The 141,812-nt window shown below is 43.4% G+C and overlaps 7 protein-coding genes and 1 pseudogene across 14 annotated transcripts in view; 4 read left to right on the forward strand and 4 right to left on the reverse strand.

The window, feature by feature from the left end:
* Window positions 1-27,471: 27,471 nt before the first annotated feature.
* SHCBP1 (SHC binding and spindle associated 1) lies at window positions 27,472-42,091 on the reverse strand. The gene is made up of 13 exons (XM_069868795.1): window positions 42,034-42,091; window positions 41,203-41,373; window positions 40,214-40,329; window positions 39,200-39,408; window positions 38,778-38,870; window positions 36,166-36,399; window positions 35,902-36,070; window positions 34,546-34,666; window positions 31,494-31,625; window positions 30,478-30,596; window positions 29,666-29,752; window positions 29,182-29,323; window positions 27,472-28,480 (listed from the first exon to the last, which is right to left on the reverse strand). Exons 1-13 carry the CDS (start codon window positions 42,089-42,091, stop codon window positions 28,158-28,160), a joined length of 1,974 nt encoding a protein of 657 aa, XP_069724896.1. The 3' UTR covers window positions 27,472-28,157.
* Window positions 42,090-45,335, forward strand: LOC138726786 (histamine H3 receptor-like; annotated as a pseudogene).
* Window positions 45,336-46,098: 763 nt separating this feature from the next.
* On the reverse strand, window positions 46,099-64,955 carry VPS35 (VPS35 retromer complex component). The gene is made up of 17 exons (XM_069868175.1): window positions 64,857-64,955; window positions 60,370-60,468; window positions 60,135-60,231; window positions 59,267-59,390; window positions 57,649-57,831; window positions 57,117-57,330; window positions 56,819-56,902; window positions 56,254-56,363; window positions 53,193-53,289; window positions 52,954-53,102; window positions 52,219-52,426; window positions 51,537-51,692; window positions 50,444-50,566; window positions 49,367-49,546; window positions 48,580-48,819; window positions 47,744-47,887; window positions 46,099-46,994 (listed from the first exon to the last, which is right to left on the reverse strand). The coding sequence occupies exons 1-17, from the start codon at window positions 64,857-64,859 to the stop codon at window positions 46,815-46,817; spliced, it is 2,391 nt and encodes a 796-aa protein (XP_069724276.1). The 5' UTR covers window positions 64,860-64,955; the 3' UTR covers window positions 46,099-46,814.
* Window positions 64,956-64,973: 18 nt separating this feature from the next.
* On the forward strand, window positions 64,974-69,896 carry ORC6 (origin recognition complex subunit 6). 3 transcript variants are annotated; one of them, XM_069868189.1, is made up of 7 exons: window positions 64,974-65,049; window positions 65,132-65,261; window positions 65,428-65,591; window positions 66,678-66,767; window positions 67,153-67,265; window positions 68,466-68,540; window positions 69,183-69,896. In XM_069868189.1, the coding sequence occupies exons 1-7, from the start codon at window positions 64,985-64,987 to the stop codon at window positions 69,356-69,358; spliced, it is 813 nt and encodes a 270-aa protein (XP_069724290.1). In that variant the 5' UTR covers window positions 64,974-64,984; the 3' UTR covers window positions 69,359-69,896. The 3 variants fall into 3 exon arrangements, with proteins under 3 accessions (XP_069724290.1, XP_069724291.1, XP_069724289.1); XM_069868190.1 differs by having other exon boundaries at window positions 68,469-68,540; XM_069868188.1 differs by lacking the exons at window positions 68,466-68,540; window positions 69,183-69,896 and adding an exon at window positions 67,679-68,231.
* A 657-nt stretch (window positions 69,897-70,553) lies between these two features.
* Window positions 70,554-93,809, reverse strand: MYLK3 (myosin light chain kinase 3). 4 transcript variants are annotated; one of them, XM_069868765.1, is made up of 14 exons: window positions 87,807-88,642; window positions 84,757-84,847; window positions 83,621-84,059; window positions 81,515-81,594; window positions 81,023-81,346; window positions 79,204-79,309; window positions 78,003-78,096; window positions 77,612-77,721; window positions 77,121-77,262; window positions 76,386-76,456; window positions 75,242-75,370; window positions 74,181-74,333; window positions 73,403-73,535; window positions 70,554-72,427 (listed from the first exon to the last, which is right to left on the reverse strand). In XM_069868765.1, exons 1-14 carry the CDS (start codon window positions 88,317-88,319, stop codon window positions 72,356-72,358), a joined length of 2,457 nt encoding a protein of 818 aa, XP_069724866.1. In that variant the 5' UTR covers window positions 88,320-88,642; the 3' UTR covers window positions 70,554-72,355. The 4 variants fall into 4 exon arrangements, with proteins under 4 accessions (XP_069724866.1, XP_069724867.1, XP_069724865.1 ...); XM_069868766.1 differs by lacking the exon at window positions 87,807-88,642 and adding an exon at window positions 93,700-93,809 and having other exon boundaries at window positions 81,023-81,594; XM_069868764.1 differs by having other exon boundaries at window positions 81,023-81,594; window positions 87,807-88,652.
* Window positions 93,810-95,057: 1,248 nt separating this feature from the next.
* Window positions 95,058-111,540, reverse strand: C14H16orf87 (chromosome 14 C16orf87 homolog). Of its 2 annotated transcripts, XR_011338479.1 has the most exons (6): window positions 111,398-111,540; window positions 108,110-108,206; window positions 107,163-107,345; window positions 101,473-101,594; window positions 100,705-100,775; window positions 95,058-95,181 (listed from the first exon to the last, which is right to left on the reverse strand). XR_011338479.1 is itself a non-coding variant. In XM_069868768.1 (4 exons), the coding sequence occupies exons 1-4, from the start codon at window positions 111,461-111,463 to the stop codon at window positions 101,476-101,478; spliced, it is 465 nt and encodes a 154-aa protein (XP_069724869.1). In that variant the 5' UTR covers window positions 111,464-111,537; the 3' UTR covers window positions 101,034-101,475. The 2 variants fall into 2 exon arrangements, 1 of the variants encoding a protein (XP_069724869.1); XM_069868768.1 differs by lacking the exons at window positions 95,058-95,181; window positions 100,705-100,775 and having other exon boundaries at window positions 101,034-101,594; window positions 111,398-111,537.
* A 3,163-nt stretch (window positions 111,541-114,703) lies between these two features.
* GPT2 (glutamic--pyruvic transaminase 2) lies at window positions 114,704-139,225 on the forward strand. Its single transcript, XM_069868831.1, has 11 exons — window positions 114,704-114,882; window positions 123,897-123,986; window positions 125,475-125,583; window positions 127,690-127,823; window positions 130,100-130,343; window positions 131,764-131,843; window positions 132,387-132,523; window positions 133,205-133,379; window positions 134,194-134,349; window positions 135,206-135,318; window positions 136,542-139,225. The coding sequence occupies exons 1-11, from the start codon at window positions 114,796-114,798 to the stop codon at window positions 136,630-136,632; spliced, it is 1,416 nt and encodes a 471-aa protein (XP_069724932.1). The 5' UTR covers window positions 114,704-114,795; the 3' UTR covers window positions 136,633-139,225.
* A 242-nt stretch (window positions 139,226-139,467) lies between these two features.
* Window positions 139,468-141,812, forward strand: part of LOC138726763 (borealin-2-like) — a 15,484-nt gene continuing 13,139 nt past the window's right edge. For both annotated transcript variants that reach the window (XM_069868755.1, XM_069868754.1), the window contains exons 1-4: window positions 139,468-139,604; window positions 139,974-140,102; window positions 140,835-140,878; window positions 141,221-141,281. In XM_069868755.1, the coding sequence (XP_069724856.1) occupies window positions 139,475-139,604; window positions 139,974-140,102; window positions 140,835-140,878; window positions 141,221-141,281 (364 nt within the window). In that variant the 5' untranslated portion in view covers window positions 139,468-139,474. The remainder of the gene's footprint in view (window positions 139,605-139,973; window positions 140,103-140,834; window positions 140,879-141,220; window positions 141,282-141,812) is intronic.

Genomic DNA, 141,812 nt, shown 5'->3' on the forward strand with positions numbered 1-141,812 from the left:
GTATAGAAACTTCCCATAAAGCTCCACTAAATAAATTTAAATAGGAAACAACGAACAGGATGAAGAGCTGACAGTTTTCATAAGCACAAACCAGATTTAGTATTCATCTCATCCTAACAGCACCATCTGATGGACGATGATCACAGCAGTGGAGACAAGATTCAGAGAGTGCTACAAAACCTCTAATCTGAAAATGTTTTAACACTTTTCCTTAACTTGTGTAATAAACTGTAAATAAGTATACACAATAGTCAGGATCTGCTACAAAAGCTTAATGTGGGTTTTGACATTTTAAGGCAATAACAGTTTAGATTTAGTATGAAGCAAGCCCAGCGTGACTCCAAGACAAAAGGAAAATGCCCGTTTCCTGCCAATGCTCTTTCCAGACACCTCTTCGGGTCAGCCTGGGTAAGAAACGGAAGCACATCTGGCATTCCTGTCAGGTTCTCATGACTTCTGGGCACTCAGGTTCCAGGTATGGACTAAAACAGAAGTAAAGAATGCAATGTTTGTGCTCCCTTAAAGGATAGCAAGTAGAGCAGTTTTGTAGCACAGGGGTCACGGAATATCAGGGTGCTTCAGACAGAACCAGACAGTGGAAAAAGTAGGGGAATCTAGAAGAAAAAAAAAACTTAATTATTTGCTCCAAAGACAGAAAAATCCACACAGATCCCTTACAAGGGTTCTGTTACTGTTTTGCATAAATTGGTTAGATTTTGTTTGCCCTTGTAACATGAAAAATAGGAACCAGCAAGCATTTTAATCTGTTGAGCTCTGAGATTAGGAACACCTTTAGTTCCTAGCAGAGCCTTTGAAGGCAAGAATCTCACATCCTCCAAGGGAATTCTGCTTATTGTTATTTATCTGCTCAAAAAAATTAATTCACAAGAAGTGTCTGCAGGGCTGTGGTGGAGCAGCTCACATGATGGGAGCACTGTCATGGATGGATACAGAACTCAGGAGAGGGCAGACAGTCCGGGAGGGCGAGTAGGAGAGTTCCTCTCTGTGGAAGAGCAGCAGGCAGGCAGGGAGCTCTGCATGGAAGGCGAGGAGTCAGGAAAGAGACTGTGGGGCAGAGGCAAACCATTATTCTCCTGTGTGGATGCTACAGAGCCTCTACAATATTGGACAGGATTGGCAGCTTTGAAACAAACAAACCAAAGAAACCAAAAAGAGACCAGTTGCTTAGTTCCAATCAATACTTATCAGGAAATATTAGCACTAAAATCTGGCTATGGTTTAACAGCAACTCTTCTGAGCTTTTCCTTTCATCTTTCCAAATGCAAAGTATAAACCTGGTGCTTCAGATGCTTTTAAGGAGCTTCTATAGTCTCATACACAAATACACTCCCTAAGGCACAGGTCTCTCTCGGTTGACCACTAAAGCCCAGCCAAAGATGCACTCACGTAAGCAACCTGCTGTTGACTGTTTCATTTTAAAATGTCTTTCATTGCTTGACTTTAAAAACTACATCTGTTTAAAATTTGCTTTTTATATGACCTTTCATAGCACCTTCCTATTTGTACCATATCACAGTTTCACCAGCACATACACGATAACACACACACCGCAGGCACACAGAATGACACAGCAGCACAAGAAGTAGTTCCTACAAGTGCACGAGTGAGCTGGGGATTTCAGTAGCTTTTCCATTTGCAGTTATTATTCCCTTAAGTCTAATACTAAACAGAAGGAATCAGGCAGACAAGTGCTCACCGAGTGAGGATCATGATTTGACATTTCTGTAAGTACTCCACTGAGTCTGCCAGCCTGGAGTGGCTTTGTTGCAGGATATGAAGCTATATATGTATTGAGCAGGGATGCTGAAATTCAAACTGCAGTTTATTTCAATCTATATTTCTTTTTTTAAACCAGGGACTCTCGTGTAGTGTTCATGTGACAGCCTTGGATGCGAGAAGCATTAACAAACATTGACATTTGTGTTGATGACTCTCTCTCTATAAGCACAGAGTACTCAGATGCTGACTAATCCTTTCATTCTTCCAATTCCAGTCGCTGTTGTTTCTCTCCTGCTTCCTACTGCTCCATTTTATCTGCACCTCTCAGTGCACCACATATACAGATGAGAGAGCCTGACACTAACAAGCTGTGTGATGTTACTAAGTACCAGCATAATCTGTACAGAACTAACGGCAGTGACACATTCATCTTTCCAATGTCTGTACAATAACTCTGCACCCCGGCCTCAAGTTGTGCCAGGGGAAGTTTAGATATTAGGAAAAATTCCTTCACAGTAAGGATTGCCAAACACTGGCAGAGGCTGCCCAGGGCAGTGATGCAGTTCCCATCCCTGGAGGGGTTTAAAAGCCATGTACTTGGGAACAGGGTTTAGTGGTGGAGTTGGCAGTGGGAGGTTATGAGATGGACATGATGATCTTAAAGGTCTTCCCCAACCTAAATGATTTCGTGATCCCATGAGATGCAGAAAGGGCGGTTATCGCTACCTCAAAGCTCACACAGAGGGAATATGGGGCGAGAGAAGCCTGCAAGACAAAAAGAAAAGTCCAAGTAGGAAATAAGAATGAAGGGATTATTAAACCTTGGACAGGTTTTACTCTGTTGATCTGGTCTGTAACACACATCACTTCACCTGCTCCCTTTTTCTGGTACCTCCTTTACCACAGCTTTCACCATTTAAAACTTCCATTCACGATGGCATTTCAGACTGAACACAACATCACACACCTACATGCATTTTTATCCTTCATTAACACTGAATTTCAAGGTAGAATTCTGGTAACAGGTATTTTTCTCTGTGACCACTAAATACTTAGGCTTCTCAGCAAGAATCTCTGAACTGCCATCAATGCAGCAGTTCAGTGCAGCGCAGCTTCCTTCCTTATTGCAGTCTTAACATTAAATATGACCGTGCTACCGTGACTCACTCCGATCCTTACAGACATTGTAACTATTGTAATAAAGATAACAGGGCACAGTTAGCTGGAAATAATTACTAAAATATAAGTTATTAATGGATAAAATTAGTTGACCAAGACAGGAGAAATGCAAGTTGCTGCTGTCTGTATGGTAAATCCTTCTGTTGGTTATTATGTATGGGACCAAATGAAGGTCCTTTGTAAGCGTAACAGAAGGAAATTACGAACTTGACTAAAATAAGTCACATTTTTAAGGCAGTGGTTCTTTCGGTGGAGGCTCTGGCCAATATGTCTGACAGCCCTGTACACCTTCCCCCGACGTACTGTTATTTGGAATGGTTTGTAACGTCCCCATTTTGTCTGTAAAAAGACATTTTAATTGAAAAATCATTTGCCCATAAAATTATCATCATCAATTTGCATTCTAAAAAGGGACTGCATTATGACTATAAAACAATTTGTAAGCGGATCCATTCTATCCACTAAATCACTTTACATTATTCTGTGAACAGAATGATTAAAGCAGGTTAGCATTTTGCTGGCAAAGTAATTATGTTGTTATGCATTTCTGCCACACAGATACCTATAATAGCCAGTCCATTTATCTTGGTGACAGAACATCTATACTAAGTGGGCAGAATACATTTTATTTACTTGATGCAATTCATTTAATTCACAAAATACTTTAAAACTTCGTTTTCACCATCAAGATAGCTATTTATTTAGCTTTCCTGTAGAACAAATATAACCCTGAATGTAATTAATGATCAGAATTTGTAGATGAGTTTTAAGAAAAAGTGAACATAAATTATTTGGTATAAGTATGTCAGCTACACAGAACTTGCATGTTTAAATCAGGGAAAATCTACACAGTATGACCTGCTGCAACAGCCTTCTCTTTGGAGAGAACTGCTCTTCCTAACGAGTTACCAGTGAGTCATTTCAAGTCCGCTTGGAGGAATCCTACTAGTCTACAAGTAACAGGAGCAGGAGACACTATGAAGCCTGAAACCACCCAACAGCTCCATCTCTTCCATGTTCTGTAGTTTCAAGGCAGGAACAGTGAAATGGCTGGTTCAGAGTTCTGAATATACTAATGCCAAACTCAAAGAAACAGTCAGAAACAACTTATTTACTGAAAAGTCAACTAATTCTAAGTTTCACAATTCTACTGAAGTTTCCAGCTCAAAAAGAACACTACCGAATAAGTATATAGTGCTGACAGTTGCCTTTTGCAAAGAAATGCATTTCTCTATTTGAAGTTCCAAAAACATCATGGACACCTCTCTGAATAAATAAAACTACTTAAAAGGCAGTGAAAAAACATTCAAGTCTCCTCAAAACCACACTAAAAGTTTGTATCACAGATGGAAATAATGGTCACACCATGTACTTGTTGACAAATACATTTTCAAGTGTAACTGCCAATAAGACTGAAATTACAACCAGGTGACAGCAAATTTTCAGATGATATTTCTGCTGGCTCCTTACCTGATCTCACTTTATTGTCTGATCAGCCACAAGGAACTTAGGTAATAAGTGCATACATAGCTCTCTAGTTAAACTTTGCATACGCCCTCCTTAATATTTACAAGCAGCATGAACAATCAAAGATTATGAAGGTACTTAAACTGCTGTAACATTCTGATTGTCTCAATAGTACCAGGAAACACTTCATTCTTTACAGATATTAACTGTGACTCAGCCATGAATAGCAACAGTAGTCTAAGATTTCATTGCAATTTGCCTAATCCCCTGTATTGTGAATACATTCGGTATAGCTGATCTAGTTCTCAGTTTTGCAACTCATTCATTTGATTTCTAAACTATCAGATTCTTCAACTGGACAATTCTGAGCGCAAAGTAAATGATAAGAACATCATTTCTTCAGGTATTGTTTCTTGTAAGAAGAAAAACAATTTTGAACATGATTTATTGCGGTTAGGTTTAATTCAGGCATTCTAAGCAGCTTTACTTCCACAAACTCCATCCCCATGGGTTTGTGACATCAGCCCAGCAGCTTCCACACAAGCTCTGATCCCATTTTTCAAGTTACCCTGGGGTTCTTCAAGGGTTTCATTGTTTGGCTGGGCTGGGTTTTTTGGAAGAAGCTCAAGGGCAGCTGAACAGCCATGCACCAATGGCTAGGTGGGTGTAACAGTATATTTGTATTTGACGTTCAACTCTTTTTTTATCTGGAGAAATTGTACTTGCAGCAATACCATTCCTGTTAAAAGAATGCACAAACTGGTTTCATGCCACAACCGCACAGCCTTTATAAACTGACAGCAGCCTTACAGCTCTCCAAACACACTCCATTCTCATTAAAGGACTAATCTAAAACCAATCAACCAAAACATATAGAATAACTGCACAGAATACAAATGTTTCACTCCCAAAGTGGAACTCAAAGCAAAGTAAATCACATCTATACCTCGGGTCTGAGTGGCCATGCTTCAAAAACAATTTATCCAAAAAACAATAGCTGGAAAAATCAAGTCTTTTTCTTAGTAGCGTCAGATTATTACAATCAATTATGCAGGTAAATGATTAATATACTTATGAATTTCAACAACAACGTTATGTAGGGAACAATCTATAGGCAGTTAATAAACTCCTAAAAATACTGGAATAAGGATCTCAGGTTGGGAAAATACAACCCAACAACATGGATATGAACTTCAAGGCCATGCCTTTGAACACCAAGCAAAGGAATATCAAGTAGTACAGCATGGGACACGTCCATGTTGGTCCTCAAAAACTATGTTAAAGCACAACCTTTACAAAAATTATTTTGAGCTTATTCATTTAATCATTCTTTAATTACAAATAAAACAGTGTCAGAGCTACAAAAAGCACAAATACACATGGAGGCGTTAGCGGGTAAATACAATTCTGTACTATAATAAAATCTAGTGCAGACCGTTTTACCCATGGTTCAGAGCACTCGGATACGCTTCTGGAGAAGCATAAACAATGCAAAACCGGTAACTGTAATGTCAGTCATGGTGTCCATACAGAATATCAAGTACAAAATCCTATCTTACTCAATTTACTTCCACGGCTGTTCGGCAAACAGCACATGATGCTGGCAGCCCAGCCCGCAGGAGCGGAGGATCCTCTGCCAGGGACAGCGGCTCAGGTTTCCTACCTGAACAGCAGGGGAAACACCCAGGATCTCACTGATGGAGCACTGAGCCAGCTCCATCGATCATGCGTGCAAAAATCCCATTTTTCACAGCACATAAAAATAGTAGGAGACAGGACCATCCTGGCGATCCTGCTTCAGTGACTGCCCACAATTCCTACTGGATTAGTATCTCAACAGCCATTACTCACACAATCCACCATCAGTGAGCTCTGAATACTTCTTCATTAACACTGTCATTATTGAAAATGACCAATTGAACCACAGTCGAAGGTAACTAAAAGGGCTCTGAATCTTTTTTACTTGCTTGCCTTTTCTTTTTTTTAATAAGATCAGCATTCAGTGACCAAACATGCCATCTCTAACTCAGAACGGAGCAGGGGCTGCAGCACAAGCCCACAGCTCACTCCAATTACTGGATGTGATTGGTTCCACTGTGTTTCTGAAGGATCTGCAGCTTTCTCTCACCTAGCAAAGTAAATAATATATCTCATTCTAACTGAGGCACAAAGAAGAAAGCCATGCCTACCCGGTAAGGATCCCCTCTCATAGCAACAGTCAGCAGGGGAAGCAGGTAAACTCATGACCGTAACCAAACAAAAGAGGGCCAGCTCTCAGAATAATAACCAATAGTTTCTGTATATAAATAAGATGAGAGACACTATATCAAGAGGTTAAAGAGTGTGTGGAGAACAACAGAGCAAAACAAAACATAACAACAGGTGGTAGATACAGCCCTTTACACCACAGGGTGAGCTGGCTAAACTGGACGGCCAGAGAAGGTCTGCACAATGACAGCTTTATTCCATGTACATGTGTCTGTTCAAAAGGGACATGAAGGATCTCACAGGGCACAGCGTCAGCCCTGACACTCGTGTGGTCGCTGACGTGCCCACAACAGCCCTGCCTTGGAACCACAACACAGCAGGGCACTGGTGATTCCAAAACGTAGTCTCACAGATAAACCCTTTGGAAGAGAAACACTCTCCTCCTTTGGGTACTGTTGACTGGATAAGTGACTCTCCTCTAGACACAGACAGCTCCATACAAATGCTGAAATCCATCACAGGCCACCTCATCCCCAACAGCCCTGCTGGGGCCTGAGCTGAGCCTGCGCCGGCAGCATGAGCTTCTCCACATCCACCCGTGTTCCACCAGACCCTGATCCATCCTGCTCCCAGTTTCCAAAGAGATGCTGTCCTGAAAAGCAACTAAGATATTTCTCCCTCAAAAATCCAGGTAAAAACTCTCAGTCAACTTTACGATTGTCTCCAGGGCACATTGAGTTTTTCCACCTTCTGAAACAGAACACATTCTTTAGTGGACAATCATCAGAATTCGTTTATTCACCCTTATCCATAAGCATGGCCACGATGCTCAAACACCTTCAGAGTGCTCCTTTAAAAAGAATAAACATCCCCATAGTAAATGACACCTCAGTAGCTGAACAGAGTTACAGTAATAGTTTTATATTGATATTGAAGCGTGAGTGTCGATGGAACAACTACAGCACAAGTAAGGGCCTGTGCACAGGTACACTGCACTGTCAGAACAGTTTATAATAATATCGGTATCTCTTGACTCTTTCATTGTTTGAATAAATGACTACAAGACAAGGGCTTTTGAGAGGTTGCTGATTAAAGTGCCCTTTATTGTTAGAAGCATAATTAAGTAGTACTTGAATTTATAACTCTCTTCAGGGAGTCCACACTCCTAAAGAAATTAGAAAATGGCACAGTCAGAAAGTCATCGAGTTAATAATACTTTTTAATAATCACAGTCAGCGTGACGTTGCGTTCCCGTTTGGAAGGTTTCATTTTATTTAAAGAAATTAAAGTGCAGATCAAGTCAGGAAACTCTCCTCTTACGCCTTGTCCAAACTCTATTAAACATAACATAATTTAAAACCAGATTGGAGTTATAAATAGCCTGCTGTTTGGAACAGCCTGCCGGGCTGCTCCCAATTATATATGTTTAGCTAACTGCTCTCTAATTAGCACTCGCTTCTGACTACACAGCTCCTCAAATATTTACACAGGAAGTCACAAATTACTATCTAATTATGTTGGCTACATTATTTTGCATAAAACATAAATAAAATGTCTGCCCATGCTATAAAAACAAAATGTGCTGTCACCACTGTGGGGCTGTAAGAGATACCACTGATATCCCAAGCCTTCGAAAAAGAGCTTTTAATGAATCACTTAAAAGCACAACAGCAGCTTTACTGCATCAAGTCAGATCACACTGATTAAGAGTGTGCATCACTTCTGAAGTGTGTTTCACTGGGAAAAGCCAAGCAGAATGAACAACTCCCTTAGACGTGCTGAATTTCTCTCAAACATTCATGTTCTTCTATTTCCATCTACAGCCCCCGGGTATATGGGGAACTACCTCTGCTCCACAGCGAGAGCAAAGGCGGAGATGCCAAACAAGGGGAAGTCCAGCCGAGGAACAGGACAAAGACTGAGAGGGACATGTCAGGGGATTTTCCTCCTCTGGAGGGGTCTAAACAGACACAAACTGGATTCAATGCTTGATTCTATACTAAAAATAACTTCTGCTGTAGCCATAACTTTGAGTGCCAGAACGTTAATCTAGTTCTTTAAAAGTTGGTCCAATTCCCATCACAGGCTTTTTTTTTCTTATTTCATCTATATTTTACATATTTGATATTATTTTGGCTTACTTTATAATTCCTATTTACTAGAACTGGACTTCACGACATTTTCACTTATACAACCCTTCCCGCCATAGCAGCAGACATCTCAACTAGGTGTCACACTGACACACAGCAGCAACAGACTGAAGTCCAATGAGCACCTCTTGGGAACCTCCCAACAGTTCAGCAACAACAAAACACTCAGTAACTTTATAAAGGGTTTCAGAATACATCCGAGAACAACCCACATCACCATAAAACACAAAGACTTCTATACACTCCTAATAAAAATCCTTGTAACTAGAAATTAGTATTAGCATTCTTTCCTAACTTCTGGCAGCACACATAAAGCTGTCCCTGGAAATAGGTTAATTAATATTACCTGATATTCAATCTTATTTTTATGTTATTTGTATGAAGAAAAATAAAAATAGAAAAAAAAGTGGGTTTTTAATAAGCAATAACCAAAGGCAGTTAACAGTAATCACATGTCAACATTTAAAGAGTATTCTTTCAGGATGCTGCTGCATTCTTTGGTCTTTAGTGATAAAGCACCTGTGTGTTCCATAAATTCCAACTCCACATCTTTTGGCCACATGATACGTAGTGAGAAACAAGGTATATTTCATGGGGTTTTTTGAGTCAACAGTGAGGTCCTCTCCACCAAACACTACAAAAAAATAAATAGGGAGTTGTTGAATAAAACTGCAATTATGAGTTGATTTCTGGTGCATAAACACACAGCACTCACACTTTCCCTTGCTTAAGTTTGTGAGAGATGAACCCTGAGACCTCCCTCCCTTTACTGGGAACTAAAACAAACGTGAAAAATGGAAAACAGCTTGGTTTTCCCACAGGAATAAAACCCGCAAGACTACACTGCCAACGTGTGGCACCACCTCCGAAGGTATTTAAGCCATGTATTCCGTGTGATGGAGGAAGCTGGATTATCATAGGTGAAAGGCCACATCCACAGCTAACGTTCTCATGCAAAGCAGAAATTTTTCTTAAGTAAGACATGCAGCATGAAAAGAAGTGACTATAAATAGCTGAACGATAAGTATTTCAAAACTAATATATCTGGACGAATTATCAGTCTTTGGAGCAGAACCGCTTATGTAAGTTTGATTTTGTTACTTACAATGCACAAACATTCTTCGCAGTCAGACCTCACACCACTGTTTGCTAACACTTCCTAAAATAAGAAGCTTTTCCAGACACTTTCAGTGAGAACCCCAGTAATTTCAGTACGAGATGCGTTAAAGAAACATGAAAATCCCATCCCATGTCCTTGGGGGTCAACACTAAAAAGCTAAAAGCCAAGCAGGTTTGTTTTGTGTTTTCTCTAATAATAGCTGACCTCTGCTTATGAATCATTCTCCCTTTAGAAAAACAAGACAAACCCAAAATAGCACTTCCCATTCCCTCCAGGGCCCTAAGCTATTTTTTGTACATCCTCACATCTCAATACCTTAACTTGTTCCCTCAGCTGACCTGTTGGATGAGCTCTCCTCACCAACAAACTCCTCAGTACAAACCCATTTACCAGGCTGCAATTCAACTTCAAGATAATCCTTCACGGTATTAACAATCTACTCCCAAAACACTTCCCCATTAGCTGTCACACATAATTACATCAGTTTAGGTTAATGTGCACGTTATTAACAATGAAAGCAAACATACGGAGCAGGTGCCCTTGCTTTACTCAGTGCATTCGGCATTTGGCAGAATGACTTTTCCATACAGTTAACTGGCTCACTCAACTGCAGTGAGAGATCCAACATTTCCACTGATAGTAACGTTATTATGGAGTAAGTTCCCACAGTTGTTTCCCTGTCCTCCAAAGGAAAGAAAAGTTAGGCAGGAACACAAGAAATGATATTTTCCCACCATCTCCATCTCCTGCACAAAAAGCTGCTACATTACTACATTTAGGAGCTGGAGATACCCATATGAATGTAAACTTTGATGTTAACTCCTAAAACATCCTAGGACTAACCTGTCAGACAAGTCTCTCCCACAACACGGGAGGTTCTCAGCTCTTCAGAGTTCAACTGGAGCGTGAAGTCCCATGACTCACCTCACACAAGATGCCCACAGCAGTACCCTTTCACTGTTCTCAATTCTGAACTATTCTGTTTGCTCTACTGATCACTTTCGCAGTTCTTTTCTTACTTCTTGGATAGAACAATGGAAGTCCTTGGTCAGAAATCCCTTCTGCTCCAAGATACTCCTACCAGAAAATCTGCCAATTCCAACTTCATAATAAAGGGATTATTTTAAACTATTCTCTCTTTGCCCCTCATCCGTCAAAGGAAGGGAGTAGAGGGGAAACAAAAAAACCACACACAGGAAAACCAAAAAATAACCCAAAACAAACCCCATCTGTAACAGATCCCCTGGTGCTCCGTCACGCAGGGCGATGAACTCCTCACTGAGTGCACGTCTGGAGGGAATCCTTCTCACAGGCTTTGCACAAAATCTCTGTAGTGTCATGTGCAGAGCTCTCTTAGCTGCAGATATACTTACGGAAAGGAACATTCCTGGCACTCCCCAGAGGATGGAATGACTGGTGTTGGTGCTGTTGAAAGCCCTTTTACCCACCACTATGGTTTCAATGATGAGAAGTTTTGTTTTAGTCACTGTCACAGCGTCCCTCTCAGAGCACTCCTGGTTTTAGCAGATGTTCAGTTCTGCTACATACGGGATCACCTCATCTGCCCCTACACTCCCACCCTTCTGCATTTCCTGGCTGTAAACATTCAAATGGTGTCTGAAATTACTCACTCAGCAGGATATGTGCTACACTTCTTTAAAAGGAGTGAAATTTGAAGTCATTTTTCGATTGCCTATTGAACAATATTCAGAGAGGTCTATTCTACCATCCCTCACACTGGGATAATTATACATTATACGTAATTCTCACACCCAAAAAGCCTACCGATAAATCCAGTGGGAGACAACAATGAAAACTATGTCTTGATTTTGCTATATATCTTTTGTCCTTCAAAGTAATCTACGTAATTTAGCAAATCAAATAAATCAATTTTGAGAACACATTACCTCACAGCACCTCTGTGGAGAGCTAAAGACGACAAGGTTTCATTTCAGAAATCTGACTGAAAATCCAGCTAGCTGCCATGAAGAGATACATCTGAAGAATTTACTCCAGACTAAGGTAGGGAATGCCTTGTTTTCACAGTTCTCACAGAGCTTGCCTCACAGAAGGAACCATAGCAGAAAGCCCCATCCATTCGCTCTGCAGACCAGCCATCGACAGCAGCGACCTCAGCAACCTGACATCCTGCAAGGCTTCATGTTCATTAATTTAAAGGAGGCCATAAGAGCTTAACGTTTTTGTCACTGATGATTAATGCCATAAATCAAGGATATGCGAGAGGGAGTATTACACACAATGGCATTAGCCTATAACAAACTTTGTTTGCCGATACAATCCTGGATCTATTGTGACTACAAACTCCTGAAGGTTAATGGAGTAATACCGAGTATGATTGTGTAGTCTTTTGCAGTTATACACCGGTAGGTCAAGCAAAACTGCTCATTAAAATTTAACCTTGGCTTTTTAATAAGAAAAGCTATGGGGAGGAAAGAAAAATTATGACTAATTCAGAAACAATAATTGCTTTTTGAATGAATCCCACAAACCTATACTTCAGCTAACCTTCATGTTTTGTAATGTAAATATATTTTGCCTGTAAACATATAATCTGAAAAATAACATTAATCTTACAAGGAATTTCTACCTGACAATTGTCAAACACAGCCATAAGGAAACCCTTAGAAATCAACCCATGTTAATTAAATGTTGGTATCAAACTTGTTGCTCAACAAATTAGGCTCACGACTGCCAAACAGTTATCCACAAATAACCTCATCAGTGTTTCATGAAAGCAAGGGAATTTCCCATCTTGTGCCAAAAGAAATAAAAAGGGTAGTAACACTTAGTGCACTTATCACTAACCCAAATAAACCTGAATAACCTAAATACACGTGCTCCCAAATTGAGCAGAAGGCAATGCTGTTTGCCATGCCTGTTGGAGACTGCACAAGGAAAAAGAACATACTCTTCACTTTACACAGCTTACTCCAAATCTGTAATCGAACAGTGAAACACAACATGGTATGATCTTAGTTATAAATTATTAAATTACAATTACGTGTAATTTGCTGTGAGTGTAACTGCATCATCAGTATATAGCTTTTGCTTCTGCATTTACTCAACTTCAGTTTTGGTGGAGGTCTCTGAATTTCCCATTACCTTAGAATAACTTTCAGGGAACACTTATCTGCATCCCGCAGACTGCTCTGCTCCGGCATCCCGTGCTTCGACAGAGAGGACTAGTCAAGGCGTTGTCATCACAAGCTAATTAGTTATGGCTGAAAATGTCAGAGACCCTCATAACTCGCTGAAGCATAAAATTTGCCCTGCCTTTAACTCGTTACAGTCTAATGAGATTTTAAGTTATAACAGCACAGGCTAATGCTTTTTCTGACACTGTACTAATCCGATTTCATTTTGTCTGATACCGGCTGCTGAGAAAATAGTCTATTGCACACATTGCTTCAAAAGGCATCTCTAACTGCCAATGAACCACCAAAATGGCCGATGATTATTTGTGTTCCTCCGCAAGCCAGAACTGCTCTGGATGCCATTCTCTAAGCTCCGCTCTGCGCTCAATAGACTTAGAAAGGACTTCCTCCAGCAAGTCCAATGTTCCCTTCTAATACAGTGCTTTAGGTCTGTGTCCAATAATAAAAGCTAATTTTATGGGATTTGTAACAATATGTCCAAGACAAATGTATATCATAGGACAATGTCATAAGAAAAAAATACAACCGAAGAGATTGTGGTACGTGAAAAAAATCACACGTGTATCAGAAAATTACTGTCCTACATAAAATTTTTCCAGGTTTGACCCACTAACTTATGGGAAAACCTTGGGGCATATCAACTTTGCTGCATTCCTCAAGGCTGCACACACGGGTTACAGATATAGCGACCCAGACGCCCTGCCGGCACGGTTCCTCCACACTCAGCTGTAATCACCTTCTTGGCTGCACACCACAAGTTCACATAGTCCAGAGAAACTACAGCAAAACAAGGGAAATGCGCACGCAGTAAAACGGTTCTTTCAATCACACGACTGATTAAAACAATGTTCCCCGATGAATCTTTTTCCATATACTTGTGATACCTGTGCACGACTGTGGAACACTGAAAAGACCAGTAAAATTGGTGATGTGACAGTGACTGTATCTTTGAAAAAACCCTGCTCAAAGGGAAAATCCCTCAAGTAGTGGCTTTGTTGATACTGCCTGTAGGCTGATGGTTTTTAAATGTAATACAAAAATGAAAAGATGGTATTTTTTGCTTCTAGCACTTTCACTGTTTAAAAGTTGTAAAGCCTTGCCTTCTTCCAGCAAAAAACTCCACATAAAATTGCATGGAATTCTCCACTAAACAAAAAATTCAGACTGCAGCTGTCATCTTTACAATACATTATACGTTTATATTAAAAAAACTCACATCCATTTTAAGCTTCTTCACACAGGACATTTTAGAACTGAAACCAACCACCAAATCCTACTCAGTCTCCTGCCCCCTTTGTTAATTTTATTTGAATTAATAATTAAAGAATGCATCTGGTTTGTTTAAGAATAATATTTGCCTTTAATATTAAAATAGCAGGTATGATAAAGTAGAGAAGAAAAAAATTCTTAAATATGTCATTCTATGAAACAACCCCAGGTATTTGCTGTGCTCCCCCTGCTCCACTTGTTTCCCTCTGAATGCTCCAGTGGTCTCAACTACCACAGCACAGAAGGTACTGCCATGCTCCTCAGAACCTGTCCCTAGCACCAGAGGCTGCCAACATGCAACTTCTCCATCTTTTCACTTCCAGTTCCCTTTTCCATCCAAGTGCTGCCACTCAGGACCCAGCCCCTGACACCCGGCAGCAGAGCTTCCCCTCAGTCTGCCAACAGATCAGTGTTCAGGAGGTACGACTGATGGAAGCTCAGGCCTGCAAACAAGCCTGATTTATCGAGCAGGAATTGATTTACCATACCTTATATGCAACATTTTAAAAAGCTGTTCTGGGCTAATTACATACTCAGCTGATCCCCAGGTGATTAATAAAGTTCCAGACTAATTTTCTGTCTCTTCTGAGCTGCCAGATGGAGTACAGAAAACTCATCTATACCCCATAACACAGATTTTCACATTAATGAATAAAGCTTACCGCTAGAAAAAAAAAAACACAACAACGACTAGGGAAGATTTTACATCTGCTCTACTTTTACATTCCTAAAAAAATAAAAACAGGACTCAGATCAGCCTTATCCCTTCCTCCTGTTGTCAGAGTAGGTGGGAATCTGTCTGTATCGGCCTTGGTTTACACAACAGTACTCTTACACCAACCTTTTAAGATGAATAAAGGTACGCCTTCCATTATACAACCCAAAGCTACCCCACTGCCTGCCCATCTACCTATGTGGCTTCAAGCTGCCTGAAGTCCTCCCTGGTTGTGCAGCCTCCTCTCTCCCAAGAGCTAGGAGACAGCTGCCATTCTCTCCCAGCTTGTCTCAAAACAAAACACACACTGGAGATGACCTTGCCAGTCTTTTTTTTTTATATAAATGTGGTAATGAATGCAAAAAGTAATCAGAAAAAGATGGCCAGTGATTCAATTCTTTAGAGAGTGGTTCAAATTCATTTGTACCTTATAGGAACCAAAGGAAAAAAAAAGCCATTATTAATTTAGGCAATTAAGAGTACTTTGAAAGCAATATCCAGCACATTAAAGAACCTGTCCCTGGAGTGCTGCTTACAGTCTATGAAAAGTTAATTTCAGAGCATTTCAAGTGAAGAAAGGTCATTTCCGAGATGTGCTCTACAGAATATTACTATTTTTAAATGGTAACCTAAATGAGAAGTGTTTTTCTGTAAATATGGAGTCAATGGTTAAGTGAATTAGAAACAAAATTAAAGACACAAATTACATTTACCATGTCATTTTCTACTGAACTGTGTATAGCTATTTATGGTCTCCATGTTTTTCTTCCTTAACATTCCAATTGCGGCTCAGAATGCTCTTTTTTTGCTGCCAGAGTGCATTGCTGGCTCACACTCCTCTTTTTGCCCATCAGGACTTCCTGGTGGTTTTGGGCAGAGCTGCTTTCCGACCAGCCAGTCCACAGGCTACATTAACCAAAGTGTTATTCCTCCCCATACACAGGACTGGGCCATTCCCTTTGTTGAACCTTCCGAGGTTCCCATTAGTCCTTTTCCACAGCCTTCCGAGGTCAGCTGTAACAGTGCAGGAACACTGTGCTCACACTTACCTCCAGTGACCACACCAAAGACCACGGTAAATACACTGCAAAGGGGACGAGATAAAGTTATTTCCCCAGCAAGACCTCAGCACAGGCTACAGCAAGAGAGCAAGTTTTTTGTTGGCAACTTCAGAACAGGAGGAAAATGCCTTTGCACTCCTGGAGTACCTAACCTGGGTCTTGGAACTAATCAGTCATGCATCTCTTCTGTCTCTTGCACTGAAGATTGTGCACTGAATGCCTCACAATGCGTCTTTGTTTCAGAAGTAAACCATTCTGCTAGCCTTTCTCCGGAGTGATCAGAAGTGTTCTTCATCTTGAACAGCAAAGGTAAAGTCAAATAATTCTTCTCTTTCATTTGGGCACTGCTGACTGCTTTAGTTCCTAGGCCGCTAACTGCAGAGTGCTGTGTCTATCATTTCAGACTGTGCTGCATTTAGTACTAAACAAACACCTTCTGCATTTATCCTGGCTCTATCTCAGCTTGTTGAGTACCACAACACGTCATCTACTTCCCCAAACCTACAGGACACAGCACTTAGGGATCACTAACTCAGGAAAATGAAAATCAAGCAGCAACTGGCACACATAAGCAGTCATGTTTGACTTGCTTTAAACATTTCAATACAAAGTTTTTCATCCAATAAACACATCTATCAATAACACTAAAAAATAACCTTCCTCCTGTAGGCACTATCTCCAGTATAAGAGGCATAAAAGCTCACAAATGAACAAAAGCTTCAAAACCGTCCTACAGAGCTGGCAGAAGCCGTCTGCACTCTGGAGCATCTGCTGGAATTGCTGCTTAATAAAGACAAATTAATTTTATCAAAGTGCTTACCAGATACAAAAATGAGCTTGTTAACTCAAAGGAAAGGTTATTATTCCAAGGGTTGTTCTACCTTTCCTTCCTTAACATGGAGCAGACAAGACCACCAACGTTAACCACCTAGATAATCGGTGTCGGGTATGTTTATTCATCAAGCAGAGGTTCAGACATTTTCACAGAACGGCCTTCTTTCTGCCTCAGCCTCAAAATACAGAAAGTAGAGAAGGGAGCCTCCTTAATGTAGGAGCAAAAACATTTCTATTTTTGCCATGGAGAAAATGGACTTCTACAAACGTGGGGGCTTAAATGCCCACCTGTGTGCCTGCACAAGGAAATACCAAATCCCCAAATGCTTAATATCTGCCAGTTGCCAATGGGGTTTAGGTGTACGGTCAGGATATACATACTCTTCATCCAATTTAATCTCACTGAAGCCAACAGTGTAACCAATGAAATACATCAAATCACAACCTCAACTGTATTCCAACAGGACATAGCTGTTTGCTTGGTTTTCCAGTATATGCACAGGCCTAGGGACAACCCAACAGCTCCCTCTGCAGCCACACAGATTAGTTGGGAGTTACAGGAAACCTCCATAAAGGAGACCACAGGCTGCTCATGAGAACTACACTCGCAAAGAAGTACAGGCAGGCACAAAGACCCAACAGACAATTACCCACCTGCTATTTGTGATGCGCTGCCTCAAGTATTTTAAACAGACACCTGATCTTTTGACTTTCAGTACACGCTTGCTTAAAACAAAATAAGAATCAAACAGTGTACACTTGAAAGCAGAACTCATCATCTTCATTAATGTCATGACGTGCAATCCCATTGCATTCCCTCCACTACCAGCTGCTGCACACACCAGCAAGCCCGAGCCCCAAGAAAAGCTCATTTACATACAGCTTCTGGCCTTGCTCACTGGAAAAGTTTGCAAAGACAAATTGCAGTGTCAAAAGAAAGCTCACTGAATTTTTATGTAGGATTGCTGTGTTGCCCTTAGCTCCCTGGGCATTTATCCCTCTTCCCATCGTTAGTTTTCAGTCCTTCAGGCTCAAATATTTCCAAGGGCAGAAGCGGGCCAATTACAAAAAACAAAGTTCTTTGCTTACTAGTATAAAACGAAGCATACAACCATCACTAATTCACATTTACCAAAAATATAGCTCAATTACCTTGTCACACTAGACTGCTGAATAGCATAGTAGTTCCACATGCATTTAATTTAGTACCAGTATTTGTGCTGAGGCAACAACAGCAATTAAAGGTACCAAAATGGGGATGAAGCACATTTTCCACCATTTGTCTGCTCGTTATAGCAACGTTCTCTTTCCCTAACAAAAAAGGAACACCTAGCCCATTCATCCAGTGGTGATGTTAATGCTCCAGAAGATTTAGAAATCCTTTGACATCTGGAAAGGTTAAAAGAGTTATAAGCTTCACCTTAAGGTAACAATCTGTAAGTTATTTTCACAGAACGGTCACTTAAAGGACTGAGGGCCATGGAAGTTATATTCCCATGCACTCATCAACTGAGTGCTAAAGGGTAGATAAACAACTAAGAATGCTTTGTCTGTTTAAAACAATGGTAAACTGAATAATCTTTGTTTGCCACCAACAATCCAGTCTGATGCAGGGTTTTCTTTGTTGTCCATTTCTTAATTTGGTTTGAAATATTTATTTCCATTTTTTCAGACATTTGTAAGTGCTTCTAAGTTGTGCACATAACCGATACTTCATTTAGCTCTTACTTGTTCACGAGGCCAAATACATTAAGAGCCCTGTTTCCTGCCTAGGCACCGATTTATAAACAGCAGAGTACTTTGGGGCTATTCTTCCACTTGACTCACAGTATTTAATTTAATACCAACCTTCCCACTTGGAACTACGTCAAGGGCGGAGTAACCCATTTTGCATCTTCCTGAGTATAAATGCCAGAAACAGTCTGAAACTGAGAACAGTTTGAAATTTGTGCAGACCAAAGGCAATGTAGATCAACAGAAATAACAAGTATTACTAGAACACCTGATGCTGTCTTCTAAACACTCAGACATGAGCTACAGAATTGCATTTTACTTTCTGCTGCCAGCTGAGCAAGGCAGCTCTTCTATCCAGAACCTGTCAGTCCCCTAAATTAATCAGAGTCAGCTCAATGATCCGTAACCAGGGTGCTTTCTACCATCATTGACAATTGATTTCCATCTAATTCACAAAGGGCCAAGCTCTGGCCTTTTGTACGACCCAATATTCTCTCATCACCCATGTGTTACTTGAAGGCTGAATTCGCATAAGCGTTTCTAATCAGAAGTCTCTGACATTGACATCTCAGCTTTCAAAGCAAATTACAGTATCCGTGAACAAGTAACGCCTAGAGGTGATTTTCTGATGCGTTGTTTTGGGGAGATTTTTTTTTTTTTCTGAAGGCTCCCTTCCAAATTTATAACATTAATGAGGCAAAATTATCTGACACCTGGTATGCAACTTAAATAATGAATATTTACTCCACATGCACAAGTGCCCTTGACTTCAGTGAATGCTTTACGTAGTGGATACCAAAGAAAACCAGAGTAGAAGAAATAAAACTTCAGTAGAATGATGGCATCTATTGCTCAAATCTCACACAACCAATAATTCTACATCATTACCCCAGTGAACTGAGCTTTTGTTCACTCCTGAGTTTCACAGATCTGCCGATGCCTTTTTCAACATGCTCTTTTCCAGCAATCCCGCTGATTCAGTGCATTGTGTGCTGTCATTCAGAAATGAACCGAAGTAGGGGGGGGAGAAAAAAAGACCAAAAAATAGGAAAGAAAAGCCAAAACCCCCATAGTAGCCATGCACAGCGTAACCCTGACAGAAGCAGTATGTTTGGAGGACCTGAAAAGACAAGTACTCACAGTTCGACAAACACAGGGCAGAAAAAGGTTCAATTGAATAGTACGGTGCTTTTCTTGTACTTACAGCAGTTAGCACAAGCATCTTCATGGCTACTTCTGTAGTCCTGAGTTCCATTTATGAAAGCATTGTCCACAGAATAAGGCTGAGAGGGGCAAGATTTTTACTGAGGACTGAAATGCTAAACCTGATCTAACCTGCCCAATATTTTCAGTTCTGAGGTACCCTGTTGAAATAAAACATGTTTCAAAGCATCAGCTATGTAGGTTATTGCACTCAAACCAAAGCCTGCTGTCATTCTTTCTGATAAAACCTATCACATTTATTTTAAATAGCTGACATGTTCCCAAAAATGTTTTAGCCCATACCAGTGGTTCTCCACAACCATTCAATCCTCAAAACGTTTAACCTGCTACAGGATCAACTGTATTTATACAACTTGAGAGAGTGAACCAAGTCCCCTTTATCACTTGTAGCTTTGAAAGTCAGGGTTTTATACATCAAGACACTATGAATATTCCTTGGAATGTTCACACATTAATGCCAACACTGCTCAAAAAGCAGCTATTCTCCTTAGATTATTGAGCCCTTTTAAGAACACTTTAATGCTATATTGTTATCAGGGCTGGCAGAAATACGATTAAGATTAAAATTAGATATTTTATTACTGACATCTCGTAAAAGACTCCATCTAAAAACCTTCACTGTTTGCAATACAGCAAACCTTTCACTCTGAAAAATCATATATTTGTGCATTACCTCCTAAACTGACTGGATGCTACGTGCTGGTGCCTGCGTGGGAGTGTGCCCGCTGCAGCATTTCAACCACTCTTGCCTGAGCTGCGTGTTAGGATTCACGGCACATCTCCGGTTTGTCATAGGCAGCACCCTTGATACAGTTTGATTTCAAAGCTGCTTGCTACAAATCCTCTGCAATCAGCTTGTGCTTGTTATTAATACCTTTAATCTGACCTCAGCCAGGAAATCTAGTGCAGTGTGACTTTGCCAAACAGACTGAACAGCAATCAGCAACCATATCTGATGGATTATGTTCTTTGTACACTATTTACAGTGAGCAAGAAGCACAAAACCATGCACACCCTCATGCCCGTGTGTTACTCTGCATGCAGGCACTCAAGTGGAGTCCATTTGTATTCTATTATGCTCTCTGCATCAACATCAGTTGAGAAGAAATAGCATTTTGAGGAAAAGGAACATACCATCCCTCTAATTAAATGAAATGTTCACAACTTTGATCAGTTAAATACCAAACCTGCTACAATTTACATATACTATACAGTAAACAAAATCTATATATAAAAACATATATTGTTTTCTTCTGCATGTTTAACTGAAAATCCAGGGCTTCCTAGACCTTAGGAAAAATGAATAACAATTTCTATTCTCCTCCTGGAAAATGCTATTCATCACTTCAATTTAAGCTGCCATTACAGACACAATTCTGAGACCTGCGTAACTAGAAGGCAGTACTGTACTACTAATTTAAGTGAATTTTCCTTACACAGAATCCATTTTGACAGCTGTTCCTCCCTTTTTTTAATGTACAGCCAAAGGCAATCTTCTCCGTACATACTCTCATCTAGTCTCTCAGGCCCAGAGTGTCTACAAGGTACCGTTCCTTTGTGCACAAAAAAAGTTCATCACTGAGGTTCCAATTCTTCAAAGAACTCACCAGCTCTGGTCAACAGCAGTGATTCAGCACACACACAGAAAAAAAGACTTTAACCCCACAAAGCGTCAGTAAAGTTAAATGGCATTTCTTAGCATGGACTTCTCAAGTAGCATCAACCGCCTGAAAACAATGAGTTGAAATGTTGACAAAGCTAACCAAAACCCACCTGGGATTCACTCCAAACACACACAACTTAGACTTCCTACACTTCTTCCTCTTGGTCCTGGAAATACTGGTTATGAGGGAATACTGGGCATTACCCTCACTGCATTGGGTGAACAAATAACTGGATATGATCATTCACAGATAAGAATGGAATGGGACAGCTACAGAGAAACAGGTAACAGAGCTGCTTTTGTGATCGTTCACAGAACAGACCAGTTACACTGGGAGGGTGCAGGAAAATATTACTGATTGTCAACACCTCCACAGCCTGTGATTAAAGCAAGTAAACACGTCTGACTCCTGCAAAACTTCTTTGAAAACCCTTTTTCTGAAAAATTTTCACCTGACTGATAATAACAGTCATCACGGACACTTTGAAACAAACAATAGTAATTTGTTTGGGACCAAATACAATGTTTTTTATCTGCTGCCTATTTATTTTGTTCTACTGCTGAAGCAGGGTACTGAGTGTTTAAGTCAGGGAATTTCTTCCAATACAATTGCCTTTTCCAATCATAGCCCTGTATACCTTTTCAGTAAATGCTGGCAAGTACCAAATGCCCTGTAAGTAATTTCACAGAGCGCGTTTCCAAGATCCTGAAACTCGTGTGATCCGATACTGAATTTCAGAGGCCTGGGGGATTTAACCCAAATACAACACTGCAACGCATAGAATCAGAACGTTCGTCAACCACACATGAAGAAAAAAGAAGAGGTTAGGTTATATTACATATTATATCAGTTATTTGGAATAGTGTTTTAACTTGGAACTTTCTGGTTTCCAAACTGCTGACTAACTTGCAAGCATCTCACGAACCCACAAAACAGAAGCAATTTCCAAGTGCGAGCACTCGGCAGAGCAGTTTGGTATCGCTATAGGAACGAGCTCACTTTTCTAGTCCGCTCCGTCGCTGTTAACTGTTCCTCTCAGAGGTGCGAAGAGCGCCCGAGAGCGGAGCCGGGCGGGCGAGGCTCCGCAGCTCCCGCGGCCCCTCAGCCGGAGGGCCGAGTCCGGCCCCGGGGCTCCCTCAGGGGCGGCCGTGGGGACCGTGCGAAGCTTTATACCGGAGCGCCTTCTAGTGGTTACGGAACGACGAGCGCGGCCCTTACCGCCGCCGAGCACGTGCCGGACGGGCCGCGCCGCACGGCCCGCGCCCCGCCTCGGGCGGCACCCGGGAACCCGCAACGCAATCTGCCGGGCTTCACCTCCGGGGCTCGTCAAAAACAGAGGACGGAAAGAGGAAAGAGGGAAACGGAGCCGGGCCGGGCGCCGCCGCCGCCCGCGGGAGCCGCGAAGCACGGGCCCGCCACCCACGGGTCACGTGGCCGCGCGGGCCGCGCGCGGCGAGCCCTGAGGGGGCGGGTGCCCGCGCGGAGCCCCCGCCCCGAGCCTCGCGCGGGTCCCGCGCTCCGCCCGCAGCCCCGCGGGAGGTGAGGCCCCCCCGGCCCCGCGCCCAGCAGCGCCGGCTCCCCCCCCACCTCCGCACCCACAAGAACCGCTCCGCTCTCGCCGAGCAGAACTGAACGCTACATGAAGTCCTTTCATAGATTCAGCCTTTTCTATTGGTGCATTTCATGCCAACAGAGACACCTTCTTAGTGATACCAAATCTTGAGAGTGGGAGTTGCTAATTTTAACAGATGTGCTGACAGCACAGGCTTGAGACTCGCTCGATGCCTCATCTTTACATGTCACACTTAGAGCAGGTAAGCGTTACGGTGAAATGAGCAAGAAGAAGGCAGTGCTGTGACAGGTTGCACTCCAGCAGCAATTAGAGACCTTGACGAGTGTCATAGTATTTTGGGAACGTTTCATTTCAAATCCAAACATGCTTTCTGAAGATGTTTGTTTTCTACTTTGTTTCAAATCCATACAGAACTTTTGCCACATCATCACTGTGCTCTGTTCTGCTGCTGGAGCACACAAACATCCAGTGTGCAGGGAACACCAAAAAATTCTGTCTTTCCAGAGCTTCAGTGAAGAGTAACAGCATTGCTACAGCTGAAGGAACTCTCCAAAGATTCTGGACTGGGTGGTGCGTACGTTTCTTACAGCAATAGAAAAGAAAATGGTTAAGATCAGTTAAAGGGGGGAGAATTTAATGTTGGCGTGCTTTAATGAAGTATCTGATGAAATCCCAGCTTTATGGGTTTTCTCTTTACCAACACCTTTTATTATATTGCTTCCTAAACAGTCTTGCTTGTCTCTGAAATGAGCAAAAACTCGTGCTACTGTAGGTAGCAAACTGATGAACACCCAACTTCTGATTGCTATCAGGTAGACGGCAGTTTAGTAGAACACTTAAGCTTTAAAGAGCAAGCTTAAATCTTACCAGAGACAATTACAGCCTTTGCCAAATTTAAACTGGAGAAAGTGGCTGTAGCACCTCTAGCAGGCTCACGGTTATGTTCAGCAGTAAGATAAATAGTATTAATAAAAGGTAATAATGGAGTAGCTGGGCACAGAAATACATAAGACAAATACAAATTACCTACTGAATAGGAATGTCACATTGGAACAAATATCTGTTCCTCTAGCTCAAACTTGAAACAGCGGGCAGGCTGTGTAGTTCAGGAAAGGGCAAAGTGTAAAGATTTTGGGGTAAAGACTTAAACATCTCCCTAAGTTTTCTGTCGAAGTATCTGGACAGTAGCCTACCTCCTACAAGAAAGTACTCAGCACATGGAAACACAGCTGCAGGATCCAGCAACTGGTCAGGATGCCGGTCTCCAGCAGTCCATACACCGTTCCATCTGTTTCTGTGCAGCACCCATGCCACACACCGAACGCCTGCTGTTGGCATTTAACTCCCACACACTGCATGAGTATCATTTTCAAATAGCGTTTGTGGGTGGCAGAGAGTTCTGTGAAGCAAGAACAGGTGAGCCAGCAACTGTCCTTCAGAACACACAGATGTTATAACAGCAAACCCCAACAGCAGTCCAGAAGCCAAAATACAAAGATTGTTCTACCATCTGGTACTGTTAGAACAATTTTAATTCAAATTTAAAATCATATACCCCCTTGCCTCCCCCCTGAAAAAAATGTTACATCATTTTCCTTTTTCCCTTAATGTAACCTTCTGGCTGAGCAGTAAAATGCTCTGCAATAATACTCTCTCATGCCAATAGTTTAGAGTTTATAACAGCATAACTAGGAAAGCATCCCTGCTGTGAGAAGGGACAGTGACAGATGGCATGAGATACTGCAGTGATTGGACTGACAAAGCAGTAAGTGTGTGGTAGGAGTTTAAAATCTATTCCGTATATTCCAGTTGAAGCAAGGTTAGCAGGCCCTAAAGTGGAAGCTTGATAACAATGTTACTTCTACACCATTAAAAATGCATGTATGACTTCGTTTCCATTTTCTAGATGAGTAAATAATATATATAGCAGGCTACTGATTTCATTTTGCCTAATTAATCATTTACTGAGTTTTAAACTAAAAGCTCCAATTAAACTGCCTCGAAGGCTGTTTCATATTCTCTAGGCTCGCAGCTACACTCGTAAAAATCTTTTGCCTGGAACGTATCATTTTTATTAACCTAGCTGAAGATATGTAAATATCAATGCTTAATTACCAGAATCTGTATTGTCCAGGAATCCTTTGGGAAGAGCGGATTCAGAGAACAGGACTATTGATCCAATTAGCCATTGGAAAGGTGAGGTGAACACAGTTGTCATGCGTTACTCTCCAGGGTTCAGGTAGGACAGGCAGGGACAGGACATGCTGCATGCAGCTGGTTCCTCCTAGAAATACTCAGGAAAGACATGAAGGGACAGGGAAAAGGTTAAAGACAAAGCCCGAGGTTGCCAAGATTTGAAAAAGGAAAAAATAGGGTAAAAGCCAGAGAGACAATACCTAGTTGGTTCTGGCCCAGTTGTAAGCCATGGGGTAAACTTAATTGCACATTTAATAAGCACAAAATGTAGTAAGTCAAAGAACAACAGGCTAGACCCACAGCATGGGCAAATCTCATCCTCAGAGAAAGTTATTTTGCAGCTCCTTAAACATTTCTTGAAACTAAATGGTTTTACCAGCTTTTCTTTTACAGCATTCTGGAATTAGTTTCTCATTTAGGAGGCAGGGAACATTCCCAGATAGGAGAGCAGATCGTTAGTCATCGCTGGAGCATCAAGCACTTTTAAGAAAAAAATTAAGAAATTTTAGAAAATTTTAAAACGTAAGAAAAATGAAGATTTAAGAAAAAAATTACAGAGAAGAAACAGATTTTGTAATTTCAAAGATATAATCTGCTAACAAAACACAGTGCTTCAAGTTGAGTGTACAAAACTTGTGTTAGTCAACAGCTCTTTCCTTTTATATTTAACCATCTCTCCTTCTGCAGTTCAAAGGGGGATTAAAGCTGCCAAACAAAGAAACTTAAGATTTATCAGTGACAGAACTGACTGGAAGGACAGCTCTAAGATGGGAAGGCTCCATTCAAAGCTCGGTCCCTTGAGGCTCAAGTGTCATCAAGCATTGAACCACAGTTTTATAACACAATTCCTGCACAAAGGAAGTGGCTGGAAGTTGTACCAGCAGCCTCATCTTTTCACATCTTGCTCGTGGACCCACTGACAACATGCACAATAGAATCATTGTTGGCATCTGCCACAGGAACAGGCAAAAGCGTGCTGGTTTTGAAAGCAGAAGAGTTCCATTTTTATAGGTATCTTCATAAACTGAATGCTAAGTTTTAAGAAAGGGAGACAAGAGGCTGTCAAGAGATAAGCCAGCCTTAAAATGAAGTGCAAGAGAAAGCAATGCTACGTACACATCACTCAGGAGAACCATGGTTCTGAAAGGTGAGCAGAAAGAACCACAAACTTAGTTTTTAGCCCCAGGCTTTTTTAATAAGGATTACACTCGGGAAGCAAAGGCACAATATCAAAGCATGAAACATGGCATGTGACCTGGTGAATGTCTTAAGATGCTAAACTCCTGACAGAAGCATCAGGCTTTTACTTCACTCTTTCTTTAGGCACCAAGTGGCAAACAGTTAAGTGTTTGTGTATGTCAAGATACTGTAGCAGCATCCGTGTTCATCAAAAGGCAAAGCCAAGTCCTGAAGTCATGTCCTGAGCAGAACAAAACCAGCAGCAGTGGGCAAAGAAAGCTACAATGAATTCCATGGCTCCAAATGGAAAAAATGCTAGTAGATGACACCTTTCTCTTTTCCGTTCTGTCAGCTGCTCACAGTCAAACAATTCATGCACTGAAGTGAATTTTGATTCTCTTCTCACTTTAAGAACAGCTAGAGTGAAAAAACTGGAGCAGGCTATACACATCCATTTCTAAGTGAAGCAGTCATTTCTGGTGAAGGCATACGCCTGTTAAGCTGCTTCCAGAAATTATTCCACAGTTAGGCTGCTGGCAACATGCTTTTCCCTTCTTAACACTACATTTGACTCTTTCACAGGACATCCCGAAGCACTTGCACATTCCTATTTTCCTACATACATTTCACACACCAGTTCAAAAACTGACCTACAGCTCTGGAGACAGCGCAAAAGGTTTAAGGCATGCAGATTTGTAATTGAAAACCAGAAGGGCACCGAGAAAGACAAGTTCTCAATGAGGCAGGCCTTCCAGTTTCTCCCTCAAATAAAAACTAATAGCGTGCAACAGTGAGCCACCACAGTGCCTCTGTTTCACTGTATGTTTCATAGCTGTGGGCTGGGAAGAGTGCAGTGTAAAGTCATTTCTTGAATTTCCCATTCATTTCTAAAAGCTCAGCTGCTACAAGGGGCATACAGGTTTAGAAATTTCAGAGTAATGCACTGAAAAGGTACAGTATGAGTACTGCTAATAGACAGGCATCTAGTTTGATTTCTCTTTATTCAGATTAATGGAGTTCAGTTAGATGTTCTCCTCAGTAAGGAAAAGTTGCACAGGCACTGGTAGCTGTTGACAGTAATCAGCTGGGCTCAGGAGGCACAGAAGATTGAATGATGCTCCCTCTCCAAATGCTGTGTTCTACAAAATCCTTGAGGTATGAAACAGGGCAGCCAAACACTATGTTCCTGAGGAAGAGCATTTCACTAGCTTCTGTCCAATGGACAAAATTTAACAGCACATCCAGTTCTTACAGGAGTCGGCCGCAGACAGTGACACTTCAAAACGTGGAGGAAGATGTACCACAACTTGCTGCACATTTGTTGTCCACTCTTCCATGATGAGCCCTATCCATATTTTCTTTCTTTGAAGATTTTTATTACAATGAGAAGTTAAATAAATACACTAAAAATTCAGAGCTGACAAAGTGACAACACAAAGCTTCGCAGAATAAACACACAGTCTCTATACTAGAGCTCTGTTTTTCCATGTTACCCATACTTGTGAGCAAGGAAGCAAAGTCTCCACATGTAATATTTATACTATTAATAAATATTTGTCATATTTAGTGACATTATGGAAGGCTGATGGAACAGGTTAACTCCTTGGAAAGCAACACTGAAAATACCTTGTGCAAGTCTTACTGCAATGCCATTAGGAGTCAGAATAGTCAGAAAAGAAAGGTACCAAAGCTTCCTTTCCCATTCCATTTGAACTGATTTCCCACAATATAAACAAACATTTCCTGTGACATTAAGTTGTCATCAGCCTCTGTGATTCCCAGTTCACTCAATCTTTTCTTCTGCATCTGGCTTTTCTTCACAGAAGTAGCCCCAAGTTCATTTGCAATTTCATCATTTCCTTCAACTTGTTCAGCAATCCCAGCTTGCTCATAAAGCTTCAACTCACCAGTTACACACTCGGGGAGTTCTTCTTGCCTGGAGCCCTCTACACAGGATGTCCCATCACCCAGCTGGACAGGTTGTGTATTCCCTAAGTCAGGGAACAATAAGAACATCATCAACAATCATGTAAAACAGCAAAAACATTTAAAGTTCCTGGAATTTAGTTTTCTTCAGGCTTAACGTTCTCACCACACCCCACTCCCTTTCTGGATAACTACTTAGTGACAGCCACATGTTCCAAATACACTGCAGGATGTTTAAGGAAAAAGTTCCTTTTTGAGATGACTTCAAGTTGCCAAGTGATAGTGAATAAGTTCTTGAATAAGATATATTATGAGAAATACAGTTGTGGCATTTTATTACTGCAGAGTTTTTCTGTGCTGGGAGCACATCTCTACTGTAACACACAAGAGAATGAGCAGAGAATTACCATGAACAAGAACAGTTGTAAGAGCAGCCACATCTGCTTTCCTGCTGGCGACACTCCTGTTTCTGTATGACCCAAGGAAGCCATCAGTCACAGGCTCTGCTCAGCAGGGAGCACAGATCTGGCAGGTAAAGACTTCACCATGGACATGCTTACAGACCATGAAGCAAACATTCCCAGCATTTCTCTGCAGCAAGTTCATCCTTTAGGAAATTCTGATAGTTAAAAGGATTTATTTCAGCTATACCAATCCAGATGTTATTAGAAAATTTCAGAGACTTGATAGTGAATTATGCAGTCCCCAAACCTGGGTATGCCAGATTTACTAATTTTAGCTGTTTCTTCTAGGAAAAATAAAATACCTTTTGTTCTGTCTGCTGAAGCATCCTTTGCATCAGAGGGCATCATTGGCCTAACCAGGACCACACCATATCCTTCATTATTATGGATCATATTATTGACCATGGTTATCTTGGGGATGTCATAATGTTCATCTAAGAAGTTCTACAGCAAAGAAATGGAAATCCAACATGTTACATCCAGCTAAAGTGATGCCAAATATGCTGGGTTTAGGTAGAATCAGTTCTGTGCATTGGCTAGAATTTCATTAATTGCCTATGCAAGTGACATTGCAAAAGGCATTTTCTTTCTGGCAAATAAATAAAATGAGAGTACTGCTTTTGTGGACCAATGCAAGGCAAACAAATACCATCATCACCATAAAGCACATACACATGTTCTACCATAAGGCAGCAAGGTTATAAGCCAACCTAAACACAAGTTAAGTGCATTAATTCTCGCAGCAATAAGCTTTTGAAAGACAAGTACATTTTGCCTTGAACTGACCTTTATGAGTATTCCCTCCTTGCAGTGGTGTATGCCGTTGTCCAGCAGGGTGCAAGTACTGCCTGGATATATTTCCACACCAGCGCCCTACAAGATAAAATTGATGGAGGTTCGCAAACAGTTCAGGCATGTTTCCAGTTTCACTTGACAGCCCCATGGTGGATCTTTGTGTTCATCTTCCAGCGTGCATAATGCAAAATTGTGTAACCACTCCAGCTTTATGGCTTCGTTAACCAACTTGAATAGCAATACTCAATGCTAAGACCCTATGGATAATATTATTGACACCAGTCCATAAAAGCTGTGGTGAAAATTAACTGCACAGCTTTGCATTATTTTCTTTAGTTATCCACCTCAACACTCACAGCCCCATCATTCTTCAAAATGTCCTAATTGGAGTTCAATTCCGTGTTTATCATCCTCCTGTAAGAATCGAAGGACACAGTGTCCAAAAAGGGCACTTCATTTGCAGAACAAACGCAAAGCTTAATGAGAAAATTATTTATGGGCAGAGAAAACAGAAAATCACTTTAACAGTATTGCAGGAGATTAATCAGTCCAGGGGCACAGGAGTGATTACTTCACAGATGTGCCCTGTTAGTACATCACTTCAATATTGCCACACAAATCAGCATGAGACACCTCACCAGACACTACCGGAGGTGACAAAAGCCCTGGGACCAATCTCAAGCCTAGTAACACTGGATTTGTAAAAGTTCTCTCAAGTCATCCCATTACTGCCTGTATTATTTCCAAGCAGAAACCTTTATTTTACTTTAGGAAAGAAGCCAGAGTTAAGAATTTGTTTGTACCTTGGCACCATACAGATCTGACTTTTTCATCAACAGCTCAGCTGATGTCCGTACTGTTATGCCTGTAGTTTCACATTGCAACACACAATTCTCCAGGGTGGTTTTGCCATGATGGACATCTACACACATAGAAAACAAGTACTGTTAAATGGATGCAAAGGCAAAGTCCTCCTGCAGATAGATGGATTTGTAGCATTTTTGCAGTGCGATAAAATTACTGTTTTAATTTTATCCACCTTGGGTTTATTTTGCCAATTTGCTCACATGTGGTTTAAACTCCTACTTGGATTTCTAGCATAAGCAGGAACACTGCTGCGAGGGAGCACAAGTCATCTGTCATTGAGGTTTCTTGGCTTTTTTTTGTTTAAAGTGACAGCAATTATTCTTTTGCTTACATCTCTAAGAGACCTCTGAATTAAAAAGATATTAAATCGCTGTATACAGGCATTAATAAATGTTTTACTGTGTTTAAATTCAAATGTCTGTTTGAGGCAAAGTATTAATTAGCAACTTCTGCAAAGACAGAAGGCCATAGCCAATGAAATCATTGGATATGACAATTATTTGTGCCTCTGTTTCAATGTGATGTGAGCAAAGTCCTACCCTGCTTCTAGAGCCTCTGCCACTCGTCAGCAGAGAGCTGGCTGGTTCACCTACAGCTGAATATTGCCAGGAGGATTCTTTTATGGAAAAAGGAATTATTTCCTTTTCCAGGTAGCCTGGCATAGGCTGGCAACAGCCAAAATCAGGCTACCATAACAGCAGAAGAATGATCAAGTCAAATGATCAAGAGTGCAAGAGCGACAATAGCTTGAAAGTACAAAGAGTAGAAGTTCCTTTGATGTCCACATTATAAACAAATTTAAAAAAGGGGGAATCCTTGATACTGGTACCTGTAAGGCTCCTCTTTACAATATTTTGTCAAAGCTGGTAAACTCTGATGCTGGGTCCTAGCTTTAATTCTAACAGTGAACTACAAAAGATACACGAAAAGGTCAGGATGATTTCATACTCACTTAAAATCCCCTCCACAGCATCATGTTGCACTAACTTCAAGCTGGAGATCCTTATATTGGCTCCTGTACAGTCAACAAAGTTGTCTCCTTTCCCTCGTTTTTCTATCACAATATCATCTGGCAGGCCATAGCCTTAGGGCAGAGGTGAAAGAAGTAGGTTTGGTTGATAACTGCTAACAGTCAGGTGCTCAGTACATAACCAACGTTTACATTAAGTGCAGAGGTTTAAAATTTGAGGTCTACCACCCCAAATAGGATTTTCCACCCCTGGCCAGGCTACACCTTGCATCCACTCTGTACCAAGGTACAGGCACTCAAAACCAGACTCAAGTTACCTTATTTTAATGGCACATGATAAAAGGCAAAGTTACTTTAGACGGCTGAACAAAAGGGGATCTGAGCTCACATTTGCCAAAGCCAAAGTTCTCACTCCCAAAAGTCAAAACAGAGCAGGAGGATGCAGTAATCAAGGTGACACAGGCACCTGCAGTCTAGTTTCAAAGTACAGAATTTCACTAGAGTAGGCAGGGGTTCCAAAGAGCATGAGGGAAAAGCCATTGCCACCAAGGCTGCAAGTGCAAAGGACTTGGTGTTTAAGTTAGTCAGCTCTACTCAACTTCCCTATTTAAATGAAACAGGTGAAAATTTAATGTTCCTGTGTTACATGGGCTTCCAGATAACTCCGATTAAGAAAACTTTCCCAAGCATATGCCAACATTGATTAACTAAGCCATCCACAGTTGTCAGCGTTCAACCACTTACAGGGAAATTTATGAACATGTAAAGCTTTTATTGCTTGTCACTGACAAGAATCATGATAAGGGAAGCAATAATGCAACATCTATTAAAGCAGCTTGAGTCCTACCGCTTTCTAAAGGCACAAACTCAGATAAGACAGGCCCAGGAAAGATGCTAGCTTTTAACCAAGCATGAATATCAGTGTGCGCAAGCAGAAAAGTTAAAAAAAAGAAAAAAAACTTGGAACAAGATTTGGCACAAAGTGTTAAAAGACAGCAGATTTAATACAAAGTGAAATGACTGACACTTCAACACACCACACTGTTATCCAGAAGTCTTTTCCAACTGTTCCTGACTTACGGGCACCCCTGGGGTGGGAGTGGCATGGGGCACTTCAGTATGTAAGAGCACGCCACAGGACCGCAAGAGGCAGATCTAGTTTAACTTCATGCCAATATGAAAAGGGGTTATTATCCGGGAATTTTAGGAACAGTTGTTGTGCAGACTACCTGTGGTGTTTCTAACCATGCTTTTAGCTTGCTTTATACTTTCCTTCTGTAGCAGCAGCTCTAGTAGCCAGCAAGAAGCCAGTGACAAGACCGGGAATAAAGACTGAAAGATTCCCCTGCCGCCCAGGAGTGGCCAGTGCACAGCATAGCCATGATTCTACACCTGCCTGGAAGCTGAGTGACTCCACAGGAGCTAAAGGCCATTGCCATCCAGAAACACTGAGCAGAAACATCAGATGGGCTGGTGCTACAGGTTCCCATCCAGCTGGAACAACTACAGTAAAGTAGGAAGGGAGTTTCAGGTGGCCTTTGCTACACATTTTTGTCAAGTTTTCCTTACCATGATTTCCTGCAGCTTTAACCTTACTTAGTTCCTGCACGGTTTTATTTATCCCTGACTTACTAATCCTCATACTTTCAATCTTAGCACTGACTTGCACAGCAGCTGGAAAATGGTAAAAGCTCTACTAAGCAAAGTGACATTAAATCTTGGATGAGTCACCCCTTCATCTCTAAAAATGCCATCAGAACAGCCCACTGCTCAGATTAGTGCCAGTGAAGTTTTTCTTGATGCTCCAACTTCAAATGTTTTTGGCTGCTACTACTGCTATAAAACCAGTCTAACAGGAGTCCATATACTAAATACCCTGTTTTGTACTACAGATGTATTTATGCGCCTCATTCCTTAAAAAAGATCAGCTCAGCCTTTAATCAGTGTGCTATTGCACCATTTGTGTTATTTTCCTCAAAGCTAGAAAAGCAATAAATACCACCCCACACAATTTTAGAACAATGCCACTCTTGCTCATAAATAAAGCACTTATTGAGGTCCTTTCTCCTGCAGGTGTGTTGTCTGTCAGCATGTGTCTCTATAGAAATCACAGAGACAAAAGAAGGGTGAAAAAGAAAATGATGCTCATAAAACAAGAAGAGCAAGAAAAATAAAGTCCAAAACTGCAGGAAATTAAACACCCAGCCTTCTGCCCATTAAGAAGTTCTGACAAGAAAAAAAAAAAAAAGCAGCTGAATAAGTATCTGAGCAGCTGCACAAGCCCCAGTGATATACAGCCAATTACGTCGCAGCAGAGCGTGCATGCCTAAAGCAGAGGAATTGCGCACAGAACTTTGAGGCAGAGGTAGCTGCATATCCCAGGCAAGGCATAAGAACTTCAAACACAAACACTTTGCAAGAAAAATGCAATTGCATACACTGCGTCTGTTTCTACAGAGTAAATACATGCTAAATCAAGAGCTGCCTCCCATACCCTTACCCTTCATACAATGTAGGTTCACACTGGCAGCCTCTCCATCATCAACATGCAGTTACTGCCAGGAACCAAGTTCTGACAGCACTGGGCTCTTCCCCTCCGCACTCACCAGGGCTACACTGTCTGTACCTCTCAGTGTACCTCTGAAGCAGATCAAGGCATGCAGAGAAGAAAAAGGACATCTTGTACGTACTCTTAAGTTACTGACTCTAAAAATTGAAGCCTCTCAGAATGACTTTCATCCCTTCCAGATTAAGAAAAATAAAGTTCCTCATGTTTCTGTTGAATCCTCTGTTATGGAAATAATCAGGATCTATCCAGACAAACAGGAGGAAATGAAGAATTTGCTATTCCTTAGCAAAATCTGCAGTTTCTTTGCAGAACGAACCCTGGCTGTGAAAGAGGTTACTCCATCCCACATAGATATGGCTCCACAAGCAGAAAAATAAACACTTTAAAGAAAGAGACAATGCTTCTGCCATAAGGATTTAAGACATCTAGTTTGTTTTAAGGAGTATTATATAGCAAGCCTTATACCTTCTAGTTCAACTGAATCAGCAATGCAGAACACTCCATATACAACATAATGACCAGGACAGATGATGACTCTGTCTCCTTCATAACAGGCATTTACAGCTGTCAGTAGATCACTGTGAAACTGTAAAAGACAAATAGTATAGTCAGCTCCTCAAAACACTATGGATATATTATGCCCTTAAAGCTTGCTTTTCAATTAAACGTTGCTGCTTTTGCTTAAAAGAAACCCCTTTTAATGGCATTAATAATAAGCAATTTCTACTTTCAATTCAAGAATCACACTCACTGGACAAAAATAGCCTTAAACCGTTCCTTTGATGTTTGAGTCATGTCCATTCCCCCAGGAGGAAACTGGGACAGAGACAGATTGAAGAGCATATGCGCCAGAACTCAAACCTCAATATGGCCTTGGTTCCCAGCCAAGGGCTGAATTGTGCCTCAAGTGGCTTGCCATGAATTACTGAAGGAACAGATGACAGAAGGTGAAGAAAATAAACACAAACAACTCTGCAACTAGACTTGAGCTGGGCCGGACACTGACAGAACCCCTTGCTCCCAGAGCAGGTCACCCCAAAACAGAGCTGAGATCTTACAGTGACAAATATGGGGTCCACATGGTCTTTTACCTTTGTCCAAAAAGGGCAGGCTGATAACCTTCACAAATATTACTGGGGTGTTCTGTATTGAAGGATAAAATCATACAAAATATTGCATGTTTACTGCTTCCCAGCAGATTCCAGGGTAAGCACAGTGAGAACATTTTCCAATTGCCAAGTCAGAAAATCTGATTTATAGCCCAGGTGTTAATCCAGGGCCTTCCCTGGGGCTCCTTTTCGCCCATGTGTAATTCATGAACTTGATACGAATACAGCAAGCGATTTCATTTGGGCCCAAGGAATCCAGACTGTTCTTAAGTGCTGAAGTGATAAGTCCTGTCTGAATTCACCAAACATAACTGCCCTAAAATAAATGTAACTCCGACATAGAACTAAAGCAACTGAATGACATTCCTTTCTTTAAACTCTAGATCTTTGTCAGTAGCATCAAAAGATGCAGGTATTTCCAAATTAAATGCAAGTATTACACCTTAGCATGTTTTGTTGTAGAGTTATCACAGAAAGTTTCTCATCATTTCCTACGTACAGGAAGGAAATTGTTTGTACACGCTGCTGAGAAGACTCAAATTAAAGTTATTTGTGTCATCCCATCTTACCACTTATTGTCCATTCAGAAAAAACATTGATTTAAACAAACACTACACTTGCATAATGTTGTTATCTTGCACATGATAAATTTATTCTTCCACATGCTAAAAACAACAACATATTGGAAGAGAGACAATTCCTGTTACTGTACCTGTATTTCTAGTTCTTTGCCACAAGATTCAGGGCAAAGTTTATCCCTTGTCAGTGCCTGCAGCAGACTTGTGGTCATGGTTGAAGACACAACATGAGTGATCCTGGTACCTGCTGGTCTTAGTCCTTTAGCTTGGAGACCACTGTATTTTTGGTAACCAAACACATACCTAAAATGAGCAAAGCCATGGGTTCTTTAGTAACATTATAAAGTTTATTGCGGTTCCCCACAGAGCTGCCCCCCCTTGCACAAAACCCTGAATACCTCAGCAGGGGATTCTCAATCAGTTTTAGTTTTTGCTTTAAGTGCTCTATTTCCTCATACAATTTTAGTCCTTCCACCATGGAGACATTTTCTACTTCCGAGTCCAAATCACTGCTTGGTATGCTGTTCCTCACATTCAAAAACCTCCGGTAAACCTCTTCACACTGAGACAACAGGTTCTGGTAGTCAGCTACGAGCCCAGAAGGCACACGGTGTTCAAGGATGTCATAATGCCTGCAATTCGGAGCAAGGCGTCAGTGCATCTCCAAGTTACAATTCTGAAGGATCAAATGCAAACCCGGAAAGAAACCAATATCTCTACCAGTACTTAAGTCAAAATTCTCTGTAGTTTATACCAACGCCCCTCAGTTTTTCTGGAAGTGGCAGAACCAACAGCCTGAACAGACACAAAGATATTACTTTCTAAATAGTTCCCCATCCACTGTGAAAGATCATACACAATTATCAGAAACTGCCTCTAAAACAGAGGCATAAACATATAAAATTTGTAAGCATTTAGAAGGTGATTAGATATAAAAAATGAACCTATTTTTAAGCATTTATTTTAAAAAATGAGAAAATAACTGAAATAAAAGAAAAATCCTTTTATCTGCAGTCTGTTAAAAATGATCTACAGAGCTACCTGAACAAAACTGCATAATGAATAAGAAAGGCATTATAGGCACCAGGTGAAGACATGAAGCTGCTGCACAGTAAATCCTGTACCATCCCAAGAGTAACTTCTACAAATGAACTTGCAGGCCAGAAAACGCCAGCTCAGAGCTGTATTGCCAAAGTCTGAGTGACGAGGCCATCTGCCAGTTAGACAGTGCCAAGAACTCCAGTGCCAATCATGTAGGATCAATCATGGGCAGTACAAAAAAGTTGGACAGCGATTAATGATACAAATAAAACAAGGTTTAATTATCTTGCCTCATTTTTCTAGGGAACCAACTGAACACAGTAGAAATGCCTCTGTCCAAGAGGCTACATGACATTAGGGCAAAGACGGTCCTTCAGTTTTCAGAGGTTCTTTCAAGAGTGCACTTAAGGCATGCTGCAAAGAGCAAGAATCCATGAAGCAGTCAATATCTATACAGTTCTGGTGAACAGGGTGTACAGAAACACAAAGCTTCACAAAACTCTGGCAATGGGGTTACCAGAGGCAATATAGCAATACAGAAATATAAAATACTTGAAGGAAACAATGTTGTACATAATTTGGCCCTGAAAGCCACACTCTACATGCTGCTCGCTATTACAGCGCATAAAGCCAACTTGTTTTTTCAAGCTGTAGTTAAACAGTTCATACAGCTTTACCTGCCTGAGAAGAATAGTACAATCTCATTGCACTGCAAAGACACTGCCTGTTCTCATTGAGAACAGCGCACAACAGAGACAGGGAAATGTTAAAGCATTATATGTTTCCATGCATTGAAGATGAACATCATTGCTGAGCTGACAGCAGTGCTTAGATCAGAGAATAGCACCAAGACCAGCGTGGCTTGGAGGACAGGCTTTGCATCAAGCATGGTATTGGAGAATCAGAAGGGTTAATGGTTACTTTTCTGCTTGAAGATATCGTTTAAGCGTTCTCGATTCTCCCCAAAATGGCCACAAGGCCATGCACAGCATTAAATAACAACAACATTATCCTGTGGCACATCATTGAATTCTGCTTGCACTCCATGCAAATCTCAAAAATTCAACAACAGAACGGCTGTTTGCTGGAGCATGCAAGTACAAATGCTTCAGAAACAGGTACAATTGCCACAGGTAACACTTCCCCTTAACGTGTATGATCTCAGGAAAATACAGGCATATCAGAGACATCCAATGTCACACACTGTCCTGTTTGAAAGGGAGGCCTGCAGCCACCTTTACAGTGGGGGTAACTATACTTATTTTCTTCGTAAGGCACGTGCTACGTTCCAGCACCTGTGATGCCCTGTTCTAAATGGCATTCCAGGGTGGGTTATAAGTCACTGATGTAGCTCCCCAGCACCACAGCAGTGGGTCAAATCTCAGGTGGAAGCCTACAGTAAAAGTCCCTTTTCAGTTATTTGTTCCAGGTATGTTTTATGGTTATTTAGCATCCTAAAAGATATAATCAAGTTGTGTTCTTGTGCACTGCTTCCATTCCGTATGGCTGGGCAGCATTAAAAACCCTCCTTCAGAAAACCCAACGCCAACTAATCCCACTAGGGAAAAGAATGCACTCATTCCTCCTTAAACATGACCAATTTACACTTTTTTTTTTAAATATCTGGTTCCATTCTGGTTCTTATTCTACCTCCAGAGGTATCAAAGCATCCCGCTAGCTATAACTAGAACTACAATTCCTACACCTGCAATTGGCAGGAGGCTATAGCTGGGTGTGGAGTGCCACCTGATGGGAAGTCAAGGATTACAGGGAAAACGCAGGGTTCAGAAGTCCAGTGGCACCCTCAGTTGCACTCTTCCCATACAAAATTTTGTCTATCAGACAGTGAACATTGTTAGAACTAGCTTGCTTTGATTTACTAGGGGTTTGTTCTCAATCTAGTCGCACGTCACTGTTCCCGCATTGCTCCTCCCTGCCGTCCTATACGAATGTTAAATGTTACACTTACAGTCTCAGCCGAGGCTCAACACATCGCACAAAGTAATCAAAATCATCCTCCTCCTCCTCGTCCCAGGTCCTCCAGATGCACTGGTAGAAGAACCTTTTAAAGCAAAGTAAGCTTTTAATCCCACAAAGGAGGCCACATTTACCTAAGCAGAGACAGCAGCACTAGGAACACTAATCCCTTTCTGACAGAGAAAGACTGACCATAACCTGCAGCCAAATGCGCCTCGTGATTGTGTGATTACCTGCCACTGTAAGGGACATCACAGATTTTCTACAGCCTCCTCGTAGTACCAGTCATCAGATTTACTTTGGAACCCTTGGCTTGTGAAGCTGCCAGCATGACAAGGGCTTGGGGCAGCACCCATGGGTATTACCAGAGTGCAACTGTTCAAGACAAAAGTTAAAGCTAGAGCATTTTCCTACCTGACATGCTCTATGGCAAGTGCTGTCTGGTCAAACTCTCCTGACTCATCATACACTACCCACAGCTCCTGCAGGGGTATCCGACGCTCTTTCAGCTCCAGCAGTTCCTGCATGCATTCCAAGGTAAAGGTGCTATCCCGCAACTCGCATAAGAAAGGCTCACTGAATTGCACAACTGCTTTCAAAGATGAGTACTCCACATCAACAACCTGTTGGAAGAAATAGTTGTTATGAGTTCTCAGACCTTAGCTGCAGCTGAGGGAGGCTAATGCAACACATGGGTCACCAGGCCTCACCACAAGTGCCAGCTAACCCATACAGACCGACGCTCACTGCACAGCGAAGGCAAGCTTCAGCTGGAATGATAACGGCAGGACAGTTCTTAGGGACTCATCTGGGGCTCAGTTTTCTGTGCTTACAATATGCAAACAATCTAAAGAGAGACTCTGAATCAGTGAAAACCATTTCATCACTAATTGAGCTGAGAAACTGTGGGGATACATTTCACCCCCTTCAAACACATAATGGAACTGCAAGCTTAAACATCAAAGGTTTGCAAAGATGTACAACTTGGACACTGAGAAGTCTAGAAAAGGAGTATCCCAAACCAGCAGTCCTCAGTGGGTCTCTGAGAGGAGTCAGCAATATAGAAAAGCTGCTGTCAGCATCACGCTGGGTGAAAAGGAATAATTTTACAGATAAGAAACTGACAAATGATCAGAGTCTGATATTTGAAAAGACTACATTACAATGGACAGCTCTGGGCTAAGTACTTTTCTCCTCTGTGCCCAGAGTTCTACCTCACGATTTATTTGCACTGAGTCAATGTTACCCCTTCCAGCTTCAAGCAAGGAGCCCTTTGAAAAAATTCCTATTGCTCTTGCCATCACTGGCAATCAGACACAAAAAAGTTACTATTTTCTACCACTCAAACTTTACAGATAAACAACGTCTGTTACAGAGGTAAATAATGTTAATTGGAGACAAACACCCAAGCAACTGCATTCAATTTACCTCAACAACGACCTCAAACACATTAGTGTGCCAGATTGCCTGCCATCCAGATGGCTCCAGGACCTTCTCCAGGTACTCAGCTGTGAATTCTTTCACCTCAGAAGCTTTGCAGTCAGCTAAAAAGAAGATGAAGACAATACATTTATGCAAGAAAAGAAAGGAAACTCCTCCAGATCAATGGAGAGGAGGGAGCTGGCTTCTCCCAAGTGACAGGGGACAGGACAAGGGGGAATGGCCTCAAGCTGTGCCAGGGGAGGTTCAGGCTGGACATCAGGAAAAAAATTTTCACGGAAAGGGTCACTGGGCACTGGAACAGGCTGCCCAAGGAGGTGGTTGAAGCACCTTCCCTGGAGGGGTTTAAAAGACGAGTGGATGGGGTGCTGAGGGGCATGGTTTAGTGCCTGATAGGAATGGTTGGACTTGATGATCCAGTGGGTCTATTCCAACCTAGTTTTCCAATCACGGAATCACAAAAGCTACAGTTGAAATGTTCCTCTAGCACATCTGAAGTTGGACTTCATTTTGTTCTTCTTACAAAAACAGTCAGGTCTTCTGCTGTCTCTGTACTGAAAGAGCTGGAGACTCACCTGTTTTGTGCTTCTCCGGGAGAAGAGATCCAGTACTCAGCCTTCCAGGCACCAAGGGTTTCAGTGCCAGTGATATTAGACAGCCAATCTGTGCTTGTTCTTAAACAGCCTTATTACACAGAAAGTTCTGGTAAGATCAGTTAAGGTGAGACACAGAATCCAGTGTCAGCACCTTTTCCTTTTAGTCCTTCAAAAACGATTTACTTGCATTGAAACCATTGCCTCCTGCTCCACCAGCTATAGCTGCCAAGGTTACAGCGTAAGCAGTGGTAGAACACTACATCTCTTCTTGTCCCCGTTATACAGAGCATCCCACAGTTTAACATGGGATCGACTCCATTTAAAAACAGTCACTAAAAGAAGAGTAACTGCTTGTTATTTTTCTGCTGAGAGATTACTTACCCAAAATGTAATCCTGATAAGCTTTAAATCTCTCGTAAAACAAAAGACGGTCGGTGTGAAAAATATCTGGAAAAAGCACATTCCCATCTGGCACGGTCCTTCCTAAAGCTGACCCTGGCTTGTCACGGCTGCCATAACCACTACAGGAGTCATTGTCTTCCTGGAGCAGACCTGGAGAGGAGTGGGAACACAGCGAACCCCACGAACCGTCAGCCAAATGCAATCGTCACTCACTCTTTTATTCACAAAGCATTCCTGTTCAGCACAAGATCTACCTGGCACCTGCTTTCTACAAGACAGCTTAAATTCTCCTTGGAGAGGGGACTAATTTCCTGGGTTACTCGCTTTCTTCTCCGGAAGGGTGGTCCTGCCCCAAACTGGGTGTCTGTTTGCTGCCATTACACGCCGATTTCCCTGATACACAAGATCTAAAACGCTCCAGGTAACACGTTGCCAGTCCCGCACGCATCGTGCCTCGTCAGCGCGCCGCCTGCTTCACCCAGACGCGACATCAGGCGCTAATCCGAGGTATTCTGGAGCACATCCCAGACCGCTCGTTCTGGAGTGACGCGCGGGATGTCTGTGAGGAGAGGGCAGCGCCGCCCGCGCGGTCTCGGCTGAGGCGCTCGCCCCGCCGCCTCACGGGCGCAAGCGCCCTCTCCGCCTCCAGACGAGCCGCAGCCACCCAGCCGGGCGCAAGGGACGCGGCCCTGGACGTTCCCTCCCCTAGCGCGGCGCGGCCGCCGCCGGCCTCAGGGCTTCCCCGGGGCTCTCTCGGGGCCGCGGGGCTTCCCCCCGGTCCCCGCAGCGCTGCCGCCGCGCCCCCCGTACCTGCCTTCCCCGCCCGAGCGGACGGCGGGGCGGCCGCCTCCCCGCGCGGCTCCGCCATGGCGGCGCTTTCGAACCGGCCGCGCAACGGCCGCCCCGGCACGTGACGGCGGCGCGCGCTGCGATTGGGCGGCGGCGGCGGCGCGCGCGGCGGAGGGGGCGGGGCGGGGGCGGCCTCAGTCCCAGAGACAAACTCCCGAGCGCGAGGAGCGCCGCTTTACCCGCTGTTTGTAGGGAAAAGCGAAACTCTCCCAATTCCAACTCGCTGCTGGAACATAAAACCTTTATATTAGTTCCCTCGTGGACACACACGTATCTCAGTTGAGAGCACAGGCTATTTCTGCTTTAACGTGTCTTAAAATAGCTTCTTCGTCACCTCTCGTTACAAGGCAACCTTGAAATACAAATAGAATCAAAAAATTGAATTATTTTATTACATATAACGAAGACAATAGCTAGTTAATATAAGGCTTGCAAACCGGAAAATGTCAGTGGGTGGAATGAGTAGCTGGAACAAGGGGGCAGAGATGTGGTATCGCCGGGAAGGAGACAGTAAACGTGCACCAAAGAACAAAAGTCTAACCAGAGACTGCTGCACTGCACAGCAAAAAAATCTGTGTGCTTTTCCCTGTCTTGACACCAATTCTCTTTGTCGCCACGGCGATCAGTTGTCCTGGGCAGCCATTTCCCCGTTATAAAACACGGACAGCTTTACTGCACGTTTCATTAACTCATTTGCAAAGCGTTTTTTATGTCTGGGCATGAGCAGTGTCACATACCTGTAGACTGCTGTTACTTAGCTGGGTTTTTAGCCATAACTGATGTTCTTTAGCAGGTATGTCGTCAGCCTCTAGACCTCCTTTTACAGCTGTATAAGCTCGAACCGCCAGAGCATGCAAATACGACTTCCATGTCACAGCCACAGAAACAGCTGGAGCCTCTCCTCAGTCACACAGCACATCAGCTATAGAACAAGGAGCAGACTAGACTTTCCAACATCAAAAATTAACTTCATTCTCACCTACACCACACTGTCTCATAGCATTTTGGATGGTGCCAAAGTAACGCATTTTACCTGCTAATAGATTTCACTCCTCTACAGGTACTTCCTGGTTATTCTCTACCACCTTGTTCCACCCACATTCCCTTTAAACATTAATTTAGCTTCATTGCTCGTTCTAACCACACTGCGAGGCAATGACACATTTTTTTGGCAAGCAGCACAAAGACAGGCTCTCTGAAACAGCTATATGCAACTTGCTGTTTTACCAACATCTTTTTCAAGAGGGAGAAATGAGCAGATTAGTTCTTAAACAGTCAACACAATTCCTTTATTTTCTAGGTTCTGAATTAGGTAAGAATTTTGCTTTCACAAACTAAACTCTCAGGACTATACACGCACAGTATAAATATATAGCCTGAATGGTTTCAGAAACAGAAAGGGAACTGGTCACAATCAGTGAAAAAAATCAGCCACTTTAAAATATTTGGAATTAACCCACCATACAAAACCCCTCCCCAAGCCAGAGCACAGAGGCCACCTGTTGGGTTAAGGTGATGTAAGAGCAGGTGAACAGGAACAGGTGAAGTTCTAAATCTCTATCTCAATGACAACAGCTGCCCTTGTACGAGGCTGCTCCTGAAAACAATAGTAGCTTTGTCAAGGATTGCAAAACTACAACAGATTCTGATAAGCTGAGGATTCCTCAGCCGTGTGGGTGATCTACCAGAACAGAGATCCAGGACTGGAATCCACTGCGGATACAGTTTACTGACTCAGCGCTACTCACAGACTTTAACTATTTCCTTTGCACCTTCACAAGCACTTTGCAGAGCACAACTCTCCACCTACACGTCTTAATTGCAGATAAAGAGTTCTGCAAGTACTTCATGAAAGAATGAAATTAAGTGTATCAAACAGAAGTCACACTGGTATCCATTAGGGGTTTTTTTTGGTGCAATTTTCACATTAAGGAAAAAAATGCACTTTCTCTACCTGGCAACTTGCATGGGTGTCCTATGAATTCAGATCCTTTTACAGATTTTTAAACTACATTATTAAAAAACTCGTAAGTAAGTGAATTTTGAAAGGCTGTGTTTTCAGACATTCTGTAAACTGGTGCCACAGGTAATGCAACTGAACACGTAAGCAACCAGTGACAACCAGTTCTAGGAACAGCACTGGGCATTTGCTTCGTGAAAGCCTTCCTTCTCTAGCTTTTAAGATCTGATGTACGTTCTCAGAACATATCCAGTCACCTTGATAACATCTGCTGGAACACGTACATCAGAAGTAGCTGTTCAGTTGTGCTGGGAAGCTTGGTGTAACCCCTGCCCCTAAACCAGTACGTTATCGGCCCTGACAAGGGACAGGGAGGGTCACAGTGCAGGGCAGCCATGCAGTTGTGTGAAACACCAGTGATGTGCATGACACGACCTTTGTTTCTCTTGAGTCAGTTACAGGGTGCAGAAAGGGGTAACCAGAAATGCAATAATGAAGATGATCACTGTATGGATTGCAGCGTTTCCTCTCTGCGGTCCAGCGGTGCTCAGGTGGCAACTCATTGCCCAGAGGGTAATCTTCCCTGAGGAAGAGTGTCACACACGGTTCTTCTATGACAGGTATTTCCTGATGATTGCCTCCACTACTGAATTCTTCACACCTTTCATAACTCTTACGTACTATAAGTATTTACCTCAATATCAGAAAACGCACATCCCTCAGAAGCAAAAGCCAATGCCCCTGGTCAAGAGGGCTGTGAAAGGAGTTTCAAGGGGGGAAAAGGGTACACATTATTTTTTGTGAATCCCGCTAACAGACACAAACACAAAAAGAACAAAGCAGCCTTTGTCCCATCCCCCCCCAAAAAAAAGACTTCAAGGCTGTGCCTACCTAAGATTGACAATCAGTCATTAAATTTGAATGTCAATCAAGACCTTTGACCACTTGAGGTGGAAGTGGAGACCAAGCCTCCCAGGAAGGGTTTCCACAGAACCACAGAAAGCAAACAGAATGGCCCCAGCACAGCGGACATCGCCAACACCATGGGAAACAAATGCAGGCTTTCCCAGGATAAGAGAGCAGCAAAATCATTGGCAGTTACTGTCTGTGTGTTTGGTGTGTGCTGGGCTCCACCTCTACACACACTTCTGCTGATCATCTGAGCAGCTTTCCCCAGGCACTGAGTGCAGTGCTCGCACACACTGAGGCTTCCTTCTGGCTTCTGTGGGTGAACTCGGACATTAACCCTGTTCTGTACCCACTGTGCCACAGGAGCTATAAGAACACAAAACAATCAGCTTAACGGTTCTCTTCAGAGGAGCAGCATCAGATACAGAGCCACATAAGAGTTTTTGAACAGTGTTAATTACACCATTGGACAAGCACAGCCATTGGACTATCTCCCCATTCCTCCTCTCCTCCAAGTCAGACTTGTGCCTAAGTAGATCAATGAGCTATTGATCTGGTTGTCTGCTCCATAATTCTTGTTTCCTAGGATCATATCTGCCTTCTTCACAAAACAGGGAGCACTAAGTTATTGGATGCTCCCACCGAGGTCTCGTTTACCATCCAACCAAACCTGGACAGCTTTCACAACAGTGGCCAGGCTCCAGGACTAAGGAAGTTTCATCAGTTCGCTTTAGAACATGACACTCAGTTAAGGTAACAGACATTTCCAATTCTTCAGCAACTAATATTGACCCATAGACTAGACCAGTCTTCAAAGGAGCTGCCACTGACAACTGCCCCATTTCCTACTGCTTTGTCACTTAATTGACACTCAACTCTAGCACAGACCTGGAATCCAGGAGGATTCTCCACTGCCCTCAAGATATGTCATAAAAATCATTCTGAAATGCAAACATACCATCTCAGCATCATTTGAGGAAATACTGTTTCTGAATGATAAAATTCTACACTAGAAATGCAAGCAGCCTCACAGATTGTCCAGGTCAACTACATCTCAGATTCTTCTGTCACTACAGAACAGCAGCTCCTTTGCTTTTATCAGAAAGTTCCACATTAGCACTGGGTTCAGTGGGCTCTGAAGAGACAGGTACAGCAGGTGTTAATAGCAACTTTATTGTTTCACTGGTGCAAAATCATGATACCGAATAAACTTGTGTAATGCATTTTCCCCTAAATTTACAGTAATGAAGGTTATACATATCTATATAGATTGCAATTTCTCTATTTTTATACTATTTGGAACAAAATTATCTTGATAAATATGCCCTGTGCACAGTACTGGCCCTCGCTGAATGTCACAGAGCCTTAATATGCAAAATATAACTTCTGTTTTTGAACGTGGTACTTTAAAACTCTCCAAACATGCATTAATATATTCTAGTTTTTAGGGAAAAATATTACACTTAGTCTTAACTTGCATTAAAAGAAAAGCACGAGCAGAGTCTGACATACGATAATCCCAAAAATCCAATGCTCTGCAAGGATCAGACAGTTTCAGATGACAGTCACTGCCAGTTTAGAGCTCTAGTGCTAAAGAAGCAACAGTGAACAGACAGAAGAGAAATCAGGACCGAAGAGCCCTACCATGTCATGTGGATTTCAAAGAAAGTTTCAGCCATGCCAACTGATTAAACCTGCAGCTGCTGGTCCAACCTTTCCAATCTGTTAAAGTACTCAACACAAGTGTTTGAAGTGCCAGACTGAACACATGAATGTTAACTTAACTCAACGTTTCTGAAAGGCACAACCTATGAATCTATCTTAAAAAAGTACGGTATGGAAATGAAAAGAAATAAGTACAGCGTGTATCTTCCTAAAGGACAAGACCTTCATAAATTGGCCCCTCAGATTCCGGTGATTCCCTCCTCAGACGCAAGTGCTCCAGTGTGTTGTGAAAGTGTTTGTTGATCTGTTCTGTTTCTTCAGTAGATTCAAGGTTTGGGAGATCTTCTCTTATCTTCTGTATAAGCTGATTCAAAACCTGAATTGTCACCTGCAGGAGGAGGCAAACAGAGCAGAAGTCATCAATGAGAGCCAAGTAAAAGTGTGCAGGCACTGGTTTTACCAGACTTGTCTCTAGACTACTGGTACTCAGGCAGCTCTTACAAATACTGATAAGGCCCAGAACCTGTGTAGACCTTCTCTCAGAACAGGCTATTAACGCCTGCTTTTGATCAAATAATGTCAGATGGGATGTTAAACCCTACTTGAGCAGGCATTTCTTCCAAACTGGCAAAGTTTAATAATGATGTGCTAACAGAAAATGTTTGAGGTAACTCTCAGACTTCAGATGCTGAATTTAAGCCTGTACATGAGATGTTGTATCTATCTCTTTAAATTAAAGCCTACACCAACCATTTGTACCACACTCAGCAATGACTTCGAACAGCAGTAAGAATTTTCGTTCCCTTACATGCATCTTAAGTCAAGTACCTCGAAAGTTTGATGAGAAACTAATAAGATTCTGAGTCCTAGTAAGTTCTGATCGGTAAGTACTTAAGGCATCCAAGTCCCACAATACTTATGCTCGTAACTAAACTGCAAACATTTGGTGTTTTTCCCGCAACATAAGAAGAATGAAGTTTTACCTAGAACTGACATTTCTGTTGTTATTACCAGAACTTGTGCCTCTTGTGACAGACCACCGAGCGAGTTGAAGAGACGTGATTTGGGGTGTGTGAATGAAGAGCTTACAGAAACATTCTTTAAAAGAGATGCAATAGAGAATGCATTTCCACTCACCGCCTCATTTTCCTTTTCATAAAAATAGATATATCTGTTCAGAATTTCTGTGAAAAGCTGGACTTGCAGAGAAGGGTCCATGCACTGATTTGCTATCTTCAGAGCCTTCTTCAGGCATTCCATCACCCTCTTTCCTCCGTGAAGCTAGAAGAAAAAATCTTGGAAGTTACAAGAAATAAAAGAACCTTAGGGATCTCCAGCAACTCTTCCCTTGGCACATCTATGGCATTTCCTGGCGCTCTACCACAGAAACATGAAACAGGAGTGACACAAACTGTGCTGAACAAGCTGTCATGCAAAACTTGCCTTGCCTGACTGCCACCAGTTTTAAGTTTTGTTAAATCAGGCAATGCGTGAACAGTTGTTGAAAGCCTTCAATTACAAAATCAATTAACTCAATTTTGTTAATACATACTCTAATGCATGCTTTGAGAAACAGATAGCAAACACTGCACTCTAATTACAACAGCTTACTGACAAGCCCTGAAGAACACTATTTTTACCTTTAACTTCATCAGCTTGTATCTTTAATTTGGAGTTCAGTGGTTCAAACACAGCTACTGTAATAAACACAGGCAAAATGCAGACTGTGCTTTGGCAACCAGTCCTAACTTAGCTGACACTGATAAACGTGTATGGCACTTCCATCCTTAAATTTTGAGTTTTCTCCATTTTTGTATTTACACAGCTCACACTGCAGTGAGATTTAGAAGCTTCACATATTAGAATTCATTCCAACCACATCACTGAGTGATACATCTGCTATGGAAGAAAGCGCCTTCAGAAGACATATTACCAAGGTAGCCTGTATTACACCACTGTCACTTCATTCGTACCTCCTCTCCATTCTTGTCAGTATTTCGGCCAGACCAGAACAGATGGGCACAAGTGCTCACAGCCCGGCACTGGTCTGGCTTTTTAAGGAGCTTGGAGGCTGCCAGCGCACACTGAGTCCTCAAAGGCTCGTGGTTCTCCTCACTGAAGCACTTCATCCTCTCAAACGTCCCAATTATCAAGGTGATGGCAGCCAGCTGTGCTTTTGAATCACTGATTTCATCTTCATATAGAGAGAAGGCCTGGTCAAGGGAGAAAGCAAGGTTCAGTCACTGCTATAGAACACATCAGGAAAAACCCAAATCACACCTGCTTGTGACATGGCAGGAAAATGTCCGGTTTTACATTGGTTAAAAGCTCCAGGCAGTGGAAAAAAACCAAAAAATTTTAGTTGAGAGGGTCAAAATCAAGTCAAATCCACAGACAGGAAATAAGTCTTGCAAGAAATACTTCTTGCTCCTGGTCAGGGTAATTCCAGCTGGATAACAGGAGCTGGGAGACAGTCTCTGAAACAGTGAAGGAGCATTTTATGTTGAGAAAGCCACGCTCCTTCAGTGAAGCACTTATGCAAGTAGGATGCAGCACAGCAACACGTTGTCAGACTGAGTATTCAAATCAGTAGCAATGGAGCTGAGCTCCACAGCAGCCTGGGAAGCAAAGAGGAAGATGAGGAGTTTCTACACAGTCACATTAGCTGTCTGTCAATTCAGCTGTGGAGGGTTCAATGTTCAGGAAACCTACCCAAGCCAAATTTAAGGTATCACAGGACTGTAACACCTGGACACTCACCTGGGACATGAACTCATAGGCCACAGTTTCATGGTTCTCAAAGCCGATCTCTCCTGCAGCCAGTGCTCCTTGCAGGAAGAGACGAAGAGGCAGTTCGGCCAGTTCAGCTTTGATGAGAGCACTGATGGTCTGATGAGCAAACGAGAAGATCTTCTGGCACTTCTTCTCCCATTTATCATCCTGGAGAAGTGAGATAAGTCAAAGCTTGCACAAGACTATTGCTATAAGGAAAACAAAATCTAAATGGTAGTAAGACCTGTTTAGTGCTCCCACTGCTTATTTACTGAGGTAGCAGTGAGGGCCCTAGCAGTGCTGTGCTGACCTCAGGGGGCCATCAAAGTACCAACAGGTCACACCCATTTTCCTACCAGCTCACAGAAACTTTCCTCAGCAGCCTACAGGCAACTGCAGCTACCACAGCTATGCTTAGAACCCAACCGAGCAAAAGCTGAACTAGCAAAGTAGAGAAAAATTCTATTCCATCTGGAGCATCAATCAAAAGCTGAAGAGAATTTTAAAACATTTCTTTTGAGGAGCGTTTTAACAAACAGTATTTTAACTTATTTCTCCACAATATATCCCCCCAGTAAGTCAAAATACACATTGAAGTGTAACTATCCCAGTCAGAAAGCGTTAAAGAGCCAAAATGGATCAGTGATTGTTTAGTGTGCGCTTTTGCAATAAGTTAACCTACAAAGGAGCACTTGCTTTTAGAAACAGTATAGCTACAGATTCAGTAGTTGATCAATTTCAATACCCAGATTTAAATCAGCTACATGCCATCACTTGCAGTGTCTTACGTCTCCAGTCTCCTTGTAAAAACACATAACCAGTCACCTTCATGAATGAACACAACTAGCCGACTTCTGCTTCACCATTCCTCATGCGCTGAGGTAATTTAAGACTAACTGATAAAAATCTTCCTCAAATTAGAAAGCATTCACACCTCACGTAAAAATCTACCTCCGGCAAAAACCACTGGCATTCTGTATCAAGTCTTCACATATGGTAGACAAACCACATTTTTTAGAAAGCAAAAAACCAGCAAGTATAAGAGTTACCAAGAAGTCAACTTACCACTTTGGAGTTCTCTTTGTACCGAAAAGCAAGCTGGTATGCAGCAAAAATCAGTGGTGGTAGTGTAAAACGAATACGCTGGTTGCCACCTGCACCAAAGTGTTTCCGGGCAGTGTTTAGGATCTAAAACAGAAGCACCACAAGCTTAGAGAATTCTGGAAAGAGAGGTGTTCTTTGCATCTGTAACTTAATCTGCACGCTGGAACAAGAGCATCAAGCAGAAATGGTGTGAGCATCAGGTAAATGACAGTGTTCTGGGAGGACTACATAGAAAGCACTTTGCTGAAATTAAACCTGTGCAGCCCCTGAAGCTTTTTATGCAGTGTCTGCCCAAACTTTTCCTACAGCTGCCTAAGCTCCCCTTATTTTGGGATTATTTCTATCTATTGTATAGACAGAACATTCCCGTCCCTCTACCCCAGTGCACACTTCTCAATATACAGAGAACATTTACACTTGAACTAAACTAGAGCCAGAAACAGCAGATGAACGTCAGAGAACTACATAAAGCTCTGATGGATCAACTCACTGTTACAAGTAACAATGCATGAGTTTCAAGGACAGAACAAATCTGCTCTTAAGGAAGGACCAAGCAGGGAGGAAAACATTTGTAACCACTATGCAGCAGTAGGCTACATGCTATATGAAGGGCTTGTACTTTGGAGTAATTAAAATCCACAAGGCCAAACAAATCAGCTGTATTTTCTGAGCTTTGTTGTTTATTCTGATACCAAGAGAATGCAAATGGCACAGTGCTCCATACGTCACTTGCTGCTTTTCGGACAGATAGTTATACAAAGTTGTCAGATAATTAATTAAGAGTTACCACAAGCTAACACAGTTCCATCCAAACTGCCACCTCACAGGGCAAAATCTTTAAATCCACAAATGCTTTTATTCAGAGAAAGCAGGCGAGGGTTTAAATGACATTTCATACTTCCATTAGAGGTGTCACACAATGTTTTCCACCAAGCCTGTAATGCCAGAGCAGCAACACCCCAGCACCCAGTTACACCAGGTTTTTGCACAGTAACGATATGCAAGAACAGACAGTTCAGAGAGTACAAGCATTCAGAAGCACCGATCACCATACCAGGTACTGTTGGTCTGGGTCATCTGAACGCAAAAGATGAATAAATCTTCCCACAAGACTCTGCTCATCAGCAAAGTCCTCAGGGTCAGGATCTTCTGCAGGCTGATCCGGTTGATCCTGGATCAGCGTGGATACCAAATTCATGATAGCATCAACCTGTTAAAGGCAACATAAGCTCCATTTAATCCAAAGCAGTCCTTTAGCATAAGCTGACAGCACTGGGAACATCCTTACAGCCATTCACTCTGCTGACAAAGCATTAGGGAAGTCAATTATGCAGTGATGCCTTAGAATACATTTGCTTTACTCCCTGAAAAAGGGTTCCTGTTAGCACACAGGGGACAGCACAACACTAGAGAGGAAATTTCAATTCCAAAAGTACCACCCAGCTGTCTTTAGGTAAAAGGCCTAGTTTTAAGGGGATTCTGGGTCTTTGTTCAAACATAACAGCAGTCTCTAGAATGAGGCTAGGCAAGATGTGCAGAGATAAGATACTTCGGAACACAGGTGGAAGAATTATCAAGGGGGATAAAGCCTGCGCTACTAAGATGGTGAGGTGGGGGTGTGCAGGGGAATGAAGGCTAGGAAACAAAGCATGCCCTGCATGAAGTCACTCAGTATGGGTTTGCAAGTCTTCAAACAGTAGTTAGACATCTAGAATTTCAGGTTACTCAGACCATACCTGTTCTTGTGACACGATTTCTGTGCTATAATCCAATACATTGCTAAGCACATAACAACTCATGCTCTTCCTGGACTCGTAATCAAAGTATTCAAAGAGTGGGTGAAAATGTTTTAGTTTCAGAACTGTCAGGATATTGTTGTAAGTATCAACAGGGATTTTCAAAAGCCTAGTCAGCTCCTTCGAAACAGCACTGCTGGTTGCAATACTAAAAGAAAACACATGTGAAAACCACAATTAATCAATAATTCACACATGTAGACAGATTCAAAGCCTGCATCAATACCAACTCTGATGACTACCACAACACCTAAGCAACTTACTGCTAGGGAGATAGGAAATAAAGTACCAAAACAAGTTATAGCTTGCTTTTTAGGATGTACAGTGGAAACTACACGTTTTAAGTTGCTGATAGCAGAAGCAGAGGCTGTGGCTGCAAATCCAGCAAAGGGAGTAACTCTGAAGGGCTGTAAGGGATAAACAGATAATGACTACACACTGCTTGGCATCACATTGTGCAGCTGTATGGCTGCACAGTAGGATTTATGCACAGGTGCGCAAGCTCTGGTTAGTCAGTAGTTTATCATGACCCTCTACAGTTTGGCCTAAAAGCAGCGATCTTGCACCCCTAAAGCACATCTCTGCTATCTCGCCAAATGTGGTGAAATGCAGAAATCAGGACTTTAAGAGTATTAACTGCCACTCCAGAGAGAACAGAAGAGACATTTTACTTACTGTTCCAGATTAAGTTTATTGAATATTTCCACGGTTGTCTCCAACACCTTATCAACATAGTCAACACGGTCCGGGTAGCATTTCATAGCCAAGTTAATGAGAGAAACTTGCAAAGATACCACATCCTCAGAGGGCATGTCCTGGCGAGACTGAAATTTAAGGCAGGACCACGTTGATAAAAGAAGGGCCTGTCTTGGCAAATAAAGCCCCCAAACTGCATGCAAGAACACCCAGCATACCTGTATAACAGTAGCAACCTGCTGCGAAAAGATATCAAACAGTTTGATATCTGCTGGGATACCAGGTCCATCTTCACGATGTGCAAATAAAGCTAACCTGGTACAGACAAAAGAAGGCAGCCTGGTCAGCATAGTTCTTCCATTCCTCAGTCACAGGCCAGAAAGAGATACTGGCAGAAACAGCAAGTTCTCTAGGTGTATTTGCAAGCTCTATCACTAGCAAAAAGGAAATTAACAGAAGTCAGAAGCCTTAAGAGCTACAGAGCCTGGTAAATACCAGTCCTGGAACAGAGTGCTGACAGAGACAGGAAGATGAAGAAAGAGCAAGAAGGACGTTTCATGATCCACATTCCTCAGCAAGCAGCCCATGTTCTGTTCTTCCCAGCAGAGAAAGAGGTACACAGCAGGCTGATGGAAGAGCAAATATCCCATGCCCATTCAGTGATATTGCTCAAGTTTGACACCTAGTAGCATTCCCTGCAAAGCAGTCTCCAGAGGAAAAAAACTGAAGAAATACAGAGACAAAGCATAGTTAAGTCAGCAAAGACAGACCAACACGTTTGGGACTTCCACTGTTTGCAAAGAGCAAATACAAAATAAACGTGAAGTGGAGAAGAATGCTTTTTTTTGGAAAAAAAAAAAACAAAGCAGGAGATTGCTATCCAGCAAGCACGTGAAAGATGCTGTAGAGCTCTCTCTGTAACAGGAGGAAGTCTTGCCAACCACCCGTTCTGCAGAAATCAGATGCAAGGTAAGAAGAACTGCTACAGTAAGGCCACCAGCCTACCAAAGCTGCAGCTTAAAAAGCTCAGCATCGTTATGTCTGCTTCCTCATCATTAAGGGATTTTATTCTATTCTGAATTAGACAAAGACCTCCAAAGTATCTAGGAAAAGGCACATGATTGAGTTTTCTTACAGGGTTTCTAAACTTTGGGTCTGAAACAAAGGCAGGTAAGAAAAGGTTGAGGTGCTTTAAAAAAAACCAAAACCAAAAAACCTCCACTGCCAAGAAAAAACCAGACATTGAGCTACTCTTATGCTTCATTAGGATGGTAAGAAGCAGACTTGCTAAAGCCAGGAACAATCACTGCCTTTTCTCAGTGGGTCAAGGCAGCTTTTCTTGGAAACAGCTCGGAGGGCGAGGCCAGCACACTATGAAGTACAGTCAAGTTGCAGGCAGACAGCAGAATAATGAAAAGGTACAAACGGTTTAGGAAGGTAAGAAGGATCCCAAAGCAGCAAGACTATTGAAGAAAGATCCCTTTAACAGGAAAGCCCCATGGGAATAGGGACTGAAGCTTCACAAGCTCCCTCAGCAGTCACTGATATTCAGTGTTAATCATCCCACACCAGCTGAAATAAAGATGAGAAATGCACAGATGCTATCTGTACAGAGCAGATCACATCTTAACTACACAGTACTGAAAGGCCCAACAACTGCTCTCAACGACTCCAATCTAAACACAAGAGCAACATCTTCCCCACAGGCATGCATTCAAAGAACAGATCCACTCCTATCTTCCAACACCTGGAATAACATTACAGTCGTAAGCACAAGTTGCTGCACTTTTGGATGACCATTGAGACGATGATCATCACACCACCACCTTTCTACCTTCACCTTGTGGCCCACACAAGAAGATGCTGCAGGACACTATCAGTGGTGATTAAGTCTAGAAGGGCAGCAGGCTCACTGCTAGTCAGTCACTTACTGTTGTTTGTAGCAGTAACACAAGAATACTTGCTGTGGAGGTAATTCCGAAGCTGTTTCAGTCCTCTAACTAGACATGACACCAAAACCTACGCAAGGAAAGCCTTCTTGCAAGAACTACATGGCTACACTTACGTAAGAACCTAGCAAAAGATCCTGTGGCCTCTGCTGAAAGTAGTCAAGACAGCCTCAGAAAATAGACCGTTATAAAGTAATGCTTCTTGAGATTAATTTTTTTTGGTGGGCTTTTTTTTTTTTTCTTTTAAACTAACAAAATTACGAGAAACCTCAGCTACGGCAGCAAAGCATAGGAAACCTGTGAATTCCTGAGAACATCTCGGGAAGAAGGCAGAGCTGCTTCTCTGCCAAATGCACAAGATACTGAACCAAATTCTGAACAAACAGATCTAACGCAGCCTGGAGAAAACAACCGACACATTTATTAAAGAAAAACTCCAGACCCTAAGTTATACCAGCCACGCACAAGACACACACTCCATCTCCAGGCAGTGGAGGAGATCAGGAAACAAAGCCGCAACCACCCGACTCACTGCTGAATGCCAGAGGGATTCAGGACCCCTCTAGTAACTGAAGTCTGTGCATTGATACACGGACCAGAGACACAAACGTACATACATTTGTGTGCAAATGCAATGGCAAGGCTTTTTTCAGGCTTCAAAAAGCCACAGAAATGTAATTCCTTTCTGTAGCAATAAAGCACAGGTACTCACTGGTAATCTGTGTTTTTTCCTTTCAGAATACAAATCAAAACTTCAGTTTCAGCTTCTCCCCCTTAACTGAATTCAGCACAAGCCATTTCAAGCAGGACCTTCGCAGGAAAGACACACTTTTGGGAGAACAGGCAGGAAGCTAGCAGTAAGCTGAGAATGACAAAGGGAGTTCCATTTCCTGCTAGCTCTTTTCTGAAGAAGCATGTGTTATATTCTGTGACCAAAATTGAAAGGTGAAGTAACCTTGCTGTACGATTTAGCCATCATGATCTCCAAGAAGCATCTATGACAGATGTGGCTGTTGGAGCAGAACACTGCCGCCACTTGAGTTTACGACAGCAGTCAATACTAAATGGGTTGTTTCCTGGCTTAATCTGTTCACAACTTTTAATCAGTCCTTAAAGCAGTTTTCATCGGAAGTTGTAAAAGCAGGGTCCAGAGAGCAGAAGCTAAAGAAATAATATTCTTCACAGTCTTACTTACTGCTGATAGACATGGAAATAGTGAAGTTAAGCAATATAAAAAATAGAAAGCTTTCAAATGCTAGCAGAATTATCATCTTCTTGCGCAAAATAAAACCTTAATTTTGAGCCGATTTCCACCCCCTTGGTCACTCACCTGTCAATTAAAGCAATAATTATATTTTTCACATTCACATTTTGGTGCAGCTCAGCACAGGCTCTGAGAAATGGGTTCAGGGTTTGGAGGTGAAATTCATCTGGGAAAACCTGAAGTTTTAGATAATAGTCATCGAGTTATAAACTTGATTTGCCCATCGTTACATAGCAGTAAAATGCAACAGAGTCATTCTAAAGCAGATAGCCACACAGCAAATAGAGTTTGGCCTACAAATGCTTTACTGTTGCCCAAGCAGACCGTGACCAGGTAAGTGCATGAAGCAAGAGGTGTCAGATAAGTGGGTAACTTGAGGGCCCAGCTACCTACTACCACTCATACCGCAGGCACTGCTGCTCAGGTGCTCACAAGCTTCTGCAACAGAAGGAGCACAAAATGGATTAATCTCCACTCTGCCTATCTGGTAAAAAATACAGACACTATGCAAGAGTCCCAGTGACAGTTTTCCAGTTCATGAGGAAGAGCTGACAGCAGTATGAATCTGACTAGAAATGCAGGAGTGAGTGTCCCTGTGTCCCATCACTGCAACCAAATTTAAGCAGCTCACCTGTATGATGCACTCCATGAGGTACTCCTGAGCTAAAGCATCTCTACAGTTTACAACTTGCTCCAATATTCCAGGCAGAACAATCTGGAATAAGGAAAAAAAAAAAAAAAAAAGTCTTGCAGTGACTTTATAATTACTTCCTAAGTTTAAATTCACATGCATGCATTTCATCCAAGCAGGAGAGTGCCTGCATTGTGTTCTCAACTTATTCTTTACACAAAGGTTTTCTGACAAAGTCACAGTTCTCAATCATATGGAAAAGGTAACATAAATCAGAAAGGATGAACAGACATCCCACCTGCTTATAGCGCTCCACGTTAACACCTTCCAGCTGACTTAGGCGAACCAGGTTTGTTCCTACTAGGATTCTCAGTTCCTGCCTTTCTCGCTCCCTTTTCTCTCTGTCCCGACTATGGCCCTGGTGTTGCATCCGCACCCAAAGTTTGTTCATCTCAGCAAAGTTCAGCAGCACAAAATCCATTGAATCACTGATGTCTCCAGTGGTTTCTTCACTACAATTGAGAACAGGTTAAGAACAGGAGGAGCTTGTCAGAGAGAGGCATTCATCCTTCCATCCACTGGTGAACATCCAATTTTTAAGAAGGTAGAAAAGTGTGTGATGGGATATCTGGGTTAGTAAAAAAGGTTCACATCCTCACTTGTGAGGAACCTTGGTTCTGGAAGAGAACCCTTAATGGACAAGACACTTGTCGAGCCTATAGTGTTACAACATATCTACTTCTCTCAAATCTGAAGGAAATCAAATAGGAAAATTAGATGTGTTTATTAAAAACATTAATTTTTTTAAAGTTATAGCCCATCTGTCTTACTCTGCTTGCTCGCCTTCATCTGGTAAGATATTCCTGGTACACTGCAGGAGATAGTTTCTAAGAAAGAGGCCTCTAAGAGGATGCTGCACTCCACGGCACATCTCCACCAGGTCTTTCAAAATATCTTTCCTGGACTGTGGAAATGACTTGACATAGACAACACCTACTGTTATCAGGAGATACCTGCAAAAGGCACAGAATCAAACAATAAATTGCAGAGTAACAATACCACACTTAAAGGCAACAGCTCCTTTCTTCCAGCCTGGCAGTACTGCCAAAGCACAGAAAGCAATAAAATATTATCTAGGTCCATAATTTTGGACAGCTTTTGACAACTACTCTCCTTTGCTACAGAGAACAGCAAGTCTGAACAGCCCCTCAGCCTCATTACAATGCTTTATACATTGAATGTGTAAATGCCGAGCATGCATACAGTTCTGAATGCTCAGATCAGCTTCTCTGTACTTCTAGTCCCCCACTCAGCCGGCAAACAGCTCCGGTGCACGTAGATGAATGATCTATTATGGTGAAGCATTTAGAATTCTCACACACTCTAGTCTAGTAGGGTAGATGTTATACTCTTCAAATCCCCAGGCCTGTACTCATTCCTTCAGCATCTCTATATTAACCAATAGGCAGAAGATACATGCAAGATGCAAAGGCCTAGTGCTCCAATGTACTTGGACTCCCCTTCAGCTTAAGAGAAAACACATCTAATGCTCAGAACCTTCACACATTTGGTTTAGCAGCCTCAACCCACTTGGCATGCTTCCCTGAAAGCACCAGAAGTGTTACAAAGGGAGAACTAGAGTCTACATCAAGCAGGCAGGAAAACAACTCAAGCAATTATGCAGAGGTGTAAAGACATTGAGTAGTCATTAGCCAAACTTTAGAAACTGCTTTAGAAACTGCATAAGGATGCAACCTGGTGCCTCCAAAATGTCTTCTTGGCACGTACATAAGATCAGAAATTAAAAACTGCAGTACCAAGACAAATCCGAGTCCTCAGTCTGAAAGTCTGGAAGACCTAGTCCAGCCCAATGGCCACATATTTGAAGATAAGGCTTCCAGTATCACCTCCAGCACGCTAACACACAGACAGAAAACCACAGTCAGAAACACAAAGCTTTTAAGAATTAAGTTACAGGATTTTTCAGCCTCCTTCTCCCGCTTCTTACTCTCCAAAGAGATAAATGCTTATGAAGCAGGGTCTAAGATCTAGATCCTCAGGTACAAGTTAATTAACAGAGAACAGAAAAAGTTAATGAATGTGTACTCAATCTTCCTGATCAGAATGAGGCACTCGGTTAATCTTTCACTGACCGGCTCTTTACCGAAACGCCAACTTTATTCCAAAATCAAAGCGCTTTCATCTTGTTCACACACAAAACCAATGCACTGGCAGGAGACATTGACCTTCTGCAGCTGCACTCGGTCTATGTCACAGAAGTCTTGTAGCAATCCACTCAAGATATGCAGAAATACCATTCACCACTGCAAACTGAATTCTTGCCATCAAGCAAGAATGCAGCACCAGTCATTATCCAGACCCATAGCCTGACCACTATGTACCAGTTCAAGAGAAAAACCAAACACATGCTAACACAGACGCACTTACAGTCTTGGAATAATGTTTCCAGCATACTGTACTAGCTCATAAAGGTCTGCCACTTTCCGTCCTTTGGCAAATTCATCTGTCAGGTAGACTTCCAAGTAGTGCAGCTCATCGGAAATTGCCATGTCTTTTTCTCAGGGTTAAGGATTTTAAGTTAGAATGTATATAACAAATTTCCACTGTCATTTGCTCATTCGCATCAAGGAGAAAGATGCTGTGCCAAATGAAATCATGCACAAGTAGGCAGTGCTTCCAAAACAATAAACGTGCATAATTAACCCCAAGCCTCCAATTGTCATCTTTAGTATATCAGAAAAGGGGGGAAAAAAAAATCACAAGTAAATCAAAACAGGGAGCAAATGAATGTGATTGAACAGAGGCATACTGTGTGTCACAACAGCATCCACACACAGAAAAAGCAGTATTTGAATACATTCACATTCTATTCCCAAGTCTCATGAAAAGGCTCCCCTCTTCAGAAACCCTGGTATGTACAAGTAAACACATTGAGGCATTGACTTATGCTTAGAAACTAAGTTAATAATGAAGGGAAAAAGTTGGTTTTACAGATTTTGGAGCAGCGCACTGCAAGCAAAGTTGTTATACAGAGCAGGTTTTTTTGTAGGACTAGACTCATGACACCTCCCAAAGGAAGATATGAGAGACATTAAAAACCTGTTTACACCAAAGGGAAAAGATGAACTTGCGCAGTGAGCAAATCAGTGGATATTCTTCTACAATATGTCTCAATATCTAATAGTGAGGAGAAAAGTGCTAATAAGCATCTGAGACCGACAAGATGCTATTGTACCGAATCAGATGAACATTTCATCCAAAATTCAGCATTTCAACTTTTCATTTCAAAGGATACAGAGCTCATAATAGCTCTTTGGAGATAACATAGAAGTCCGCAGCTCACCAAGCATGTTGGATGCGTGTTTCAGAGCATCCATGAGCTTGTTTTTATCCTTTGGACAAAGAAAGAGAAAAGTCAGACAGATGCATAGAGGGTTAATTTTCTTCACAGCACTAGAGATCAGTATTGATATACTGTTTCACTCCTAGCAGACAAGAACCTTCATTGCATTTCTAAGTCACATTCTTACCAAGCATCTCTTCATCTGAAAAGACTGCACCTTCACAGCCTGAATGGCTTCATCCAGGAGTTTCTCCTGTTCATCCTGAGGAGATTGCTGTGTTGTTGGCTGGACAAAAAAACAACCCAAAAACAAACAGAACTTAGTTATTTTTATGAAGCTGTTCATGGCTTGATTCAAACTGGGTTCCTGGAGTTTAGAGCACAGTGCAGGGGACACTGCAGTGTGACCGCTCCAGAGCTGTCAGAAACAGCTGTGTGATGACGAAGGGAGAAAGCTCCCTGTGCTCTGCAAAAACCCGAGTGCAGGGAGGAGCGAGGTTACGGGCAGCCTGTGAACACCATTGCTTCTTGGAGTGCAAAGCCAGGGGCACAGAACAGGGTCAACTTTTCCCTTCTAATGTTTGGAGGTCAGGAATCCACTGCAAGTATCTGGCAAGAAAAAAGCTTCCAGAGAATGCAGAAATATCACTCCACTGAGACAAACCCTTGTTACTTCTTTCCCAAGCTTCAAAGCAAGGCCCAGACTGCACACACTGCAGCTGTACAGACGCTTGCCTGTACTCCCAAGTCACGAGTCACCAATTAACTGCTATCTCAGCCTCACAAGTCTATTAAGGACAAGTTTCAGATAAGTAAAGGATAAAGTACAGTAGGTGCCTTCTGGAAGATAGAAGCAGCTTGCAGAAGGCAACAGAAAACTGAGAAGAAGCAACAACTCTTCATGTCCCCTACTTGTTCTAGTGACATCCCTCCTCAAAGAGGCACATTCCAGGCCTTCAACTCAAATTTTCAACATCTTCCACTTTCCCAAGGATCCTACTGCATTTTCTTACAATATTTATTAAATTCATTGCTTACAGCCTCAGATTTTCCCCCAGTCCAGCTATAACAGGCCTTCTCCTACTGCAGCTGCATGTACGCAGTGAATTGCATGCCAGGTTCTCTAAGTCTGCAGCTTCAGTAATTTCTCCACTATTTAGACTTGTTCCCCCTCATCCACTGTGTTCAGAACACTCCCGATCTCCTCTTTTCAATAACATCTCGGTAAGAAGCTAGCAGACCAGGAATTACATCACCTTGATGTTCTTAAAAAAACAGTATCTTCACTCCTCCCACACCTTGTGCTTGGAGTCCCCATAAGCATCTTTTGAGGACAGATTAAAATTGATGTCTTCATTAAAACAGAAAGGTTTTAGTTTAACAGCAACTTAACGGCTATAGAGCATTGCAGCCTTCACCCACCCCTGCCTTCTCCCATATTTAACTGGGCTCTTGTTCTGCAGCTGTAATCTCCCTAATAAGTCTCAGACAGCATCTCCCCCTTGCTCTCCCCACTGTTCCTTTCCACATACAGAAAACAGCACCAGGCAATACTGTTCTTGCCTCCATCGTGCCCAAATAGGTGGTGACTCCCTGCCCTTGAGGGGTTTCAGCTGCACAGATCCAAGATGGGCAATGATCCTGCTTCAAGCAGGAAGTTATATGACATAAAGGTTCCTTCCAACCGACACTTCCGTGGATCAATGTGTCTCTAATATTCAAACCACGCACAATAACTAATTAAGAAGTCTATTTTGTCAACAGAAAAAACCTACCTCTTCTAATGAGAGTAACTGCATCTCTTAGAAAGCTCTCTCTAATTAATCACGTACAGTGTAGGCCTTCCAAAAATCAACTTAAGCACAAGGCGAACGCAGTATCTGTGGCTACACAGCTCTATTCCCCAGGGAATTCAATAGCTACAAACTCCAGAAAACTTCCAGCTGTGAAGCGAGCATGTTCTGCTAACAGAACTGTGCTGTAATTGCTAAGCTTTATTTATTCCAGACTTTCAAGGAACAGCAAATGACAGTGCTGGGACCGGTGCGCATGGATCAATATCACAACATCATGTAACTGGCTTGCTGCATTATGTCTCTGCCAGCACGTCCGTCACACCCTGCAGTCCCCTGACCCCGTACGAGCACGCCAGAGAAGACATCACTACTGAGCAGAACACCATACGCTCTCACCACACCATATAACTCTACAGTAACACACACCGAGGAACAGCGGATTAACATTAACGCTAACCACGACCTCTTGAGCCGCCTTCTAGTGGGCAGCGAGGCCCCAGACTACATTTGACACTGGAACTGTAATAAGCACATGACTGAATTTGCTGACAGAAGTACTTCCACATCACCACAAGAGATTCCCTTTTTCCTTCTGTTTGTAGCAGCTTTACTTCTACATGAAAACACGTTAACGGCAGCACCACTGAACGAGTTCCAACTCTTTCTTACTTTTCAGTTTTCAAAGTCTGAATGCTCATCAGCTTACCTTCTCCTTCTTACTTCAGAAAACAAGCTACTTTCCACTGCACAACAGAGGCTTCCACACATCAGCTGGTTATTACTGAGCGATACACAAGATCACATCAAGATACACAGGTCCCGATACAGATGCCTCAGAGGACAGAGCAAAAGCCTGCCAATGACAATCAGCAGGACACACACCCAACCAGGAACCATTTCTGCCATCAGACACAAACCTCTGCATCTTCCACTTCAAATTAGGAACCTGATAACACAGAATCAAGTCCAACCATTCCTATCAACCACTAAATCATGTCCCCGAGTACCTCATCCACACGAGATGGTATTGCCGAGTGTCCTGTTATCAAAAAGGGCCACTGCACTGTGGAGTCCTACGCCAGTCTACAAACAACACCCTGAACACAAGCCTCAGCAGCAGAAGAGACTTTGAGAGGAGCAAAGCAGCAGTACTGTGTAACCGGGGCACAGAATGCCCTCCCTTGTCCATACGTGCAACAAGGCACAACCCCTGCGTGAACACAATTTGCTGCAATTATGCAGCCATTTAGTCTTCAGAAATGCCTGAGTCTTACACCCACTAGAAACGCTGCAACCACTGAGAAAAAAGGAGCTGATGCAAACAGAATTTTCTGCTTTACTTCTTCCCTGACGTTTCTACCTCTGAAGCCACAAAGAAGCAAGTGAGCAGAGGAGAAGGGACAGAGAACTGCCCCTTTCAGCTGCACTACCTGTTTCTGTGCGAGAGACCACAGCCTTTCTCTAGCTTTGAAGAAAGGACTATCAGCTACCACATGCAAGTCAGGGAAGTCACAAAATGCTGCAGCTAAAATCGGCAGGGGTGAGGAAAGCTGGCTTTTGGTGCCAGTTCTGTGGTGTGGGCTGTTTTTTTCTGTTTGCTTCTTTGTTTTGTTAAATAAAGACCTGTGAACTGCAACTTGTCTTGGAAAACAAGAATTTTTGTAAACCTCAAACTAGCTTGGGAGAAGTCTACTGCCTGGCCTATCAGAGAGGGAAATACAAGCTGTCCTGCAGACAGCAATCAGAAAAGTGTATTATTGCAGCAGAAAACGTTGTTACAGACCACGCCTATCCTCACAAAAGAAACTACTCTTGAACACACAAAGTGAAAAATCACACCTTACCGTGTACGATTTTCTGACACTCCTCTCACGGGAAGGCTTCTTAAGATTCACACCAAGTTTGACACTTGGCCCTCAGCCACACTCCAGAGAAGGGCGTCACGCTGTTCAACCCGCTCACTAGTGAAGGTGCCCATCCCGCATAAACCTGGTGACTGGCAGTACTCGAGAGAAAGAACTACACAGCACTGAAAAGGCCAAATTCAAGGCACGCATGTGGAGCCTATCAAATAGTTTGTATTTTAGCAGTACAGGTGCCTTAAGCTGGATGCAGAGCACAATAATGCAAAGGAGAAGGCTTTGTGTCTGTTCCGTGCTGAAGCGCGCTTCCATTTAATCTCCAAATGATTAATTACTTCTCTTTAGATAACCGATGTGCTTAGAGCCTATTCCATACGTGACATTTCTTTCTGTTTGGTCACATGCCTGCGTTCAGTATCACAGTGAACGTGATCTACCCAAGGAGGTTTTTCTACCTCCTCCTGTTGGGATTTTATCAGGATTTCCTACCAACCAGTCGCCACCGAGACATTTTAAAGGGAAGGGGGGTTAGTGGCAGGAGCGAGCAGGGCAGCTGCCGGCCCACCCACAGCACCCGGGGCACGCTCCGCGCTGCAGTAAAACTGATGGAGCTGCCTGGAATTACCAAAAAACACACAAAAGCGTTTTATACGATTTCTACGATAGAGGAATCGTCCCCGCGTCGCCCCGGCCGCGTTAAGCCGGCCCCGAGCCCCGACGCCGCCGTCGGCGCGGCCCGGGGCTGCCGGCCCCGTCCCTCGGCTGGGGGGATCGCTCCGCCGCGCCCCCGTCCCCCACCCCCCGCTCCTCCCGGCCGAGCCGCCTTCCGCGGCCGGGGCCGTTCCCGCACCGCGCCCTCGGGCCCGAGACGCGGCCCCGGCCCGGGCGGCCGCACGCGACCGCCGAGGCCCTCCCGAGCGGCGGGAGCGGCCCGGACAGCGGCGGTCACGGCCCCGGACAGCGGGGGTCACCGCCCGCCCCCCCCGGCGGCCCCGGCCCGGCCCGCCGCCCCTCACCATGGTCGCGCCGCCGCCGCCGCCGCCAGCAGCCCCCGCAGCCCCGTCACGTGACCGCGGCGCCGCCGCCCCATTGGCCCGCGCCGAGGAGGCGCCGCGCTCGGGCCGCGGGGCGGGGCGGGGCGGGGATGGAGCGCGGCGCCGTGCGGGGCCTGGGCGCCCGGCTGGGCCTCACCGAGCCCCGCGTCCTCAGGTACCGGGGCGGGCGGGGCGGGGCGGTGCAGGCGGGGCGGGGTGGCCCGGGGCAGCCCTGTCTGACGGTGCGTTCGGCGCAGGAAGGCGGAGGAGCTGCTGCGGCTGGCGCAGGTGAAGGGCCCGGCGCTGGTGGCGCGGCTGCCGGCCGCGGGCGCCGCCGTGATGTGCCTGGAGCTGGCGGCCCGCGGCGCCCAGCGCCCCGCGGACAAGGTGAGGGGGGGCCGGGGGCGGCCGGGCCCGGGTCACAGCTGCCCTCGCCGCAATTGACTCTCTTCGGCGACGGCGGCTAGTTTTTCCCCTGATCGGTTCGGGCGGCCCGAACGAGATGTCCGGGAGGAATCTCACTCGCTCGTGGGGTTTGTCTTTGTCTCGAAAGAGCTCTTTCGTTAAGCTCTCCGGGCTGAACGAGACGACGTACCGGAGCTCCCTGAAGTCCTTGGAGTGCCTGCTGGAGGTGACGCCCGGGCTGCGGCTGCGGGACCTGGCCGTGCAGTTCTGCTGCACCGAGGCCACGAGCACCGCTTCGAAAATACTGCAGAGGTGAGGAGGCTCTCGTGAGCACACCGGGAACCGCTGGCGAGATTCTGTGCTACCGGGATGTGTAAAGAGCTCGCCGGTTTGAAGGGCCGGGGTCCTCCTGCTGACTGGAGCCGTGAGGGGGGTCCCCGCGCTGACACCACCCACCGGCCTAAGCCAATTCGTAGAATACGTGTTGGAAAGACTTGGGGTTTGACTCTCAGTAAGTCATTGTCGAGTCTCAGTTCTTCAACTGGGAATAACATAAAAATACAGGACACTCAGTCCCTGTGCTTGTCCATGGCATCACACTGCCTTCCATTTACCTGCTGACCATGCCACAGTTCAGAGAAGAAATGCTCAGCAGAAACAAATCCTCCCTTCTGGAGAAGCAGATCTCTTACAACACGCAGTACGCTTCCTGTACAAACAGTATGTAGAACGCTTCAGTGGAGCTTCAGCAGACGTAACTAAAATTTTGCGCTCTGTACCATGTACTTTAAGAAGAGAAATCGCTTAAGGGTTCTGTTCTGCAGTACTGTCACCATGAGAGCCCATGTTTAAATGCCACTAGGGGTTTAGAATTTAAACGAGTTGCAGGAGAGTGAACAAAGGCTGTGTATAGTTGTTGGTGCTTAATACAAGCAACAAAACTACTGAATTCTTTAGTGCTGCACCTCCTTCATGTCATTTTCTATATTGAAGCCTTTAGCTGCGTAAAATACATACTAGAGGAGTCAAAGAAACTGCAGTTCTACCTCCTGTTGTAGAATGGATTTATGCAAAACATCTCATTGTAGCTGTCATGTAATGCAGGGATTAAAGTGCAGTCTGAATGGGGAGCACAAGAAATAGATTTTACTGGTGTGCCTTGATCCAGATCCCCAGTATAAAATACTTCTAACTAAAAATCGCGGTACCAATTCCCTTTTTCTCCCTAGTCTCTTGCTCTTCTCAGCCAGTAGCAGCTGTTTCTGCTTGACTGAGTTGCAAAGGACCAAGTGGCCCCACAGAAGACCTGTTGAACCGCTGAGTTCCATGCGACAAATTCATTCCAACAGCTTGAGGCAAATGCACCATGCAATGCTTTCTCTTCTTGTTGTTCTTTAGGTATGAATCCAGCCTCTCTGAAGCACAGCAGATGGACCTCGATTTCTCAAAACCACTTTTTATAACAGCTGCACTGTTTGCTGCGTGCAAGTGAGTACAGCTTGAGGGGTCGTCTGTGGGTTCAAACGCCAAGCGGGACACTGAACAGACACGGCGCTCAGTGGAAGCAGCTGGTTCATTCAGCATGTCTGAATAGTCTGAAGGGTCTTGCTTAGTGTGCCCTGCCCCTGGAATGGAGGCAGCTGTAGGAAACCAGGCCTTTCCTTGTAACTTGGACTAACACTGGGTCTCACTTGCTGAGCTGTATTGGCCGAGTAGTTGGAGGGGTCCATTTGTTGGGCAAATTTGTTTCTGAGCGAGACAAGGAATAGATAGGACAAAACCAGCCAGAGTTGCTATAGTAAACATCACCTCACCTGAAAAATGGTTCCTGGAGTGTTGTTTTGTGCAGAGATAACTTCACTTTCTCTTCTAGGTGTTTGAAGTTAAAAGTGGACAAAACTAAAATGTTGGCTATGTCTGGGGTGAAAAAAGCAATATTTGATCGGCTGTCCAATCAGATGGAGAAGATGAGCCAGCAACTCGGCAGTAAGTTTTTTGCCTTTACCCCGGTAAGACAGTGTGCCTGTCGCCTGGCCTCACAGTGCCCCATCCTTTTCCACTTGTGGTTTTATTCTGATCACCTTCAGCCCAACCCGCCCATCTATTCCAACAAGTTTCCTGCAGCCCAGTTCCCAGTCATAGTAATCACTTCTGGGGACGTCGCAGCAGCTTAGCACGTAGCAAGGCCCAAATTAAATTTTTTCTTCTCTTCTGTAATGATCTGTGCTCCGTACATTCTCTACTGCTGCTTCTCTTATCTGACCTATCCTGGATTCCTCCTCCTTGCTTGCTTTCTGCATCCCGTTAACATGGCAACACGACACACAAATGAACATTAACATCTTGCTACCACTGTTGCTTTGACTGACTCACTTCTGTTTTCCTTTCCCTTGCTGCAGGATTAACAACCCCAAGCCTTACTCTTCTGGCCGTAATTGAGCCATTACCCGATACCATCCCTCCACATGCCATGGGCAGACATGAGGAATCTTTCTCACTCGCTGTTGAACCTGCAACTCTCTCCACTTGTTTTTGTGGAGGAGGAAGACTGAAATACAACACGTATCTTCCAGGGCTTAGATCTCCACTCCTACTTATCTCCTTTGTCCTTTCCCAGGCTTTCACTCTTACTCTCCCACTGACAGTACCCCTGCTTCAGGCTTCATCTCAGAAAGTTTTCTGGAATGTGCTGCCTGAATCCACACCAAAAGCTGCCGCTCTCTCCCTAGGCAGAGACTTTCCCATAGGTGCCCTATAAAAAGCCAAAAACCTTACCTTACCACTACAGCAGCTGAAGGCAGCTCGGAGGAAATTTCTCTACTAGTTCAGGGAGCGTACGTGTTGTGGGCCTCTGTAATGCCAAGTGTGGAAATGGGGGCGAAACATGATAATCCTGTCCAAGTTATCCAGAAGGGTAGCAGTGTGCTTGTGGAGTGTGAACATAGTGGATCATTGTGATTACAAATGCATCAGCTGCGCTAGTGAAAGCAGCTGGCCAGCCCGTGCAACCCTTGAGGTGAGGGGCAGTGCTGCACGTACAGCATGGGCACCAGTCCAGACCAGGGAACTGCTCTGACTGGGAGATGCTGCTGGAAGGTGGCACTGCTGCCAAGGAACTGCCTGTAGAACACCACTCTTGGGGCTCCAAACACCATTTGGAAGCAAGGCACCTTACTTGTTTTTTAGAAGAAGATGTTCCAGTGGCTGCAGAGACAGTTGAAAGCTTGACCACCAACCTGGAGCACTGTCAGGAAGACAGTGGTAAGTTGTATTTAGGTATGAACTAAAATCATGTTACTAGAGCAGCCCTGAGTTTTATTGCTGTTTAATGGTATTTTATCGTAGAGTATGTCAAGTTGGTCAGGACCCACAAAGAACATCAAGTCTGAGTGCCTGCTCCTTGCAGGACCACCTAACTAAACCACATGACTAAGAGCATTGTCCAGACCCATCTTGACCTCTGACAGGCTTAGTGCTGGGATCACTTCCCTAGGGCGCCTGTTCCAGTGATCCACCACCCTCTCGGTTAAGAGCCTTTCCGTAGTGTCCAAGCTGAACCTCGCCTGATGCAGCATCATTCCATTTCCTTGTGTCCTATGTTTTAGTTGTGTAATATGCTGTAACACTCTGTTCACAGCAGCTTACTCCATTCTGCAAACACTGGCTGATGTTGAGACGGGGACCCTAGCAGAAGGACAGTGGTGTTCACACTGGTAGAGTTAAGAACAAGTCTTGCACTTGGACACAGAGGGGAAGAGGTGCCTGTGAGAGGGGAGCAGCAAACCACAGGATGAGGCAGTGCTGCGAGGGAGCTCATGCATCTCTGCACACTTGCTCCCTGCCATGCTTAGTGCCAGGAACATCCTGCCCACAGCTGCCTCTCATGGACTTCTTCTCTCACAGGGTCTGAAGATGAGGAGGAGGCACCATGTAAACGGCCAAAAACTGAAACAAAGCAGGACTACGAAGAGTGGAAAAAGAAAATCCTGGAAAACGCTGCTAAGGCACAAGCAACAAGTAAGAGTAGTGTTGCCATAGTGCCACCAAGTAATGCCACTGCCACTGGCTCACAGTCGTGACTGCCTCTGCTCTACCAAGAGTTCCAGTAGCATGAGTGCCAGCTACCTGGCAGCCAGCTGATTTTATTTATTTATGAGCCAGTTTTTAAGTATTTAAGAATATTATTATTAGTAAATAACACCAGAATTAAGGTAACTTCAGAAGACACCTGTCCGACTACTCGACAGGTTGGTACCTGAGGAGCTGTGGCATGAAGTGGCAGAACAGCACCATTTCCCTTGCTGCAAGGAGCAGGCAACATCCTAATGCTTGAAGTGTAAATAAGTGACGTGGTCTTGTTCCCTGGGTGGAAGCAGACGGAAAAAAAGAGAGCAACTCACAGTGCCTTGTTAAGCTGCAAAAACAGCAAAGGGGTTAAAAAGACTGATGACTTCTGTTATTTTTTTTTTTTTTTTACTGTTGAAGAACTGTTGTTTAGTCATTGAATTTTGACTTATTTTTATGACCTGTATGGGACCGAAGTCACCTGTGCTTGTAAGGGGTCCCAAACTTTCCAAGAAACAATAAAGATGGCAAAATGAAAAGCTTTACATTAGACATCAGGCTCTTGACTCTTGTCATATATAAACCCCTTAGAGCACAAAATAAAACGTGTACAGCCCAGAAAACTTATCTTGCTTCATAAGGACACGCAAGGTTATACCACATCTGAGCATTTAGATTTGAAACACTGCTCCCACCTGAGCTTCTCTCCAGTACTTTGATGGCTTGCCAGCAGCCTCCCCACTGACCTGGGTGACGCTCGCCGCAGCAGGACGACCACAGCTGGCACCATGAACAGCCTCAGACCGCAGCCTGGGGCCGGCTCTGCCACATGTACTGTTCTGTTTGTCCCGTCAGCTGTGGGGTAGCCCCAGAGCGAACTGTGCAGGACGTGGTGGGATGTCCCTTAGGGCTGCAGAGGCAGTGTAACTACTGCCCAACTGAAGAGATTTCTGTCTGTTAGGAACTGAACAAGGAACTGAAGAGATATCTGTCTGTTAGGAACACACAGGAACTGAAAAATTAAAACTTGCTGTCCCGTCCCCTCTGACTTCTAGTGCAGAAAAGGAAATCACAGAATCAGTAGGTTGGAAAAGACCCACTGGATCATCAAGTCCAACCAAATCACTTGTAGCCGTCTCTGTTTTACTTAGCAAGAGCTAATTTCATTCCAGGTGAGTTCTGAAATGTAACAATAACTGTTAGGGAATGGACTCCAAACAAACGCCTGACTGGATATTTAACCCTCGTGTTGAGTAAGAGCTGTAATGAAGTGTCTGCTGCTTAAAGTATGATCTACTACGCAGCAGAGGGTCCTCAGAACGGGAGAGGATCCAACCTCAGACATTAGCAGTTGTTTTTTTAATATGTACTCAGAGATGCTTTGAGGTTTGTTGTGGGGGTTTATACCAAAATTAAGGAATAGGCTTGTTCCACTTCAATGGAATTTATTAGTATTAATTCAGAAATATACAGAGCAATTAAATAACAACACGTAGCATGCAGAACCACTGTGGAAGGAAAGCGAACAAAAGTGGGCCTTCACAGAAGGTGATACATGGTCAAGACTATTTCACTTGATTTCAATAATTCTTCTCTGTCTCAGTTCTGGAAATGCTGCCAAAATCCAGAATTTGGGACTGTGCAGTGAGAAGCACTAGAGCAGAACAGATGCCGAAATGAGGGTAAGTCTGTCTGACAAACCTCTTCAGGAGCAACCAACACTTTGGCCAATTCAAGGGAGCTTCGCAGTGGTTTTGCTGGAAAGCTACTTTTAGTAGTATTAGTTCTCTTTTGCCTAAGAGCCCATCCAGCTCACACTGAGTTTTGCAGAATCTAGAACAGGAGTGAAAGAAACTCAAACAATGTTATACTTTTAGCTGAGACTGTAAGTGGCTTCAACTCTTTACACAACAGGAAACAGTTTAAAATCCCACCTAAGGCAGCAGTGTGAGGAAAACATTTCATGTTCAAGAGCGCAGTGGAGTCAAAAAGGGGCTTCAGCATCCTGACTGGGCTCCAGGCAGAGTCTGGCAGCACCTTGTTTCCCTGCCGCTGAACAGTAATAAACCCCATTTTGCATATCACGCCTTATCAGCTTCTCAGACTTCATTAACATTATCAGAGAGGAGAAAAAAAGCCTCAAACTAAAACTTATTAAATTAAGGGCAGCAGTCACAGCCAGTGAGAGGCACTTACAACAAGTTTTAAATACATAAAAATCTATGTCTGGGAATCTCTTTTCTGGACAACATAAGATCTTCTTGCATAGACCCAGGAGTCACTAGGCAATTCTAATTTGTGGCAGTCTCACCTCTCCCCTTCCAAAAGTTTGGTCAGTTCAGCTCGATTCAACTCTGTAAGAAAATGCAGCAACAGACTGACTGACTTAAGTTGTGTCAAACGAGGATTCCTCCTATTTCTAACTATGCAGTGACTATTTTCTAAAGGAGAATAGAATAAAAACAACCCTAAATGAACTAAAACCATTCAACTCTGAGATGTTGCACTGAATCACTATCATGTTTAAAGGCAAAAATTTTTTTTTAAAAAAATTACAGAAGAACAGGATTTATGATATCTTTTGTTCTAAGTAACAAACACCCAAGGGAAAAACCGTGCCACAGTTGTGGCACTGCTCTAAAATTGACAACATCAGTCACAAAGAAAGTCTCCAGAGATCCCATGCTTGGTGTTCCACGGGACAAACACACGCCCGCTGCAGAGCCAACGCCTTCAGCGAGAAGTCAGCCCCATAACGGTCCTGTTTGTCCATCACTCTGTACGGCAACTGAAAGCTTGTAAAACCACACATGGGAGCTTCTGCTATTAGAAATCATTTCAGTGCCTCTGCCTCGAGGCACATCTGGAACCTTGACGCTAACACACAACATCTGAGGAGGACAGACCCAAAGCCTTATGTTATAAAATGAAGGAGTAGAAGTTGCTGAAGATGCTGAGCCCTTCTATGGTTTCACATCCATCTCCAGGAGCGGCAGAGGCTTCATACAAGCTTACACAAGCTTCACAGCCATGCTCTGAAATCTCTTCAGCCTGTTTGCAGCAGCCACCACATAGAAATGCTTCTGTGAACAAAGCAGAACAGTCCAACTGTGACTGCAACTGATGTAAAGGAACTTTCCTGCGGCTGACACGGATTCTTCTTGGGAGAGCACAAATAAAAACCTGTTTACCTCTCGTGACCCACCCCTGTGCGACTACAGCACAGAAGAGCTCTGTGCCAGGGGACCACCAGCAGTTGCAGAACAGCCTGCCAGCACCGTGCACTTTGGCAGCATCGATCCAAACTGTGCAGCCACACAGTTCTAGATTTCGGTATTTTATAAATGCAGAGGTTTGCGACCACACAGCTGGAAAAAGCTTAAGCCTCCGGTTTAACTCCCTGGCAAGGAATTGCAGCTCTCCAGCAACAAAAGGGAAGGTCCTGGTCCTCACTGAGTTTTCCTCACATTTCTACAGCCTTGTTTGTAACAAGATCACTGCGTTTACCTTTCAGGATTGATTATCTATAATCCAAAAGAGACTCCAATAAAAATCCTTACCTATCACTTCATATAAAATTTAGTACTGAAAGCACATGGGGTAATCAGAAAGGTCCCAAGCTGTTTTCTGGATGGGTTTAAGCCTAACTTTCTCTCTCCCACACTACTTCTCTCTTCAATGGGAGGCACAAAACTGCATATCCCTACTCCATGGTGACAGCAGAACAACGCAGCTGTTGTCCATGGGAAAAATCTCTCTGATATGAGGAGGAGGAACATTTCACATAAGCTAAGTAGCATCTGAACTTGTAAAGAAAAAAATGGAAAACTTGCAAACACCGATCTTGAAATCAAACTTGCTAAAAATAGAAGCAACATCATTCTGCAGGAGAAAAAAAACCTTTCAATTTAGAAGTGAAGAGACTTCCCAAACTCGTGCTGACAAGAAAGAAGCCTGTGGGCAAAGGAGAGCCTACGTACAAAAAGGAAATGAACGGCTCTGCCATGTTGAGCTGATTTTCCCTCTCAAGGCAGATTTGCTAGACTTTGTCTATTTACCTTCCATTTTCTGTGAGCCAAGTAACTCTGCAGCAACAGCTGGGACTTTAGGCGAAGCTTGGACTTCTTGGCTTTGGCAGGGAGATTGTTCAACCACTCGTGCTTCAGACACTGCGTTGCACTCATCCGGCAGCTGCAGGAGAGGAAATCAGCCACGTAAGTCCCAGCTACCCCCACTGCCATTTTCTCTGCCCTGTGCTCAGTATTACCAATAAAGAAACCGCCTGCGATGAACCAGGACAAGTGAGTGGAAACACTTCCGGATACGCCAAGGATCCTAACGAAATCCTGCGCTCTCTAGGGGGATGGGTGCATGGGGGGTCTGCTTGGGGTTGATGGAGCTGAGGATTCAATAGCATATTGCACCTTTTTAGGGTTTGGGTGTAGGTTGATTTTTCTTTCTTTGATTGAAGCAGCAGCTGTACAGGTTCATCATTTCTGCCATTTGTGTCAGGGCTTGTGTGAATCCAAAGGAACAACAGTAAGAGCTTTTGCTCCAAGACGGAACACCAAAGACAGATCCCTACACCACAAATCTCTCCGGACTTCCTCTGTTCTGCCTGCATTGATGCTACTGAGAAAAACAGATTTCTTCAACCAAGGTATGCAGATATTTTCCACTTACACAGGGGCTTTTGAGCCACTGAGGAACTGCCCAGCAAGCCCAGATACCGCACACACATCACAGCAAGTTCTCACTGTTGGCTGCAACCCAAACGCTTGGCTGGGAGGAGCTCACTTATCAGGTGCTACTGCCCTCACAGTGAGACAGAGGTACCTTTTCTCCTTCACGAGTAATCTGGAAATGAAGTCTTTAGCTTCCTCTGACAGCTGCTCAAAAGCTTCTGCATCAAAGTCCCAGTTGCAGTTGACGACGTAATTCATTGTTTCCGCATCGGTTTCTCCCAAGAATGGCGAGAGGCCGCTAAGCCTTGGAAAAAGAAAGAGAGGGACAGAGATGAGTAGGTATTGCATCCAAGAGGCGTTTTCCCTTCTGTGAATCCTCTGCTCTGGAGAGGAAGGACTCTTGGCTATGGGGGTTCCACTTCCCAGTCGCTGCCAAGATAAGCCAGCAGCAGGGAGCAACAACGTGTTACTCCAGCAGTTCACTCAGCTACATGCAGGAACACTGTTCACAGATCCTCAAGGGAATTAATTCAGTGGGGATCCAGGTACAGACTTCAGTGCTCTCCCAGTTGGGAAATCCAGAGGAATTTGAGCTTTCCTAAATCAAGGCCCATACCCATATCTGGTTTGACTTAAACAGAACTCTGAACAATAGCATACTTTTTTCAGTTAGTCTCTAAGCCCAGATTTACTGCTCCAATTGTTTATTGCTTCATTCAGTTGGGTTTTGGCTAACAAAGTGAAACCAGAGATGTATCCAGAAAGCATCTGTGAAATATCCTGGGATGCAAAGTCAGCTCATCAGAAGGCGGCGACCTTGTGACTGAAATTTTTGAGACCCCTGGCCTAACATCCAGCATTAATTTCTCTGTGCAGATGCACACCAAACCACTGAAATAAACAGATTGCAAGTCTGAAAATTAATTTGAGTTCTGGAGAACACAATGAAAATTAAAATTCTGACATGCTCTGGACAACTTCTCTAAGTAAGAAAATACTTAACCCACTTTACCTTGCTAAATAAGGCGGTAAGGGAGAAGAATATTTACATGTTTATCCAAGGGTTATTTGTTGTTTGGAGACTTTGTCTGCACAGCCAGGTGCCCTTGCATTACAGGCTGGGTTTTTAACAGAACAAATTGGGAGGAATCACAGCCACGTTCCTGCCCTGCAGAGCCCTCGCTGCCATCACCTCCTGCCAGGGTTACTCACAACATGTATGTGATGACGCCCACACTCCACATGTCTGTCGGGAAGGACACAAAGTCATAGTTCACCACTTCAGGAGCCAGGAACTCTGGAGTTCCAAAATTCACCTTCAGCTTCTCACGAGGTTTGTACCTTCACCAGAAAGAGAGACATCACTGTGGAGGGCAGGCTGGGGAGCGTGCCTCCACTTTGTAAAGCCCTAGGCATGGCTGTTTGCCACGTGAGCACAGCAGGCTCACCGGGGAAGTCAGGACAGCTTTAAGGTCTTAAAAAAAATAAACTGGTGAATTTTTCTGTGACTTGCGTGACTCCACTGTGAGCTACCCCTTTGCTAGAAAGCCAGAAGGAAGACCAAGGGCAATAAAACCTGCAGAGGCTTCCTCAACAGAGTGGTACTCTGCCAGGCTCCATGAGGTGCTTTGCAGCAGATGTTGTTTCTGGGTTTTATAAGCCAGAAACATTTCTGGTTTTGTAAAATACTTGTACAAGAAAAAAAGCCCTTGGGCAGAACTTCCATACATAAATACAGGTACATACCTGCATGAATGTGCCCGGTCTTGACTGAACAAAACCTCAAAGCATTTAGAAAAGAAATTGGTGTTACTGTTCTACTAATGGGAACCATTCCTTTTTATTCTGGGAGGACTGATCCACACTTCCACAGCCTGCCTTCAACAAACACATGCGAGCAAAGTAAAAGGATGGAGATGGGTCCATATTTCCCTGAGGGTTTCCTCTTTCACAGGGGGTGGCTCAAAGATGGTTTCTTACCCCACCTCAATGAACTAGTCTACATACAGAGTTTAGCAGGTAATTTCCACAACTTGAACCTGCCCAATAAAACCCAGCAGTCAAGAAGTCTGAGAGCCTTCGCAGAGTCCCTAGAGTCAAAGCTCTACATGGGGAATAATTCTGAGATAATTAGCACAGCAGTATAGCTTTATCTGAACAGAAACGCTATTTGGGAAAAGTAATTAGATAATTAATGCACACAGCAGAAACCTCACGCCTGCAGCAGCTCATCCTCACAGCAGAGTTACTTTAAGAGCCATCACAATATATTAAAACCCACAAGAACTACCAAAGATGGATCAGAGATTGTGGGGTTGGGTTGGTTTTTAAAACAAACTCATAGCTGAACTCTTACCTCCTTGCTAATCCAAAGTCAATAATCTTTATCTGGTTTCCACTGCGATTTACACATAGTATGTTTTCAGGCTATGAAAAGAGGAGAGGGTATTTGGAGTTAAACGTGTGGCTGTTTAAGAGGGACATCCAGGCAGCATGTAAATCTCAGATCTTAATCACAATTTTTAGTGTTGTACTTTTCCTTCTATTCCTGTCAGGGAGACGAGGATCTGATTGGGAAACTGAACTAATCAAAGGTTTGGGTTTGGACCTCCCATACAGAACTTTGACTTTGTTCTGTGTAACAACATTCCTAGATTTCACCATAGGTGACACATTTTGGAACAGGAAGGCTCTGCCATAAAATGGCAGTCTGGTGGCTGAGGCTTACCCAGCCTGAACAGGCACCAGGGGACAGGGGCTGCGGAGGGGAGACCGCAGGCGCTTCTCAACAAAGAGGGGCTGGCATGGGTGTTCACAGCGACAGGGCACTGTTGAGTTCCACACAGAAAGAAAAGCTTCTGATTTGAGAGGCAACAGCACAGACCCTGTTCTTCTCACTACTCTATACAAGCTACCAGACAGACACTGAACAACTGTAACGAGCCTCTAGAGTTCCACTCACTGTGGCCACCAAATTAAGTCCATTCCTTTATGACGCGAGTCTGTGAGATGAGAAATGACTCGTAATGAGAGACTCTGCGGTGGCCCGAACCACAGCATCGCTGATGAGCGCTGAGCACGAGCTACTGACCTTCAGATCCAAATGCAGAATGTAATGCTGGTGCAGGTAGTGGACGCCTTCACAAATCTGTTTGGTAAACAGGATCGCATCCAATTCAGTCAGGTTGTAGCTTTCATCCGTGATCCGGTCAAATAATTCACCACCACCAAGACTAAAATTTTAACACAGAAAAGTGTGTAAAAACCCTGACATTTCTCATTACTTCCAAGTTGGGAACTTGGGCTCTCTAACTTAGCAAGAGCCCTGACAACACATCCATAAAGTCGATCAGCAGTCTCAACGACTTCAAGAGACTTATAAAAGTGCCAAATGTATCATTTGTAACCCGAAGAAATTACCCTTGAAATGTAATTTTTTCCTTCTGAAAGTGAAATCAACTCTGTCTTAGGCTGGGAAACCACTCAAGTCTGCTTTGCATCTTGGAATTCTCATTCCCCGTTTCCTTTAGCGACACGAGAAATCCCAAACATCTGACAATTCCCGAGATAATTTACACTTACTATTCCATGATCAGGGTGATGTTATTTTTGGCTTCAAAAGCATCATAAAGCTGGATCAGATTCACATGATTTAACTGGTTCATGATATTGACTTCATTTTTTACTTCTTCCTGGAAAAATAACCCATTAGCAAAAGATAAGCGAGTTCTGCTTCTTAAATTCCAACATTCAAACACAGTTATTTGTAAAACCCAGTAACAGGCACGCCACAGGCCTCACAGGGATGGGAGGTTAAATGACAAACATGGGGAACGACAAATAGTGAGATGGGGCCCAGGCAACAGCGTCTGATGCTGCCCAGCGACAAGCGGCCTCCGAGGGCCAGGTTGTGGACATGGTGTTAGGGTGCTGGGTGCCTGCAGTAAGGCCAGGCTCACAGCGACATAGTTACCCGCTCTTTGGCTCCTTTCACTTTGATGATTTTAGCTGCCAGGCTGAGGCCAGTTGATATTTCCGTACACTTGTGGACTTGCCCAAAACGTCCCCTGTTGATACCAAGCACAAGATGGGAAACTGGCTTAACACAGCTCGTCCAGAAACTTCTCCTACCGCTATTCTTGCCGACGAGTAAAAATAGCGCTGCACAAAGCAAAGAATCAGGTGGCAAGCAGCACGGATCTCCTCTTTCTCCCAGCTTACAAAGGATTAGTTTTATCTTTCCAGCCAGTTGTTCGACGCTTACATTAAAACATTATCCCACTCTGTATCACTGCATTTCACTGCAGTATGGTGACCTGACAATATTCTTTCTCCATTCTGTAACTGTACCCACCTGCTGTCCTTCAGTGCCACAATCGTGGGTATATTAACAAGGGTATTTCTGTCCTGATCTTATAACTTTTTAAATGACTCCAGGGCCAGTAACTGTAGCCACTTCACAGCCTGCTTTTCTGGCATCTTGTGAATTCTCCCCCATGCCACCCAGCTACACCAATGCCCCCTGGGATGATTTCTAAACACCATCTTCTTGCTATTGCATCATCAGGCTTATTGTCCCTGAGCTATATTTGTACTTGGATCAGCCTGTAAATCAAACCTTGTCAGATAAGTAAGGATACAAGAACACAAAGGCTGAAGCAGCTGCAGACTTCTGCAAGTGAAAACTAAACATAAGTTCAAAATAATTATAACTTCTTCTTTCGTTTTCTTTACAGCAGTTCAACATGGAAAAAAGATTTTGGAAGCTGCCTGACCTAACAGGCTTTGCTGACTCCAACTGCTGTGAACCTGTCTGCCTAAAGGTTACAGGTTCTTCACAAGGTACCAGCTGTGACCAGGATTATTACCACAAATGCAGAAAAACATCATCCAAGTTCACCACCAGGCATCTGAAAATGGACTCAAGGCAGAATGCTGTGATCTACGGGATGCCTCCCACTCCCCAAACCAACAGAAAGTTGACACGAGGAACCCAGCAACTCTGACAGCCCAAAAGGTCTCAGGGATGAACCTGCTCACTGTGGCTGCAGCGAGCTTGCATATGCCTCACCCATGTACACCTTGGAGCCACCTAAGAAGAGAGCTCCAGCTAACGGCATCTCTCCACGCCTTAGCCACTGCCAGTCGAGCAGCATCAGGGACAGGACACTTACCCCCCCAGTACTTCATGACGACACACCGAGAAGCAGGTTGACATCTCCGTTTGCTTGACACTCACGATACGATGCTCGAAAGGAGCTGGAGGAGAAGGACTGTCATCTAGACAGGAGACAAGCTGGTCAGGGAGCTGTTTCTGCAGACAGACATCGCTGCCCTCAGGTTTGGCTCCCTCACAGCAATGTTTCGACTCCATAGGACATGAACATCACCCTGTTGTGTTTGCCAGGTGTAATGAGAAGTCCCCACTGCCTTTCGTGTTCACAGGATCCACTGCTCCACAAAGCCCTACTGTTGCACTGCCTCCACCTTCAGTACGGCTGTTCCCAAGTTCTCAGCCAGGCGTTGCTGATGCAGCAGCTGTGGAGCTCCAAGGGAGGAGCACGAAGACAACACAAACCCAACAAGCTGTTCGTGCAGACACCCAAACCAGAACTTCAGTGCAAAGCATGCAAGCCTCACTCCCATCTTTTCTCTTTGCTTCGCATCCTTCTGCCACACCACTTTTCATCCACTGGAATTCAGAAAAGCACGGAAGCATCTGGATAACACTAAGCATGCAATTCCTTCACTATTTTTAGAGTGGCACGCAAGTAAAACACTGACTGTATCTTAGCCAGGGGTAAGGTTGGAGGTGTTGAAAATACCCCAAGTCTCTGTTGCTCAAATGAAGGCTTTGTACTCACAGCCTTTTACAGACAAGGAGTAAAGGCCCAGAGCTGAGAAAAGGATCCCACCTCTTGAATCTCAGCCCTGTTTTTTAACACGATACCCAGTGGACACCTTTAGGAGATCAACATCTCAGTTTATGCATTAACAGAAGAGATCACCTAAAAATACCTGGAAATTTGAAAAAATAATACTCAATCTTGTTTTAAACTTTCTACAGCAGCTGGAAAGCCCCATGCACATGCAGAGCACCGATCAACGATGATGATTCTGGGCAGAATCAGGAAGCTTCTCCTAGCAGAAACATTTTTGCAGATGATGTCCAAGTCAGAGTTGCAACCACTAACATTACAACTATTCAGTTTAATCCATTTCTAGGAAGCTCAAATCAGTTAAATGGGATACACTTAAGTGTCCCAATTTGTCTTGGGTAACTCATCCATAAACCCACTCTTGGTGTTCCCCATTCAGAGCAGTTTTACACACATTTAACTCCAGATACCTTAGGCTGCCATTCGACATGTACTTGGCTCGCCGCGTGCTGAGAGTCACATCCAGGTCGGGACACCTACCCGTGTACACACATTCTGGAGCACGCACACACTTGTGCTGCCAGGAGAGAGCACACTCTGAAACAACGCAACCAGCTGTGCTCATGGTAACCAAGAAGAGATCTATGGCAACAGCACAACCATCACCACAGCAAGACACTCTCCCTGCGGTATTCTGCTGCTCTCTGGACCTCCAGCCCGTAGCTCCTAAAGCATACCTGGTTTGCATGCTCCATCCCAAGGAATAAATGCTTAGTCCAAAGAAAATGGACTTTTTCAAAGTTACTCATGCCTCTGATCACACACAGACTTTGCCCAATTTTATTTTAAAAGATTTTTTTTTTCTCAAAATACACTTAAAAAGGAAAATTACTATTAAAAGAATTTGTACAGGTGTTAATTCACTGGTTATTTACAATCAAAGGTACCCGTGGCATTTAGGCACATCCTCTTGACCTGTGAGAAGCACATGGTCTGCTGTGCACTGCTCAACTATGTATCTTATATATTTCATGCACATATTGTGCATGTTGTGTATAAAACAGCCCAAAAATCTGGATGTGAGCATTTCCAAGAGTAACCACGAGCAACTTACCAATGATGGCTTCATCCTGTCTGGGAAGCTCTTTGCTGGCTCCCAGTGACTCGGTCTTCTCTGGTGCCACCCCTGCACAGGGCCGGGCAACACTTCCACTTTGCCCTGCAGGTGCAGACTCACACTCTTTCCTCTGGGAGTTGTTATCCATCTGGGATTCTTCTGCTTTTGCTGTTTCTTGGTGGACTTTCACTTCTACCCTCACATCTTTCGTAGGCTCCTTCGCAAAGGTGTTCGGTGAGGTTACGGCCTTGCCTTTTAATTCCGATTTCTCTTCAGCCTTCTTTCCTGGTTCAGGCTTGCTCAGTAATGGCTGCTGCTTCCCTGCTGGAGGTGCAGGTTCATTTTGCTTATTGTCCCCTTTCACCTCTTGGTCTGGCTCCGAGCTGACGTTTCTAGGACTCGGTTTAAGTTTTAATTTGTCAGGCAGCTGTTCAGCTCCTTGCACTTCCGCTGGTGTGGAGGATGGGGATTTTACTTTGGGACCTTTACACCTCTGATCCTTTAAGTTTCCTTCCTTGGTCCTCTCAATCTTTTCTTTTACCTCATTTACATGTGTGTTGACGGACACCCTGCAGAGCAAACAGCAGATGTTTGACGCACAGAACTGGCCTTGCTTTTGTAGCTTTGTGAGGGAAGGAAAATCTAGAAACTGCCAAAACCGCGTATTTATACACTATTAGAGAAATCTAACTGTCTTGATCCTCTTAGGAAATACTACACTAAGGGAAGAGCACCAGAGAGTATGCTGATGCTTCTGCGTCCTCACCTGTGCACATGCCTCCCTTTGCTGAACACAATGTCTCACATCGCAAAGTGTTAATCTTGCCTTTGAAAGCTCACCCACTTTTTGCCACTATTACAACTGGTTGAATAAAATCCCACTCCTCTGGGCAGAGACGGAGCGGCAATGGCCTTCCCAAATCACAGGCTGATTATCAGAACAGCTGACTGCACAGAGGGCTCTACAAACCCAAAGGTTTGTATTCATCCCAGTCCTCTTCCAGCTGGCTGACCTGCACAGTCAGACATCTCTGTGCCTCCTGACGTGACAGCACTCTGACCCCAGCTTTCTGCTAAGCACGTACCTTTCATGCATTTTCTCACTCCATTAACACTATTTTTTTTGTCATTCTAGCTACTGGAAAAGTTTCGTAATTTTTTTTTCTGTTGTGTTTCCTAATAAGAATATGGGTTAAACACAAGCTTGTGCTCCTAGAATCTATCAAAGACAGGCATGTTTTTTTTAATGAGGTGTTACCGCTTCAGCTGTCAGGAGCACAGTCTGATTTCAGTGAGGCTGAACTGAAACCTGTGAAGCTGTAAAGTAGATTCTATACAAGAAAAATTTATGGTGTCTAGGAGAGAACACAGCTCATTTTCCCCAAAGTTATTGCCTCTTTCAGTGCAGTGACCTTATTACAAAAGATGTTATAAAAGAAAATGCTTCCACTTTTGCATAAAAGGAGTCTGACGTTTCTCATTTTCAGCACCCTCACGCTGCGATACGGACTTGAGCTGCCAACATTGGGACAATTTTCAGGCATTCACTAATTTATTCTTCATTCGCTTTTCTAGAGTCCTGTAGTCCCAGCAGACACTTATCCATGGCACAGATGTCAGAAGCATCCACCCTGTATTCACAAGTACCACTACACACTCAAAGTTTTCAAATGAAAGGACACACACACAATGCCACACCCTTGTCTGGGCTTCAGATGCCCATTTGCACACACAGAAGACTGAGAAACTCCATACAAAGTAACGCACAGATAGAAATGTGTGCATGAGCATGTCTACCACCCCTACATACACAAAACAACTTCATATGCAGCAGCCTAGACAGAGAGGCACGGCAGTTAAAATGTACCACACAATTTCCATCTCTAGGAGTTTGGTCGGTAGGGCTTTCTGGTTGTGAGGTTTTACTGGTTTGGTTTTGGGGGTTTTTTGTGTTCATGTGCTTTTTTAATTTAGATAAATGGAATTAAAATCAAATCCTAAATTCAAAAGGAAAGAGACTATGAAAAACATTACAAAACACTGACATGGGGGAAGATAGATTAGAAAGACAGACATGGGGCTAGTAGAGATTAATAAATGAACAATCTGGTCATATCTTTAGGTGACCAAGGCATAAAAAAAGCACACAAAAACACTGAAGACAGCACAGAAAAAGTTGTTTGTGTTTGTCAGGTACCAGTAAATAGCTGAAATCCCATTCACCCCCCCCCCCGTTACAGAAACAGAGGAGCTGGAAAGGAGCAAGTGGTTTACAAATGTCCAGCTACTTGAGCTATCCTAGGGCAGTCACCTTCCCATCTCTAATACACAGAAGCCCCTAACATACAAAGTGTCCCACACATCCAGCCCTTCTGCTCTGGGGCTTCATAAAAGCTTACACAGGGCCCTTGCTCCCCTGAGCTCTTTGCCTTCTCCATGGGCAAGGTCTCACTACTCTGCCCCTAGCTCGGCTGTTTTTGCCTGGATCATGCCTTGGCAGGAGCTGCCTCCTTCAATGACCTGGCCTTCCTCGTTTTACTTGTAACCCATGGAACAGTTTCAGACCACAGAAGACGTGACTGACAAGGCTGTTACCTGGTACATGTCACTTCACACCCCGTGTCAGATACAGCCTGGGATGTGGAGGGCACAGCTTCCTGGGATGCCACACTTGACAGTGGAGGTTTGTTTTCATTCTCTCCAAGCTGCTGCTGAACAGGCTGGACGTGGCACCCCTCTGGGCAGGGGACCCTGTCCATACCGTGTGCTTTAGCAGGAACATTTTGGTTGCCTACATGATCTTGATTTACAAAGGGAAGACCGTTGTGTTGATTCAAAGCTTTGACACCAATGTCCTTTTGCTGCTGACAGCTCTTAGAGCTGTGTGTTTTGCCAGCACCTTCTGCTGCTTGCTGCTGCACCCTCCTCTCTTTCACTTGGGGTTTGGAGTCAGCTTTGTGTGCTACAGCACTAGAAGCATCCACCTTCTCATATGCTCCCTTGTTTTCATCCAGGTTTTGCCCACTTTTTTTCTCTGAAAAAAAATAAGCCAGTAACAAACTATCCTTGACAAAGGTGACAGCAAAACAGAGAGGGAATAAAGTAACACACCATTTGAAAACACCTATACAGTTACAAACATCTGAAAAGGCAGCAAGAACCCCCCACAAACATTTACGCTCATTACAGCTGCAGCCTCAAGACTGCCACTACCAACGGTCATGGTTTCTTCAGAGGTTTAACTGCTCTGCTGGCAGCAACAGACACAACAGGGCAATGTCCTGAAAGTTGCATCCTAAACAGGAGTCCAGCCCTGACAGGGCGACAAATCTTGCTGATCTTCCCAATGTCAACATGTCCCTTTTCAGAGGTGTAGGGGAAGGAGGGCTCGTTTAGATGTGTTAGAGGAAAAAACAAGGTATGAGGTTTGCTATGTCACCAATGCTGTAGTGGTGTCTCCAAACAAGTGCTGTTCTCTTAATTCAGCTCATTAATTCCAAAGCAAAAAAGACGAGCAGCCAAAGGTGCTGCTTTTCATTTCTTGGTCTTCTAGCATTTTGTGGGGTTTGATCCTGCACAGGAGGTAAGGAGAGCTCCATTTCCCTGTACTGGTGGACAAAGTTACTCAGTTACAGCTGAGTACTTCAGGCAGTGGGAAACAGCAGGCTATTAACTTCCATTTCATCTGCTCAACATTCTAGCGTCTGTAGCGTGCCTGGAATGATACATACCTTCCAGAAGCTTCTTGCTTTCGGTTTGGGTTCCTCTGTTACTAAGTACATGCTTAGGTTTCGCACCACTCTCCTCAGGCTTATCTTTCGCCTACAAATGAGAGGGTAACACAAAAATAAGTTAAAGCTAAGAGTAATTATTTCCTACCAAGTTCCTCTAGCTATGTAGGTATTCAGACTCTAAATGGACAATAACACCTCTGCTGTTGTGAATTTTTAGTTATTGCTGTGCCTCCTCCCTTCTTCCAATCTTCCCCCACTTTTGCAGGTGGGCATTCTTCTGAACCAAGACGGCACAAGACTGAAAGATAACCAGTGCTGTGACATTACATGCATCTCCTTTGCCATAGTTAAAAACAGGATTATTTTCTTCTAGGAAGAGACTTATTTTTAACCAAATTTCTTCCTCCAATCAAGAAAGCACAGAGGAGGGATATTTTCTAATAGCATCACTGAACACTTCGCACAGCAATACATTTGAAATCAAATTAAATAACTAATATTTAGCAAAAAACCATTACACAAAAATAGGAAGAGGTGTAACATATTTCTTGTTTGGCATAAAGTTAAAATCTAGTGATAAGTAGCCTCCTATCTGTATTTGTACAAGTAAATAAGAAACAAAATATTTCTGCAGATTACATGGATTAAGAGATTCCTATAAATCAGCCCCTTCGTGTTAGTAAAGCAATTAAGGGTTTTATGCTCCAACCATTCAGGTTCCATAGCAGAGCCTCCCCGTTCCCAAAATAAAACACCAAGAGTAGAAGTAGTACAAAATCATTACCATTTTTATTACAGCTCTAAGCAAACCTGCAACAATGACCAGAGGGAACATTATTCTTGCAAAATCCTACGTGCAAAGAAAGCCTTGGATAAGCAACTCTTTACTGCTGGCAGGTTTTCCCATCTGTCTGTTTTTTAAGTAAGAAGTTAGAAGTTTGGATCCTATGAAGCTCAGTTCATAGTCTTCTATTAATCTGACTCCAACCCTATTCTATTAACTGACACAAAACCTCTTCCACAGGCATTCCCATGGCATCCCTGGAATGCTGCCGTGCCATCAACAAACCGCTTCACTTCCATCCCCATACTGGGTAACCTTGTGCTGAGCCAGCTCCGCGATAAGCAGCAACACTGCTCCAAAACAGCAAAGCTGGAGAGAAGAAACAGGCAGGTAGCAAATTCTTTTTGTGCCGCAACCCCTGTGCCACTGTGGAGCTCTTTGGATTCGTCAATGCTGCTGTTGAAAAGAGGCTGTGAAAACCACACCAAAGTTAGGATGCAGCTCAGCACAAGCTGATTTGTTTAAAACCCATCCTTGCTCTACTCCACATGACCACAGCCAGGTCAACTACATACGCTGCCTCACCAATTCAAATCCACTTGACAGCCTGGGATCAACGTATGGATGTATATTGAGGTTTCACAACTGAGCTCATGCTCCAGTTTCAGAAGTTGTTCATGACCAGAAATACAAAAGAATGGTCATACTACCCCTTGGCCTCCCGTCTGCCTATCCATAAAACTTGAAGCTCTGACCTCCTTTTATCTCCACTTTGAGAGCCACTCTGAGAACATCCACGAGGATGCAGAGCTAGCGGCTCCTGACAATCCCAACAGTCCATGTGGAACATTTCCCCAGTGTCCCTCCCATCACCTCCCTTTATTTACATCCCTCCCTACTGCTCTTTTCATACAGAAATGGACAATCTGGCAACAAAGTTAATCATCTTTAGGCTCATCTCCCCCGGCTACTGACACACTGCGCTGCCAGTTCAGTTCAGGCATGAATCCTGCAGAGGACACTGTCCGTCTCCAGGCCTTTGGCAGCAATGGCAGGGAGTAACTTCCAGTGATGCAGCTTTAACCAAAATGTATCAAACTTTTCTATTTCTCAAAAAATCCATAGAACTGAAACTGGAACTGCAAGCAAGTACAAGCTTCATCTCTATCCAGAGTTAAGACTGATACCTAGTGTAGGATTTATTGTTCTCAATACTAATGGAAAAACTCTTCATAAATTCTCCTGTCTCCTAACACTTGTCAGACCCTGGCCCTGAAAAAGGGAGACCAGGAGAGCGCTTGGAAGCCCAAAAAGGGATGCAAGCATTGCCCTGTTCTTGAGAAGCTTAGGTTCCTTCCAACAAAACATCTTACAGTTTTGGTGAAAAACATTTAGATTAAGATACAAAGGGACAGTTGCACCTGAGTCAAGTCCTCCTTACTGTAATCAAACCTGTAGATACAAGGAGATTCCTGGAACAAATAAACCTAATTCTGGCTCTTGCAGTTCCCCCCTTCTCTAGTCTGGGATAAAAGCCGTTGTGAGAACTGAGAACTCCCGATAGCTAAAACTAATTCCAGATGCCTGGAACTTATAAAACCAAGGTTAACCTATTCCAAAACACCACAACTACATATTAGTCTTGCCTGTTCTTCCCTCACCGTCATCAGTGATTATAAAGTGCATAGGAGCTGATGTCTAAGAACTTGCAAACACAAGAAGAAATTTATATGAGGAGTGAACATCATCAATGGAGTAGGTGAAGTCACAAGTTCATCGTAAAGATTCAGCTAACGACAACTCAGATGTCTAACATTGCATCAGTCTGCTCAGTGATATGACTGTAAGTCAGCCCAGGTTTTAGTAACTGGCCTGGCGTTCAGATTTCCCAATCAAACAAGAAAATAGATGCTTCTTGAAACAAAAAATGCTTCCAGTATGTTACTCCTCCTTTTCAGTGGGGCCTCTACCCAGTCATTAATTTGACACAACCGATCTTCGAGCACTGGCAGAGGTTGAATTCTCTTTCCCAGTAGCAATCTACTCCTCGCTTGTTACAGGATTGCCTGGCACACTTGGAACCTCAGACATAAGAGTGCCAGGCACTTCTTCAGCCTCAGTCTCTGCCTTAAGAGGTTTGCAGTTCAAAGGTCACAGCAGTCACCTGAACAGCAATACTGAAAAGAACCCGAACTACACATTATGTGAGGGGATCCCAAAGCCCTGCTAGGTCATAAAGAAAAATATGAAGAACAAAACCAACCTCATCAAGGACTTCCAGCAGACTCCCCTTCTTCCAGGGCACAATACCTTTAAGAATAAAATCCACTACTTTAGAGTTTTTTAATACTTCTCCCACAAATGTGATAACTTTATCCAGCGTATCAACCCTTCTCTCTATCTTTGCCAGCTTCTCCCTATGCTTCGAGGCATCTACCTGGGCAGCTTTTATCAGTTTCAACACTTCAGAGCAGATGCTCAGGACATCAGCCTGGTGAGCACCATCCGACACCTTTAGGCCCTTTTTCATCGCATCTGTCTCGTCAGAAGCTGCTTGGGATACTGTTAGCTTGGTAATGCCTTTTTCTACATCATCAGTGCCTTTGTTAACTCGCTGCAGTTTGCCTGTTAGATCTTCTTGGAAATGCAACAGTTTGTCCATTTTTTCATTCAAGAGACTCAGTTTTTTGTCCATCATACTCAAAGTGTTCGCTTTTGTAGGCTGTAACTTGGCCAGGGCATTTCCCTCTGCAAGATCCAAGCCACCCGCAAACATTCTGTCCAGACAGCAGGTTGTCAGCTAGATTAGGCAGGCTTTTCATTAGTCATAAATTAGAAAATGAGGGGTTGAAACTTCATCTTCTTCAGCTTTTCCTCCAGTACACTCTCACGTACCGCAGTCACCAGAGCAGATCATGAGGTGGCTACCGCACAAAAGATTTATTTCTCCCTTATCTGTTTCTTACTGCATGCTGCCAATGATGGACGTAATTTGGCACCAAACTGTGTTTTCTTGGGACTCCTTGACGTCAAAAAGCCATTTAGAATTCTTTCTCGAGTGGCTGTTGATAGGCAAGCATCTTAACAACTGCCAGCGCACAAGCAGACCTCTGGAGGGAGGAGGATTGTTTTTATGACCTGGCTTAGTTCTGTGATAATGAAAAGAACGTGGTAGAGCATTTCTTGTCATTAAATAGGAAAACTACACAAGTAACTTTGGTGGCCTTGAATTCTTTAAAAACTGAGTTTTGTAGCACAGAAACAAAGCACCCAGCATAGACACAGGCTGTGCTCTTTAGCTTGGCTGGCACTTGAATGTAAAAATAGAGTACAATGACAAGGATCTGAAATGTGTATCTAGCACCAGCATGTCTCTGTCAACTGAAACTTCTAAAATTAACATCTTTCTCCCAGGCTATGAAAGGGAACAGAGTGAAAAAAAAGTCTTCATGAAGGCACAGCAGAATTAGTCCAATTGTTAGCAACAAGATTATTAAGCCATAAATCGCATTGAGAGGATTTGTTGCTGAATTGCTGTCACTCTTGTATCACAGCATGTCTACTATAAAAATGACAGCTGGTCGCAAGAGAACAGAAAGACAGTTGCTCTACACTGGTACCGTCCCGCTGCCACAGCTCTAAATACTTTACAAACACGAATGTGCTCTCACAATACAGCGCAGACTGAGGGTCAGTCCTCTTCCACAAGGGACAAACTGCACCACCAAGAGACGACACCATGTGTCCCATGCTGGACGTGACACTGTCAACTAACCACACCAAGCTCTCCCAGGTCCCCTTCGACTGCTGCTGCAGGGGGCAGCAAATTTCACAGAAACAGAAAGGAAATCTCTGAGTTTACGTTAGTTTCCAGAAGCAGCCTTGCCTGACTGCAGCTCAAGAGGCACAAACCATCTCCTCTTCCTTCCACACGCATTGTGTATTCCTGCTGTATGGAAGAGATTTCATCACCCAATACCTGCTCACACAGTGCACTGTGCAATGTGCAGGATACAGCACTATGGAGAATTCTCACTACCTGCAGCAAACATTCCTTGCCCATGGTGTTCGAGCAACACACAGAGAAGACACAGCCCAAGCCACCTCCTGCTCAGGTGCAGCCGTTCAACTTGCAACACTGCGTACACTGGACTGCAGGTGCTTAAGCAACTGCAAAATTATGGCTGGGATAAAGGACAGAGAAGGGGCGGGCATCCCTCGGCCGTAGTGAGAAGTTTGAAACATCTGTCACAAAGTTAAGGCCAGTTTTTCTTTTCTTGTCTTTTTTTTTTTTTAATCATTTCCTTCTCCCCTCACTTTTTAAAATTCTGATAAGCACACACAAAGAAAAAACAGCCTCAGTGGATCTAACCAGTTATTTTGTCTTCAGGATGATAATATGCTCAAATTCTGGCAAAAAATCTTATTAGTTTTGCTTTGAATTACAATAGAAAGCAATTTTTGTTCAGAACATTGATTTAGTGCCAAATGTCTGCCTTCTGCTGGAGGTGCCTGAAGAGCACGTTCAGCTCCACTGGCAGCCTGAAGCCTCTCAACACTCACAAAAAGAATAAGAGACAAATCCTAAGTTTCCTGAATCCACATTGCAGATCATGGTTTATGCATCTTTAAACACCACAAAAAAGTAGCTATCGTAACAAATTTAATAGCTTATCAAACTCGCTTTTCCTTTGGGAGGAGCTAGTGCTTATGACAACATTTTGCACCTACATACAGCAACAGGTGATGCCTCATCTTCAGAACTCCCCAAACTACACCCAAAAACCTGAAGCACCATAAGGCCAACAAACACCTGCGAATCTCTAACAGCACCTTTGCAGACTGCACCAATCTACTTGGTCACCCCATGTCATCAATGAACCGGTGAGCAATCCGTCACAGTCTGGATGTAGCTTCAACCTACTTGTTTCTTCCAGATAACCAGAAAAAAAAAAAAGAAAAAAGAAGAGCACTGTGACCTGGGATTCACAGGCAACTGCCTCCATCAAGAGCTGAACTGAAATAAAGATCAAGGATACCTTTAAAATGCCTCCAAGCTATCAAGTATCTCTGAAGTGCCAGGGAAGAGGAATATGAATGCTGGAGAACCAAAACTGCAAGTGACCTTGAACGGATGATGCCAAAGACACTTCTGTTCTCAAGGGGGAAAGGAGATCATTGCCGTTTGGCTTCAACCCCTCACACTCTCCCAGACATCAGAAAACAAGATAAAAATCCACATTCAACACAAAGCAGCTATGATGTGGCAGTGCAGTGATGATCCCTCCTTGCTAGCTCTGACCCAAAGGAAGAAACAAACACAAAGATGGGGTGAAGAGCGAAAAAACAGTACAAAACTCTACAGCATGTACTAGAGTGACAGCAGAGGCTTATGTCCCAAATGAGAAATGTCAGAGAGGTTAAAACCAGCTGCTCCAACAGATCATCTCATTAGATCATTGCATTGCTTCCAAAGCCACAGTAAAACTGGAGATAGCTGAAAGCATGTAGGTAATGAAAAAATAACCTTTTAAAAGGCCAGAACAAAGCCAAAGGTCTATAGAGAACCTGGGGGCTTTGGGAGATGTTTGCAATGGTTGCAATGCAACACAGCTCTAGGAAGGTGAAGAGCTCAGTATTGTAACACATCAGGAGCTTGCAAAAGGAGAAAAATAGTAGGTAAATGTAAAACAACTGAGCTACATCTGCTAAAAACTAGTCAGTCAAAAATACTAATAAATATCCTTTACATATTTAGAAACCAGCTGTCAAGTTTTTCCAAGTTACACTGAAAACCTACTTCATCTACACTCAATTACTACAGCTTATTAACATACACTTCTTAGTTTTCCCCCTCCCCAGCAAATGGAAGGGTCATTGAATTTTCTTAGGTTACCCAAACTTTTGAAGAACTTGGCCCTACAACAGTGAGTAATTTCTCATGAACAGATGTTTCCTAGGCACATTAAGGTGATAAATCACATCCACAGGGTAATGGTGCAGTAAGAGCCCACTTCTCATGACAAATGGCAAGCACTGAAACAGGCATCGGCACCAATTTAGAGGAATAACTTCCAAGGGTGAGACATGCCATAGAGCCTGGGTAAGTTTGTCAGTCCAGTAGCTGGGTCTCCTGCTGAGATAGGACAAAGGATGCCCATCTGCCACATACGGCAGAGTACCGGGACTGGCCCCCAACTGCTTTAGAAGGCCAAGCACCCAACATCCAACACAACATTAATGTTGGCTGCTGGCAGAAATCCACCTCACAGAAGAGTCCACAGAGCATGACTGGTCTCCTCCGGTGACCCTGGCATGATGCACCTCAATACTGCCTAGCTCGCAAGAACACACTGTTCCTGTAGCACCACAGCAGCTGAATCTTATCAGTATATAAACACTTTTTTCTTTTCCTATATATTTAGTGACAGAAAACTTAACAGAGTAGGTTATTAAACTCTCTATTTCTTGCCCCCCCCTCTATTTTACTCTTCTGCAAATAACTGAGTCCAAGTTTAATGCACCCAGGCAGCAGCACAGCTCAGGATAGTTTAATGAATTTGAGATCAGGTGTCGTATTGTAATGCAGCTCCGCCAAGCAGCTGACAGCAGAGCCAAACAGATCAATTATTACATTTCATCTACATCAAAGTGATGAGCTGTCCAGATAACACTGTTTTACCATTTGCCCACATGGCTTAACCAGAACCTTCAAGTACTTCCTCCAGGTTTCTTTGCCTCTTGGAGGACAGGAAAGCACCTGCTGTCCACCCACAGTCACTCACGTGACCCCCTACAATTTATTCTCACCACCAGGTCTATTAACCTCAGAAACTACTTTAAGGAGCTGCCTCGTTACTTTCAATTTTCATTCTTGTGGACTTTTTTTCCTTTTTTTTTTTTTAAAAAGCAGCCACTAAACTTTTACTCACTTGAGCCAGAAGAGTGGGAGTCAGTTGTATTTCCCAGTGTGGTGGTAAGGATTCCCTCTCCCACTTCTCCACAGCCTGCAGCAAAGAGCTTACTGGTGCAGAATTCAAACTGGAGTGCATCACATCTTCCTCTCAAGTTCCCACAAAGCCTGGGAAGCCAGCAGTACCAACCAAGATGCTCAGAAATTTTCCAACTGTGTATTTCTCCAGAAGTCCCAATCCTTTAAAATGGCTTATGACTTCCCTCAGGACTTTTTCCATCCTGCCCATCTTTCTGCTAGCTCTTCGTAACAGCCTGCACGTAACCTGCTAAGAGTTATGGACTCAGAGGTAGTGGACACAGACAAAACACCAGGTTCAACACTGCAACCACCAGAGTCTGAAGCGTACGCACACTCATCAGCTCCTACTGGAACAGGCTCAAACCCGACTTAAGAGGCTGCTAGTCTACATGGGAGAAGCGAGTGTTCGCCGGGATTAACACTGAGTTTACAGATTAGAGCAGTTTTCACCAGCTTTAGCAAGAACTGCACGCATGTACAAAGCGCTGTTTATTCTTATATGCTTCTTTGCTGGCTGTATCCTTCAAAGATGAATTCGAGTACTGTCTTTGTCAATAGAACAAAGAATGATTTTTCAAGCGATAAGCATGAGTTTGGTAAACTGGCCAGTGTGGTGTAATCCAGTGCAAGATATCCAAAACAAAGGTATTTTTGATTCTTAGCCCACTGAGGACTAGGAAAACAAACAAACAACCAAACAAAAACAATAATCAAACTAAATCCAAGATAGCTTTTACCTGTGGAGCTTAACATGTTTTCAGAAGAGAAACACCATTATCACTAGTTTTACAGAAAGGGAAATCAACACAATGAATATGAATCTCTGACAACACAATAACTACAGCAAAAAGCTGTCACAGCCAACCCTCCACAGAACCGGAACAACAGTCTGTCACACTGGGCTACAAATATAGCACTAAGAATAAAAGTTTAAATGTGCCTGGGCTCTCACAAAAAACACAATTACTTCCAAAGGCAAGGCCTGCAGTCATCATTTCAGAAACATCTCCTTGACACACTGGCAGGTGTTTCACAGGCAAACAGACCACACAAACTAGCCAAGAACACCAAACACACACAGAGAGCACATTACAAAAGGCACAGAAACCAACACAGCACTAGTTAGCTGGAGCTCACAACAAAGCACTAAGGAATCCCTTACCGTAAATCTCTTTATGTAATCAGAAACACAAAAGCCTCCCATGCTCAAACGAAGGGATCTGTGCATGGAGGACTCTTGATACAGAGTTCCCATCCTGCTTGGCTTGTCCAGTGGTCACCCAGGTAGCCCAAAACCTTTCACTGAATAAAGCCGCACACCCTCCCTGGATCTTGTTAGAATTCTGCCTGCAAGATAAACACGGCATTTCATCTTATCTCACACTACAGCAGGCATTCCAATCATTTCAATTCCTTATCAGCAGCACCAAGTTCTATCTGTATCCCAGCAGTCACTTCCTGAGCTACTGATAACAGCTACTGTAAGGCACAGAAACAACAGAAGATGACAGCCAATCTCTGGAGTCACTGGGGTCCCTCCTTTGCACTTCTCTTCCTCAGCCTGTTTTTGACCAATCCTGCTTTGGCTTAGCTGCATTGACCGAGGTGAACAAGACTGTCATTTATCTGCCTGCTGCTCTCTTTCTCAGTGACACTTTTTACTGCCACAGTATATTCCCTTTAACACAACATGGTTATTACACATGCGGGCATTTCTTTAATTGCCAGTTCCTTAAGCCATAACATAGAAATGGAGGGAACAAAAGAAGGACAAATCCTCATCTTCCATCAGAACTCGCATACTTCTTTATGGTTCCAAGCACTGTTTCCACAGTGATGCTATGTGCACAGAGCCATGCGCTGCAGTCTATGAAACACCGCGCAAGCACACAAATGTACTCACAAATAAATGCTGCCATGAAGTCCATAAAGGCGCATTTGTGAACCCCCAGATTTAGAACATTCTAATTTTTTTCCTACCTACAGAGTTAGATTAATTAGCAGCCATAATCCACCCAAACGATGCTCCTCCTCACAAATCTGGCCCTCAACTAACGTATTCTTTTTTCTTTTGCCCCATGTAAAATACACAGTTTTTAAATTGAGTTCTTGCCTACAAGGCTGTCAGCATGATACAAATATACAAAGGTAACAGATATAAAGATGCTGGATGACCGAAGAAGAAAAGTAAGTTCTGGAGAAGTAGAAGCAAATCTACTTTCCGTTTTCCTCTGTGCTGCACTTCCTTTCCCACTCTGCCAACAAGCTGCAGTCTATTTTGCTCTGTTCGATTACTAGCTATGAGTGATCTAATCACAGGCACTGGAATAAAAACCAGCAGCCACTCACTGTGGATCCGCAGTCTTTGGACAGAACCACAAGCATCTCAGGTGGCAGTAGCTGGGCTTAGCACAGGCCACGTCTTCACCGCTTACAACAGAAGTGTGTTTTAACACAGGATGAGTGCATGTGTCCTCTTCCTTAAAATAGTCAATCAAGCAATGGAGATCAGATGCATACCTTTCTCATTATGATCTAAGAGATGTCAGGTCCAGGCGTGTGGGTATAGATCTCGCTATCCCTCTCACAGCAAAAACACGTGCTTCGTTTCCACTTGAGTCTGTGCAGCAAGACAACCGCTGTGCTGTTAAAACAAAATAAACCCAACTGAGAACAGACAAAAGCAGTGAATCAAAGTGAACAAGGAACTCTTGCAGAGCAAAAGCCAGGGAGATGGCCATGCTTATTGTGCTACAAGTGCTTTTTACTGCCTGGCAGGGAATGTTTTTCAGGCCACTCAACAAACTAGTGGGAAGGCGAGGGGTTGCCTGGGGTACAGGATGACATGGCTGCAGCTCACAGAGGTGAGACAGTCCTACTGAGAGGTTCACAGGCAACCTGAGGCTGCCCGAGACATGGGACACAGACCTCCAGGAATGTGAGGTCTGCCTCAGCTGTCAGACTCCAATGCAATTTCTAACTTGTGCTCTATCTCTGTGCTCTGGCTTTTCCACCTGTAAAACAGAGTTAAACTCTTAGCCCACAGAATACTTTCAGAGCTGTAGAAGTTATTATTAATATTCCCCCTTTTAAAAGGGCAAAACAACCCCTAAGTCCTAGATCCAAACTGCCCCCAAATTTTAAGATGCATCACTTAGCTCCGTATAGCAGTACAGGAGAGGCAGTGAGCAGCTGAGACTGCTGAGCCCTTCTGTACAGAAGGGGCAAGGCTGCTGCCATCTCTGTGCCTCGAGCAGCACTCCTGGCATCTGCACAAGGAGCACCAGCCAGTCACCATCCATCTTGGTGGGAGGGCAGACTGCCCACATGGGCATCTTGAACACCCCTTTCAGGTTCTCCATTACCACAGAACTGACTGTATGACTAGAAGATCCCTATTCCAGATCCTATGAGAACAAGTGCTACAGCTATTCCAAAGGTGCAGTGCTTAACAGATGAGTTGGGAGACCCCTAAGCCCAGAGGAGGGGAAAAGTTCTCTTGATATGTTTGCAACTTAGTCCAATAGTATAAATAACCATGCTGTTACTCCAGATTTAATAAAGAGATGCTATTACTTAATGTGGCACCAGATGCACGTACAGCACGGAAGCCCTGCGCCACGGAGGAAAGCTTGCATGACAAAGAATCCTTTAGGAAATTTGACAAGCAGTCCAGAACAAGTAATGCTCAGCCTGCGACCTTCCATCAGCAGATCCAAATACAGAACCATAGTGTAAAACTACACCTTCCTGCAGTATTTTCATTAATGAATACTAAGAATATAATTGCTATGATGATGAACTTCACTGACTTGGCTTTTTTTCCCATTTTAGCTTCTAAAAAAAATAACTTTGGAGTTTTTGTCTCCCTCATTTTCATTTAGATTTATGGTACCAATTCTGGACTCTGTTCTCAGGAGAGTAATAAAACCAACAAATCAGCAGCAACTATGGAACTTCCACAGCATGGAAGTAGTCATCTTTTCACAATGTTAAATGCGTTGCTGTGGGGAAAGCAATGGACACAGGACTACATTTCCTTTACTACCAGGGAGAAATCTAGTGGATTTCACATACAGGAAAAAACAGGTCAGTGCCTTGCCCTAAAACACTAAGAGCTAGAGATGAGGGAAGTGCTCCCACTGTTCCAGTATAACCTTTGTCAATGTCACAAGACATGTGCTTATATCATGTGCTTATAGAATAAATGCAAAGCTTTTCTAGAAGTAACACAGGTAACACCCAACAAATGAAATCAAGGTCAACATTCATACTTCAGCTTTTCGAGCAATTTGCTCTACTTGAACTCCTTAAACTTCTCTTTCAAACCAAGAGAGGTGTTTGACAGACATATCAGTGCATGAAGAATGAAGCTCAGGAAAAAGGGCATGTTAAGAGGCTATAAATTATTACCAGTTTACCCAGCCAGGTGCTGACAGATAGGCCAATTCCTGCACCAACTACAGAGTAAACTGAAGGGGCTCAGTATTCCTGAGGTGATCTCTCATCTTCCAGCATAAGCCGCCTCCCTGAGCTAGGAGGAGGTGCATTGCTCCACAAACACATTCCGTTTTCAGCAAATTTACGAACTGTAGAACATTCCGTAGCTAAAACTTAGCATGGCAGCTAAAGAGTATCTTCCTTCCAGACACTGTGTAAGGAGAAGTCCTTAGTCCTTTAGTCCCTTGGTGCATTTCTCTCACACACACTTAAGAGTCACTAAATTACTGAAGTATTTTAAACCCTTTAGTGTCATTAATAATCAGGGGTAGGGAGCTACTAACACTGGTGCCACCCAGTTTAATTCATCAGGCTATGCCTAAAACATCCAACTGAAGGTTCACAGTTCTCTTCCAAAAAGAATTTCCAAACTCTAGCAATAACTTACCCTTTCATTATGCTTCCATCCATGCAACAAGCTAGAACTGAATGCCAGCATACAGGAGTGATCCCAGGGAAAGAGAGGCAGAAGCAGCAGGCAGAATATCAATACCAGAAGGGTTCAAGTCCCCTTCTGTATCTGATCAGGACAAGGATTCAGGAGTCTGTGAAGACTTTGACTGATGAGGCATTTTCTGAGAGCAGTCAGTTCCTGGTTGTCTCTCTGCCAGTATCAGCACATTTCTACAGCTGCTCTGCTCACAACGGATTAGTACTAAAGGCCAGGTCTGAAAGCCTCCCCACCTCATTAATATTCATTTTATGGTTTAAATCCCATCTACGTAAGGACTCATCCCCAAGGCTAGAAGCCTCATGAAGTACATTCCATTGCTAAACCTTCAGTGTTCACTCTCATTGCTTCAGAAGGCAAACACCAGCAGAGACAGCTCTAGGCAGGCAGCTTTTGTTTAAAAGAATAGTATCTAAAGCCCTGCTTTAATTTCATTAGCCCACAAAGACATGCACTGCAATGAATCCTGCCTGCAAAGCACAAACACAAGTACAAATGTCAGCATATTTTCATTCTTTCATGATTCTGGGTTTTTTTCCAGCTGCCCAAGGGGGGTGGGGGTGTGTAATGTCTGCAGCTGAATAAACTCTTATTTAAGTTCCTACAATACATTAACAACCTAATAGAGATCTTAAAATATAAAAGATTTTACAAGACATTTTCCTATGCAGTGTTACCACCAGTCTTAAAATCAAAATTGCTGAACAGTACATCCAAGGATAAAAGTAACCTTTTATCACCTAAAAAGGTTGGACCAGGTGATCCTTGAGGTCCCTTCCAACCTGGCATTCTACGACTCTAAAAACTGTTAAACTACGTTTATTCTTGCAACCTCTGTACTCCTTTAACCTTTTTTTTTCCCCAGAACTACATTTAGACGCACACGCAGGAGCTGTACGTAAACGTGAGCTTCACAGTTGCTAAGTAACCGTGCGCCAGCAGATAGCACCATGCCTGTTGTAACCAACAGCACACAAGCTGCCAAGTTTGTAATTTGCTCAGCAACAAGAAACGCAAGTTAAATATTTTGGATGAGACTCTTGGATCTCTTTAAAACAGGCATAAGCCACAATGAGAAAAATACATTGAGAAGGGACTGGACTCACAAGCCATCCTACACGCTGTGGACACTTCTTCCCTGTGAGGACGATATAGCCATTCGGCAGAATGCAGCTGTGAGGATTCACCTGAACTGGCCATTCTCCATTTCCATTCAGGCTGTTACTCGCTACTTTGAGGTACTGTTTCTGAAACACTCTTCTACCTAAGTGTTTGAAAGACATTCCCTCATTTTAAACATTCCATTAAATAAACAGTTTGTTTCAAAAGCGTCTTGAAAGCCTTTCACTGGATGCCAAGACCTGTTACTGGAAAAAAAAATCCTATGAGTAAATTCCAATGCTCACCTTCATACCTCAGGATGGATTTGCCCACTCAGTTTGGTAGGGTATTCTACTTACATGTTACACTGTTTGACAACAAATCATCAACACCTTAAAGTTTATCACTATCCTAACAAAAGTCAAGAACCACATCCTGTTAGGTAATAAGATACCAAGCATCCTTGATAGCACAGTCCAAGATACAAGGAGGATACAGCGCTGTCGGGAGCCTACAAGAATCACTGTTTCACTCTAAAAAAAATTCTAGAAAAACCTTGAAAAATAGAAAATTATAAAAGCGCTAAGCAGAATAAACCCAAAGACCTTGTTTAGGACCTGGTCTGCAAAGGTAACATCTCAGTTCTAGACTCCTCCTCTGCAAATCCCACTGCCCAGCCATAGAGTGATGATAATCTGCAAAGTATTCTCAATATCGTGGCAGATTTTCAGAGTTTTTTTTCTCATCAATCACACCAGCATTCCAGTGAAAAGAACAGGAAAATTAGAGATGTCTATAAAATCTGATCAAAGAAAACTTACACATATACGACTTGCAAGGGAGTTGAAGAAAAGTTTCCTTGAAGCATTTTTCATTAAACTGCTGATTGAAAGTTCAGTACTTGGCTCTTGACCAATTTTCACAGCTCAAGAGCCAACACCCCACACAACTTATGAAGCTTCCAGCACAGGGGGCCAGTTGCACCCATCAGCAGGGTTTCAAGCTTCCAAGCTGAATATAAGTGAGTGATGTTCAAAAGAACTATCATTCCCCAGGGTGCTTTCCCTGAAAATGGAATCCCATGCTCTCCCCAGTACTGATACCAGGAACGCCTGAACAGACAGCGACTCTCCTCAGACTCCAGCTGCCCTCTAGTAGCAGAATAGAGGAAACAGAGACCTCTCCAGCCAGGACTGTGCACTGCTGGATGGTCCAGCACGCCGTCATACAGATGGGAGCACAGCTCTTCAGAATTGATGGGAAACACACATGGCAGAAGGTACAGCTGACGAGCGATTCGGTTCACAACATCAAGTTTATCTGGGCAGGGGTGCCATCAGGGAAGGTGTAGAGGCAGCACAGCAGTGGAGTGGAGACAAAGGGAAGCAGTACAGCACAACTTGCCCCCTGCTTCAAGAGTCTCCGCCAATAAGGCAGGAAACGCATTCCTGTGCTTTTGAGATGCGTGAACACATTTTTCAGTACTAACTGGTGAAGGCACCAATCTAAAAGCCCAATTTTGTCACACCTAACATTAACTTCGGTCCTCTAAAGATAATTTTAATTCCACATACAGCAGAAAGAAACAGATACCTGCTTGAAGGCAGGCTGCTGGTATCTGACAGGCTACAGCTTTGGGAAGCAGAAGTCTGCATGATGTAGGGAAGTGGGCCTCGTGTTCACAATTCCTCATTTACTGCAAAGACAAGTGCAGATTAGTGGCTTAAGTGCATTTCCATACCCATCCCTCTCGTCAGGCACTAAACCCTCACGCTTGTTCATGCAAGAGTTTGGGCTTAAACTTCACTACAGCACTTCAACAATGATTACTTTGTCGAATGTTTTCCCCAAGCCTGTTTCTACCAACAGCTTACTTCTGCACCCTCAGGTAGCCTTTGCTTTGATATTTACAGCTCAGTCTGAAGACAGCACTGCTCAGATTTACACTTTGAAAAGACAGACCAAGAAAAGCTGATGAGAGTAAAAGGAACCCACACGTCCTCAACTTCTCAGAACGCCAGCAAGATATTAGCTGTAGATCTATATCTCCACTGCCTGCTTCTCACCCTTGCCAGTAAATGATGGGCCAAGAAAGAGTACGGGAGAGGTACTTACCATCTGGACAAGCCAGACACCCAGCTAACAGCGGTTACAAAACAAGCGCTGAGCTCTCACTCTTCAGGACTCTGACACAAGGTAGATGTGATTTTTAAAGAACAATTCTAGGTAACAGGGAATCGTTCTCTAGAGAGAATTCATAAGCAATATGAAGTTATCAAGCAGAACGATTGCCCAAAATGAAACCACTTTAATGTTATTCCTACGAGAACGGCATCACACCTATCAAAAAAAGCAAATTTCAAGTCATTCATAGGATGAATACCAGATTTTTAACAGGATTAAAATGAACACACTCTAAGTATCACAAATGTACTTAATTCCCAGTTCAATAAAATACTGGAATACCAATTTATTAAAAAGTTATGTGAACTGTACATACAGAAACTGCAATATAGCTGAAAAATCTGAAATATATAATTTTAAACGAAAAACATTTATTTCTGAAAATATTTAAAATATTGCATTTCTGGCAGCAAATTTAAAAGAAGTGCTCTGGAACAGGTGCAGTCTCTGTGTGCATTTGTCTACATGTGTCTTCAAGTTGTAAAACATATCTGCTTTCTGATTTTCCACAGCACAATCTCGTGAACACTTTTTCTGACTTGTAGAGACAGAATTCCATTTCCAAGAACAGCAGCAGAATTTTAACAGGAAATACTACGGTCCTTGCTGGTGCAGACAACACACTTTCCGAGAGTCCATGGCACCTTGGAAATACGCTAGCCATTCTGCACATAATAATAATAATCAGATTGTGCTTACAAGTTACAGAATAAGTCTTTGATTGATAATTTTTCTGTTTATTTCCGCCAAGGCCACTGAAAACACGAAGGCCTTTTCATCTGAAAGGTTAGCATACATGTCAACTTCTTTTTCTTGTTTCTCTGTAGAAGGAAAAAAAGTCACCATTAGAAGCTTTTTCCATTATCTGAAGTTAACGCACGTTACACAGCAGTTAATAAATTATGTTCAATGGAGTACTGGAATGGAAAAGAAGTCAGACAATCAACTCCTACACAGGCAGGAACAGACAGGAGGAAGGAATGGAGGCACACAAAGGCACCAGCAGAGTCACAGAGTGAGTCACTCAAAAGCATGACCGAATTTCTGTTAATGAAAAAGAATGAATCATTAACATTATATTGATTTCCAAAACAAAAGAGCATTCCAGAGTTCCTACAGTTTGGAGGGTTTTTTTGGTTTTACATAAACAACTCCCATCCCAGAAAACAAAGATATTTTACCGTATCCTCATTAAATATTACATTCATCCCCCCATTTTACATCTAAGTAACAGAAACCCAAGAGTTATTCACAGCGGCCAAAACCAAAAAGCAGACAGACAGTCAGAAGTCAGGTTCCCAGTTTGTCACCATGACTGTTCCTGGACTTCCTGTACCACCGGCTTCCAATCATACCCCAGATTCAGACCACACTAACACCTCAGTCGGCAACCGAAAGCCTCCGAACTCCCTTGGCTGGCGCCAGCTTCTTTCAAGGCTACAGATACCCAACAGTAACCCATAAGGAAGTCCCTGTGCTCAAGGACATGAAGTCACACTACAGCGTAAGACGAAGTTAACAGAACATCAATTTCCTAAGTACTCTGATTGCAGACCTTCAGCATTTCTATCCTGATTCTACCACATGTAGCTGACAGAACTCCTTAAGGAAAAAACCCAACAAACCCAGCTCTGTCAGCAGACCAGGATCGCAGGCACAGAGGAGAGAGGAATATAACATACGAAGCTGGAATATTGGTGTCTAGCTGTGGAACTCCACCTCTAACCCAAGTGCCACAGTGGCCTGGACTAGTTTATAATCATCACAACACCCACCTGACAGACCCCTCTGTCTCATTAACAGATAGACGCGTGCATGCTTTGCCTGAGCACAGTGTGCTCTAGCTGACTCCTCCTCCAAAAGACCTAAAGCAGCACTGGAAAGTAATGGAAAGTACCGTATGGAAAAAAAGAGTCCAGCACCTCCTATCCCCACTTACACAATTACTCCTTCAAGGGGTCCACATTCATAACGTTGTAGACTTGCCAGCATATCTGCCTGCGTTACAGCTTCAGACACCATTCCACAGACTGCCTCCCCTTGTAAGTCAAGCGCTTGGGTTAACAGCTAAGGTGGGGGAAACTGAAAAGTCATTCACCTCTGTGGTCTGATTTAATACCAATAGAGAGACACAGCAACAAAGCCTCTGCTTCAAGATTTCTAAGCAATTTAAATCATGTGTAAGCTCACCTTTTCCTGCAAGTAAAATTGCTTAGTGAGGAGCCTGGACACATAAAGATGCAACGTTTTTAGTCTGAAAATAAGAAATTTGCTTCAGCAAAGCAGAAAAAAATCAAAGCACAATTGATATTTGAAATATAAATAATTTCTGCTTGTTCCCTGGCTATGCAAAACACTATTCTCTGGTATATTGAGTTTGAAATGAAAGCTGAGAAACTGAGTTTTGCTGCAAGTCCTACCCTACAGTTTAGGAAAAATCCATTTCTGTATGCACACACAGTCTGGGCTGCTCCACTTCCTCCTTCCCACCATTTGCAGATTAACAATGCTGGGAGGAGTTGTTCTGAGCACAGACATCACACACGGGTTATTTCTATTTTCATATCTAAACTCTTTCCATTTTCATATTTCCCCCCCCTCGGTTACTGTTAAGATTTCAAACAAACTTTGTCAGGTTTCCTTTCCCCCGTTCTCCCACACTCCTGGCTTGTTCTGAGAAACTTCCTCTTTAAAAGACTGAACTCACGTTATCAAACAGCACCAGGGACTAACACACAGGTTTACAAGCTTTATGCATCCTTAAGGCAACTCCAGTTCTAACCAGTAACCAGTGAAGAGCTCGCACCAGCCTGACATTTTATCAGATGCAACTCATAGGATGCCATGGTTTCCGCAGACAGTTAAAACTTCCCACTCGCAGTCTAATCTGAAAGTAGTTTTGAATCATTTCTCTGTTATTAGCAAAAGACAGTCTTACAGAATCACAACACTGGGTTTGTAAGACATTAAAAATACTGTCTTTGGATGTACAACTAAGCTGTTTAGGTGAAAATACTCCATCTCTCCACAGAACACCTCTTGTGGCCCCAGATCTCCTCCATCCCATCTGACCCACAGCCCTTAAAACTGTGATCTACATATAAACCAAATGTGGACCCCTACTCTATTGCAAATTCAGTATGGATCCAAAATTTGAAGTTCTGATTCACCATTCAAGATAGTAACCTACTTCAAATGTGCACACTGAGGAAGGAGTTGTACAAGTAATGCAGTTGGAAGTTACTGGAAAAGGACAACCTGGGTCAAGAAACTGAATTCAGCTTAACTTTTAGCAGGATACCAAAACATATATCTCTTTACAAAGATGTGCCCCTTGTCAAGTATTGAGTATGCTTTAGCGAGGCTCCTGGCCACTCACACTGAATCTCACTTGATGGAAACCTCTTTCAGGAGCAGAATAACCAACACCGCTTCCTCCATCCAGCAAGGGTTTTGTTCAGTACAGTCAGGACTGATACCTAGGCTGCCTGAGAACCTGCCTGGCTGGGTACCATACTCCTATGCAGTAAAATAAAAACACTCCACTACAACAAAAAACAGAATCAGATTATAAGGAAGTTTCTATTTTTAAAATCTACTCTTACATTTCTGACGAAGCCATTAAGTGACAATTTTGAAAAGCTGTGCCTGCAACAAGAAGTTCCCGTTTTCCACAGCCATCGCGTGGCTCTGAAGCATGCAAGAAAAATGCTCTCTGGGCCCCAGCACTCTGCCACAGCCCCTCAACCTGCTCCCTCTATCCTCCCCCTCCACTCCTCCTTACAAAACCTGCAGCAGAAATTGCTTATTTTAACAAGCCCTTTTGCTTCTCCCGCTCTTCTTACTTGCTGTTGAACGCTGCAGCTTTCTGCCCTCACGTGAACCCGTCAGGAAGGACAGAAAGGACAAGTCAAAGGCACAGACATGACCGCAAATGAGCACACTGTGTACAAAAAGAGTGCAACACAAGCAAGGAAGCAAAGCTCGGATGCCATGGTTGTCCAAGGATGAAAATCTTCACAGCTGGGCAGGCTTCTTACAGATGGATTCTGCTCTTGCATGCTGTTACAATTCAGGTGTTCTCCGTACTCCTGAATTTCACCTACAAATGCAGTGGGCACTGCAGAAGCCTAAGAGGCATCAAATACTTAATAGCTTTGCGAGCAGCAGCCTCTTTTCAAGTCTTCTGGTGTAAAGAATAGCACAATCTCTACTGGTAAGTAACATGAAATACCCTATATATATGCAGTAGGCAAGGAAATAACATACTCAAAGTCTAGCTCTAAGCTAGTGCTTGCACTCCTGAGCCGACTTTCAACACTACACAGACAGATACAAGGCCGAGAAATGAGTCACACAAAAATCGCCTTAATTGGCACAGAAGAACTGTAGTTGCTTAATATGTCTTTACGCAAACAACACTACCAAGCGGCAGGCTTGGTAAAGGAAGAATATTTCTAAAATTCCCCACTAATTACTCCACACGTAGTAGCTAGGCCAATTTTATATAAGGCACTTGAAAAGGGAGAAGTCAACGTTAACTTGTTTTATAGCCGTTACTGAAAAAATGATGGGTCTCTGCTGAATTTATTTCATAGCTGTGACAGCCATATATAGCAACTCCCACTGATTCCTAAGCCACAGGGGGGGCTGCATTGAGAAGGAGCAAAGATAATCGCACACGGGTGTGAACCCCAGCTCCATACCAGCACTGCAGAAGAGGGCAAGGAAGAAGTAGCAGTAGTAGCCACAGTACCAACTGATGGGGATGTTAGGGTAGGAGAAGAGGAAGGTGATCTTCCCAAGCAAGATTCAGCTTTAAAGAAACCACAACAGCAAACAGCAAGAAAACAAGACACCACATGCACTCTTATGGAAAGGCCTCACTACACACGTATTTCTAGTTTTCTACTTTGGGGCACTGGCATATTGTCACACTTCAGAGCATGCAGCAAGAGGTTAAAAACATTGAGCCTGGCTTGGGCCAGGAAAACATGTTCTCTAAATACCCCTCACGCTTTCAAATTCTTGCTTTTTGGAAATTTCATCTTTTACAAGGGACAGGAAAGGTTTACTTTCACAGGGCAACCCAGCAAGCTTGCAGGAATTTTCACACCAGAGCTATGTGTGAAAAAGACTGGCAGTAAAATGCCTGGAAATGATCCTACAGGTCCTAGACAAAGTCAAACTTGGATCAGTAACAGACAGGAAAGCTCTGTATTCTGTGAAGCTACAGTAAACCATATGCAACAGTGAACAGATGAGGTATTGCAAGTACTTTCCTATTACAGTAAAGCAATTGGCATTCAGAAAACATACAGAAATCAGATTCTATCTCTTTCCACAGGCAAAGCACTAAAACAACAACAAAAATCCCAATTCATACTTTGTTTTTATAGGAAAGAAACTTTAAGAATGACCAGATTTACATTAAACAGCAGGGACAACAGAACTGGTTTTGTAAAGTTACAAGTTAAAGGAACTCAAATTGCAACAAGGATTAACACCCGTTTTTGTTAACAAATGAGGCAGGAGGGGAATGCACCAATTGCATTTCAGAGATATGCCACATGGTACGCTCGACCGTTTTAGTAGTTGTAAGAACAAGATCTTCTGAATATTTATATGAAGCCTTGTCTTTCCCCTCTTGCCTGCCTTCCAGCCTTTAAGTCTATGCTAAGTTTTGGATCAATTATTCAGGCCTAAAATTAATATCTTCCAAATCTTAGACAGCAAATGCATTCTCAATAGGCTCTTAAAAAATAGGAATCCTAAGCGACAGTCACATACTTGAAAGGCTCCAGAACTACTCTAGTGTGTGTACAGTCTCTTTATTGTATAAAGATTAAGAGCAGCAGGTCTTCAGGGAACTGCAGTGGGCAAGGAGGCATTTTTTTTTCTAGAGTCGTTTGGTAGAAATATGGGAAAAACCTGAGGTCACAGTAGTGACTGAAGGTGCCCCTTTTACTCTGGCCCTCCAAAAGGTTTCAAGAAACTTTTTAAGCAATCAGATCATCCTAATAGGTCTCTGATAACACGCAGCATTATATTTTCTGTCCTTGTGATACAGAGCAGCAGCGCCTCCCAAAAAATTAACAAAGTCAAACCAAAAAACCTGCTAATGACTACAGCTTTCAATCTACATGTTGAAACTGGATCTGATGGCTAAAAACAGACTTAGCTTTCGTAGTTAGCTCCAATCAGACACTGAAATGCAAAACCAGAGGTCTCTACAGATGTGAAACTGTCCCTTCGCAACACTGAGGTGTCAGGTATCGGCTGAACTAGTCTAGTTACTGAAGTGGTTTGAACAGTATAACGGTTTACTGATTAAAACAGTCTTAATACAAAAAGAAAACCAAATGAACATGTTTCTCCAGCTCTCATACCTCTTTCTTCCTCGTGCTTTTTGGCTGAGGCACTCTTAGGTCTTCCTCTTCCTCGTCTGCTATGATCTGAATGGCTGTTAGACCTGGATCTTTTTCGGTTTTCCAAATCTTTATTTACTGCAGAATTTATCTTCTCTCGTTTAACTCTCTCTGTACGTCTCCTTTTGGCCTCATTCTTGTTTTCTGTGCAAATGAATAGAGATGGTACGATCTCGGGTTTTCATCTTTGTTCTTCATTTATTTTTAGTGTTTACACCACTCAGTCAGCTTTTTCCTTTAAATCTCTTCACAACAGTGGTTACATGTCTATATCTTTATAGAACAATTACATCTGCCTGACACCCATACAGAAATTAAGATGTCAGATCCAGAAAGAAACTTCACTGCTTGAATACGAGAATCAAGTCTTTAATTACTTCAAAAGCATTTTGCAACGCAAGACATTTGCCAGCATACAAAAAGTTTAGTTTCCATGATAAGATGGAAAATCCTGTGCAGATCACAGCCACCAACCAGTCCACCACATCCACTAGCCATAAAGAGAACTTATCACACAGGCAAACAGCAAAGCACTTCATCTTCTTCTGACACTAATCGTGAAATCAGTCCCACTGCTCACACAAATGGAGGCGTTGAGTCAGTGCTGCCCGTGAATGCCACGTTACACAGCATACAGATCCCACCCCACCAAGGCCTGGCGAGGCCTCAGGATACTTCACGCTGAACAGAAGTGCTGTGCTTTTTTTTGCTTTTTTAAATTTTTACACACCAGAGTCAGAGTATTTACACGAGTTTCACCTGTCAGTTAAGTAGGGACTAACAAGCTTGAGCACTGAAAATGGTACAGCCACCAAGGCACACCGCTCAGCACAGGCCAGCTGCACATTTGCAAGGCCTTCTCTTCTCCAGACTGAACAGTTCCAGCCTCCCAGTCCTGCAAGTATTACCTGTGATGGGTGGTGATCTCTCAGCACGTTTAGCATGCAAGAGTTTCCGACTAATAAATATGTAGCCACAGGGACACGATTTACATGCCACAGGAACCTGAGAAAACAAAAGACAAGTATTTCAGATCATTTCAAATTATGACAAAATTCCTATCTGATGAAGAAAAAAAAAACCAACTAACAGCTCACATTTTGTCCTTAGAGATACCTCTTCAAATTCAGTCTGCACTGCAGGCTATGGCCTGTGCTATTATGCAATTGTATTTAAATGTATAAAATCAGGTTCTGCTGCAAATCGCCTGCCAAGCCTTTTCTTTATGCTGTTGTTAAGACAAGATTGTCCCATACGGCTGTTGTGGCCACCATGCACCACAAACCCTTTTTCCCAGGCTGTCAGGAAGGGGTGAGGGAAGTGGGGAGCACTAAGACAAGGGTGAACTAGAATAGAAATACAATTTCTCTTCAGAGCTCTCCAATATACCCAGTCAGACATTCCCAGTTTTGCTGCCTTCATTTACCTTAAAAAAAAAACAGAAGAAAAGGCACGAGTTGAAACTGTTGGTGCATTCCAAACACCATCACTTTCAGAAGCATTTGAAAGCAACTCCTCCAGAGAGGAGGGGCAGCTTTAAGCAAGAGGCACCGCAGAACCTGAAACTCAACTGGTGCATTTGTACCAGTGCAACCCAGCTGTACAAGGCCAGGTGCTCACAGAGGGAGCCAGGGATTCCCCCACTCATCACAAATGGGCTGCAGCTTAGGAGCTGGAAGACCACAGTGCTGCTCCTGACCAGCTCTAGGGCAGGAGCAGCACATTCCCCCAACAATTTAAAACAAGACAAGAAAAGCTGGAAATGCCACATTCACATGAAAAGTGACAAAAATCTTACTACGAGCAATTTAAAAAGTGATGCTTATAAATTATAAACCTCATTACCTTCACTTAAAGCCAAGATCTTTCGAGAGCATTTAAAGCAGCAAGGAACACACCATACTGCTTTGATTAGGGTTAAGACTGGTAACACAAACTAAAGAAAGCCTAAGCAGAGGTCTGGAGCAGATTAACACTCATTAAAGTTCAGTCATGTTGAAGCATGGCAGTGGAGAAAAAAGCAGGAGGAAATTTCTCAAATGCAAATCTTTCAGCTGGGTCTCTACAAGTTTGCCAGCATCCACAGAGAGAAGCAGGAATACGGAACCACAACTGCCGCTTAAGGCAAGCGGACATGCAGGTGGACCCAGTTGCAGTGTCCTGCTGGGTAGGAAAAACTGCCAAATTAGTACGTGACTTCATGAGGAGGAACTCAACAGCTACACAGAACAAACCATTGTGCTTACTGCAGCACATCTTAACTCTAACTTAATTCACTCTACAAGCAGCCTACAGACTTGTGATGCAAGCTATGTGGAACTAGAGACTTCTTAACTCCCTTTACGGAAACACGCACACAATAAAAACAATCCTCATCATGGTTTACTGAACTTTAGATCTCCGAGACTGGCAGACTTGTGTGCACACTTATCTCCTTGTTCGTAAGTAGTAAAAACCACTTACCTAGCAGACAGTTTGGCTGCATCATTAAGGTAATCCAGGAGATGCCTTTCAGCCCATTTTATATACCGGAGTTTATCCAAGAATTATGTTTCCAGGCTCAGCCTAAAAGAAGTGTGGTGAACACCACCCCAGGGGGTTGGAACAGACCCAAGGTTTTCAGTGAACTTTACTGTGTTTACCAGAACAAGATTGCTTTTGTGTCACTGGCATGGCACGCAGATGTGTGCGTCATCAGGGGGGATTTGGTGGGAAGGGGCTTATTCACTGAAAGATACCAGCTATCCTTTGAAAGCCTACACTGATAACATCCCATAACATAATTATCACAATATGGTCCAATATGGTCCTCTAAACATGACTTTATTTAACATTTTCCTAACCAAAAATAAGTTGGGTTTCTCATACAACAAAGTTTACCTGAAGCTAAGTTAGGAAGTGGTAATTATTTCTTCTGACAGACTGCAAGTACTTCAGGCTTCCTAGTTTAATGGGGCCATGATGTGGTTGTAAAAATATCATAAAAAGTCTTTTTTTTTAACTTTAAAAAAGTCTAAATGGCAATTACCATCCAAAGTCCAATATAAAAAGTTTAAAAGCCTACCAAGTGTTACTCAACACTACCCTCCAATATCTGTGGTTGCTTAAATATTTCCATGCATGCCACTTCTAGCCAAGAAATGAGAAACAAATGCAAAGCCCTTGCTTAATGAAAAGTTTAAGAAACAGTGGTACAAGACGCAACCGCTTCAGAGCCAGATGAGAGCTTCCCCACAGACTGCAAAGGGCTGACTAGCACTGTAGGTCTTGGTTTCTCATCCTCTCCCAAATGCTCGGCAGCAGAAAACAAGGTCCCACGAGCAATGTTTGTGCTGGGACAGGACACAGGCACATGAATTCCACGTGAGCCACAGAAAAGTTGCTAACAGAAGATGTACATTAACATACACATATCATGCGCTATAGCTGTAAAGCACAAAGTGGAAGTTTCAGCATCAGCTTAAAAATCCCATGAAGCGTGCTCGCTGCTTTTCCCATTCCTGGTGGTCAGACAGTCACAACAGTTATTTTTTTAAAAAAAGCAACCAAACCTCCAAAATACTACCCTGTCACCACTCCCATTTTCAACTTCTCACTCGTTTTAATGTCTTCTTTCACCAAGTGGATAACCAGAGTGCGGCCCACCGCTCTCTCAGGAGCTCCAGGGAGGCCTCAGCATCTCAGGGGTTGCAGTGGTCCCTGCGTTTATTAACACCCACACGTCCCCCGGACTCAAAGCTCCAAACTGTTCCAGGAGGAGCAGAAACACTGCAAAAACCACGCAAGTCGGAACAAACGCGATGACTTCTTTATAAGTCTTGCTAAGCAAAGGCAAACGGCGTGAGGTCAGTTCTTTAGCCACAGCCGAAACAGCGGGTCCTGGCCAAGTTCTGGGCTCACATGGCAGGGCCCGCGGGGCGGGTTCGAAACCACCAGTCCCCCCAAGGGCAAACTGCATTCTATAAATCACCGAGTTTGCGACATTTTTAATAAATCGCATCACAGACTCCTGGGACGGTTTGGGCTGGAACGGACCTTACCGAGACCATCTAGCTCCACCCCGAGCCACGGCAAGGACACCTCCCCCCGGCGCGGGGGCTCCGAGCCCCGTCCAGCCCGGCCCCGCGGGGAGAGGGCGCCTCCTCCTCACGCCCACCCGGCCCGCGCCGAGCCGCCCGCCGCCCCGCCCGCCTCACCTGCTGGTCGCAGTCCGGGCAGGACTTGGTGGCCATCTTCACTTTCTTGGCCCTGCTCGAGGACATGCTCGCCGCCGCCCGCCCCGCCCCGCTCCGCGGCGGGAGGGACGCGGGGCCCTGCGAGCGGCCACAGCGGAGCCGCGCCCGGAGCACCGCCCCGCCCGCGGCCCGTTGGCCGAGACGGAGCCGCCGCCGCCGATTGGCTGCGATGGAGCCGCCTCCGCCGCCGATTGGCTGCAGTGGAGCCACCTCCACCTCTGATTGGCTGCAGTGGAGCCGCCTCCGCCGCCGATTGGCTGCAGTGGAGCCGCCTCCGCCGCCGATTGGCAGCGCTAGGCGGGCTCGGGGCAGCGGCGGCGCCCCCGTGCGGTGCCGCGGAGCCGCGCGGGCCGTCGCGAGGCGGCTGAACCGGTACCAAATGTGTGCAACCAGGTCCCCGAGGCCCCGTGGGATTGTTTACCCTGCAAAGCACCCCGGGAGTGCCCGTGCGGCCGAGGGGCCGCGCGGCGGCTGGGGGCCCTGTGGGCACGGAGCCCACAGCGCCGAGGCGGCCCCTGCCCCTCCTCACGGAGCGGACACCCCGGTCAGCACCTGCTCTTGGACTGTTCTAACACAAACACGAGTGTTCTCCTTATCGAATGCAAACAAGATAGTCTTCTGAACTAATCAAATGATTGCTAATATTTACCAGGCAGACAGATATTTTTCTAGTCATTCTAACTTATTAACATGTTGGTTTTGAGGTCTGAAAGTCAAAAGACTGTTTCTTTTGCATGGTTTCATCATACCTTACAAAGATAATTCAGTAGACTATTGGACATGTATCATTTTGGTTTGCTTTTTTGGGGGGGGTAAGGGGTTAGGGTTTGGGGTTTTTTGTTTTGCTTATCATGAGAGGATGGAGCTGGTAAATGTTAAGATAGGAAGTCACTGAACTGGCACTTTTTTCCACTGCCTGCATTGAGCTTTGGACCAGACCTTAAAGGTCTGAGGAACAGTAGGAACGGTAATCTCTGTGAAGATGCTCATTCCATTCTGAACGTCTGCCCTCAGCAGTATTCCACAGGAGACAGCCACTCTCCACACCTGTACAGCACAGAATACAGGAAGGGTTTGCTCTTTTTGCCTAACAAATATTTTTTGTAATGTGGTTTCCATCTACTTAGTGCTCTCAGAATCCATTAAAATATTTATTATTTAAATGTAATTAGTGAGACATTTTAAACTTTAAAGAGTAGTTTTCTATCCAGTGCCTTTGTTTAAGGGAAACACTACAAGAAAAATGAATGTTTGGTTCCCACAAGCCCCTACTGTAATCACAGGGTTTAAGCCACAACACTGGTCACGACAGAGCAGCCCGAGCCTGAAACAGCGCGTGCGGCCCACAGTCCGACCCGTGAGCAGGGACAGAGAAGGGAAGTCTTCCCTGAGGAAGCACACAAGGATTCTTCACCCTGAACAGGTCATTGCACAAGACTTTCACAAACACCTATTAACAAATTTCATGGCTCATAAGGTCATTTTTCTTCTCCTCACTTATCAGTAGATATGCCAGCCCACAAGAAGCCAGAGCGCCGTGCACGAGAGCGGGCACGCTGACACCGGCAGGGAACGCCGACTCTCCTGGAGCCATCAGGAGCTCTGCTGCTGCCTTCGAAAGGCAGGAAGGCAGCCCAGCTTGGCCTCTCCCTGTGAGTTCATCAGACGCCGTTTCTTTTCCTGACAGTAGCTGTATTAAGATAACACTCCGAGATAAGCTTGTCGTAATCAAAGCAACACATACTTTTTCTATAACACAAACAAGACTTTGCATTACATTCAACATGTAAAGGCACTTTTTTTCCATCTAATTTTTTTCCTGTGTGCATTTCTTAACTCAGGAAATTAATCAGACTACTGAATTTCATGTTTGTGTATATTCATTCAAATATTTTGCTAAAAACATCTGGTTTGGGTTGTGCCCCAGGCCTTTTAAGACCATTAGCCTTATTCCAATGCTGCTGCGCCATGGTATGTGCTGACGAGCAGCATTCCAGGATTGCAAGCAAGGTGCACGGTCTCGTTTGTTGTGCCAGCTCGGGGAGGTGGCAGGAACCCTGTGTCCTCCTTGCTGGGCGATCAATCGGGCAGCCTGGGCAGTGCTGGCTGGAAACTTTCTGCTGTGCCAGCTGTTTTGGGGGGCGGATTGTAGGTGGAGCAGGTGCGCATGGACCAAGAGCAAAGGTTAATTTCTGTTCTTCTCCTGGAAAAATTAGTGGTGCCAAATCCACTGGACGTCAGTTTTTAATAGGCTGGGTAGCATTTCAAGCCTGATTTCCTATGAACCCTGTGACACTCAAGATGTCTGGGAAGTCTACGCGTATACACTGAGTGCAAATGCAAATGGAAAAGAAATGGAACATTTCAGGTGACCTGATTGAAGTTTATTGCAAAATCAGTTTTGGGTTTGTTTTTGTGGTAAATTTGACCTTGACAAGTCTCACCACAACTTGAAATTTTTTTCTCTGAACTACATTTTATCAAATCTGGAAAGAAAGCCCTGTGACACCGCTGGTTAATTATCAGTCAAAAAGCTGGATTCAGGCAACACTTGGCTCTCCAGATACACAACCGATGGCTGCAAAGGAAAAGGGTCCAAATGTATAGGCTCCAAAATGTACCATTCCAGAAGTTAAAAATATGTTAAATATCAGGGGGCCTGCCACGTCCCGAGACAGGAACTGAGGCTGCAGGTAAAGGAGAGCGGCTTTCCGGAGCCCGGAGGCGGCAGGGAGGGCGAGGAGCGGCGGGCCGGCTCCGCTCTGGCCCGGGAAGTCTTTCCACGCCCAGGAACAGGTCCGGGAACGCTCAAAATTTAGTCCTTGGGTGAAAAAAAAGAAGTTTTCTGCACCATCTCGAGACGGTCCCTTCAGCGCGAACCCCGTCCCATTTCTGTCCTTTGGTTCATTACTCAATTATGGTTCATTAGCAATTATTTTTACATTAGCACAGAGCAAGAGAGGATCTTGAATGAGGACAAGGACCGGCACAAACGAACTCGGAACCGGAGCGCGACGGCCGGCGGGGCGGAGGGGACACGGAGCGAGGGGAAGGTGCCCGGGCGGGCGGCGCGGGGCCGCGGCGACAGCGCGGGGCGGGGCTTCCCGCCCGGCCCTCAGGGGCGGAGCCGCCGCGGAGCGGGCCCCGCGCTGGTGCGGGCGCGGCCCGCGGTCGGTGTGCTGGCGCCGGGGATGGCGTCGCCGAGCCCGTAGCGGCGCCTCCCGCTCGCGGCCATGCTGCGGCTGGCGCTGGCGGCGCGGCGCGGCCGGGGCGGCGCGGGGCGGCGCGGGGCGGCCCGGGCCTCAGCCGCCAGCGCCAGCCCCACGGCGCGGCGCGAGAAGATCCTGACGCTGGAGTCCATGAACCCGCAGGTGAAGGCGGTGGAGTACGCCGTGCGCGGCCCCATCGTGCTCAAGGCCGGCGAGATCGAGAAGGAGCTGCGCAGGGTGAGCGCGGGGCGGAGCCGCGGGACCGGCCCTCACACCGCGAGGGCGAGGGCTCCGGCCGTCCCCGACAGCGCGCTCCCCTCTCCCCGTTCCCCCTCTCTCCCCCTCTCTCCCCCTCTCTCCTCCTCTCTCCCCCTCTCTCCCCCTCTCTTCCCCTCTCTTCTTCTCATGTCCCTCCTCCTCTCTCCCCCTCTCTCCTTCACGTCTCCCTCCTCCCCTCTCCCATCCTCCCCGTCTCCCTCTTCTCCTCCCTCCTCTCTCCGTCTCCCCCCCCTTCCCCCTTCGCCCCGTACAAAATTAAGCATCCGGTCATTCAGCGCTTGCACCTTGTTCTTCATATTTTCATCTTAGTCCTTATTTTAAGACTTAACGTTGAAAAAAAAACCCACTTGGGAATTCAGGCGTAGCTTTCCCTGGTGTCGTTCACGACACAGCATTCCCCATCAGCATGAGGACTCGGTTTTGCTGTGAATAAAGCACCTGGCATAGTTACTTTTTTGTGTTTCAAATAATACTGCCTGCCTTCACTGCTCTGGAAAGCCCTGCTGATGTGTTCTTGCAGGAACTGCGCAGTCTGAGCAGTGTATGTAAAGTGCCTTGAACAAGCTGGTGCCATGGCAATGCTAACAAAAGGGGATTATGTTAATTCTTTGGTCTTTGTGTGACTTGCTTCCCTTTGTTTTAGAAGGTAAAGCATATTTGCAGTTCACTGTATATTACAGTCGTTTCCTTATGTCTAACTCAATTATTAAAACCATCTTCTTTTTTAGAATTGTACTTCAGAGTGGCAATGGAAGATTGCATTTCCGAGCCTTTGTTTTGATTTCTTGCCTTAAAACTTGTTTATAGAAGTGTCATTGTCTTTACGCAACTGGGTTCTCTTGTAGGTGCCTTTTCCAGAGTACAAAAGCTTCCAGTGCTCTCGCTGAGCATGTTGGTTTGTAAGTTGACATCACAGGGCAGGAGATACCGCTTGACAAAACAAATATAATATGGTCTTCAGGAATTCCTCCCAGCTGCCCTGCTTCCTTCACTTTCCAGCTGAGTCACTGACAGAGAGAATGACCTCTTGTGCGCTTTTTGAAAAATGCAAAAGCTGGTCATTGCCAGTCACTTTATTAAAAGAACGCTGTGGTGGTTGTGCACTCACTTTATTAAAAGAACGCTGTGGTGGTTGTGCGCTCGCTTACGTGGCATTTTCCATTTAAAAGTTGTTTTCCTGAGCCAGTCTCATGGAACATCATCAGTGGCTACTGGTATTCCTAGACATGTGACCATGCTCCGAGGTGACTAAAGCAAACAACAGCCTCCCTGTTGGCAGTGAAGGAGGACAGTATTACTGCAAAAGTATCTGCAGAGAACACCAATCAACTTCAGGGAGCCGCTGAAAGACTTCATTTTCCTCCACACTGCTCAAGTTACTCATTCCTCTGTGCCTTTTGGATAAAAATACTGTTATTCCTCCTGTTGTTTAATCAAACTAGCTGGTAAAGTTTGCAGCTTTGAGTAGTACCTAGGGTCCTTATAACTTAAATACTGTAGGTTATCTAAATGTCTGTATTTTGGTCTAAAATCGACCTCAGTGTGATCACAGGTCAATGGCATTGCTTTGTTTTACTTTTGATTCGAGCTAGACAACTACTTGCTTCATCCCTCTTAGCCTTAGAGTTAGGTCAGCCACTGCTGGCAGAATTAATGCTGCCTGATAAAGAAGAGACGCTGAAGCAGTTGTTGGGGAAAGGTGATGTCCCACAGCATTGCTAGATCCACGATCACTCCTCCCTGACAGCAAGAGGGTTTCCCATAGCAGCTCTGCTGCATGTGGTGGGAAAGGGGCTTTGCACAAGCATGAAGGCTGTGTAGTCGACATGGAAGCGCTGCCCAGGGAGGTGGTTGAGTCACCTTCCCTGGAGGTGTTTAAGGCATGGGTGGATGAGGTGCTGAGGGGCATGGTTTAGTGTTTGATAGGAATGGTTGGACTCGATGATCCGGTGGGTCTCTTCCAACCTGGCTATTCTACGATTCTATGATTCTGGCTGGTGGCAGGAAGAGCAGGTGGAGACGAGGCCATGAGATACCCACTAGTGTCTCCGTGTTTGTCCTGTCCTGCCGAGATGCCTCAGGGCTGTTGGTTTCCAATTGAAAAGCATCTTCAATGCAGACATTGTCTAATCTGATGCAATAGACTCTCCCCGACTTGGTTCAATTTGGTTGGACTGCATACTCGTGTAACGTATACAGCTTGTGACGTGGACTATAAGAGTTGCTTAAAGCTGTGTGCACTGTGTAAAATTTCCCTTTTCCTTGAGCTTTGTTCTGCAGTCTCAGGCTCTGAACAGCAGTTCCTCTGTTACTTTACCTGGCATTTGCTGCTTTGGTGTATTAATTACAAACGATTGCAGCAGGAGCTGTAACTGCACCGTGCACATAGCAATAAGGATTAAAATGTTGCTGGAGAAATCTCTGACTGGGCAATTTAAGGGGTAGTTCTTTAAAAAAGAAAATAAAAATGAGGCACTAATTTCAGCTGATGTGCTCAGGATTAAGTCAATGAAGTGACAATTTAGAATACTCAGTTAAGGCAGAATAAGGGTAGTTGCTCCATAGTGGGCATGCTGTGCTTGGACTTCATGAGTTCTGTTGGCCTGTGACCTGTATTCATCTAGGTAGAAAACCAAGGGTTTGACCTACATTAGGTCTTTCCAGCTGGAAATATTTATGCAAAATTACTTACTTGAATCACTTCTCTGAATATTTTCTTTCATAGTTTTGAAATTGCATCATCCTTCAAAAGTGAAAATCTGATTTCTTTTCCCCTCTGCTAGTGACAATCAGCAGGTGATTCTGGCTTCTGATCTTACTCTGACACCTCATACCCTCTTTTTTCCCCATTTCCTGCTTAGGTTTTACATGATGTCAAGTTCTGTGTCACGTTAAACTGCTTTATCCATACTTGCAAAGCATGCGCAAGTTAAACAGCATTTCAGGATCCACAAGGCAACTCGTATAACATTGGAAACTGTGCCTGGCTTTTAGCGTAAGGCACATATTAGGTTTAAGACTTCCAAGTTACTGAAACAGAATTCTAGGGCAGAAAGGGGTAGAGGGCTAGTCTGCAGAGACACATTGGTAGGACGTCGCAAGCGTCTTCAGATCAGCACAAGCGGGGAGCAGCGTGTTCCTCAACTGGCCTGGAACTATGTGCCATTGACTGCAGTTTACGGTCAACACACTGAAGCCCAGTTTGTTTTCTGAACAGCCACTGTGATCTGACTCATTTTCACAGTAAAACGGTTGTACAGTCCTGTGCCCATGGTTTTGTTTGCAGGATGGTTGCAAATAGGTTCCTATTGCATGTTTATTCTTAAGTCACTGACTCACTCTCTGCATTTCTGTTTAGATAATTAAACTACCAAAATCCCTTTTACTTATGGAGCTACAATCTTAGGCAGCTTCTGCTAAAGCGTTTTGGTTAAAGACTGGAGCTTTTTTTTTTTATTTTTCTTCCTTGATAACTAATTATTCAGGCTTTTAAATTGAAAGAAAAAATTCTGACTTAGAATCCAGACTTAATTGTCAGTGTGAGTCGGCTCTGTCCCTGGGAGTTGTGGAAAGATACAACACAATTTAGACAATAACATGCAGAAATACAATCTGGCATGCCAAGAAAAAGATACAAGATTGACTGGCACACCCAGTAATGAAATATGTTAGGCTTAAATTACCATCCTGTAATTTTCTGCTTTGAATACGTGACTGTGTGCACACTAAGGGAGAATCTCCCAGGCAAGAGCATTTGGCCTCATTAAGACAGAACTGGTGTTCCTCATTCGCCTGTACCTGTTGCATACAGAAGTGAATCTGTAGTAAACCTCATGTGTTTTAACAGGGGGGAAACTACTGCAGGTGAAGATGAAAGAAAATGAGCTTTAAGAATACAATTATCAAAATCATACATTCAGAAGCACACCGCCCACAAGATCCAGTTATTTGATCTTTTCTTGTTTAATACAGTAGCAAAATCTATTCTAAAATATCCCTTTTCCAATAGATCTTCAAGTTAAGAGGGTCCTAATCTCTCATCTCCTTGTAATGAGCATTGTTTTAATTATGGCATTTACAGTCACATCAGTATCTGGGGCTTTATTCTATATGGGTGAAATTTCTGAATGCAAGTGCAATTTGAACAGTGTATGAAGTAAAAGTAACTTGAGGATAACTCCTGTTCTGTAGTCCCTGGATCAGATCTGCCAATTAATGGTCAGTCCCACTGAATTCCTCATCATATCAGAGACGCACGGATCAACCCTGCCATTTCAAGTAAAAATCTAGAATTTGCCTTCTCCATCCTTCCAACAACTGTTCATGTCAGCTTGAATTACCTGTGTAACACAGACTTAAAGCCTTAATCTGTGGAAAGCAGGTCAGGTTTATTTTTCTACTGTGAGCTGTTTTAATAAAAACATTGGAATGCTAGTTCAGGCCTTCAGTCCCTATTAGTTAAGGACCTCTGGACAGTTCTTTCTTGGCCCTTGGAGGAAGGAAATAAAAAGCATCCAAGCAACTTGGTTACTATAGCGTAGGTCTCAACTATGCTGAAATGTTTGGTTTTGCCAGCTCTCCTATTATACAGCTTGTTCGTGCAAGTCATGGCAAAACCAGACTTGGCTTGTGCTAGGGAAGTAGCAGGATATTTCACAGTGTGGTGGTGTTGCCAGATAACCACCAAGCGGAGGCTCAAAGCAATGACCATGGAAATGAAACAATGAGGAGCAGCCACGAGTGGACAAATTCTTGAACCAGAAATCATTGAAATGTCATGGTGCCCTCCAGGGATTTACAACACTTCACATTTTCATGGTGTAACAGGTGGTAACACACCTCACGTTTAAACACAAGCCTTGTTACAGACTGAGGGGTTTTCTGTGGTATTTGCTGAAGACTTTAGCAAAGGCAGCCTTAGGTTTGCACTCCTCTTTACTCTTTCTGGGCGCAGTGTGTGTTATTTTCCAAAGTCTCAGCATTCTTAGCAGGCACGCTAAAACTCCTGAGGGACAAACCAGCTTCTGGCAATGCATTGCCCTCACCTTGTTCCTTGGGATACTGTATGTTCTGACATCTCATTGAGTTTTTGATGAAGTAATTCTCCCAATACCTTTTCCATGGTGACTCTGCTTGAGAGGCAGCTCATCATTTCACTGTACTCCTTACCTGCTGGGAATTTGAAAGTGCAAGATGGCTTCTTTAGCTTCAAAAATGGCTCCTACAATTGGTCCCTTTGCTAACAGTTTCCAAAGAATGGCAGATCAGCTTTGTTCCCAAGATGAAGATGACTCTTGTAGTTAGGACAGCAAAGGCAGAAAGGTGCAGCAGTGGTTGTTCTGTAGGTCTGGGGATTTGTTTTCCTCCTTGATGTGGTTTATGGCCTCTCCAGAGATATGAGTATCAGTCTGGCATTCACTGCTTCCACGTTTGTTATTAAGGCTCCTGTTCTGCAAGCTTCCCTGTTCCAAATCTCTGCTGGCTGGTAGAAGCCAGTCATGCTCCAGTCAGGCTGCCTCTTAACACACCCTTAAAGCCTACCTGTACTTAGAGGGAGAGAGAGAGAATATGGGAGTGAGTATGACAGAGAAGAAAAAATGAGAGAGAGAGGGAGAGTGTGGTGTGGGATAGCTCTCTGTCTCTAGAAGAGAGCAAAACCATGCCAGTGGCCTGGCTTCTGCTCCCCCTGAACGTTCCTTGGCTTGCCAGGGACTTAAGCTGTCTTAGCACAGGCAGGTTGCTGACATGGTCAAAGCCTGCTTGGTCTTCTGCAGTGAAATCAGCTTCCAGTCAAACTATGTCCTGGTGCAGCACTTTTTCTGCTGTTCTACAACACTGCCTCCTTTAATACAGATATTTTCATAGACCTTCCAAAAGTATTTGACATTCATTTTCCCTTGGACGCCCATGCACACTAGTGCCATTGCCAGAGGAGAAGCCTTGAGACAAGTAACCAGGTCTAATGCCGCTCATCGTAAGGATTTGAGTAGAATTCCACCTTGAACTCATCTTTCTAGACTTCCTTTGATGCCAGCTTCTGATACTTTCGCTTTGAAACTTGGACTCATTACCATTTGACACTTGTTCTTGCCTGCTGTTGTTTCCTGTTCCTTCCTTCTGAAATGGTAAGGTGGGACTTTTTGTTCTGGTGGAATCTAAACTAAAGCCAAATAACTTTTGATATTCCTCCTTCCCATAGAAAGACTGGAAATTGAGTAATAGAAAAAAAAATGAGAAAAAACTAAGTGACATGCACTTTTTTTCTGGATTTCACTAGGATGGGATTTAGGGGATCTTGTGATGCGGTTCTTAACAGTTGCTGATGTGAACTCATTTTCAGGGAAGGTAAAGGCCTCCGTTATTGAATAGCACCTCTCTTCTGAAAGACAAAAAGGGCAACAGCGCTTATAGCTGAGACCAAGAAGTACGAAGTGGTCAAGAGGACTCAGGGCCCTTAAGCAGGCATGTGGGAACAGCATGTCCAACAGAAAAAACCAAATTGTTCCTCTCCACCAAGATTTTCCATTAAGATGAATGGGATGTGTTTTGCTCTTTCTCCAGATCGATCCTTTCTGTAGCAATGGTAGTGTAGGGGTTAGGGAGGAAGTGATGGTCACGTACTTGTGTTTGATGCCCAAGGGCAGTGCTGGCATAAATACCCAAGCTGGCACTGGCAGAGATCTGGATTGTGTCACTGCTAATAAGCTATGACATTATTTACATTAAACCTGACACAGACACCAAAAAGCTCTGTTACCTTTGTTGTAAAGGCTGTACCACTGTACAGACTCCAAAGGTAGACTGAGTATGAAGTGCAGGGATCCTTTCAGCGTTTCACTGACTAAAGAAGCAACTTTTTTATTGCAGATCACAACAAGGTTTTTGTGCAAAATCCATCCAGTTTGGCTAACACAATGTTTTTTTGTGGTTAGGAGGTTTGTCTGTTCTGGTTTTAATCTGGTAAGACTGTCGAATTTAGGGGAAAGAAAGTAGCATGCCTTATTCTGTAGTGATTTGTGTTCCTGTGCAAGTCTGGTGAGGCTAATTCAGTTTGCTGAGTGGCCAAAGTCAGCCAAAATTTGTGGGGCTTCCTCTTAATTTCATGCAAACAGAATTTATTCTCCTTCTATGTTTATCTTTTTTTCCTGCTTATTTGTGAATTAGGTTGGAACAACATTTTGCTTTCAGTGGACCCTTGGTTTAGGAGAACCAATTTCTAGCTGTTTGCATTACTGACAAATCACTAAACTTCAGCCTGAGGTACCTGTGATCTTCACCTGATGTCCCTGTTCCTCATTCTTCATTTAAATGTGAAATACAGCTCTTATTTAAGCACTCAGTTAAATCAGCAAACATAAAAGCAAATTACTTGATGGAGCCATTGTGTCACTTTCAATTATTTTAAGTGAAATTTTTTTTTTCAGTTCCTTCTAAGTTTAACGCTACATGAAGTGCTTTGACACTCTTGAGTCAGGATCCAATTGTCTTGTTTTAAAGCCATTTCTACCTAGCTATTTAATTTCAAAAGAAAAACCTAAACACTATCCGTTATGTGATGGACTTGACCTGCAGTGTGCATTTGAATTAATCCCAGAATCTCAGCATGGTGGGGTTGGAAGGTCCCTCTGGAGCTCACTTAGTCCAACCCCTGCTAAAGCAGGGGCAGCAACAGCAGGTACCACTTTATCACATAACCTCTCAGCCACACTATGCAACCGTAAACCTCCCAATCTTGGCACACCTGGGAATCTGTGTCCATGGACAGTACTAGTATTTTGGTCATTATTAGCTTTGCACATCTGAGTTCCAGTCTGTCACTGGTGTCCAACACATAATCCATGGTAGAAAACCAAAAATTAGTTAAGTCTCGTCAGCCACATGTTCTATATCCAAATTCAGTAACTTGCTGTAAATACATGTGCCATAAAGGGGCTTTTTGAGTTCAGTCCACAGCTGGAGCAGGCTGTGATAGGTAATTCTGTACAGAAAACCAATTGGTCTGTTCTGCAGTTCACGAGTCCATGCGAAAAATCTGTCCTTGCTAGAAGGCCTCCCTGCTATCTCTCATACTTAGATATACATTAGAAAAGCTATAAATTTATTCTTGCCTACCTCACTCATTCTTCATGTAATATTGGCCTGTACTGTCACTTAATCATTTATATTTAAATCCATGATGGATTTTTTCTACCAATCAGTTCCTTTCTTTTTTTTTTCCTTATTTTAGTTTGCTTTTTAAAGAGCTGCGATTGCTAATCAACATTCATCAACTGTTTTTTCACTGTTTTGATAATGTATTCAGTTTCTCACAGGAAAAATGGCTGTCTGTTCAGATTCCAGAGTTCAGGAAGCTTTTAAATATTCATGGTGATTATTTAGCACTTCTGCTGTTTACCATACAGCCTCGCAGTGATATACTTTGCAAAACATCTATGTATGGAAAACTGGAGTCGTCACACAATGAATATTAAATCTAAATAGAAGACAAATAAGCAAGCAGGAGCATTACTGTTTTTACTCTAAAAAATACTAAAGGGCTTGAGGTTTCTTTGGTTGGTGGATTTCTCCAATGTCTTCAGATCTTTTTAACTTCTTGACTGATCTTCTGACCCCCTCTACCTAGGGGTATCAAACAAGTTGTTGTACTACTGACAATTCAAAATGCCTTTTTTTTTCATCTTTTCTACTTGAGTGTGTAGTTTCCAGGCAAGCCAATCTCTTACTTGTAGTTAGCAGAGGAAAAAAGCCAGCCTACCATTTAAAAATGTCTCACAGTGAGCATCATTTCTGTAAAGCATTTGAAATTTACTGGCAGTGTTGTATAAGGAATGCATTCAGCTTTTCCTTAAACACTCTGTCTGTTCTGAGTTCAGGCACTGTTTAGTTACAGCCGTAGGACAGACACCAAAGAAAGAGAAATTCCTTATCATCTTCTGTGCCCTAACAGTACATTGTGAATTATCTCATTTTAGGGAATCAAAAAACCTTTTACTGAAGTTATTAAAGCAAACATTGGAGATGCACATGCAATGGGACAGAGGCCAATCACCTTCCTTCGTCAGGTAAGAATATTATGAAATATTATCTTTGATTTTTTTTTTATAAGATTACCAAGAATGCCTTAAAATCTGTCTGACGTTCATATTAGTGTAAGTGATTCCGTAGATACACTTTGACTTAAAATAATTCTTTTGTAAAGAATTACACATTTTGACTTCTGAGCTGAAACCCTATGCTTTGCTCACCGAGTGTCCTTATTTGAGACAGTGGCTTTCCTTACTTTTCAGATGATTGCCCATCCACACATTCTCCTGCCACTTCTCATATATTGTTAGTCAGTGCACTCATTTTGGATCATGCCCTTCAAAAACGGAAGTAGTTATCTTTAAAGGAACAAACAAATACCTTTCCTCATCTGTCAGTGTACTCTTAAGACCTGCATGCAGTTGGGTGCAACAAGTTATGGTGTCGCTGATTTAGCATGCTTTGCCACTGGGCAAGCTAACTGGCAGGTTAACATTTAGGTAGGACTACATCAGAATCCACATTTGTATATTATTCCTGAAACACAAGCAAGATTTAAAACTAGTGTTATGCTATTTACTGAGCATCCCTTACACACACACATAAAATTCTCAATCTATAATAATGTAAATTCAGAGAGCTCCAGGACAAATTGAAGCCATTTCACACTGGGGGTCCAAGTGATGAGATTGTAAAATTGAGGTATGCGGCAAACTGTGAGCAAACTTGGAAGACCAGAGCTTCTTAGAAACTATTCATATTCAATGTTATTAAAGGAGATAGTGGGTAAATGGGAAATCCTTTCTCCCCAAGTCTGTGTGCACTCATGGATTAATTCCTCAGTCACTGTCCCTCAGGATGACAGCAGCCCATCCATATTACACCATGTAAGCATAAAAATGAGAGAGACACTGGGAGAAACTAAGATGTTCTCAAGCAAGACCTCTAGATTCATAAACTTGATTCTGCTAGGTCATGTTTCCATTTTTACTATGTTCTAGATCACCACTTCTGTTTTTAATTTAATATTTCCTACAAATTCAAATTAGTAATAACTATAAGTTATTTTTGGGAAAGATTATTAGAACATGCAGCTGGGACTTCAAAATTTGATCATATTTCTTAGCTCTGCTCCATATTTGAATTCTTTAATTCTTGTCAGTAAAGTGGGCTAGTAACATACACAGAGTGAAGGACACAGCTATTTAGAGGTAACATGAATAATTACCTGTGTTTTACTGTGTTTGCACAATGCATAGCTCATTCAGGCTCCCATCTTCAGTCTATAATACAAATAGTTAATAATTCTGTGATTGTTTTTATTGGCAGACCTTGGAACCCAGTTAGATTTCTTCATTTCTGTGAGGCCTACCCTTAAAATAACAACTGCAAACCCTTCATCAATAAACTTTGTTTTAAATTAGCTAGTATGCATGACCTTAATTTCCAAGGAAAGTTAACAGTAATATAACCAATTTAAAATAACCACTGAGAAGTGGCCAATTTACATTTTGTTGGCACTCTAGGTAGTGGCACTGTGTACATACCCAAACCTGTTGGACAGCCCAAGTTTTCCAGAAGACGCCAAAAAGCGAGCCAAACGGATCTTGCAGGGTTGTGGAGGAAACAGCTTAGGTAAGCATCAGTTTCAGTTGATCCTGTTCTTACTAGAATCAACAGAGGAAGTTTCAATATCTGTAGTGCTGAGATTTCTCAATCGTGTTTTGTATGAGTACAAGTCAAATGTGAGGTGGCCTTGGGCAAAATGGCAGGGGGGTGTTCACAGTGTGGCTGACTGATAAGTGATGATAATAGCACACATTTCTGATGAGACTTATCATGAAGAGGAGGAGGTATGGATTATGCAGTTGTGGAGCCCTCACCAAAATAACGTCTAGGCAAAACCCTGAACAGAATGCTGACCCGGGCTCTGATGGCTGAGTCTACTGCTAAACCTGGGCAGGGCTGTTGACAGTTTCATCACCTTGAGGTGCTTCTCTGCCAAGACTCCTCTGTCCCTGTAACAACAGGGACAGTCAAACAGTGGGTGTCCCATCTCAGCTGGTCCAGGTCACAGTCCTGTATCTTCATTAATTTAGCATTTATGCTATTTATCATATAGAGCCTCACTGTGATATACTTTGTAAAACATGTGTATATGGAAAACTGAGGTTGTCACATGATGAATATTAAATCTAAATAGAAGACAAGCAAGCAGGAACATTACTGTTTTTACTCTAAAAAGTACTAAAGGGCTTGAGGTTTCTTTGGTTGGTGGATTTCTCCAATGTCTTCAAATCTTTTTAACTTCTTGACCGATCCATCTCTACCTAGGGGTATCAAACAAGTTGTTGTACTACTGACAATTCAAAATGCCTTTTTTTTCATCTTTTCTACTTCAGTGCGTAGTTTCCAGGCAAGCCAATCTTTTACTTTTAGCTAGCAGGGGAGAAAAGACAGCCTACTGTTTAAAAATGTCTCACAGTGAGCATCATTTCTGTAAAGTATTTGAGATTTACTGGCAGTATTATATAAGGAATGCACTCAGCTTTTCCTTAAACACTCTGTCTGTTCTGAGTTCAGGCACTGTTTAGTTACAGCCGTAGGACAGACACCAAAAAAAGAGGAATCCCTCATCGTCTACTTAGCCTATATATAAATGTATCTAGTACGTGCACATGCAGCAAAGACCCATGTATAGACCTAATATTACTTTTAGTCCTATAAAAGTAAATATTTAGAACGTGAGGGGGATTTGTGCCCTGATTTGCCATTTTGACCCATGCACTTGTGCAGTAGTTGCAAAGTTTCTTTGTCTTTAGCAGTTATGCTTTCACAGAAGTATTATCAGGCAGGCTGCTAGCATGTAACTGAGTGATGAGAGGTAAGTCAGGCACAATTATTCCACTCCAGCCAACAAGCAAGGAAGATTCTGCAGCTTCATGGCAGTGTTCTAAATTAGATGTACACTTGTCACTTCATTGTCCATCAGTCCTTGGTTTCATAGCTTGAATCCGTTCCTCTCCTTGGCTTAGACTTATTTTTAATCTTTATTTGTTGCATAGGCTCAGCAATGATGCATGCAGGCATCTAACTATTTACTTAATAAGATTATGAGTTGTGCTCTGTAAACTGCATGCGAGGCTTGTGGATTCAGGTGATCCTAGATGTTTCTGCTACAAGTAATTGAAAAGTAGTTGTGGGAGATGCTGTACAGGGAGAGGCAAGCAGGGTTTGAGTTTCAGACTATGGGAGAAAATGGTATTGTATTATTTTTGTATTACAAAAATAAATTTATTTTTGTCATGGATTTTTAGGAAGTTATTTTTCCTTTCTGTTGCACATGTTAATTCTGTTCCTTGTTCCCATCACTTAAACAGATGTTGGTTTACATTATGAAGTGGTTTTTACCATAAAGAAAGTAGCTAGGAGATGGTCAAAAGGGACTGTGGTCCCAGTTTGCAAAGTAGTCTTTAAATCCTAATTTTTAGCAATACAGTGTATTACTTTTGTATTTTAATGATACTAATTATATTTGTCTAATGCCAAATGAATTCTTTTGCTCCATGAGCCAGCCAACTCCCTATTCTTCTCCATTAAAAAAAACTGAACAGTCCTGGGGATCCAGGGCCCTCATATATACAAATGACTTCCTCCAATAACAGATCAGAGTTTAGCAAGCAGACAGAAAATCTGATGTTCATTGTACTCAGTTCTCATCTCATTCTCTGTTTTTCACAGGATCTTACAGTGCCAGTCAAGGTATAAATTGCATCCGTGAAGATGTTGCTTCATATATTGAAAGAAGAGATGGAGGGGTTCCTGCAGATCCAGATAACATCTATCTTACCACTGGGGCAAGCGATGGCATTGCTGTAAGTGTTACAGTTAAATCTGTCCCTTCTTGGTAGGAGTGATAACTTCTCAGTAACCTTTGGGAATGCAGATCTCTGTTGAACCTCTGGTCTCACAGACTCTAGTGAGTTTGATCTAACAGGTACTAGAGTCACATTAAGTGGATATCCAATACAACCAATTACATGTAAGATGCCAGCTAGGAAACAGGCACATGAAGACAAAGTCTTTTAATACACATTGACTACTACCTTTTGCAAAGGTAGTATAAACTGTGCAGGTGCCTAAATGTGAATTTAGGAAATTCAGCTAAAATAATGGTGCCCTCAGTGATTAAAATTCCTAAGCCCTGAAGATTAGAGTGTATGAATCAGTGGCAGAGAGAAGAGGGAATGAACCCAGAGAGGAGAACTCACAGCAGCTCTTCTTGCTATTGCAGGTTAATGCTAATGAAAATCCCAAAGATCTGTTCAGTAGCTAGCCTGTTTGGGGAAGACTTTGGGGTTTGGCTTCAGCCAAGGTTTAGAGATGGTCCTCAGTTAAGAGAGGAATAACAGTCTCTACTAGATTGTTCCTTTACACAGCTGTATCTACTGATATTGCAACCACCACCAGTTCTTTGCAACCACATTGCTCTCCCAGCATCCTGAGGAGGGGGTGCATATGGAGAGGGAGGTGCTGATCTCACCTTCCTGGGATCCAGTGGTAAGACATGAAGGAATGGTTCAAAGCTATGCCGGGGAAGATTCAGACTGGACATGAAGAAACGTTTCTTTACTTAGAGGGTGGGCAAACACTGGAACAGACTTCCTAGAGATGTGGTCAGTGCTCCAAGCCTGTCAGTGTTAAGGAGGCATCTGGACCGTGTCCTTAATAACTTAGCCAGCTCTGAATTGGTCAGGCAGTTGGACCAAATGACTGTTGTAGGTCCCTTCTAACTGAAATAGTCTGTTCTGTTCTGCTCTATTGTATTTAGCCAGCCCCTTACAGCTGGTTAGTAAAAGTTTTTTCGAACTGACCTCTAGTGGCCGTGTTCAGAGTGAAGGTGTTCTGACATGAACAGTTCTCCAGAGGTCTTCAGTGAATAGGCTTTCCAGAGCTGATAATGCCAAGCATTATACTGGCAGCTTGTCAGGAACAGCAGCAGAGCATAACAAATCTGTACCATGATTATCTGGTGTCACTAGTGGTAAAAAGGCAGCAGTACTTTGGCATATCCAAGGATAAAGCAACTGCTGTGTCATAACTTGGGGGACAGAGGATGTTACAGAGTTTTTAAATTTGCATTTGGACCTAATTATACATTTTAGATGCTTGGTATTTTTAAACTAGTGGTGGGTGCAAAATCATTAGCTTTGCAGCTGAGTTAGTATGTGAGGAGAGGCACGGAGATGCAGATTTTGTTCCAGAACCAATGAGAAAATGGAATGATACCGCTACTCTACCTGAAGAGTTACTTTTGGTTTACACTATCACTTACGTGTTGATAAGAATGCCTGCTTTGATTGCAGCCGCACTTCAGACTTCTCCCTTAATTATAAAGGCAAGAAAACTCTCCTCTTCCTACACCAAATGCACGCTTTAAATATAAAAAGCCTACATGTAGACACAGCCAGCCAGCCACTGGGCACAGGTAAATCCTCTGGACTGACCTTAGCACAAGCATGACATTTCTGCCTGTATCTGCTGGACATAATCCACAAATGATATATTAGATTCCCATCCCAAGATATGCAGATTCTTAGTCTTTTGTGTTACCTGAAAATGAAACCACAATGCAAGTCTCTAGCTTTGTTCGCACTTGGCCACTGTTGCTCCTGATCTAAATCAGGTCTCACTGTTTCAAAGGAGAAGCTCCATGGATCTCAGGTCTAATTTCTGGTTTTATTTAGTGGCCTTGTGTGTTAAGTGAGGTAAAATGAGTTGAAGGCAACAAGCAACAGCTAGCCGAGGCTTCTTTGCTCACAGTGGGGCATGTTGGAAGAATCTTGATCTAGGTATTCCGCTTTCAAGCTTTCCCTCTAGCCTTCTGCTCAGCATGTTTTTCCATGATCTTTAGAAACCATGGCATGCAGAGGAATTCCACTGAGCTGAGTTAGACCATCCTCGCTCAGCCAGTAACTTAACTTGAAATGAACAGATGCCCTCTGAGATGAGGTGATGTCTGTATGGTGCAAGAGCAGAGATTGACCTTAGCCCTGGAGTGCTTAAGAAGGAATGTCAGTAACTTATTCTAGAGTACACTGTTAATTCTGGTGTGTAACTTTGTTATTACTGTTTCCTGCTATTTCTCCAGACAATTTTAAAGATCTTGGTCTCAGGAGGTGGAAAATCCCGAACAGGAGTGATGATCCCTATACCGCAATATCCCTTATATTCAGCAGCCATATCCGAACTAGATGCTATCCAGGTGAATTACTATTTGGATGAAGAAAATTGCTGGGCTCTCAACGTGAATGAACTTCGCCGCTCCTTGACTGAAGCTAAGGCATATTGCAATCCCAAGGTCCTCTGCATCATAAACCCCGGAAATCCCACAGGTCTGTAGCAAATTTGTTTAATGAATGGGGTTGAAGACCAATTCTTCCTTTTTTTTGTGTGTGTGACTTTTTCATTTGACATTGCACACAAATCCAAAATACATATCAAATATGTAAAGCCAAATTCTAGAAAGCAGTGCTGAATGCAGCACAGCATGTCACACTTTTAGGAACTTACTTCCAGTCTCATGGAACTCCAGGGATTTGGGAACAGAGGAGCAACAGATTCACTACTGGATCCCATATGAAGCCACTGCTTCCACTGAACTTTTGCAGACTTGTGGAATGACTTTCAGTCACCTTTGGTCTCTCTCGAAGCTCTTGTCTCTGACATGGCCTGTAGCCTCTTGCTCTGAGAGGCAGGGACTGCAGGCACGCTGTGCTCAGTGGCAACGACTGCCTCCTGCAGAAGAATGTGGTTTTTTGAGTAGTTGAGATTGCTTAGTAAGTAGTTCTCACTGTCCCGGTTAGTTTGAACTCCAGAGCTACAGCTCTTCTTGCATGAGCTGCTCTCTGTGACGCAATGTTTTGTCTTCCCACAGTCAGTGGGAAGATTCCTGCACAAGCACGGAAGTACTATTCCTGCAGAAGCTCCGAGGTTCCTATAGGATTAAGTACAACCTTAAACTGTAGACCGTGTGACAAACGCAGAAGGATCAGGACTGCATTGAATAACTCTTTGCCATGCTAAGAGGAATCAGACTTTCAAATAAATTTGCTTCAACCTATTTGAGACTATTAGGACAAGACAAGTGTCAGTCTCTCATTATATACATCAATGTAGTGTTTACTAGCTTTATTTTGCATTGCTGTCAGTGGCTTTGGAAAGAAGTTAACAAAACTTTAGTGAGAGTAAACAGCCCTAAGTGGTCTCCCTGCTGCTTGTCAGCAGAACTGCAGTACAACCCTGTGCATGAGGTTTTTATATATTGTATATAAATTACATATTGTTGTGTATGTTCATAGCTGACTGTGCTCCTGACATGAGGTGGCTTGAGTCCATGCATCTTCCTTGAGACAGGAAGGTACACTGCCAGCTAGCGGGGCTTGGCTCACAAACAGGAAGATTATCTGTCCAACTTCTGATTAAACTACATGGTGAAATAACTTGCCTTTGCTTAATCATCATGCCTGCGAGTATTTCAAATGATGAGTTGTACACAGAGTACACTTAATAAGTTATTGATTACTGTAGCTCACACTTTCTTTGCTTGAGATAGACTGTTACCTTGAACCACAATTGCTCCAAAAATGTTCCTTAACATCACACTTAGTGACTTGAATTCTAAAATTCTACAGTGCTTTTCTGAGAAAAAGAGAGATCATCCATTGAAAAGCTAGTAGCCTAACTAGGTCTGGGAGAAAAGATTTGAAGATGTATGTTCCACTAACTCTTTCTGCTTTAAACCACAAACTATAGGACAGGTGCAGAGCAGAAAGTGCATTGAGGATGTGATACACTTCGCTTGGGAAGAGAAACTTTTTCTTCTGGCTGATGAGGTAAGGGCATACTCTGTTCTCTCAAAAGCACAGCTAAGAGTACACATATAAGGTGTAATTTTGTTCTGTATGTGGTAGTGTTTTTTTTTAAGTACAGGGAACAGATTCTCTGTTATCATATTGAGACATGAACAGACATGCAAGATTCTTAATGTCAGAGGATTAATATGAGAGGTGGCTTGATCTGGATTTGAACTAGAGAGAAAGTTTAGGGGACGCAAGCAAGATACACAGGGAAGAACTTTGCCGGAACTGGCCTAAAAGTCTGTGCAATACTCAGACCACTTCAAATGAAAGAAACAGAAGGAAAAGAAAATTAAATTACACAAAGAAGCTTACTGCTTTTCCAAAGGCTAAACTATGGCTACATGAGATAAAGTGTATCATTACAGTATCATTACTTAACAAAGAACCTTGTGTCTTCTAACAGCTCTAAGTTTACAGTGTTACTGGTGTTTCTTCGGTTCAGATCTGGCTCTCTGAAAGGCCATCTTTTATCCTTAGTTGGGGAACAGAGCACATTAATGTCTTCTGACTGTTCAGGTTTACCAGGACAATGTGTACTCTGAAGGATGCCAGTTTCATTCTTTCAAAAAGATTCTGTATGAGATGGGACCCGAGTACTATAACAATGTTGAGCTGGCCTCTTTTCACTCCACCTCTAAGGGATACATGGGCGAGTAAGTCTGCTTTAGTTTTTTTTTATTTCATCTTCCTCATTAATCTGGTTGGACAGCCATTTCATGCTAGTAACCTGAAGGCAATCTGCTGTCTTCTATTAATTTTAACTAAAAACTATTAGGAAAAGGAAAACAAGCATTTAAACCAGAGAGTAATGTGTTAGCTCAGTGTTCTTCCAAGTACTGAATAATAACTGTATTTATTTCAGACTCGGTTCCACAAAGACAGAATCCTACAGTCCTAAATCAGACTTGCGGTAAAGAAAAATAGTCTCCAGCAATCAAGGGAACAGCTCAAGAATCACTGGAATGCTTGATATTACAGATATTTGGGTTCAGTTGTTTTGGAGAGGAAGAGATGGAAGAAAAAGTATTTTCTGGTTAGATAAATGCTCTTATGGCCGTATACTCTTGTTCTAAAGAGCGAACAATCCAAGTCAATTGTTAACTTGCCAAGCAGGGAAGCTGCATGTACACGATTTTCTCTGTATGGGATAGTAGGGCTAAATGGCACATTATTTAGTTCCATCTTAAAACATTATCAGTACGGCATCTGTTTCAACAACCTGTATGTTACATATTGTAAGGTCTTCATGAATTGTCTTTACACTTCTGCAGTTATTTTAATTGCTTTTCCAGTGTTTGAGGTTAACTGATATTTTTTGTTCACTTTAATCACAGATGTGGCTACAGAGGAGGCTACATGGAGGTCATTAACTTGCACCCAGAAATTAAAGGACAGCTTGTTAAGCTGCTTTCTGTTCGCCTTTGTCCTCCTGTCTCAGGACAAGCCGCAATGGATATTGTAGTGAATCCTCCCATACCTGGAGAAGAATCTTATTCACAGTTCATAAAGGTCAGCAATAAAATGCTTGTTCTTTTTTACATTTCCTAAACCTGTCCTAAGTACTGTGAACTCAAAATACGTTCAGGGACCAGACTTTTTTCTTGTACAGTCCTTCAGTAACAGCACTTTGCAGAACCATGTGGAGTATTTTAAATTAACTCAATACTACTACCTTTAAAAGTACTTTTTATTCTTTTATGATTCCTGTGTTCAGGAACCAAAAAACGCTAAGAAGGAATTATTAAATCAGCTTTCTTATTAATATATTCAACTTTTCTCTCTGTTCAGCACGGTGAAAGAATTACTAAATGAGATATGCTTTCGCTAAAATCTAAGCAGGAATTTAAATTCAAGTACAGTTATAAAATCTGCTTTGTTCTTCAGTAGCCGGTGCCTCTCTATACTGAACAATATGGTATTGTGTATTAAAATATACACATAGTCTCTCACTTGTAAAGATGAAACTGAATGTGGCTCAAGAAATTAAAGTATTGAGTTGGATCAAAGGTTCAGCTACCTCTAAGAGTACCTTCTCTAAGAGTAGCCAAGAGCAGATGCTCAGGAAGAACGTAAGAAAAGGGCATGCAGACAAGAGACTTCTGCAGGTTGCTGTCTTGCAGCACTTTGCAGCTGTATCCTGCTGTTGCCTGTTGCACTGCTGTCTGTAAGAGTGACTGGAATTAGGAACACCATTTGCTGTAATAGCTCTGCAAAGCCCTGAGAGTGCTTCATCTGGGGAAGGCTTCTCGAAGAGTCATCGTTTCCTCTGGCATTTTTATTGCCACTTTAAATATGTCAAACTGAACGCCTTCCTTTTAAACAGGAGAAGGAGTCCGTTCTGAACAATCTTGCCCAAAAAGCCAAACTAACAGAAGATATGTTTAACAAAGTACCAGGAATTCACTGCAATCCTCTTCAAGGAGCCATGTATGCTTTCCCACGGATCTTTATTCCTTCCAAAGCCATTGAGGAAGCAAAGGTCAGTCAGTCATTTTAAACCAAATCCATTTTGACTTTCACACGCTTGTGCCTGTCCCTTGTAATGATGAATTTTTATTCCAGAGTGAGTTCACGTAGTTACACAAGCAGTACTTCGTGGACTACATATGAGCTTAACTATAACATGACCTTTGTTTTAAGGGAGGGAAATAAACCAGAGCATTTTGTCACACTGGTAAGGCTTCCAGGGGGAGTGTGTTATCCAGGGATCTTAGTGTTAAATAGATCAAGCCATCAGGTAGGCAAGTCGGCGGACCCATGCGAATTCCAGACTGCTGCCTGTGCATGGGTGAGGTAAGCCAGCTTTGCTACCTAATATGTAATATTCATTTTTAAGGGGAATTCTGTCTGCACAGCTGAGGACAAAAATAGGGCTGTTTTTCAGCTGATTATTTGATTAGGCGTATAACCTGCCTGTATTTAGGTACTTCCATAGTTATTAATCAGGGGACTTTCTAGTTGATGGGAAAGAAATAGTAACTGCCAACGGAACTGGAACACACAGCTCTCCAATTAATTTAATCTTGTCAAATGTCACTGGCTTAGATTTTTATAAATACAATTTTGAGACTTTTAACAAAAAGTTACAAGCAAGTCAGAGGGAAAAACAAAAAAGTCTAAAACTTTCTTTTGAAGTGTTTCATGTCGGTTCCTGTTATGTAATTCGCCATGTGCACTGCCCCATTAACAGTCGTTCTTCATCTTCTTTAGTAAATAGAATGAGAAACTGATAATGTAAGATCAGGTTTCAGGAAGAAAAGCAGTCATGAAATTCTATATATTTGGAATGTTTTGGTTTCAATAATTCCAAAGCATCCCTTCAATAATTCCCTTAGGCTCATAAAATGGCACCCGATATGTTCTATTGCATGAAACTTCTGGAAGAGACGGGAATATGTGTGGTACCTGGAAGTGGATTTGGCCAGAGAGAAGGAAGCTACCATTTCAGGTACAGTTTCTGTTTGTTTAAAAGCAAATGAACAGTAATAAGCAAAGCACCATCCCAGAGCTTTCTCTCCTGATTAAATATAAGGCTTTTTATATCGGTTTATGTGGTCTCACTCTTTACTGGACATGTTCCATGGTCTGACAGCACGGTCAGAAACCTGCTCAGCTAGATAAGCTTCTCAGGTTTTTACAGTGTTTCCACAGCTTGCTAACGTAGTTTTATTCCGTTTTTATACATTGGCACTTGAAATCCCTTCTCCACGAATATAAACAATAGTTTATATTCTAATTCTAAAGTTGGCTAAGGTGTTACAAAAATTGCCCTGCTTTCTTCTAGGGAAAGAGGGAATTAAACCGTGTTTCCATATGGAGAAACTGTGTGAAAGATGCAGCACTTTCCCAATAAACCTGCTCCTTGAACACACTGAGTAACTTTTCACTTCACCAAAACAAGATGCTGGACTAAATCTTGTAATACCAAAACTGTGAACATAAACGATTGCTCTTACTTCCAATAACTAGCTGTTTACTGTGGCCAAGCCACTGATAGCTAGGGTTTATCATGGAATTTAGTCTTGTTTAGTCTGAAGCCCTATAATGGAAGGTACCTTTCGCCATGCTGGTTCTGCAACACAGATTGATGTGTGAGATATTCGGGTGCCCACAGCTCCAGGAAAAAGCCAGTGTGAGTCCTTTCCTGTACCAGCATGGGAAGAGCTCTGTGTTCTGTAGTTCTTGCATACCGTCTGATAACTCAGATTATACAGAAGAAGGAAGAAATGGACTAAAAGCTGCGGTGTGGATTGTGCATTGTTTTAGTGTTTGTGAATGAAGTTTTCAGTTAAAAAAGAAATTTACATTTACTCATAACTGCTCGCCTTTCAAGCTCAAAAACCTGAGTATAATTTGGCATAACTGCCCCAAAAATGGAAACTGAGTTGCTGTTATTTCTTACTAATAACCCCGTTTATCACTCAACAGAAAAGAACGATTCTTGAATTCCTGTCTGTTAGCCAACTGAAAATAATTGCTTTAGTTTAATATTATAAATTACAGCATAAATGCAGAAAATAAGAGAATCAGCCAAAACAGATATTTAACTCGATGCATTACTAGCTGTGCCCTGAGATTAATCAAGAATTGTGCAAAGATCATAGTCTAGTTTATTCTGAAGATAATGTAACGTGGGTTGTTTTTCTAATTCCTCTAACTGCTCTTTTTCAGGATGACCATTCTCCCTCCAGTAGAGAAGCTGAAGATCCTCTTGGAGAAAGTGAAAGATTTCCACATAAAGTTTCTTGAAAAATATGCATGAAACTACTGTGGCTTTTTCCCGTCATCCCCTCCCCTTCAAGGTGAATGCAGAATGTGAACAAAGATGTGCTGAGAATGTGCTGTTCAACTGATTAACTGAATTCAAACCAGACAGAACCAATCTCAGATACTGCTACAACTTTTGGGACTATTAAATTTAATGTCTAGTATAGAAGACACTGTTGCACCAACTTTTTTTTTTTTTAAGGGAAAGGGGAGAATGTGAAGAAAGCAGTGAGAAGGAGCAGTCAGCTAATTATTTTGTGCCTTGATTGGAAGTTACATTTGTGAACTTTTGACTCAATAGATTGGGAAAGGGAGTTAAAATTACTACTGTTGTGTGGTTTACAAAACAGGAACGCCAAGAGCGATTGCTTAGCTAGGAAGATGTTTCCCATCTTAAAATTCTACTAGACAAAAATTCAACCCCCTACATTGTAGGTATTGTTTGATTTAATTTTTGTTGTGCACAAAGTGTTCTCCAAAGCTGATTCAGCGTGTGGGTACAGCCTGCTTATTTTAAAAAAAAACCTTTGGCAGGTGAGTGCAGATACCATTGAACTTCTGTTAAAAAGAAATCCTGCCATCATAAATCCGAGTGAAACACGCAGTTCCTATTAGGTATCTGCCCAAACCCTGGTTTTATGAAACTGAAAGACAATGAGGAATATTAGCTTCTTATCCTTATGCTATTCAACACATCCCCACGTAAGACAAGGGCATTCAACCCTTCGTCTTGTAACAGCTCCGTGGGACTCCTGTTAACTCACATCTTTTATGCACATGGAACACAGCAGGTTCCTGTCTCAAAGCAGATATGAGCACTGTCAGTCCTTTCAAGGAGGGCAGAACACAACACTATTTCACAATGGCTTTATCTGCAGAGAGCATTTGTATGGAAAGTGACGAGAGACCCGCTAGCTGACTGAAATCTAGCCAGTGCTGGTGAGGGCTAAACCATGCTGTTACCAGAAGAGACGCTAGGAGTGGTTTCTAATGAGGGAAAAGGTGTTTAAAGGAAAATGTCTTGCATCAAGCATTAAGCTAATGGTAATATATCTCATACCTTAATCTTCCACAGCCACGGCGCAGGCTGGACGTTCCTGAGTGCTTATTAAGGCCCAGGTAAATGAGGTCGCTATCCTGGGGTACAGCTCTATTACTCTACTAATCTATGCTAGTTTCCCTGCACAAAGAAAGCTTCAGTTTCTCCAGGGTTAGAAACTGGAACCTTCTTCTAGCACCAAGAAGGGACTGGAAGAGCACTGCTTCCCAGTAATCAGCCATGAAAGCATTAGAGTTTGTCAGACTTAGGCTCAGCATTTTGCAAAGTTTATTCATTTAGAATATCTCATTTAATATAGTAACTAATTTTAAGTTATTGTTTAGAAGTAAGCCCATTTTAATGTCTATTAGCACTTTGTTAGGCTGCTTTTGTAGCTGGTTCAACATCCTATGCTGATCCAGGTTACTAAAGCCAAGGGCTAGAGAATCACCCCATGGATAAAGCATGTGCCCACCTATTATGTGTGGAAGACAAGAGAAGTTGCCAGTGGCTGTGCTTGAACAGCAGCTATGAGTCTGACATAGTTGGTGTGCTTCTTGGAGTTCCTTACTGATGTCTGGGAAGAAGGATTTTGTACTTCCCAGTCACCTGCTGGTGGTCACAGCTTCACAAATGAACACGGCACACTGCTACACAAAGTTACTGGGGGCCTGGGGAAAACAAATCTATACTTCCACCTGTGGAGAAAGGGACTTCTGAGAGGATGGCAGACTGAAAGTACTCACGCTGTTAGCATCCATGGATAAATACAACCTTTTAGTTGTTAGCACTCTCCACTTGGCATCTGTAATGTGCACTAATAAACAACAATTCCAGAAAGCAAAACCTTAGAAAGAGGTCAAAATACTGATGTAAAAATAAGACAAACAGCACTTTCCTGTTCTAGGAATGTGTCCAAATCAGATCTGGCTTTGGACTTGTAACGCAGTGTAGATCAAAGCTAAGACCTAATAATGGAGTTAGAATATTTTTTATATTTTTGTAACTACAGCTTTTTCATGGGATCGTATTTGTAATCTACTAAGTCGATAGATTTTATATTTGCCTTGCATTTGCACCTGATACTTCTAGAAAAACGTAAGGGTTTACAAGTTTCTAATGATAAAGTACAGGTGTTAAGGCTTTTTCTTTTAAGTCGGGATGGCAATTCTTACACTTTTAGATCAAAATATAATGGCATAAACTGAGTTTTTTCTAAACATTCAATTGTGGTGCCTTTTATGTTTCCGACACGATAAGGGGTGACAGTTTGTTCTTACTCCATCTCATATGGAAGGGCGGTGATTCTGTTATCCATCCAAAATATTTGTACGTACTGCGATAAAGTCAACGTGCATTTTTGTCCAGCGATCCCGTAAAGCTACGAACAGAGGCTTATTTTCAGTGTCTTTGAACTACTTCATTAATAACAGACAATCTTTACTTCCAAACGCATGCTTCTAGGTTTGATTTTCCTACGGGTGCTCCTTATAACGGTACTTCAGATGTACGAGACTTCCAAATAATAAAGCACACGTTAACAAAGTAAGGGGTGTGCACTTTCTGAGGCGCGGGGCTCGGGCGGGGAGGGCCGAGGGGCGGGTGCCCAGGGGAGGGGGCTCAGGGGAGGGGGCTCAGGGGAGGGGTCCGAGGGGCGGGGGCTCAGGGGAGGGGCCCGAGGGACGAGGGCCCAGGGGCGGGGGCCGAGGGGCGGGGGCTCAGGGGCGGCTCCCCCGCTCCGCCCGGCCCCTGAGAGGAGCGCGCGCCGCCCTCCCGCGCCGCCGGTGCCGGTGCCGCCATGGCCCCGCGGGAGCCGTCGGGCCAGCGGGGCAGCGAGGACTCGGGCGTGGAGCCGGGCCGCGCCGCGCGCTCCCAGGAGAAGAAGGATCGGCGCCTCGCGCTCTTCCTCAACGACTTCGACCAGCAGGGTACGGCGGGACCTGAGTGAGACCCCGAGCCCCCCTCAGTGCTCCCTGAGCCCCCCGCCATGTCCTCAAAGCTCCCCCACCCAGTGCCCCCTGAGCCCCCCTCAGTGCCCCTCTCAGTGCTCCCTGAGCCCCCCGCCATGTCCTCAAAGCCCCCCCCCGCGCCCTCAGTGCCCCCTGAGCACCCCTCAGTGCTCCCCTCAGTGCTCCCTGAGCCCCCCGCCATGTCCTCAAAGCTCCCCCCCCCCCTCCCTGCCCCCAGAACCCCCTTCACCGCCCCCCTCAGAACCCCCCTCAGAGCCCCCCCCCCCGAGTCCCCCGTGTCCCCAAGCCCCCTGTCCCGCCCACGGCAACACCCCAGTTGTTCCGCAGCCCGGGAGAGCGTCCGGGAGATGAGGAAGGAGCTGGAGTCGGTGCTGCAGACGGCGGAGAAGGCGCTCGCCGTGGAGCTGCTGCGGGTGCCGGCGGCCGTCAGGAGGGCGCGGAGGAAAGCCCTGCTCGGTACGCGGGGCCGCGGGGCCCTTGTGGCGTGCGGAGGCTGGAGCCTCGGGCTTCCGCGGCTCCTTTCTCCTTTAAAGCCTGGACAGACAAGGAGCAATTACAACTCTGGTGGTTTTAGTGCATGAAAACTTAAGCACTTGTTTTCATCTGAATCTGCCCTCACCGAAGGGAGCGTTTTGTCTTTCTATTGATTTGAAGCCTTTTACTACTGAGCTGTTCTTGTCTAGACATTTACCTGTCGTGATGTGCAAAGGAGTTCAATTTCAACCTCGCGTTTACACAGCAGCCTAAACTGTGGCTTGCAGGCAGCACCAGATGTGTGTTCTGGTGCAAGCTGATGTTTTTGGAGTCCTCTTTGCAGCTGGAAACGGCAGGGGCCACACAAAGATTAAACGTAGGGCTCTAGAACTTGGGCTTACTGTACGCCTCTCCTGAGCGTGCGTTTCAGCATCTGTCTTAAACTTCTGCCTAAAAAACGTTAGATTTCGGCAGCATAGTGTATAGGAGTCTTTCTTCTTGTGACTCCACTTAGTACCCTTTCAAAGAGTAAGTAGGAGTGACTGTCCTATGACTTGAATCTTGTCCAAGCGCAACATAAACGCTAGCTAAGGTTAACCACTTAGGCAGCTATAATCCTGACTTACTTGTTCAGCTTCATAGCCCATAAGAACCTGCAGATAATAATTATGCAAGTAGTAGTATATAAACAAGTTATGCTTTCTTGAGTTACAGATTTACAAGAAAGGGAGGAAGTGGCTCTTGCTGCTGCTGCAGTGGTAAGTGTGTGTTTTCAAATTTTATCACAGCTTACTGCATAGAATTCTTCTCTCCCTGCTGTAAACACTTCAGACAAATAATTTTGTTTGTCTGTCTGTTTAAACAGAAGATAATATGAAAAGGCTAGCCAGCCATCCATGCTGCAGTTATGACTCTAAGGCTTTAAGGCCATCTGCAGGCAGAAATCCAGGTGTTTCTGAAAAAATAAGCTGGTGTTTAGCCAATCCCACTTCTGTCACTTTCATTTATGCCCTTTTAGTTCCTTGCCTTTTGTAGGGTAATGTGCATTTACTGTGCACTATTCGTTCACTCCCCCTTGTTGGATAAACATTTTGTTTTAGACTGACTGCTCTCTGGAAGACATACCAACTCTGAAATTGGTGAGGACCAACAGCAAAAAAGGCAAGTCAGTCCGTTAATATAGAGCTTGATGCTTAAACTTTCTTTTTTATTGGTTTGAAATGAGCATTTGTAATGTGAATGTTAAGCTTGAGGGAATCAAGAGGGAATGGTGTATCAGTAGAAGGGTAACATCCAGATCTGGTTTGGCATTCAGGGTGGAAGATCATCATGAGTTATGCTACTGTTGAGGTACTTTAAAACACAAGATAAGAGTTCCTTGCCCTTTGGGGTCTTCACTGAATATGGTAAGAAGAGACAGATCCAAGTGACTTGTCAGTGCTTTACAGTATAGCAGAGGCGCTAGGAAAGTCACCCCTGTTTTCTCATAGGGTCCCCTTTGACCTTCTGCCCATCGAGTTTTGTCAGGAAAATACCAGTTCTCTTCACACTCCACAAACTACACAATAGGAGTGATGCTGCTGCTGAGATGCAGTTGTTTTGTCTGGAAACTGAGGGGTTATCTAGTGGCCTTTAAGGGCTAGTGTGCCACAGTGCTGGAGACAAACACAGGGTTTGTGTTGGACTCTGCTC

This window comes from Phaenicophaeus curvirostris, chromosome 14, assembly GCF_032191515.1.
Source record: "Phaenicophaeus curvirostris isolate KB17595 chromosome 14, BPBGC_Pcur_1.0, whole genome shotgun sequence".
NCBI lineage: Eukaryota > Metazoa > Chordata > Aves > Cuculiformes > Cuculidae > Phaenicophaeus > Phaenicophaeus curvirostris.

Bases quoted from the DNA above. Each gene is read 5' to 3' on its own strand.
- SHCBP1 (XM_069868795.1), bottom strand. From the start codon at position 42,091: ATGGCGGAGCCGCGCGGGGAGGCGGCCGCCCCGCCGTCCGCTCGGGCG. The intron at 38,871-39,199 runs GTAGGAAAATGC...TTGCTTTAAAAG, and splicing joins CTTGCCATAGAGCATGTCAG to GTTCTTCTACCAGTGCATCT. The intron at 34,667-35,901 runs GTACAGTAACAG...TGTCTTTTACAG, and splicing joins GCAAAGAACTAGAAATACAG to TTTCACAGTGATCTACTGAC.
- VPS35 (XM_069868175.1), bottom strand. The intron at 53,290-56,253 runs GTGAGTGACCAA...TGTCTGTACCAG, and splicing joins ATTATTGCTTTAATTGACAG to GTTAGCTTTATTTGCACATC. The intron at 48,820-49,366 runs GTGAGTGTCCAG...TCCCTTGACCAG, and splicing joins CCTATGAGTTCATGTCCCAG to GCCTTCTCTCTATATGAAGA.
- ORC6 (XM_069868188.1), top strand. From the start codon at position 64,985: ATGGAGCGCGGCGCCGTGCGGGGCCTGGGCGCCCGGCTGGGCCTCACC. The intron at 65,050-65,131 runs GTACCGGGGCGG...CGTTCGGCGCAG, and splicing joins ACCGAGCCCCGCGTCCTCAG to GAAGGCGGAGGAGCTGCTGC. The intron at 65,592-66,677 runs GTGAGGAGGCTC...GTTGTTCTTTAG, and splicing joins GCTTCGAAAATACTGCAGAG to GTATGAATCCAGCCTCTCTG.
- MYLK3 (XM_069868764.1), bottom strand. From the start codon at position 88,319: ATGTTTGCGGGTGGCTTGGATCTTGCAGAGGGAAATGCCCTGGCCAAG. The intron at 84,060-84,756 runs GTATGTATCATT...ATTTTTTTTCAG, and splicing joins AAGCAAGAAGCTTCTGGAAG to AGAAAAAAAGTGGGCAAAAC. The intron at 78,097-79,203 runs GTAAGTGTCCTG...TGGTATCAACAG, and splicing joins CGTCATGAAGTACTGGGGGG to GGGACGTTTTGGGCAAGTCC.
- C14H16orf87 (XM_069868768.1), bottom strand. From the start codon at position 111,463: ATGTCCTCGAGCAGGGCCAAGAAAGTGAAGATGGCCACCAAGTCCTGC. The intron at 108,207-111,397 runs GTGAGGCGGGCG...TTGTTTTCTCAG, and splicing joins GCCCGGACTGCGACCAGCAG to GTTCCTGTGGCATGTAAATC. The intron at 101,595-107,162 runs GTATGAGAGCTG...TTCCTTCTACAG, and splicing joins AAAGCACGAGGAAGAAAGAG to AGAAACAAGAAAAAGAAGTT.
- GPT2 (XM_069868831.1), top strand. From the start codon at position 114,796: ATGAACCCGCAGGTGAAGGCGGTGGAGTACGCCGTGCGCGGCCCCATC. The intron at 125,584-127,689 runs GTAAGCATCAGT...TGTTTTTCACAG, and splicing joins TTGTGGAGGAAACAGCTTAG to GATCTTACAGTGCCAGTCAA. The intron at 131,844-132,386 runs GTAAGGGCATAC...CTGACTGTTCAG, and splicing joins TTTTTCTTCTGGCTGATGAG to GTTTACCAGGACAATGTGTA.